The following is a 143115-nucleotide window of genomic DNA, read 5'->3' as shown; positions in this document are numbered from 1 at the left end:
TAATATGGACTGATAGAAAGTCCTGTATCCTTCCTAATATGTCCCCTGCCTCATGGCCTGTGCTTTCAGGGACAGGAATCAGCCAAAACATGACCCTGCTCTGGAAAAGTAGTCATGGATGATGGATGAACAGACTAAAAAGTATCTTTAAATAAAACAAAAAGCTGCAATTAATTCAGCAAATGCAACTGCTATCAAACTAATTCTCCATCCTGAGTTTGAGGGAGAAGCTCCGTCGAAGGGAAACGGACCCTGAAGCAGACTCACAATCGTCGAAGTACTTATCCCCGTAGCTCTCGCGCACCTCGGCGCTCAGCTGGCCCCACAGGCGGTGCAGTTCCCGTTCCAGAGGCTCCAGGCTGGTTATGGCCGTCTTGAAGAACCCCGGCTCAATGATACACACCTTGACACCAAAGTAGTGAATGTCCCGCCTGCGAAAAGGAAGATCTGGAGTTTCCAAACTGACCTATCTACCACTGGTATTTAATTTCATCTATATTAGTAGGTAATTCAAACTGAAGATCTCTTTCAAGCATAAACATCTTCAAGAAAACAGTCCGAAGCCTGCCTTGTGGCTATATCAATAATATAACATTACTGTTCAACAGATGAACACAAAAGGTCAACACAGTAAAAGTTGAAATTCATCTCCTTTTAATTTTAAGTATGAATATCAGACACACATGTGCAGCCAAGCTTGTTAACCTGTCACTCTTAAACCGGACTGGACCATAACAGACACTGAAATTCACTTTAACTGAGCCTAAGAGCATGCAAGTGAAAACATGTAAGAGGTGACTGCAAATTAAATCTTTGTGTTGTTTCAAAATAAGAAATTGCCCTTATGAGGATGTATCTGCAAGGTCAGGTTTTCTGGGGAAATTTAGCCTGGAAGCCACCCTCAGGAAAACAAACAAACACAGAAACAGGTAAGAAACAGACAAACAAACACAGACTTTATGATGAATAATGTCTTGAATGGGGATGTAAATAACCTGAGGCAATCGGAGAAGCACTCCACCCCGAACTTGGACATGCAGTATCCGCCGCCATTGGCCCCTACCCTGCCCAGAACGGAGGCCACGTTGACCAGGCGGCCGCGGGCACGCTTCACCAGCGGCAGAAAGGCCAGCGTCACCTCGATGACACCCATCATGTTGACTCGCAGTGTGCTTTGGAAGTCCTCCACCTGCATCCACTCTGTGGGGCCCATGGGAACGGAGCGGCCCGCGTTGTTAACCAGGCCCCACAGCCCTGCGAGACCAAGCCTGCGGTTGAGTCCCACTCACCAGAAGCTTGTGGGGTCAATCAGGGTATTTCTGCATTACAAACTATGGGATATCGTTTGTAGGCAATCACAGCGAGGAAGAAATCAAAGGGGGGCTGGGGCAGATTATCTTGTCTACTGGGTTGATCTGCCAGATTTAATAAGTTTAATCATTCATTTTTTTCCCCAAGATGGGGTACTGATTTTGCAGGGACCCTAGACCATAGCCTAGTATTGCCTATGCATTAACCAGCCCCTAGCTGAGGTGGATGGTTATAAAATACACTATAATACACAGTATATACAGAAAGCATTTCTTCACAAATTCTGGAGATGGGGTACGTTCCTAGTGGTGTAGTGGAAGTTTGGTCCTTAGATTTATTTAGTCATCAGTAGATAAAATCCTATGTTATATCATTTTAAATATCCACAGTAGCAATCAGGCATTTATAGTATTTCATGCTATCTTGTATTATTTTGTTCTTATCTCTTGTTGATATAAATGTACTGCCAGAGACAGAAGTGAAGGACATTGAGTAAAATGTTAGTGGTTCAAGTCCTAGTAGGACCCCTGCTGTAGGAGCCATGAGCAGGGAACTGGTCCGAGTCATTCTGCCCGGATTAATCGGCCCCATTAGTCATAACTGTGCTGCCCTCTCACCTTTGTCCCCGACCTCCTCCTTGGCCCACTCCGCCGCGCGCCGCACCGACTCGCTGTCCGTCACGTCCAGCAGGCAGGTCCTGAGGTTGGGCCCGGTGGCGTGGCGTAGCTCGCTGGCCCCCGCCTCCGTCAGGCAGCCGGCCAGCACGCGGAAACCACGGCGCTCCAGCCTCTTGCACAGCAGGTTCCCGAAGCCCGAGTCGCAGCCCGTGACGAAGACGTGCCTCTGCTCCACGTCCGAGATCAGCAGGCGGTCCCTCCACAGCCAGAGCAGCACCCAGGCGACCAGGACAGCTGCCAGCCCAAACGTCCAGGCGTCCTCCATGCTGTCTGTATGCTGTTTCCCGACTCATTATGTGTGAACATATATATACAGTGTGGCTAAGACAGAATAAACCCTGTATCTCTGTCTGCCTGGGATGGGTCCATAACACAGACAGACAGACAGATACGGATCAGAGCATGAGGTCAGCCATTTTTTCCCGCTGCCCCTGGAGTAGTTTTTGTTTTTTTTATGTAATATTGTACTTCAGACTTTAATTAAATGGGTCAGCTACATATTCGAAATGCGTTTCATGAGCTCTGCTAAGACAATTAGCCACAATTTTGTATATGTACTTTTGTTCTATATAGTGGTGTACCCAGGATGAGGCCACAATACCAGACATGACCACACGATGGAGCCCTCGGTTCAGTGAATATGCTGTGCGTCTTTGACACTGGGCAGCATAGTGAAAGCTCTGCGTGTATCACTGTCACTTCACATCACCATTTTTGGCAGTTTGAATGGCATCCATTATCTGTGTGCAAGGATGCATGTCCTCTCTGTGTTGGGTGAGTTTCCTTTGGACAGACAGTCTGAAAACATGTGATTACGTGAACTGCTTTCGTAAAGTGCTTATTGGGGGTGTTCAGCGTGCTGTACTGGGGTAAATCTAGGATGCGCTGCTGTCTAGGATAGACTCCAACTGTGACCAGGATAAGATAGATATATCAAGCTGACCTAGAATGAACGAGAGAAACACCCAAACTTCCACTGAATTTTTTAGTTAGCAGGTATTATAAGTAGGTTTTAAACATTGGAGACTGTTGCAAGATACGAATGATTATCTGTGAGGATTCTCAACAGACAGCAGTTTGTCTGCTGCAGGAACACTGCTATTACAAAACATCACTGCCTAGCATTACTTACTGGCAATATTACTGACATTTAATATTGTTTTCTTTAATGGTTTGAGGCACATTTTGCTCTCATTTTGGGGTCTTTGTGTTATTTTCCATGACCTTTTGTCATGCGGTAGCATGAGTTTCTCTGCTTGCCCTTGGACCATTTACTTTTGTCTTGTGTAAAAACCCCGCCCTACCCCCCCAGCCCCTTCCCTTCATCTCCTGGCTTCTACTCTGCCTTTTAATACTGTATAACATTCACAGCTCTTATTTTGGTTCATGATGCTTTTCTTAATCAGGTTTAATTCGAGCCATGATGCTGCTGGCAAATCTTCGTTATTCATCAACAACAATTCTGAGAATGCCACTGTCTGAAGATATTCCTGAGCAGAAGTTAATTGCAATATTGCTTTTGTCTTTTGATTCTCTTGGGAAAATCCACTCGTGTTCCCTAATCACTTAAAACATTCTTTCTAATATCCAATAAAATTAGACATCTAGATACAATGTCTTAATCAATGTCCTCATAATACGCAAGGTGACAGCAGCAGTGGTCCGATGGTGACAAATGTTAAAGAAAGCCCATGAGATATGCTAGAATTAGTCTCTTATGAAACACAACAGGACCCTGGGGCTAAGATGAAGGGATACAGAGGCTCATTATTTCCAGGAAAATTCAAAAGCCTTAGTTCTAAAGCCGTAAGCTTCTTGGGGCCCAAAACCTAATACTAGCATCTAAGATTATAAGCATGCAATCGAGTGCAGGGCTCTGCCCCTCACACACTCGCAATACATCCACCCAGCCATGTTCTATACCCGCAAGACATGAAAATAAAAAATAAACACAAGCAGCCTGAGAGGAAAAACACAAATGAAAATTAATGGCAAACAAGTTCTAAGGCTTCAGTACTTGTCAATACCTGCAAACAATACAGATACACAAAGACTGTCCTCTAATTACCTGAAAACATTCGTCAGCCCCCACTGACCTCAATTTTGCACAGCACAGCAGGAAAGGGGACTGTTCCCATCGCCTGAAGGTTGCAGGTTCAATTTCATGGCGGACAGAATAATCTTATCAACACTGGGCTATTGATTAACCAACTGCTGTAGTCATGGGGAGAGGGGGGTGTCTGCATGATGCTTTGGGTAAAAGTGTCTCCTAAATGTAACATAAGAGAGTTATCTCCATTTTCACAGGGACTGACCTCTGCTAATTTTTACGGATGTTTACAGTCAATCACAGGGTTAGACTTCTAAAAGAAATTGATTATGCAGTGCATGTTAACATACTTGCAAATGTAACGATACCATTATTTTATATTGTATGCTCTATTTGTACCCATTGGCAACTTCTAAAACGTGAATAAGAAGCATAAGATTGTTTTTTGGAAAGTGAAGTCAGTTGTGAAATGCCTGTCATCAATATAGCGAAACAGCCGTGAGTTCGAGTCGAGAAGAGAGGGGGCAGCATTGAGCAGCTCCTCGGTACTCAGGATTTTTATAGCGATCGCCCATAAGATGGAATAAATAAGGCGCGTTGCTGAAGACGTGAGTAACCTGCAGTAATCAAGGAAATGTCCAAAAAGTTAGTAAGGTAGTAAAGTAATCAGCATCTCTTCCGATGAGTGCTAGGGATTGATTATGGTTTCTCGGATGGACCTGAACGAATTTCAGTTTCCCCCAAAACCAACGGAAACTATTCTTCTGAAATTCTTCGCCATTCTTTGTGCTATTAAGCAGTTTCCGGTAACAAATCGCATAGATAAAGGGATATAAATTTTCTTTAACATGTTAGCAATTTAACCTATACACATATGCATATCATGAAAGCAAAAAACGAAAATATAAGTGAATGATTTGGAACTAGTAATTTTTGTTGGTCTTTGCAGACATATATGTGGAACCAGATAAACTGACGAATCGACTATGGGAAAATAAAAGCAGCGCAACATTACTGGTTAATTTCTCCCGTTTTTGAGGAATGAGACAAGATCGGCACTACATGTCGCTGTTTTTTTTTTGTTTGTTTTAGTAAGGGAGACGTACAGAGGTCGTGACAGTACACGATAGTTTCTCTGTGTGTGGATTACTCTCATCCGGACTGAGAATAACAGGGATTCCTGAAGATGCGCATCTCTTCTCTGTATATGTACTTTTGTCACGTACACACATACACCCGTTTTAAACAACTGTTTTGTACATGAAGCCTTCGAATACCACTATTTATCAAAAAATATGTTGTTGTCTAGGTTAAAAACATACCGCCTTGCTAACTGGTGTTTGCAGGGCTGCCAACTTCGGTCAGCTGGCTGGCGTGAAAATTTCAATTAGACTACTCGTCTGCACACGCATTTAAATGTAACTAACAGCTTTATTACCCTGTAAATAATCTGTAGGGTTTGCAAACTACCCAAAGGCTTTTGATGCAGATAATTTTAGGTTTATGATAGAATAATACAGTTTTGTCGTAATATTTCTCGTTTGAGCGTCAATCTGAAAGGTGATGCCACATGCGTGAATTGGCAACTCTGTATCTGAATGTTTGTCACACTGATATGTCCTACCTACCTTAGACCTGTCACCGCAAGACTGAAAACTAAAACTGAAGGTAAATAAAATCTAAACGAAAAAAACAAAACTAAAACTACATGCATCTAAACTGAAATTGAAAACACAAAAACTGAATAAAAAAAAATAAAAACTAGGAGAATTTGAAAACAATAGTCCTGCTCATGGCAACTAAACAGCACACTCTCATCTAAACCTTGACAATTAATTTAAAAACATACCTTTTTCTTTTTGTTCACTGTTTCAGATGAAATCCACCTTGATCTTCCCTTTCTTCAGGATCCCCCCGACTCTAGATTTGTTTCGGCAGCCTCACTGTCTGACCGCCTATAGCTATGTAAGACAAATCTGTTATTTATAATCCGCAATGTCTGCGCCTGCGTGCGTAAAAGGGTAGTTTGATAACCAAAACAAGGGGGTGAGGCGCGTACAGAGTCCAAAATGAAATGTATGTATTCGTTAATTTAGAATCATTTCAGTTTTCCAGATATTACGGCAATACCGTATACATATTATCGACGGGGGGGGATTTGCTGACCGGGGCTAGAGGGCGGTGGTAAAATTTGGGGCGAGGTTGCAGCAGTAAAAACTTCTTAGCACCGCTGAAAATGGGAAGGACAGATTTCCGGTACATTGCGCAACATTTGCGGGTGTCAGCCTAGGGAGCAGCTGTCAATTTGCGGGAGACTCCCGGAACTTCCGGGAGAGGTGGGATGGCTGCCTTCTGAACGTCGTATTTTTTGTGCGTTCATTAGTCTTGGGTAAATCCAGACGTACCATGCAGACATGCATAATCAAAGTGCACAGGCGAACAGCTACAGACAGAAAGCCATCCAGCCGTGACACGACTGCTCCTCATCCTTCAGTGTGCCTGCAGGCAACCTGGTCCTGAAATGGCCTTATAAAATACTCACAGGCACAGCCTTCTTTTAAAAGTTTCAATGCATAGTATAAAGTATATGGTTGGCAGCAATCTACGTTAGACTTTAATTAGCTGTGAGTAGGGAATTTTAACTTTAATGAAATTAAACATGCACAATAAACATTTATCGTGATATTTCTTTGTTTTTCGACAAAACCAAGTAAGATAGTTGGATTACGATTGTGGGCTTCAATGTTAAAATGGCAACGTGGATCAGAACCTAACACTGCTAGACATAAGACAGAAGGGGAATCAGGTCTCGTTACTACAGGCCTATGAAGGCAGTAAAGCACGATACAAAAAAGTACCCAGAATCTCCTCCGTATTTTCCAAAAGCTCTTTGTCTTACAGGTAAAAACATAAAAATAAACTAGAGCAAACCCAAAACTCGAAATCTCACGTCCTGTCTATTTTCCATGGTTACGTACAACCCGGATAGGGATTTTCCAGGAGAGCAACGATATCAGAACAGTTTTATAGCCCCAGCACGACGGCATGGCATTTGTAGCTGCTGGTCGAATGATCCTTTATGTAATTAAGTATTACATCATGTTTGCAAAACACACTTGTAAACCGTACGCAGCATTGAGCACCCATAGCAACTTACATCACGTGATAATAAATTCTGGTGCTTGAGCTAGCAGTTGACCTGTTATTAAATAAATCCAACTGTTATGGAATGGATATTTGAATTACTCCTTAAAATATATATCGTAACTTGATAGAAATTCATGGAACATGATAATGTCAAGAAGTGTTGGTTTTAATTGGGCTTTATAGTGCTAATGATTCTCGGTTTACCTCCGCGGAATCGCTGCAAGAAGTTAAGCAAGTAAATAATACATACATATGATTTCTGAAACATTAATAGACTGGGTGTCCACTGCTTTATGCTTCCTGAATAGGCTCCAATTGCCCGTTGTAATCCATCACCCAACCCCCGGTACAAACTGACGGTGCTGACGGTACAAAATGTACCTTGTTGAATGAAAATGTTTTCGGAAATTTCCAAAAATGGTGACTCATGATCTTCAAATTGTGTCTGACTAGATGAACATTGTTTAAAGTTGTTCCAAGTGAGTGATAGATTCAATAAATAACTTTCAGCAATTTGTTCTAAGAACGTTTTGTATAGTGTTTTATTTATTTATTATGTTTATTATTTATTTTTTAAAAGGTGGGGATTGTACCACTACGTCTATTGAGATGGGCCCTTCCATTACTTATTTTTGTAACATATACATTATTTTCATTTTAATATTTTTGGAGCTATGTCCAAGAAATGTGCTATAGCATAATTATTACCCCCCAGGGAGAATATGAAAGTTTAATGTACAAAATTTGAGAAATTTGAGAACTTTAAGAAAATAAAACTATATTCTGCTATTTTAAAAATCTGTATATTGCTATTTTTAGAAAAAATATAACTTTTTTTTTTTTTACAAAAACTTTAATGCTTTTTATTTTCAAAGACGTTACATAATCCATACATTCATTCTACTCCACCCCAGATCATCCAGTGGAAAAACCCCATTCTGACTTAAAGCCTGGTTTATCATAGCATGGGGGCAGCCAGTTTTTCCAACACAGGAATAAGCTTTTTGCCAGCCCTCCTACATCACAACCTACCACAGAACCAAAAAGCCATTCATGTCCCAGTGCACAGGCGTTCATAGTGGCACAACATCCTGGAGAGGGCCCTGGCCACTCCCCCTGCTGTGTGTCAGCCTATCAGCAGAGGTGGGCAGGGCTAAGAGGAGGCAGCCTGTAGGTGTCCCTTGTGCACGTACTCTAATGCTGTGGCGATGGTGCGCATGTCCATCTCGATGCTGCGTGCCCAATTCTCCACGTCTCCAATCTCCTGTACAACACAGATGTAGAGAAGCAAATTTCACATCCAGGCACCTCCAAAAAGTCTAATGGATTTTCCCTTCTCAGGGTAGGCACCCTCCATTACTCCATTACTCTAATCCAGGGGTAGGCAGCCCTGATCCTGGAGTGCCAGTATCCAGCAGGTTTTCTATCGTACCTGATGAGTTACTATCTGCCTGAGAACAGGTGTGGTTCATCAGAGACCCGGTAGGATGGAAAACCGGCACTTCAGGATCAGGGCTGCCTACCCCTGCTCCAATCCATTGCAGTGTGGCATACATTCAAATACAATTAAATTCGCTTACTGGTAGAACTGGGATAAAAAGTCTGGTGGGATTACAGGAAACTTCCCATCGCTAACTGGTTCATCCTACATTCCACAGATTGTTGTATAAGTTCCCACAGGATTAAACCAGGCAAGACAATCCTATCCACTGCGGCCTCCAGTGCCTCATTTTGCACACCACTACACAGAGATGCTAGTTGACATCTAAAGCAGGGTACTTGTGAACGTAACTGCTACTGAACTTCCTGTGTTTGTCAAAAAAAAGTCAAGGTTGCATTGTATCCATGCAGTCTAACAGCTATGAATGAGTGCCTGTGGATGCAACACTAGATGGCGATAAAGAGACGTTTCCACATTGTAGACCAGTAAGGTGCACAAGTGCTGTTCAAAGATGTCCTTTACAGTCTTAAATTTCCATGGGATAATTTTTGTACAAAAACAAGCCTGTAAATGCTGAGAATACATGATAGAAATATCCCCTGTGCAGAGACCCCGGTGATTCATTTGTCTATGTAGTAACTGATACAGCAATGCAAACTGAGCTCATGGTCAGTGACAGAGACAAGCAGGCCAGCGGGCAGCCTAACCATCCCTCAGCCTTTAGTGTGCCACCATGACTCAGAGTCACGCTCTGTCTCGACACCCCCTCCCCATCCAACAGCGAAGGCGGTTTTAAAAGCAGCTGTGACAGGTGCTGCCCGGTCTGGCTCACATCTGCCGGGAAACGGTGACAACAAAGGCGATGACGAGGATGGGGTTACGCCGAAGAATGTGCGGGTCTGTCACCTGGCGCCGGAGGGCAGACTCTATGCCGGTTTTTAATATCCCAACGAGTACAAAAAACAACCAGCAGAATTCAGCCTGTCAGCTTACATTCATGGCCATATATCTCACTGCAGCAACACAGGTTGAGGTTCTTGGTCTATACCAGGGCTCTTAAAATCTTGCCATCAATTCCAAATCCAGGCCTTGTTTTCAGTTCTCCCAGGCAGTTACTTTAATAATTACTGATTCTGATTGGCCAGAGGCTTCACACCTGGGTCACAGGTAAAGGAAGGCAGGAAAATGAGCACCTCAAACCATGAGGACCACAATTTAAACAGCAATGTGCTAGACAACAACTGCAGGCCTGTTGGGACTCAAATCGATAGCCGTAAGATTTGACCCTGACTGTGACCCTGAACAGAATTAATGTGCAGCTCATTAAGCAAACAACTTGCCTTCTTTACATTTTGAGTTAAATCAGCCTGCATTAAACCAGAAAATACACATTTAAAATACATCTAAAGAAGGAGAAGAGCTGGAATGTAACCTGACATATACATGTAACACACATAAATAACATAAACATATATCATTTGAGGGATTTTCCAGATTACTTGCTTGATATAAAAGGCCACATAAAGCTATTTTAAATTTGTTATAAAAATACCGCACGTTTATGGCATATAGAGTGTTCTATTCCTTCTGAAGGTGAATATTAGGTTTGTTTCCAGTTCTAGTGAAACAGAGTGAGGAAATTCCTCTGGAACCATCCAAACCCAGGCCGGGGTGGGGGGGGGGGGGCAGTGGTGGGTGGGTGGTCTCTGCCTCCCAAGGTGTAGAAGACCAAGCGGGGCTTGTGAGTCAGGGTCCGTGGGGGCCCAGTGGCACCTGATAGTCTGCTTCACCGACACTCTGCCCCCGTTTGATATAACGGGGCGTGGCCACATTTCTATGAGGTTCCTGGGAACTACTCACCACTATATGACCAGCAGCCTGCTCATCTCGAGCCGTTTCGTAACGGCATGAGCTACACGCCCAGCAAAGAAGCGCCTGTTACACATCGGCTCCGGTCAACTGATCGTTGCGGAAAAGAGAAAAAACAGGAACAGCCAGGGCAGCTAATCCCATGTTAACCGACTAAGCTGCTGCCACAGGTGCTTAAGCTTATCCAAGTAGTCTTGGTGTTAGTCATAGCTTATTACCTACGGTGAAAATACCGCAAGAAATCACATGCTTCTTAAATGCTTTATCTTGGCTATGGGGTTTTAAAAATTAATTGATCATTATTATTGTTCACAAATGATTAATAATAATAACAATAACTTCCACTGTCTTAAGATGGCTAGGCGAAGCTCCCGGCCATCCCTGTGACCCTCACCAGTTTGGAACTGCTTGGAAGACAGATGGTTGTATGTTAATTTATATAATTATTTACCATCCCCACCTCAACAAACTGACAACTGGTTACAGGGGGGAAAACATTAAAATGTTTAAGCACTTACTTAAAAACCAAAGACCTGGAAACCAAATCTTATGGAAAATCAGCCCCTTTGGAGAGACGTAGACTGGCGGTAGGGGGCGCTGCGTACCTTGAGGGCCTGGTTGAAGCCCTCGACCATGCTGATCCACTGCGCCGTCTGCTTAGCGAACTGGCTGGCCTGCACCTGCAGCGTCTTCACCTCATGGTCTAGCTTCCGCTGGTTGACGTAGGCCTGGGCCACCCTGAGGCGGGAAAGACGCGGACATGTGCCGAGTGACGACAGCTGCGGACACGTTTGCAAAGGCAGAGGAGCCGTAAAAGTGTTTCAGGGAGCCAAAAGGTGAACCACACTCACAAACACGCAAACGTAAAGTGTGACTGACAGAAGCTATGTCAGATGTGCCTGCCAGAATGTCAGCTTTCACAGACTGGGGAGTCCGAGGCCCATGTGATTCAGCTATTAATACATCTGGAACAGGAGCATCAAAATAACCCTGACATTAAAGCAGGAACAGCACTCCCAGCCAGACTGCTGACCAGGATCTTGGGCGAGCTCCTCGTTAAAATAATCAATACTAAGTATTAATCACATGACCTCATCATTAATCACGCTGCCGGGCCACATACAGCTAGCTGATCAATATAGCCAACAAAGTGCTTCCAGTAATGGGGCCGTAAGGTCATCTTGAAATAAGGGCGGCGGAGAAGCAAGGGCATTTACACAATCATGCTGAACTGTATTTTTAGAAAGACGTCACCAAAAGTGTCATTTATGAAAAAGCATCTTGCTGCCTTTAATAGGCTGACAAGGTATTTCCAGAATGTGCAGGTAAGAATGTTTGCATTTTGATGCAATTTGACCACTTGTGATCTAATTACACGAGGACCATAACTGGGTGGGCAGTTACTGAAGATGAGTGGATGGATGGATAATTGTCAGCAGCCCCTAACGTCTGGGTAGGGAGATCCAGTTCTTGTTTTTAGATACTGTGTAACTTTTCACTCTTATCAATAAGCAATAGCTGTTTCTGTTTTAAAAAGTATTACATAAACACGGCCCACAACACAGGAGCTGGTGGAATCACGTAAAGATCTTGCATTAAGATGATTTCTTATATAGCATACGGCATGACCATGTGACAACATGGTGAAGTCCTTGAGCACTGCCCCAATAACCTCCTAGATGAGAGGCTGGAAGACAGATGGACAGAAAAGTTCACGGTAGCTGGTGCTTGGCTTTAAAGGTGAGGACTGTGATTAGAAGGTCACTGGTTCAAATCCCATAACTGGCAGAGATGGTTGAACCCTTGTTCAAAGCCTCTAACCCCAATTTCTCCAACAACACCATCTGACCCTTATCTACAATTCTCACCTGTGTGTCAATTTAGACAGAAGCATCTGCTACATAAATGAATGTTACTGATCGTGCTTGTGTTGATTACCTGTTTTAATACACCCGAATGAATTATGTGTACGCACACTGTCCAAATGCCCAGAACGGTGATCTAGGGAGAAAAGCCTTATAATAAAAATGCTAACATAAGTATTCGTCAGTTAAATGTATGTGTTCTGATGACAAACACGTATTTAAAGGGACCCAACACACTGCTGAGACACAGGCACCAGCTGCCTGCGAACCACTTCAGAGATCCAGTTGTGGCCAAAAACTGCAGGTTTTCAGCAGTCCTACTGCTACAACGCTTGACCATCAGCTAGATCTGAAATATAGATGGAAAGCAGGTCCAAGCCTCAGAGTGAGGTCATCTGGGATGCTGCTTCCATCCTACAGCTGAGTGTGTTTATTCTAGCTCACGGGAATGGGACAGCACGTCACATTCTGTCACATATTCAAACTGAACACATACAGTACCTATGAGACAAGGACCCCGTTATAGCAAGTCATATTAAACCCACCCCCACCATGTCTATGTAGTATTACATCATTACACAATTTCAATGGGGCTTATGCATTCTCCTTGTGTAAACAGTGTGAGTAATTACATCTGCTATGCCACTCTTCCCAGAATTATGCAGATGATATTTTGTTGACATTTATCAAGTATGTGTTCAGTATTTTTATGTACAAAGCCTTTTGGAGATCACATAGTCCACCAGCCCCACGCTGTTTTTAAACTCCAGTAGTAGTTTAACTGCACTAAACAAGTTTTTGACAGACGACAGCTGTTTCAGGATTTGCTACTGCTATGTGTCTGATGTGGCACCAAGAGGCACAGATGAAGACGTTAAAAATGCAACAGTCCATAAAGCTTTTGTCAAAAAAAAAAAAACACACAGAAAGGACTCTGCAGCAAACCATGTGGGACTGGCTACCACAGCGTAGTGTCTACCTTACCCAACATTTAGGTGGTCCACCAACGCCTCGGTCAAACAGGTGGCAGCTGCTATTGCATCTCGTCTGCGCCGCTCTGTGTTGGGAACGAGGGGTAGTGGAGGGCAGCAGTAGTGAGCTTAAATTACGTTTTCAAAATTCACAACTTCATAATAGAGTGTCCTTTGGCACCCAACTGAACCAAGCTTTGATCATAAGCTGTGAAGAAGGTAGGTTGATCTCCAGATCTCCGGTTAACAACCAAAGAACTGATTCTCCTATTCATGAGTTGAACACGGGTTCACTAGCTTTGAAAAGTATATGAACTTTTGATCTTCATTTCTCAGTAGGTTCAGGAGACAGTATTATAGCACAGCTTTACAAGGCCAAATGGTCACAATGCAGATAACACGAACAACAAAACTTGTATTATTTATGAGCCCATAATAAGTAATCTGAACAGTGTTGACTTTTTAATTCCAAGTATCTTTACATTCACGCCAACGTAGGATAATTTTTTTTAAAAAGTTAAACTAATATTGTTTATAAATTTGTAAAACTGCAGCGACAATTTATTTTGACTGCATTGTTCAAATAAGTGCTCATATACCATGTGCTTCTTTTACACTGTTTTGTGTTTTAAAATTATTATATTGCTGGAAAATTAACAGCAACAGCACTTGGTATTTTTAGTTTTTTTTCACACCTCGCTAACGAGGCAGCTAACCAGCTACTGCATTGAAAACGGTTTTTCTGTGTTCGTACGTTTTCATGTATTACATGCTCTGATGAGTAATTACGTTTCTCAGTTATGAACGCAAGAAAAACAGAACGAAGTTGAAAGAAAATACATATATAGAGAGAGATAAATATACGTATGGAACTACGCTTGTAACTTCCTGCAACAAAACTGACTGAAGACTAGCAGCCCTACTAACCACTAAAAAATTGAGCTGACAACACATTAACCAATCAGCACACAAAACGGGAGTAAGAAGGCGGGCCGAAGGATGAGGAAACGACTCGGGGTTTTTTCGTTTATACAGCGGCTCTGCGAGTGGATTCGGTATCCGTATTCACGAAAACGGCGGGCTTTCAACAAATATTAGGCCTCATATAGAAAAACGATATATGTAAAAACAGTTTACCTTGCAATTCTTTCCGTTCGTTCTGCTTGGCTTGATGCTCTTTTAGTAAGCGAGAAAGCATTTTGCCTTTGTCATTTAATTCCACTTAAATCACAGCAGATGTTAAGTTAGACGGCTAACAATAGCAGCCGCGACAGAAGCTCTGCAGCGCCCTCTCATATGAACCCAGTCCCCCTCTCATGCGGCGCTCTAAACACTGTATCCCCGATGAATTACACTACTTAAGAGTCACTTTCCCACCATTTCTGTATTGGATTCACACAACTCAGATTAAGTTCCTATTTAGAGTTCTTATTTTTTTATATAGATATGAATATTATGATACCTACATTCATCATTTTATATTTTTATTATACTGTGATTTTGATTTTCATTTGCTGGAAAACATGACACCTGTTTAAACATTGACAATCACTGCTAATCAGTGATAACAGACATGACCTTATTTTTCCAGCAAACCTTTTACATGAAGTATTTGTAGGTTTGTAATGTACCATGTTTTAATGGTAAATTTTAAACTATTGACATGTGTTTATAGTTGTTTAAAACATGGATATCGTTCTAATTACGGTATTTATACATTTTGTTTTTTGTATGAACATGTAATTTGGAGTAACAAATCAACAAAACATTAGCCATTACAGATCCCAGTTCATTTTATGAATTGAAATGTGTGAGCTTATGAAAAAAAAACACTGATAGGCATCCTTTACATGAAACATTAATATTTCAAACTGCATGTCTGAAAAGTATTTTGAAAATATTTTTAAACAAACAAACAAGCAATCCTCTAGGTTTAGCAACCCACGCAAGTAATATGAACAGCGAGCTTTTTTTTTCTAAAGGTTCTTTAGATGATTCTTTAGGCTTGCAATCCCTCATACACAGCATTTAACGCCCACGGTTTTAACCTCTAACTCATGGTTTCCTATAGCCTGCAAACCAGAAAATATCAAGCTGCAAACACAAACAAACCCCGTTCAGTAACATGAGAAAGACCTTTCAAATTCTCAGTGGGAAGCTTTGCAAAATGTTATCAGTCCCCAAATGGTTTAACCCACTTCCCAGTGGGGTCAGAAGGAGTTTGACATTTGGGGCGGGGGGTGCAGTTTCACAACTAAACATAGCTAAAAAAACTGATCCATATGATTAACTGATTTCGCCTGATACAGGAATACAGTCTTCGTTAGGTATGTGTGTTTCGTTCTAGCGCTCCGCATGCGAATTGACCTCAGTAATGCGCGGGTTCATAAAAGACAAGGAACACACTTTTAATAATTTATGTCTTTTTTTGGAAAGGACTGTGTGTGTGTGTGTGTGTGTGTGTGTGTGTGTGTGTGTGTGTGCGTGTGTGTGTATGGGGGGGGGGATGTCCGATATTGAGATGGATGCCCCTCCCCCCCGTTCCCCCTATTTCCCACACCTTTGCCACTCCCTAGAAAACTTTTTTACTGCGATAAGGGCCACCATGATTCTTGTGTTATCCATGACCAAACCAGCCTCCTAATACGGCCAATTTACTTAACAAGCTTCCTGAATGAATTTTAGATATGAAAGAAACATAACTGCAGTCTGCATTATTGATGGATGCCCCTCCCCCCCATTCCCCCTATTTCCCACACCTTTGCCACTCCCTAGAAAACTTTTTTACTGCGATAAGGGCCACCATGATTCTTGTGTTATCCATGACCAAACCAGCCTCCTAATACGGCCAATTTACTTAACAAGCTTCCTGAATGAATTTTAGATATGAAAGAAACATAACTGCAGTCTGCATTATTATGAACTGAGCCACTTTTCTCTAATTATAAAGGTTATTTATATGTAGTCGCAGGTTAACATACCTTAAGTGCCTGTAATTTTATTTAGGGCCTATCAAAATTTAAAATTTCAGACATTAATAATGGTGTGTGAGTGTGCCCTGCGGTGGGCTGGCCCCCCATCTTGGGTTGTTCCCCGCCTCGTGCTTGTAGCTTCCGGATAGGCTCGGGACCCCCCACTACCCAGAAGGATAAGCGGTTGGAAAATGGAAGGATGGACATTAATTATGGAAGTAAGCTGTTTAGCGGCGATTAAAAATGAACACATTAAAATTACTCGTGGAAGTGCATACAAATGTGTTTTTTTTTTTTTTAAATCAAAGGACAAAGTTTCAGGGAAAAGTGTATGAAAATTATTTGGGGAAAAGAAAAATAGCAGCCAATTATTCAGACTGTTCATTAAAAATAATCAAGTGATCGAAATATGCACCAGAAAATATCTGATCAATATGATAAAATTATTCGACATGAAGTTGGATTCGGATTTCTGTGTGGCTCAGTGGGCCAAGCTTCTGCAGTTCTGCTTGGAAGATTACCGGTTCAAGTGCAGCCCCAACACATCTGTTGGTCGTTGTGCAGGGCACTTAACCACCTACTGCTTGTTGCAGCTGCCTCTCACCTATAGAGAGCAAGTTGGGGGAGGCCAAAGGAGAATTGCCCATGGGGATCAATAATAATGAATTTTATTATAATTAAATACAAATCAACAACCCTGAAATGAAGCTACTCTGAATAGCCCTCATCGTCATTGAAATTGTCCATCTTAAGCCATATGATTGCTGCTGTAGGCTCCAAAATCTCTGAAACTGTAATCAAAGAAATAGTTATTAGAATAAAATGGACTAATGGATATAGTGCATTGTGGTACTTATAAATTGTTTGGATAATGTAGCAGGCTGTACAGTAGCTCAGTAGGCAGTGCTGTCGCCAGGCCACCCCCCCCCCCCCCGGCCACCCCCTCTGACCCTGGCCTTGGGTAGAACATTGGGTAATGGATGAAAAAGGGACCCAGGAATCTGGAATACATCCCAGTTCTGGGCGAGGAAGCATTAAGGAATCAGATTTATGTGAGGAAGATGTATGTACGGTTAAAGATCCGGATAAATACACGGGAGATGGAGAAGGCCATGGGGGGAATGCAGACGAAGGCGGTGTTGGCAGAGGGAAAGGGCAGCTCAGATTTATGTAACCCACCCATTAATCAATCCATTGATAGCGCTGTGCTTCCTTCACAGGCAGTACTGCAGGGACTGAGCTTTGACAATAATGGAAGGTCCATCCCACCCCGACAACGGCCTCTTCTCACTGCTGCGGTCCGGTGGATGCTGCCGCAAACTGAAGCCCAGGAAGCTGAGACCGGAGAGACTGAGGGAAAGCTTCAGCCCCAGGCCGTCCGTATCCTGCAGGAAGCCCCCAGAACGGAGAGACTGAGGGAAAGCTTCAGCCCCAGGCCGTCCGTATCCTGCAGGAAGCCCCCAGAACGGAGAGACTGAGGGAAAGCTTCAGCCCCAGGCCGTCCGTATCCTGCAGGAAGCCCCCAGAACGGAGAGACTGAGGGAAAGCTTCAGCCCCAGGCCGTCCGTATCCTGCAGGAAGCCCCCAGAACGGAGAGACTGAGGGAAAGCTTCAGCCCCAGGCCGTCCGTATCCTGCAGGATTCCTAGTTTTATCCAAATTTTTGACATTTCGCTCTGTATGACATAATTCTTCAAGCAAAAGTCAAATAAAACTTGAAACGTGGAACTGTGGCAATAACAGTGGTGGAGAGTTGTGTCCGTGTGTGTGTGTGTGTGTGTCCCCGTGTGTGCATGTCCGTGTGTGTGTGAGTGTGTGTGTGTGTGTGTGTCTGTGGTTGATGATAGCAGGTTTTGGGAGGTGGAGCAAAAAAATTCCCCCCACGTTAAGCACTACAGCTAAAAATAAGCTCTCTCCTTGATATCTGCGTTGACTGCTAATGAGTTCTAGCTGGTGGTGTTGGGTCTGATTGGCATTGCTGGGAACACTGTGCTCCAGAGCTGGCGTCTCCATTGTCCCCCCTGTCCAGGCTCCAGGAGGCTCTCTTAAGAGGTCTGGGCTTCCTGCCCAAGCTGACATTAAGGTGCTTCCAATATTTCAAGGTTCTTTGTATTACTTGATTCCATCAGACATCTTGCATAGTAGGGAGGACACAAAGGTGTATGTATAATTTCTTATTTTCAAAGTTGCTTTATATTTAGTGGTGAAATTCAGCCATTCAGCAACCAGGCAATCTAAAGCTGCGACCAAGCTGTCAGTAAGACCACTGAAACTATCTGGTACCAGGCTCAGGACCAAGCTATTCTCCAGTGTTTTTGGCTTCTGTTTGACACACAGCTGTTTGTTCTGTAAAACATGTGGATTGTTTCAGCTTTGGACAAAAATGTTTCATGAATATGGAATATTATTCTTTATGCAAATGTTTCAATTACATACGGATGAAAATGGAGGACATCAAAGTTTGCTGATCCGAGCAGCTGATGTCCTCTTTCAATACATTCTTGCTTTAATACCAAAAAGTTCAGTGGAACGCATTTTAAAATCTCTTAAACCGTTACGTTATAAAACCATATAATTGCTTTGACATACCAGCATTTGCAGAATGATGGTTTGTCTGCCACTGATGCCCCATGACCTGCAGCATCATGCTAATTTACTAGCGATGATTAAGGGCTTCTAGTGAGCAGAAGCCGGTCATGTTTTCAGCGCCTCCTAATATTCCAGCGTGGGTCAATGAAATAGTCCGAAGTGTGGAAGGAAAGAAACACAAAAGGTGTGTTTGTGGAGAGTGAAAAATGACAGATAATGGACGAAACTGTATTACCGGCGGAGCAGACTTCATGTAGAAGGTGATGGAGCGATCTCTCTCTCACTGTCATCCTTCTTCCCTCTCACCAGTGGACACTGCTCTTCAGGCTGTACAGCCACTTCAGACTTCAGGCTTTTTTTACACCCAGCTATCAAACCGTTGGCACAGTGCACTATCACAACTACTGGGGCCTATGCAATGTTCACAATGCAAAGCGAATCTTCCTCCACTGACTCTGTTCTTATCTCCAGCATGAATTTCACATCGGCCACAGCTGCCAGAGAAGAAGCAATTTGTTATTTATAGAAGACAGGGAGTGCATTCTGGATCACATCTGGGACAACACCAATCTCTTAAAAGGTGTGTCCAAATGTGGAGGGAATAATCCAAGCTTGTCTGCCTTTGGCTGACGTCGGAATTTCCAGTAGATTTGTTTAATTTGGAACATCTTTCTCCTCTGATAAGAAACTGCTGGGCCGCCTTCATCCAGCCCACCTCTTTCCCACATGTTCGTAATTAACACATGTGCATGACAACTGATTCTGCGTCGCTCAGCTGGAAACAGTCATAGAGACGGGACAATTCCGTGAGGTCCTTTCTCATGCTCTCCTTAAGGGCCTAACAGAGTGTAAATCACTTGCATGCATCATAGACCAAATTAACTGCTTTAGAGATTAATTATAAACATTTTTCTGCCCTTTGTTTATGCGAAGCTGTTTATAACGGGTGTGCTTAATTAAGCCTATTTCAAATTGTTCCCTTCCTCAAAATTATATGTGTGCTTCTAGAAAGATTCTTTGGTAAATCAGGATTACATGAAATATAACCATGTCAAACCATGGAATTACATAACATCAACGAACATTCTGATTCTTCCCTGAAAAAAGTGAACATTTCGAAATACTATCATTCCTCGGAGTAGCAGTAAATATACGGAGACTCTTGCTAATTTATTACACAGTTGTAAAATACTTCAGTACTGTATGTCCACAAGAAGGAGAGGCATGGGGGGAGTTTGGTTTGTCTTGGCAGTTATGACAGGGGGCTACAGGACCTGTGATCTGGCTTCGGGGGACTGGTCCCAGTAACCCAGGGCGGTCGGTGGAGAATAGAGTGAAGAATCACTATGATGCATCACTGCGATGACGACAAGCAGGTGGAGAGTGCTGATGGGAAGCAATGGGGGGGGGGACTGAAGAACAGCTGTGTGTGGGGGGGGGGCTGGGGAAACAGGAGCATGAGACAGCAGCTGGGGCAGTTGGAGCAGCAGTACTTCAGCTTTCCTCAGGCCAATGCTCTGTGTGTGTGTGTGTGTGTGCGTGTGTGTGAGTGGGTATACCTTAATTTATGGGGATACAATGTCCCCACAACGTGATGAATAAAAACTCAATTTAATAAAAAATCTGTGACTACAATGAAACAACTAAAAACGCAAAAAACTCTTGTATTTTGTTTGGTTACTTATGGTTAAGGTTAGGGCTGGGTAGGGGTTAAAGTCGTCGATTAGAGTTTTCCCCATAAAAATGAATGGAGAGTCCCCAGAAAGATATAATCACAAACCTTTATATGTGTGTGTGTGAGTGTGTGTGTGCCCTCTTAAGCTTGGGGCTCTCCTTTGGCTGGAGCATGTAGCATTATGGGATATAATGGACAGCATTTTCTGCTTTAGCTAAACCACCGGTCACCCACAGTGGCATCTCTCCAGCAACAGGAAGGGTCATGGGGATTGGCTGAGAACAGGATTGATGGAAGACAAAAAGTTAACATCACAAGTAAAGGTGACAGCTGAGAAAGGATGGAAAAACACAGAAAACATGATACAGTATTTATTGCTGTAGCTCTACAAGACTTCTATCCAATTACTCAGGGCCAATAAACACACATTCATATCTATATCTAGAACATAGACAGGTGAGCTGATTTGCTGACTGATGATTGTCGTCAGCTGACTCTTCCTCCAGATTCAGATGGTTGGGCTCGTCCCCCTACTCTCTTCGTAGGACCTTTTCATTTCTGCACCTGACCCTCAGTGCGTTTTGCTGGTCACTCCCAGAGGCTTATGGGTCACCATGCATGACCCAGGTCTGACCAAGACGAAGCTTCGTTCCAGGTCACCAAATGAACCCCCCCGACGCCCCTGCTCTCTGCACTTATTTAGTCCCATTCTTCTCTGTCCGTGTTTCCGGACCGCTCCGCACCTGCACCCTGGCTTGTTAGGAGACGTCGACCCGTAACTTCTACGTCTTTCTCAAAAAGTTTCTCTCTTATTCTCTCCTTTGTGCATTTTTTCTTTTCAGATGCTTCCAAGTATCTGGACAACGGTACTTGGTATGTTGGCAGCGGCCCCCTGAGTGTTGATGTCAGCTGAGGGTGAAAGACAGAGAGAGAGAGAGAGAGAGAGAGAAAGGGGTGTGGGCCGTGGGGGAGGAGTGCAGGCTATTCACGGCACTGCTTCTCTCAGTCACATAGACAAGGAGACGAGGGAGCTGCACACACACACACAAACACGCGCACACGCACACGCACACACGGGCTAGCCCCGCGCAGCGTCCTATTCTCAGGCTGCCTAGACTGACAGCAGCATACAGCAGAGAGGAAAGGAGCGAGGGAATGAGACTCAGAGGGACAGAAGGGGCAGGTATAAGATAAACATCTTGAGGAGAGAAAAGAACCTTGGAAAGCACTCTGTAGTAACTATTTTCCAGTTTGCCCAGACACAAGATCCACGGGAGGACCGGCCCATAGTGACCGAGCCGCCGAAAGGGGACTGAAGAGGGGCGTGTTTCCCGCTCTGTCATGTCAGCTCGCAGGACACTGAGGCGGACAGCCTCCCCCTCACCTGGATCCCTCGCCGGCTGGCTTTTGCCGCTCGCTGCCCTGCTGCTGAGCCAGCCACCGGCGTCGGCTTTCAATCTGGACACGACCCACACGCTGACCAAGGAAGGAGAGGAGGGAAGCTTCTTCGGGTTCTCCTTAGCCCTTCACCGGCAGATCAGCCCCGAACCCCACAGCTGGTGAGCCAACACGTGTGTCTGAGTGTGCACGCGCACGCGCGCATGTGTGTGTGTGTGTGTGTGTGTGTGTGTGGCTGGGTGTGAGCTCAGGTGAGAATACCGTAAAGAGGAGTGGTGTCAGACATCCCATTGCCAGGCTGTCACCTTTTAATAGCCAGACGCCCACAAAAGTGTCCCGCTCGTTGGACAGTCTACGGGTTAATTTATTGTGCCAGCAGTTATTAGCGAGGGGTCAGTTTCAAGGGTCAGTTCATTAATGTGGCTTCATCCGTCTGATTCGACTGCATAGGAGTCAGGCCTGTAAACTCATTTAATCGTCACAATTGACAGCATGGCTGGGGGCAGGAGTGGGGGGGGGGTGGTTACTGCAATGCTGACGCAGCACGTTCATCAAGGAGAGTGCGTTAAGGGATTTTACGCAGTGACACTACAAAAAAAAAAAGGAAATGGAAATGAATATGAACAGCACATCATCGCAGACACGGCGAGGTGCCGGGTGTCAGTCTGTGCCACACATGTAGAGGCAAACGGGGCGTCGGATACTGCCGCTGCATTTCTTCGCTGAGCCTCGTGCTCTTGCTGTGTTGCTTATGTTAATCTGCCTTTATTGTCTTTCAAACACACTGAAGGGATGACTTAAATTTGAAGATTCCTTTTCTGAAATACTTCACATTCCAAATGAGCTGGTGATGTGGTGATGGGTTTTAAGCTGTCTGAATAATCCTACGCATATAATGGACATTGAAATTGTTTATTAAACTCCAGAAGAGCAATATCTGTTGCTGGTTTACATGTCAAGAGCCAGGGAATGCTTAAGATTTAAATAGTTGTAATAGACTGTGTCTGAAATTAAATGCACACCGACAGGGCCATAAATGGCCCTCAATATTAGCATTTTAAATAATTAAGTGTGATAATTTGTCACTATGCCTGTGTAAATATTTGGATTCAGGTCATCCTCCTACTAATCACAAAGAAATAAAAGACAAAACTGCAGAAAGGGAAGTTATGTGTGACTTTTATCTAGATGACTGATCCAGTCATGCCACTGACGGTCTGATTAGTGAGCGTTTTTGGTTTCTATGGCCTGTTTCTTTGACTGCCGCATGCAATTGTGTGCTGTGTGTTGAAAAATATGAGATGCTGGTTGAAGTTGAAGGTAAACACCGTGACCATCCAGATGAAAATAACCACCAGTGTGACTGTATCCCTCTTAGTGCCACTGGGCTTCTGATCTCAATAAATTATGCAAGACATTTCAGTCGCTATTGGAGATTTTATAGATTCAACGAAAACCCCCAGAAACCCCTCTGCTTATGTTAATGAGTGATGTGTCTTAATTCAAGTGGTATTTGACTTGAGTTTTTTTCAGAACATTTTTTAAGATTATTTTTTAGGTGTCTGGCTTTTAAAAAAAATAGAAATGGACAGGAAATCACTGTAGTAGACAGTGCCTGGCTTTCTCGTGCCATCAACACAGCGGCTGCTGTTTATTGTCAGGCGGCGTTTAACGGCCATGAGAGACGTGTCTTGTCAGCGGGGGCAGCCAATGTCAGATGCTGCTTACGAGACTTGAGCACCGTCGCCCCCTGCGGGATTGTGGGGACCTTCCCTAAGCTTCCCGCTCTGATTTCAGGGCGGTGATCACTGCCAGTAGCTCATTTACTGTACCTGGAAGCTCTTTAAAATTAGTGACAGTTGGGGTTGGGGGAGGTGTGGGGTGACGGGGACTGGGGGGTGGTGGGGTTGTGAGTTATGGTCCAGTCAGAAATAACTTCCCTTAAACCACAGTGAGGTAACCTAAACCCATTACATCACTTGAAATACTAATAGTATTAAACATTTGAAATGAGTGTCCCTTTTCACATTTGATAAGGATTTTATTTAAAAAAAAAACTGCTAAAAGTAGCTATGGCTGGTTGGGCCTCTAATGGGGGGGGGGGGGGGTGATATTGGATCTGTGGATCCTACAGAAAGGATTTTTGTTTCTTTGTAAAAGAGCAGTTTGGGTTTCTGGGGGGTGACAGACATGTAAGGGTCCCATAGCTGGCAGAGACCACGTCCTTCTCTGCCAAGTTTGCCAGCGTGAATGACAGATTAAGAAAGGCTTGGTCATTCCGGCACAGTCCTCTGGAGCAGGGAGCCTGATTCGATGTCACGCGAGTCACTAGTGCTGTGTATAATCTGCCCCCCATGTTTTGATTCCGTTTGGAGCCACACTCTTGGGTCTTCATCTTCTCACGTCCTCTATGTTTGCTGTGAAAACTAGCACAAACTCTTCAGACGGCCCTGCGCTGTGATAGGCTAACTGAGGGTTTCCATGGCAATGCCACAGGTCAAGCTGTGGCATCTCCCAGCTCCTCGACTTTAAGGGGCCTGGCTGACTGACAGACAGATGCTTGGTGGAACCACACTGAAGCTCCTCCCCCTCCTGCGCGAGACTGACCCGGCGAGCTGCTTAGGATACGTGCACGTTTCCAAACTTGTGTCGCCCTGGCTGTCTCTGTCCGAGGGTAAACAGCGCAATACCATAAACGGTGAAGCATTGCCAAGAATAGTCCCCAACGCAGAAAAGCATGTTCGCAGTTTACCTGTTATGCTACTGTTATGCTGTGCGATGGTTTGACCAGCCTTATCATGTATTGTTTCAAGTTTGGAGTCTTACAAGTCACATACACAAGCATACGCTGGACACATGTGTGATGAAAGGCTTTTCCCACCAGCTCCCTGACTGTGCTGAAAAAGGGGAAAAAGCCCAATACAGGATATAGATAGCATAATTAATAAATAAATAAACAATAGATAGATAGCATAATTAATAAATAAATAAACAATAGATAGATAGCATAATTAATAAATAAATAAACAATAGATAGATAGATAGATAGATAGATAGATAGATAGATAGATAGATAGATAGATAGATACCAATATAAATAACAATAGTACAGTATCAGTCAAAAGTTTGGATTAACCTACCCATAGAAAAGTTTATTTGCACTAGTCTCTTCATTTTAGAATAATTATAAAAACATCAAAACTATATCATAACATATATGGAACTATGCACTGACCAGAAAAGTATTGTACCCAAAAAATTCATTTGTTGGGAGGGGCATGTCTGTGGGTTGGAACTCAGAGGGTTTCTGGTTCAGATCCCGTGGTTGGCAGAGTACTGCCATCATTGGGCCCGTGGGCAAAACGCTTAACCCCAACTGCCGCTGGTACTGGCTCCTCTATGCTAGTTTGATGAAGGAGTCTCCTGGGATGCTTTTCCAGCTGTCCTGAAGAAGGTCCCACATATATTCTGTGCACTCACTGGCCACTTTTCCTTCATTCTCTGGTCAAACTCCATCAAAAGCATCTCTACCATGTTTAGATCAGCTGGCCAGGTCATGTGATGCGACACTATCACTCTCCTCTGTAGGCAGATTGGCGTGTCCAAACTTTGGCTGGTAAGTAATATGAATATTAGTCTTTCCAGAAGGGGCAGACGTACATTCCCTGCATGCGGGCTTTCTGCAGTGATCACACATCCCTGTAAATAAACACTGAGGGTTGCTACCCATACATCCTGCAGATCTGTCATTAATGGCAGACTGGGCTCCGTTTCAGAAGCGGGCCCCGCCTTTAGCTACAATGTGCTCACTGTGACTCTGAAATGGATAACGATAGATGGATATACATGAGAAGTGATCTGTGATACTGTGGTACTTGTTTACGGACGGATATTACTTTTTTATTATTTATTCATTTTTACATTGTTAGTAATTGTAATTGAAAAACAGTCTGTTGAGTACTTTAGGTCAGATGCAACATATGATTTGTTTTGAGATTCTACACCCCTCAAAAAAAACCTTTTTGTTGACATAAACATTCCCCTTCTTACTGTAGGTCAAAGGTTATTGGTCTCACTATTGATGCTACAGACCCCATTACACAGATAAACACTCTGATTGATTTTTTCACGGACGGATATGACTGCAGCTGAATGAGGGTTCAATGAGTCAATGCAGACATCATTACTGGCAGGATGTATGTTATTTTAACTGTCATGCTTCAGAACATCTGTGGAAGAACATAGCTGCGCTTTAGTAAACAGCGATCTCACACCCCCAGGATTGTGGGGTCAGTTCCCAGCTCGGTGTGCGTGGAGTTTGCATGTTCTTCCTGTGTTCATGAGGGTTTCCTCTCTGTACTCCGGTTTCCTCCTGCACTCCAGCACCTAGTTAGAAGAATTGGAATCTGTAAATCGCCCATAGTGTGCGAATGTGTGGCCTGCGAGAGAACAGCCTCTCCTGTGTCCTGTGCTTCCTAAGATAGGCTCCAGCCTCTCTTTGACCTTGTACTTGATATGAGGTTATGGAAAATGGATGGATATACTTGAATTATTTGGAAAATAAAAGGTTTCAGCAGCTAAATGTACTTTGCCCTGGATGCACTTTGCAATATTAAAGCTCCACAATTTGCATGTTCAATCTATTAAGGCTTTGCATGCAATTACACAATTAATAATGTGATTAATCGCACATAAAAGCATGTTAATGCTTGTACTGGTAGTTTTAAGCTCTGACAAATAAACAATGATTAGCAGGAAATGGAAGCTTGGTGACAGGAAATGCTTCTTTTTGTTACATTTCTGATTTTTGTGAGCTGGCATCTCTGTCTCACTCTAATCCTCAGATCATCCAAACTTTATCACGTTATGCTCTTGGTTTCGGTGGACCCTAAAACGGCTTTCGACTCCTCTCCCCGTTCCTGTCGGGAGCGGATCGGGTAGCTCAGACACCCGTGCTTAGAACCTATCTTGGTCCGGTTCGCCTCCTCAACTGGAATGTCGTCTATTTCAGACTGTCTCCAGGGCCGGAGCAGTCTTCCAGCGTGTCCGTAAAACCCTTCGGTGTCCCCGCTCTCCTCATTCTTACCTCAGCGCCAGTGAAAAAGGAGAAGCCCCGTGTCTGAAGATACTCCAAAGGGCTTTAAATTAGCATCACTGTGATAGTCTTGCTTGAGCGCAGTCAGGCCCGACTGCAGGACGTCAGCCCAAACCGGCTGGCTCTGCAGGGCCATTCCTACCTGTCATGCATTTGTTGAAATAAGACACTCATATGTCAAGGTTGAAAAGAAGTAATTATCTTTTTATTGTTTGCTGAATGTAAGCCAGTGGTTCTCAACCCTGCTCCTGGTGCTCCCCCTGCCAAAATGTTTTCATTCCATCTCTACTTTAATCAGGCTTATAAATGGCCCTTAATAGACTAATGATCAATGTGGCAGGTTGAAAGCAGAGTGGGCTGGAATGAAAACATTCTGGTGGGGGGTGCCACAAACAGGATTGAGAACCACCACCATAAGCACGAGCACATAAAAGACACCGTACAGAAATTTATTAATGCTACACATTAGGTAATACATCCGATTTACCATCCCGAGAGAGTGCTAGAGCATGTCTCTGCCAATCAGAAGCAGGGACAAAGATCAACCAATTAACTAATACCCAATAACACCAATTCATAATTTATATGATTAACTAATATACCCATTTGCATTCTTTAATAATTCTTCCTTTTACATCCACAATACTACCAACGTGTAACTTGTGCCTCTTATTTCCCTTCCACACCTCTGACATGCTGGAACAGGCCAAAAAAAAATCGGCTTATGGTGCGACTGGTGCAAAGTGGACAGTCAGGGTGAACAGAGCTCGGTTTGATAAAACGGCCATCCGTGAAAAGCCACAGAGAGGCCACTTATCATAACAACCCGCTCCATTAACGTGAAAGCCACATGATGTGCCGCACTGCTGGGCTCGACCTGACGTGATTTACGTCAGTGTCACGCGGGTGTCCGCTCTACGTGTCCTGCCTTTTAAACTCACTGCTTTAAGAGCATAATTTAGGAGCTGGTCTCTCCAAAGGGTTACTGGTTCAAGGGATTTGATTAAGGATGCCTCACCTGTTTTCATATACATAAGAGGATATGGATTTCAACAATATAATGATCTAAGCAACCAAGCTAAAACACATTAGAAATTGCTGGAGGAAAAAAAATACCTTTTTTTTTACTCCTTTAATAAGTAAAACTCAGTAATGGAATAGTGATAGAATGAAATGACACAGAACTCAATTATGGAAAGTGACTCTGTAGTTATGACATACAATACTCTAAAAGGCCCATGTGGTGCACTGTCACATCTCTGGATGTGGTGCACTGTCACATCTCTCGCGCTGCTTATGACACAGTTCTGTAAGTCTCCGGGGTCCCTGTCAGGCTTCAGTCCCCTGTGATTTGGCTGACAGGCCTAATCGCACAGAACTGAATCTGCTGGAGTCCCTTAGCAGGGCCCCTCTGCCAGAACAACATCCCCAATCAGTGTGAGAAAGGCACAGGATCCTCTACACACATCCCGAGGGCACTGAGAAATCCCCCAGAGCTCATTTGCATCAGAATGGCAGCTTGAGATTCCCTTTGTGGTCCTGTTTTATGTGACAACAATGAACCTGCCTGCTTTCAGCCCTAAAACGATTCATGATTCCCATTTCATCTCACGCGCATTTTTGTGAAACTCTTCCCATCATTTCCGTTCTTTCTCCCTCGTTTATGTTCCTCTTGTAGGAGCTCCGGCCCTTGGGCTCACGCTGATTGTTTGTGTGGGATCCCAGGAGCTGGCCTGCTTTCCTCCATCCTATGCATGCGCACACACACACACACACAGAAGGTTTTAGACTCGATCAGGCTTAAACACGCACAAGCCTTCAGTGTTGTGAGCTGAGAATGATACCATTCCTATAATTTCTTTTTGATTTTTTTTTGTCTTCTTTTTCATGGCTTCTCTTCTTCCAATCCAGACGTAAAATCCTCCCTCTTCTTCCACACTGGTTGTAGAGCTTCAGTAACCTGAAGGTTTATGTTCATAATTAAAATTTATTAACGATCATTGTTGCCACTTGGGCCCTTGCAGAGCACCAAATGTGCATGAAACACAAAGAAATAACTGTTTAGCTTTTTCTGGAAAATGACTTCATAGAGAAGTAGAAGAGATTTCTATGGGTCATTTCTCTTAGCTCAGTAGTATTATTGCAGATGAAAATTACAGCAGTACAGAAAATGTATACGTCAGTGGAATAATTAAAGATTGTGTGATCGAAAGACAGACCCCATAAAGGCATAAAGGCATTGTGATTCTACACAGAATTTGGAGATTAGGTTTATCTTCCCCTTGTTCGGCAAGGGACTGGAGATTGCTAGCCATCTTGGCAACGAGCTGGATTAATAAATCGTGGCAAATCATGCCTATGATAAAGACAATTTAATGCCTCCCTAGTATGAGCAGAGCGGGGCGGTGGTAACGAGCGGCCCTTGGATGGGTGGCATTCATCATCGGCAATATCGCCGACAAGGACTCGTGGTCCCTCCCAGGATCAGCATCCAATTCACCTTGTCCGCTTAACTGAAACTGGGCTCCACTCCACCCAGGAGAAACAGGTAGAGGTATTGTTTGTCCGTATTTCATTCTGTTCCTTGGATGAACTGCTGTGTTTCTCGTAGAGGCACACTGCTACAGGGTGACACTGGAGGGCGGAGGTCCAGTCGAGGCTGCAGCACTGCAGATTTACTGCACTTTCCGGTCATGCCCTTGGGTTGACGACTTTTGTTATTTATGTCGCTGTCATCAGGGAAATCGATAGGAATGGAAAGAGAGAATGGAATGAATGAGAATGTACAGAAAGAAAATAGGACCTGGAATCTTTTGAACCGAAAGGAGAAGGCATGGGGTAGGAGACAGGGCCAAGGTAATATGCTCCACAACCAGAAGGGTGGCAGCTCAAGTCCCCTTAAGAACTTAAACATAACTGTTGCAGTAAAAAAAAAAATAGATGTGTCAATGGATGGAAACTGTATGTCACTTTAGACAAGAGCATAAGGTATTAGGTAACGAATATTAGCCATTGGCCGGGGGGGGGGGTGTTCCATGAGCATTACAGAGGTGACTGACACAGGAAGGGGACCACAAATGGCCCCATGTGAAGCTAAACATGGCAGTGAGTGACCGGCCCTGCAGAGAGGATGGATGACTGTTGACGTGGAGCGGGAGGGTTAGGGTAGGTGTGTGACTGTAAGGCAGGAGGGACTGCAGGGCTGATCGCTTCAATTTCTGCACATCAGTTATGAGGTTCCTCAGTTATGAGGAACATATTTGTCACAGAGTGATCCGACTGTTTAAATCCCCTGCTAAAAAAATGTAAGGCTAGAGTATATAGAATACACATACAATATATACTGGAGAAATTCCAGGAGTAGAAATAATAATAATAATAATAATAATAATTGTGCAAATAGTAAAAACGAATGCTTTTGAATACCTGAAATTTGACTAAGACTTTTGCACAGTGCTATTTATTAAATCAATTCATGGATGTATATCCATCCATCCATCTTTCCTGCTCAGGGTCGCGGGATATGTATACATACATAAAAATTAAAATGAACAGTATATATAAATGTGAATGTACAACTTATATTGCCATCTATAAAATGTCCTGTGACCATAATGGCTGGGAGACAGATGATAGATGGACCTGGTATGTGAGACACGGCTGAGTGTAAGCGAGCGGCATGAATAATCTCGCTGGATGTACAGCAAGGTTCGATCGCATCTTGCCGCCATGAAACATCGGTCTTCATTAGGGGCACAAATGAAAACAGATCAGCTGTACGGGGCGTGTGCCCGCCCCTGCTTTGGGCCCCGGGGGACCCTGTGGCCACCGCTGAGTCCCATCTTCAGCAGGGGACCCCAGGAGAGGTGACACCATCTGTTTGGGGGGATGACCTTATAGTGTTGGAGGGGGGGGGGGGGAGTCTCAGGAGGTGGGAAAGATGCACAAATGAAGGTTTCAGTGTCACCTCCTCCTTTGGAAAAAAGATCATTAAAATGATGGAAATTTACCTTCCTCTATGAATTTAAATGAAAACCATAATCCCACCTAGCCTCTAATTTGGCTACAGATAAAGATGGTTAGAAGCATTGTGCCATGATACACTATGTTTGCACAGGTCAGAGGTCAAACCGCAGCTGTGCTCTCAGGTCCCAGCTCGTCATTGCTGTCGGCCCACTGTTTGTACAGGTATAGCGCAGTGATGAGCGCACAGAGATCACGGCCGCCGATGGCTCAGCGGCGCTGCTGCCAGTGCGGGAACGCTTAGGATCCTCTTCCCGACTGTCGTCCGCGTCGGGAATGCTGCACAGCTGTCTCTGTCGCTCCATGTCTGTCTATGGGATGTCTAAGCCTGGCCCAGTGGGGCATTCCAGTAGGAACATTGTATAAAGGTCTGAGTGACTCACAACACAGCTATTTCAGCTGTTCTTGCTCCTGAACCAATAAACCAGAAAAGGGTATTTTAAAAAGGCAGTAAAAATACTGGGTTTTGGGTCTTTTTTGACCATCGTCAACCCATGAAGAAGATGAGAGCTTTTTTTTTTTTTATCGATGTATGCATTTATGTGACCCTTTACTGTGCTGTTGGCTTCCCCACAGATATGCCTTTCCTTGTTTTAGTAGTACTGTTCCAATCAGAATGGGTCTATGGCATCCTGATCATCCACAGACCTGTTGGGATATGACAGTTTTTATGGAAGGGAGAGATGGGAAGGACGACGGGAACGTTATAGGGGCTCTGGAACCATAAAGCGTATCGAATGAGAGCGAGAGAGAAAGATGGGGGCAGATCGCTGGTGCAGAAGTGATTTATACCAGCTGTCTGGCTATAAACAAGGAGCAGGAGGGCAAAATTGCCCATATTCCTGCCAATAGTCACTTCTTGAATTTCAACAAAACATTTTTCCACTGTTGTATTTTAAACCCCCCTCTCATGCTGGAGAAATGGTTAGAAGATGAATGGATGGACATGAATCAAACCTCATTTATTACAGCTACATGTGTGAGAATATGGAGCATCTTTTTATCTTTTGAGCCCTTGGAATCCACAGCCATCCGGTTGTGTCAGCAGTCAAGCATTTGCAGGCGTGTTGGTTACCATGGCTACCAGGTTGCATTCATCCATCATCCATGGTTGCTTATCAGTTACGGGGTCATGGTGAGCCAGCATCCTACCATATGCCACATGGCAGGGAACACACACACTGTGGGTAATGTAGAAATGCCAGCTTGTCTACTGCATATATTTAGGAGGAACTTCAAGTACTTGAAGGAAAGCTATGCAGACATGGGAAAACATGCAAACTCTACGCACGCGGAGCAAACCTGGGGGTGGGACTTAAAACTCCAGCCCTGAGAGTGAGGTATTAAAGAAGCTGTGTGACTCTGTGGGTTAGAATGCTGGAAGGTCACTGGTTCAAATCCCATGGTAGGCAGAGTGATTTCACTGTTGTGCCCTGGAGTCAGGCTTCTAACCTGAACTGCTCCAGTGACTGGCTAACTCTGCTTTCTGAACTGTATGTTGCTTTGGATAGATGCTTCTAAGCAAATACAGAACGTCCTCAGAACACCTTCATAATGCTTTCATGGAACATTCATAAGCATTAAGTATCTATGCTTTAACATCCCAACATACTTTAATGCCTTTCGTTTGCAGTAATAACATATATCTCTGCCGAGCTTGCTCTCACCTACATGTGAGTCTATGTGTCATGGAAAGCAAGATGGGGTAGGCAAAAAGAGAATTTCCCAGTGGGGATTGATAAAGTATCATCATTTCATAAAATCTGGCTGCAGCCTGATTTTTGGCGGCTCGCCCTATCCCATTAGTGATTCACACGTGACTGAGAACGACAAGCAGATCCTGAAATTCCATCTGCACCACCAAACATTATCCACGGATACTGGAGGAAAACTGCAGCCAGATATCACATAGCAGGACAGGCTTTCCGCACCCCCCATGGCAGACCCTTCCTCCCCCACCCTCGTCATTACTGTCCCTGCAATCAATAGCGTTGAGAGATTTTAAATTTCCCTCGAAGCTGGCAGTTCAATACTTCTCTGATTTAAAATTCTGCAAGCATCCATGCTGTCGTCTTTGAAGATACGCTGGTTTTAATTCCATCAGTCTTCGAGGAAACAGGAAATCTGTCTGCAGGACAGACTATATCTGACTTTTGGCGGTTGTGCTCCAAATAGAGACAAACGATAAGCCCATTATCTCAGCATCCGAGCACTGTGGCGAGCCGTAGCCATGGTAATTTAAGACCACGGGAGATTCTCAGAGGCACCAGGAATGGAGCGGCAACCAAAAAGCGATGAGGCTGCAGTTTGATACGGTCCTAAGGCTCCAAGGAGACCAGGTCTTCTGGCTGGGAAGTGCGACTATCAGGGATTAATGGACAGCCTCCCCCCCAAAAATAAATAAATAAATAAATTAAGGCAGGGAAATCAGGTAGGAGAATCCTAGAAACCTCACATGCAACCAGGGTGAGATCAGCTGGCGTTTTTGGGGTTTGTTAATATGCTCTGGGAAGGGATTTGTTTTCTGTTCAAAATGCCTGGCTCATTTGTACAGAGAGGAAGCAATTAAATCGTAAAAGCACACATGCTATGGAAAGCTTCAGTCCCATGTCAGCTAATGTTCACATCACCCTAGTGGCCTGCTAAGGTCCCGAGTGAGAGGAAGGCTGGGGAGTGGCGGTCTGAAAGGGCGGGGGTGAACTCCTGCAGGAGCCGAGCTGGGCCCCCAGCAAATGTGAGGGGGCCTGAGGAGTGTTTCCCGCGCAGGTCCCTCACACTCCACCCTGGGAAACTCCTCGCACTTCCATCTGGCGCCGCAAGTTCCTCATGGAAGATCGGGAGCACCTTGTCATTGTTGCGCTCGGTGTGCAGATATGCAGGCGAGAAAACGTGAAGGAGGGGCTCGCTGGGGGCAGCTAACCGCATTGAATATGGGATCATAAACAGAGACAAAGAGGATGCAGAGGAGGATCAAAACACAGGCCCCAGGCACTTTTTCATTCATAAAAATATTCCTGCATTGGTGGTATAGAACCTGTGCTTCTGATCAGAAGGTTGTGGGTTCGAATTCTGCAACTTCGAGATAAATTATTGGTTTTGATGCATGGAACTAGATCATACAGGATCTGTGTGTGCCGTCCTTGACGATTATCTATGTGGAGACCTGTGTGTATGTTTCCTATTTCACAACACAGATTTTCATTGATGTACTATATGGGAACTATACTAGTACTATATTAGTTTATTTTCTTTTGAAGTTAGGGTTTGTTTGCAATGAATAACTATAAATATATTTGGTTTAAGTGATTCTGGCTAGGAGAAGAGCAGAGTACGGGGAAAAGAGTTTATTAAAGTCCAGGATCTGACATTCTGACACAATGTTATTATGGGATGTGATGTCTGGCAGCTCTGGGAACAGAACTGTGTGACAGATTATTTCCGTGGGGAGGGGGGGGGTGAAGCACTTTAGGTTTAAGAGTGAAAATTTTGCTGTTTTGGCAGGAAGAAAAGAATTCACAGTACAGTATAATGCAGCACATGGGAACGATTTGCTGGGCAGAAAACACATCAGGCTCGGGCCAGGCCTAGAGCCCAGAAACACACCGGAAGAGGGAGCAGGGGGCAGTCCGTGCAAATACGGAGGGTCAGGTGACTGTCGGTGGCCCCACCCCTCGGTTTTTCACAGCCATCATAACATCTTTGCATGTGATACAATCCTCAGCCATAAACAGGATCATTTTGGCAGAGAAAAAATGTACTTGGGCTGGGAAACCAGTACTATTCACCTTTTCTAAATGCAACAGACGCCCAGAAAGCCGTCCTAGTGCGACAGTGTCTGGCTGAGGGCTTTTTTTATGACCTTTTCAGCCACATCCCACCGACCTGCCCGCCGTTCCCAGACCAGACGTTTCTGGACAGAGTGCGGTTCCTTACTCAGCATGACTGTGGCTGGATACTGGGAGACAGGGCACCCCCCTGCTTATACTGTCGGGGGGAGGAACCATGTCCAGCATCTGCACCAGCATCAGCTGCACCAGTCTGATGGCTAAATGAGCCCAGCTCTCCTGGGAGCAATAATTACTATATGATTAAGGCACAAGCTCACAATGGGTCTGATCTTCATATTAGGTATTAATATGAAATGTGTATTAAATCATTTACTAAAGCAGATTTTAATAATACTGTTAGAAAATTACTTTTTAAATTCATTTTATGTGTATGCCTAAGATTAAACACCTGCTTAAAACCCAAAAATGTGCAGGGCTCTGCCCCCCCAGGACTGGAGTTTGACACCCCTGTTCTATACCATCTGTCAGGTTTAACTAAGGTGCCCATGGAATGATATGGAATGGGTATGGGGGGCGGGTATTTATGGGGGGTGGGTATGGGGGGCGGGTATGGGGGGCGGGGCGGGTATGGGGGTGGGTATGGGAGGCGGGTTTGGGGGGTGGGTATGGGGGGCGGGTATGGGGGGCGGGGCGGGTATGGGGATCGGGTATGGGGGGCGGGTATGGGGGGCGGCTCATAGAGCTGTCTCACCTCTCCCCCCAGTCCTCTCTCACCTGGACCTCAACTTGTTGGCCAACACATGGAAACACGGTCGAGTCGTGTGTAGCTCAGCTGGTTAGGACTCTGTACCCATGATCAGAAGGTCGCCGATTTAAATCCCTGTTGGATTCCTGAGCTCCTTAACTGCCAACTGCTCCAGGGACTGGCTGCTCCTGCCTTTTCAGGTGTACGTGGCTTTGGAACGAAGCATCAGCTAAATTTGCACATATATACCGGATACACTGTACATTTTGCTACATATTACGCCTTCCCCAGTATTTCATTTGCCCTGCCTGGGGGGCTGCTATCCCACTCTCGTTGTGCTGTTGTGTACGATGACAATAGAGAATTGATTTTGGAATCTCGAATAAGTAAATAAATGCAAATGCAAACCCACTTCCTTGCAATGATGCCAGCTCATGTCTTTCATGGGGCTTTCCCATACAAACACAATGACGCTAAAGTCACATATTTCAGGGCACGATGTCAATGGGCAGCAGAATTCTTGTAATCTCTCCTTTTCTGCTCCTCGTGGCCCGTTGTGTATCACATGCAGCATTTATAGCAGGTGCAGCGATAGCAGAAGCTTTGTCACGCCTGGGGCAGTGACAACTCGTGGCTGTCTCGCACTGGGTTCAAAGCTTTTCTTTTTCACCCCCCCCCCATTTCCACCCTTTCTCTCTTCCTGTGCGTCTCTGCTGCTCCCTCCCGCCCCCCACCCCCGCCGTTCCAGCGGCCACCAGCTGGAATGTGGCTCAACGGTGGGTTTTTAAATAGCCCATGTAATGGCCTGGCCCAAATAAGGCAGGGGCCAGTGCCCGGCCCCAAAATATCAACCGCCATGGCACTGAAAATAAAACTTTTTCCGCGTCTGCCAAAAATAATGAGGGGCAGGAAGAGGACGACGAGCATCAGGGCCGCCACCCTATCAGAGCAGAGGCCGCACCGTCAGGTGTGATATTTAACACGCTGTCAGCACGTAGAAGCAGAGATTGATCCTTTTCAAATACCTTTGGTGCCTAATGCTCAGACCCGGGGTTAAATTATAAATAATATTTTGCACCTTCAGGTGCAAGTCAATCAGAACACAACTGCAACATGATTGTGGTGTCGGACCCCCCCACTAATTTCAGATGCACCCTTAGTGATTTTGTTCTGGACCCGGCACTGCTAATCCTAAGGCTACCTGCAGATTTGCAACCGTCATATGTAGCGTGTTTTTGTCCCTTGCAGGATCCTAGTGGGGGCGCCGCGGGCGCGGGGTCTGCACTCCCTGAGGAACAGCCGGCCCGGCGCTCTATACCGCTGCCCGATCACGGCCGAAGAGTATGACTGCAAGCGCGTGGACATTGATGGGGACGGTGAGCGGTTTAGGGGTGGGGTAGAGCCAAGGGGCGCGGGCAAACATTGGAAACGAACATTCAGACTGCATGTTCCTGCAGTCTGACCTTCCCATTTTCACTAGCCCACTTTCTCTGCTTACCTGTTGTTTAACGTGCAACTGTGGTCATGGTTCCCGCAGTGAGGCCTGACCGCGAGAGCAAGGACAACCAGTGGCTGGGTGTGACTGTCAAGAGCCAGGGGATTGGAGGGAAAGTGGTGGTGAGTACGTCCAGCAACCGACCTCCCTGTATAAGGCACTGAAACATGTGGAGAGAAAGTTGCTCCCATAATTTTTATCCATTTGTGCAGCAGGATAATTTTACTGGAGCAATTCAGGTTAAATACGTTGCTGGAGGGCTGCACCTGGGTCGTGAACCAACAACCTTCTGGCCAAAAATCCATGGTCTGGTTTCATGGTGCCCTAGACATTTGTAGCATTATCTCAACATGTCAGCAAAGGGTTTGCTTCAGTGTTGGCCACTTTAAGATGGTGAATTTCATTTGGTGGGCTGATCCACCGTCCGCCCTTCCCCAGACGTGTGCCCACCTGTATGAACTCCGTCAGCGAGTCAACCAGCCCTCGGAGACTCGCGACCCCATTGGGCGCTGCTACATGCTGAGCGAGGACCTGACGGAACGGGACGACCTGGACGGGGGCGAGTGGAAGTTCTGCGAGGGCCGGCCGCAAAGCCATGAGCAATTTGGGTTCTGTCAACAAGGCCTGGCTGCCAGCTTCACCCCTGACAAGAACTTCATCCTCTTTGGGGCCCCGGGCACGTACAACTGGAAAGGTGAGATTAAATCCCTCAAACTCCAGCCTCGTCTTATTTATATGACTTCCTTTTTCTTTAATTAACACGGGCTCACCAGGATTCCCCCATATTCAGCCTATTTATAAAACATACTGTAAATTGAGCTGTTTTATGGATGCGGCTTTCTTGGTGTATTATTTTGCTGTGTTGTGACATCTCAATAAACCTTTTGCTTATTGGACACTGCAGAAATATTGCTAATGTGATTTAACTCTCAGTAATAGAAATAGACATAAAGGTTATTAAAAAGATTACATTAATTGCTGCACCATAAACTGATTTAAATTAAGTGTGATTAAAATGTAAAATCTTTTTATGCAAACAGCAAGGAAGCAGTGAGACCCTTCATTTCACAAATGGTGTTTTGTTTTTCAACGGATATTAAAAAAATAATATAATAAAAACTCAATTATTGGATCAATATGTAGATATGCTGTTTAGTTCAGGAATCTTTGGAATGTAAGTGCATTTTTCAGTGTGTTTGTCTGAGTGCCATGTGAACATATGTGGTGGCGATATGAGTTTAGCCAGCTCTCATAATGTCCCCATAAAGCGGACACTGTGAGAATGCCCATACAAATAAGACTGTTTTTGTCTGCTTGTTAAAAACGTAAAAAGCCAAAAACCTGTTATGATCTACCTCGATTTCATTATATAAAGGGCTTCACCGATTGCATTAAAACGAGAGTCATCTAGAACCTTCCACAAAGACAGAAATGTGAATGCATGCAGATGCGTGTGTATGTGTGGGCGTGTGTGTGCATGCGCCTTAACCTTCCACGTTCCAGGAGAGCTGCGAGTCCAGCTCGTCAATCAGACCTTGCTCGACCTGGGTTTCTACGACGACGGCCCCTATGAGGTAGCAGACGAGAAGCAGCAGGATGCTCGGCTGATCCCGGTTCCCTACCACAGTTACCTGGGTACGGCCCGGCCTGTTCCCTGCTGCCGGGGCATCAGAGACAGGCTCGGTGCAAGCATGAGAAGGCCTACTGCCTGGCCCAGCTCCGTCACCATTCCACACCTCTACTTTCATTCCCAAATATACGGATTACCCAGCATCACCAGGCTGACATTTCTATAGCCACGTCAAACATTTGGAACATGTAAATTTTTGATACCTGTTAGTAAAACGATCACAATAGAAAAACTATTAAAAAAAAGTCCTAAAAATCATAAAGTCCTCTTATCGGAGTTTATCCGTATCTGTGGCAGTCTGACAGTGACCTGGGCTCCGTCCGTTTGCCTTCTCTTCCTTCTACAGCTCACCTGTGGGTAGCGTCACCGACCACCACGATGCACTAAATGCAAAGCAGGCTTCTCACCTGCACCTCCCTCTCTCTCCCCCCCTCACCACCCTCCCCCACATCTTCCCTCTCTCCCCGTGGGGCCCCAGGACTCTTGTTTATGGCTAGTCCCGTGGAGGATGCCTTGGTGTACAAAACCCTGGAGCCTTTCTACCGACCCTCCGTCTATGAGGACGTAGCTCAGAATAGCTACTTAGGTTTGTAGGCATAAGAAGCCGTTGTCTGACTGGGATTTTGTCTGTAGCAGTAGACTATCCCCCCCCCCCCACACCTCAAACTCCCCCCCGCGCTAAATGTAGTTGTTGTCTAGAAAGTGTGTGGCAGTCTTATAGAGCTGTAGTAGGACTTCAGTACAACTTCTCCTCAACAGAGAGCAGCCGTTGCAAATTCACAGTAAGGCTTTTATGTCCTTAACTTGTCATTATATCCGGACATACTCTGGACATTATTTCAGCATTTCCTAGTTCTTTTAAAGGTTAATAGCCAAAATAAACGCTGATCCACTTCAAAGTCTGTAGACATATTTGCCTGTGAATGCTGACATGGTGTCCAGTCAGTGAACGAGGCGCTGGTAGGATGGGTTCTCTCTGCTTGGGGAGGAGTAGGGAGTCTGTGTAGATCACAGCAGAATAGAGCTGCAGCCTGTGTTGGTGTTGGGTCCTGTCACACCTCCGTCTGCATGCTTGTGTCTGGGTCCATGTGCAGTCATGCAGGGTCTGTCAGAGGTGAATAGTCACTACGGATGGCCAGCAGAATTGGCTGCAAAGTCAAGAGCACTGAAAGTGTTTTCATAACCAGGTTCCGTGGATAGTGGAATTAACTATTAGTTAGAGATAAAGATTTCGAACCTTAAGGTTTTATGTTTGAATCCAATTTGAGCCCCTGCTGTAGTACCCACAAAAAGGGCACTGAAAAGTGCCCAACAGTAAAACCCTAAGTCAGCCTGGACAATTTATTATTATAAAAGCACGTTTCCGACCATGATTGCCCAAAAGAGTTCAGCGACAGTGGCACTGGCAGGCATATCACAGTTTAGGGCAACGGTTGTAAGGAATTGGAAATAAAAGCTAGAAAACAAACTTCCAGTTTGATATAGGGTCAGCTGGCAGTCCAGCCCCTCTGGGCACGCTGAGGATAAAGAGGCCAGGAGGCAGTGTGAGTTTTTGTGTAGCCCTCTCTTCTGTCACGCCATCTGTGGGTCAGCTCTCCCTCCCGCCTTCTGCAGAACAGCCGGTATTTCCAGCTGGTAGCTCTCCCTCCCTCTGCTGGGCCACATCCCCGGCAGCCTCCACAGGCACTCAGTTAATGAAAGAAAACGTTGTGTTTAATATAATAAATAGTTGGAAGATGGATGGATGTAAGGAAGGATAGTTTATATCCAATATATGTAATACGGGAAAAGCTTGGTCTTCCAGTAAATGATGCTGATGTGGACATCTGAGAATAAGTTAAACGGGTGATTACGTAAATAGATCGTTAAGATACCACCCATTTTAAATATTGCTAAGACAGCGACGTTTAGTATTTATTGCGTTGAATGGGATTAAAAACCAAACCTCTCCGTGCCGTTTTATACTTTTCTTTCGTAATTTTATTAAGTCTTAATTTAGTAGGCTTTAGTAGTCTTAATTTAAACAAGTTATAAGGGTGGTATTAGGTTTTTCTTTTAAGGACTTCTGGGTCTATCCAGAGCATTCATCCCGTCACGCGAGTAAGTCGCGTTTTTACTAGGCTCACGATAATGTGCCCTACACCTGCAATCCTGGAACTGCTAAGTACTCGTTTGTCTGTCTGTCTGTCAGCCTAATGTCTTCTGCATGCCTGCCGCCCCTAAAATGTCATCAGCCCCGCCCCCCCTCCCTATTTACAAAACATTATCCAATACTATACCTGTTCGTCCTTCTGTTGACTGCTGTGGTTCTTTTTAAACATATTGATGACCTGTCGCCACGGCTCACCCACCGCATGCTTTCAGGCTCACACGGCCACACGCTCCATCTGCATCACGCACTAATCACGCAGGGGACGCGCGAGTTATAACATCGAGTCACACGATCTCTTACAGCAGCATTTACTGCCACCTAGCGTCCGATATATCATCTGCAAAGACAATGTAAATGGTCCGCACAAAAACTTCTCGATGTCGTTCTTAGCGATTTAGCCAATTTAACTACAAAAACAAACCTCACCGTGAACAAATGAAACGGCCGCACGGTCTTTCACAAATTATTTGAAACCATTGCAATTTTATTTTTCACATTCAGAGATAAACAGTTTTCTGCTCTATAAAGTATAATTGATTCCTTATTGCCAGGTGACACGAAAATTCGCATAAAAGTGCATCCAGCAGGAAGGTGAGACAAGTGATGTTTTATTGAAGTTATTGACTTTTATAGGCAATTACATTAGTATTTCATTAGACAAACAACATGGCTGTTACAGCCATGAATGCGTATCCCTACTACTGGGACTTTGGGAAGTAGAAGAATGACACAGGAAATAATTTGTCACATGATGCCATTGATTGTCCAATCAGAGTTTGAAGCACTCTGCATAATGCACATTACTCTGATGAAAAACAGATTAATGATCTGAGAAAATGCATCTTACACATTTTCTTCTTCAGATACACATTAAAATTCCATGAGAGTCAGAAACACACAACAGCAGCGACAGTAATAGCTTGCCATTGGCTGATGGCTCATAGTCAGTCTGTCAGTGGTAACCTGTTTTTTCCCGGGGTGTTGGTGCAGGGTTTTCTGTGGATTCTGCAAAGGGTCTAATGGCCCGGGAGGACCTGACCTTTGTGGCTGGAGCGCCTCGTGCCAACCACACGGGCGCTGTGGTCCTGCTCCGAAAGGACAACGTGTACCGGCTGGTGCCCCAGCACATCTTATGGGGAGAGGAGCTGGCCTCCTCCTTCGGATACTCCGTCGCCACAGCTGACCTCAACAGTGATGGGTGAGGGGGCATGACTGAACTAAATAACCGGCATAACTAAGCATGAGGGGACGACAACAGAGGTGGGATTGGTGGAACCAGACGGATACTCTGAGAGATTCAGGGGGCCCAGCACTTTACAGGGGACCTTGAATACATCAAATTATATAATGTAAGCGGAGCGGGGGCTCCAAGGTGACAATTTATCGGGGGGGAATAATGTCCCAGTTTCCTGGGTGGAGCAATGTTTTTCCTTGAACACCCTTGGTATCTTTTTCCCATACTTGCAAGTGAGGACTTTCTGTGCTCTTTTGAGCTTCCTCCGGATACTTCGGTCTCCTCCTACGAAACAAGGACATTCCATTCAGTAGTGTTGGTGACTCTAAAGTCCCTTATGCATGCTGGGTAGGGCCATGGTATTGTCTAGGAGGTACCTGGCCTTCTGCTTTCTAGGCTAAACTAGAGCCAACAAATGAGCAACAGAAGAGATCAATGAGAGTTACTACATGTTTTGACGCCACAGCAGTAGTCTTCTCGGATTTCCTATGGTCTGCTGTCAAGTGTGGTCCGTGGAGACATCGTTGGCAGTAATGCGGTGCCTTTGCCGATGTAACAGGTCATAAGATAAATGCCACTTGCATGTTGTATCCGCTTGGCACACCTTAGACTGGGATTATACCTTGGACTCTAGGTTCAAACTTTCCAAAATAGGATTAATCTTTGCAGATATTCTTGTTGTTTGTTTGAAAAGGAACCAGAAGGTTTGCTGTGCATTTATGTTTAAGTAATGTTCTGTCACCTGCCCTCTCCCTTTTTCTGACAGCTGGACAGATATCATAGTTGGGGCTCCCAACTATTTTGACCGCAAGGCGGAGATAGGCGGGGCTGTGTACGTGTACCTCAACCCGGCGGGCCATTGGCACGAAGCCCGTCCCATCCGGCTCAATGGCACCCATGACTCCATGTTCGGCCTGACTGTTAGTGGTGTGGGGGACCTGGATCAGGATGGCTATGGGGGTGAGTCTGGGGCTCCATCACCCTGGTGTCTTAGCAGCGGCCTTACTGAGTCTAAGATGCAGTTCAGTGGAGAATAGGGGTTCTGTCGTTTGATATTACACACTTACATGAGGTCACCATTCACTCAGTTCCACCTACAGTCCTCTAGACAATGAACCAACACTAGATGGTGCTACAGATGTTAGAGAGAAAGAAAACCAGCCGTGTAACCTATCCTACAGAATTTCCATTGTCCAGGTCTCAGACAGCTAATGTTATACAGTGAATATTAAGCCCAGGATCCTATTATAGGGGAGTTCTTCTTTTTGCTGAAGGCTCTAAATGAAGCCTGACAGAGAATACAATAGACAGAGAATGACAGAGAAAATGAAATAGAAATAATCAGGTTGTCCTGGATCATACCGATGTACAGATTTCTTGTCTTAATTATGTAAATAGTTATGGAAATCATTGTAGTAATCTCTCAAAGATAATGCAATCATATTGTATAATGCGTGGATGCATTGCACATTGGCTGTACTGGGTTTGGTCAAGTTCTAGTCAAAACCCGTGACTGCGAGTATTGGCTATTTATCATCCCTTTGTGGTTCTCCTCAGACTTTGCAGTTGGAGCTCCGTTCGATGGTGATGGTAAAGTCTATATTTACCGCGGTTCTTCCTCTGGCCTTGACACGAAGCCTTCCCAGGTAAGACGCCGATGCTCAAACTGTGCAGACTCGTGCAACTGAACTGTAGTTAGCATATACTTACGAATATATATTCACTTCCATGTACCCAGGTGCTGGATGGAGTTGACGTAGGGGTGAAACATTTTGGCTATTCTCTTTCTGGAGGCCTGGACATTGATGATAATTCTTACCCTGACCTTGCAGTGGGATCTCTCAATGATCAAGTCATTTTGTACAGGTCAGTGGCAAGAAGAACAGGGATTTCTTAGTGTGCATCGGAACATCCTGGCTGCATGGTTAAGGATTTGCCCATGCTCCCTACAGGTCCCGCTCCGTCATCCACGTCAGACGGGACGTCTCGATCAGCCCCCAAAATGTTGACCTGGAGAATCAGAACTGCAAAGGCCGTCATGGGGTGTGGTGAGTTAAAAACTGGGATGCAGTCTAAGGGTTGGTTTTTACTTCACACAGACATGGCAGCAAGCGTGGGGATTGCAATGTAATTTTCGTCATAGGGGCCGGCTTTGGACGCCACATATGAGTGATCCATGCGAGGATTATTATACAATTATTATAAGACAAAGGGTCCGCTGAGGCTCCGCTCAGTGACACAAGCTAACCTCGACTATTCATTGGCCTGGGGAAAATACCGGCATTTATATGATTCCTCGCTACAGGATTATAAAGATTCCCAGATGGCTACAAACTAACATGAAATGCATTTATACGGCAAAGCCCCGTGTATGTCTTGGCCTCACTGTTATTTTCATTTTGATTTTTTAATTCAGTTTTTATATTACTGTTTGTTTTCATTTTAAATTTGGTTTAGTTTTAGTTTTCGATGTGGTTTCATTAGTTTTTATTTTAAAGATGTAAATCTATTTAATTGTTATATATTTTGCTTTAGGTTTTAGTAATTTTATTTCTAGGGATAGACGGAATGTTGTAGGCCTTTGTTGGCTTTTACAAAGTTTTGTAATGTGGAGCCATTGGCTGTTTCCATGGGTCAATTGCATGGCAGGAGAGGAACAAAGATTTTTATTTTATTTTTGTACTGTATTTTATTTCAGTTTATAAAAATGTTTTTGAAAGCAATAAAAACCCTGTCTTATATACTGTAAGTATATAGTGCACAGGTAGAACATAAGAACATAAGAACAAACAAGAGGAGGCCCTTCGGCCCATCAAGTTTGCTTGGAGAGAATTCAGCTAATAGCTCAGAGTTGTTAAAATCTTATAAGGTTCTGATTTAAAGGAACCCAAGGTTATAGTTTGCACTACACCAACAGGAAGACTATTCCATACTCTAACTACACGCTGTGTAAAGAAATGCTTTCTCAAATCAAGTTTAAAATGTTCTATTGCTAATTTCCACCTATGGCCATGTGTTCTTGTATTTGAAGTAATATTGAAGTAATTATTTGGTTGAACAGCATCCAGACCTGTTAGAATCTTATATACCTGGATCATGTCACTCCATAGTCTTCTTTGCTCAAGGCTGAACAGATTCAGCTCAGCTAACCTCTCCTCATAAGACATTCCTCTAAGACCAGGAATCATTCTTGTAGCCCTACATTGAACCTTTTCTAACGCAGCAATGTTTTTTAAGGTAAGGTGACCCAACCTTCACACAATATTAGTTTTAATAAAGTTCTTATTTATTTTTATAACATCCATTCCGTACATCATAAACGTGATTTTAAAAAGCAGCTTTGCTCTACAGTGCCACCCCTGGCCTGGTGTCATAGTGTCTGGCACGTTGACGCTAAAAGTAAAGAACATTCAGGATGGCGGACAGTCTGGCACTGCGACAGATCCGCTTTCGCGTGAAGTAAAAACTGGCCTTAAGCCGAAAGATTTCTGTAGCTTAATGCCAAGATTTACGTACTGAAACTTCCATCCCTAGAGTCTTCCGTAGGAAGGATGCTAAATGCTTTAATCTTCTTTCCTTTTCCCTAGCGTTGAGGTGAAGGCCTGCTTCATCTACACTGCCCACCCATCATCGTATTCTCCGCACATCAGTGAGTGCCTGGGCTACATCATCTCCTCTTCGCCGTTCCTTCCCAAAACCCTTGCAATTCAGTCTACATGTGTCACTCGCCAAGCCAACTCTCTTGGTTCCCCATGAAATATATACCTTGGGAAGGAAGGGCTGATAAAGTTTCTGCAGAAGAGTTAAGCCTAACATTTCACTAATTAAATCCTTGTATCACCACATTCCCAAGCCTAACGGTATATCTGTTGATGTCAGTTGTGGAATAATTATACCTTAGTGTCTTGCATTATAGATTAAATCCACCTTGTTTTTACTTCACTTTGCATGCACTTCACCTGCTGCTATCCTCTCTGCCACGCCGACCTCCGCAACAGCCCTGAGAGTTCAGTTTGAGGCGGACATCGAACGCCGGAAGCTGAACCTGCCGCACCGCGTCAACTTCCTGGGCCACGCAAAATCTGAGCAGGAGTTCCTGCACTCTGAAGACGTGGAGCTTCGCGGTCAGGGTCGTCCGGCGTGCATCGCTGCCACCTTTCAGTTACAGGTAGGGAGCTGTTGGCTCAGCCCTATATAAGCCAGAATGTGCAAATGATTCCTGTTTGGCTATGGATGATTTGATGGTCTAATGCCACATACATTTTATAGACAGAGAATTTTGCATAGGTAGCTAAGGTGTAATTTAATAATTGAATTTGGCGCCTCCTTGTGGTAGAACAATACTGGTATCATTTCACAAATGCATAGCAGGACCCATCAGCCAGTGTTTAATTACTAACTATGAAAACCAGAAAACTTGCAGGAATAGAACAACAACTAACATAAGTCATTATCTAGCATAAAATCTGTCCTTCCTTATTGTTGTTTCTCTAGGAGAATATTAGAGACAAGCTGCGTCCCATCTCCCTGGCGATCACACACAGCATCAAGCCCCCCCGTCACCCCAGCCATTCCGCTTCCAAACACCTGGGATCTCTATTTCCTGTGCTGAGCCCGTCCATCTCCCCCACCCTGTACACTGAGGTCAGTGATGGTAACGGCTAATGGGTTTTTAGCCGTCTGGCAAGAATGAAACACCTTTCAGAGGTGCCCCTTGTGGTCTACAGGTCGACTTCTTGCGGGAGGGATGTGGAGATGACCGAATTTGTCAGAGCAACTTGCAGCTGAGCTATCGTTTTGGCACTCCACCTGTGAACTCTGGCCTTTTCACCCCTTTGCCCTTGTGAGTTGAAGATAGCACCTCTGTTGTGTTGCGTTTACACCCCGGGACATTCTAGAGACCACAACTCTGACACACCTCTCTACGTTTTCCGCTGTGTTATAAAACGCATGTTTTCTATTTAATTTCTGTGGTTACAGGGATGAGGATGCAATGCCGGTCTTCTCTCTGTCCGACCAGCGGTCCATCGCCTTGGAGATCTCCGTCACCAACATGCCCTCCGACCCCCGGCGACCTGAGGAGGATGGAGATGATGCTCATGCTGCCCAGCTGCTGGTGACCCTCCCCGACACGCTGTCCTACTTCGGCTTCAGAGGCCAGCAGGTACAGACGTGTAAACAAGGGGCGCAGGTGTAACCACACAACAATAAGCAGTGTGGACCGACACACACATCTTTCACAATTTACCATTTCCATGGCTACCTCCAGTGTTTCTGGCCTTCTCTATTGCATATAGAGTGTATAGCTTCTGAATACCAGATCAATTTGTACATTTTTATATGTTTTTCTGGGGCATCTGCTTTTTAACAGTGAAACATCTTAAATTAACACCAGTTCAGTTTTATTCCTTTGGCATCTGCCTGATTTTGTCATTTCAGTCACACGGTGCTCTGGCACTTAATATTGCACTGTTCTCATTACACGCAACACCAACTGCAGTGTTTAAGCTCACGTTTTGCTGATCGTGTTTCGGCCAGTCACAGGTGGTCTGCCAAACCAATCAGAATGGCTCTCAGGTGGAATGTGAGCTGGGAAATCCACTGAAGAGAGATGCCAAGGTAACGGAAGCACTTGTCATTTTGTGTAACGTCAAACTGGAGTTTGGGTGAATGTCAAAACAGTCAGAAAGGGAGCCCATGGTTCACTCAAACCCACCATTGACAAAGTATTTGTAATTTTAAAGAATATCTTTCTCTAAATAACACATAATATATGAAAAACAACTTCAATTACAGTCTCTGATTCTCCAATTTTTCATGATGTATCACTTTAAAATGCAGCTTTGATTTGCATTATTATCTCCTGAAATATGCTTTCCTCTCTTACATTTATATTTCTTTTCCCAAGCTAAAATTTTACATAATATTAAGCACATCTGGAATCACCATAGAAACCACAGACCTGTCTGTTGATCTCTTACTAGCAACGTAAGTCCTGCATTTTTATTAGTCTGTTATTAAATCGGAAAACTCATTATTTTGAATTCAGCTGCTGGCATCCTAACTATGTGGTTTGTTTATCTGAAGATGTGGTACAAATGGTCTGTATGTTTGTTTGTGTGTGTGTGTCTCTCTTACTGTGTCTGCATTTCCAGAATAAGTGAGCAGCCTGATCTGGCCTTAGTCACAGCTCGTGCAAAAGTAGTCATTGAGCTCCCCCTATCTGTCAGTGGGTAAGTGTCTGCAAAGTAGCTTGATATTGTAATCCATCAAACTGTGGATGAGGTAGCATGTCAGTGGGTGGAGTCAAGGTCAAGGTTGACCAGTGGGTGGAGTCAAGGTCAAGGTTGACCAGTGGGTGGAGTCAGGTCAAGGTAGACCAGTGGGTGGAGTCAAGGTCAAGGTTGACCAGTGGGTGGAGTCAAGGTCAAGATTGACCAGTGGGTGGAGTCAGGTCAAGGTAGACCAGTGGGTGGAGTCAGGTCAAGGTAGACCAGTGGGTGGAGTCAAGGTCAAGGATGACCAGTGGGTGGAGTCAGGTCAAGGTTGACCAGTGGGTGGAGTCATGGTGAAGGATGACCAGTGGGTGGAGTCAAGGGCAAGGATGACCAGTGGGTGGAGTCAGGTCAAGGTAGACCAGTGGGTGGAGTCAAGGTCAAGATTGACAAGTGGGTGGAGTCAAGGTCAAGGTTGACCAGTGGGTGGAGTCAAGGTCAAGGATGACCAGTGCCAGTTAAAAATGTTTAGTTGTACTATTCTCTACATTTTAGAATAATTTTAAAGACGTCAAAACTATAAAATAACATATATGGAACTATGCACTGACCAATTGAATAAACAAACAAAAAAGATAACAATTTGCTGGGGGCAGGCAAATCTCGTGGGTGGTAGAGGGATCCTGCCATTGGCCCTTAACCCCAACTGCCCCAAGGACTGATGGTCGCTGCTTCCTCCTCTACCCCAGTTCCATGTTTCGGGGTATTGTCCCAGCTGTCCTGAAGGAGGGCCCATATATGCGGGGACTTGTTTTTCCTTCACGCTCTCTTCAGACTCCTCCCAAACCACCTCTAATGGGTTTAGGGCAGCAGGCCAGGTCATGTTATGCAGCGTCATCACGCTCCTCCATAGGCCGCTTGGTGTGTCCAAACTTTTGACTGATTCTGTATGAATTTGTAACCTTAGCTAACATTGTTAGCTATAAGTCTCTTTTGTTTTACTTTTGATCTTGGTACTTAACTGGAATCCCTCCATTAAATTTTCAGTCTATTTGAAGATGCAAATGGTGTGAGTTTAAATTATATTGGAATATCCTTTAGATTCTGTATTCCGTGCTGAATGGTATTCTGTGCAGTGATTGTGCCTAACCTGGCTCCTTCACAGCACTATGCTCGTATTATATTTTCATCCTCACCTGTGTGCCTGCTAATGTAACGCTTCAAGTAAATGTGTTGGCTGACTACTGATGTTTTAACATGTTTCCAGGCTGGCCCGTCCACACCAGCTGTTCTTCAGCGGGACGGTGAGGGGCGAGAGCGCCATGAAAACACTGGATGACATTGGGAGTCCCGTGGAGTTTGAGTTCACGGTGAGATGGGAGACAGTGGGATGGCCCTAGGTGTGGGGGGGGCTAACTTTCCCCCCTTATAGTTTGGTAACACAATGGTGGTGATTATGTCTGCTGGTTGTTAAGTGTGGAAGGTCATGGGAAGGTCTCATTGTAACAGTGAAACACACGGACCTAGTGGACAAATAGATAAACACATCCATCCATCTTCCAGATGCAGGGTCATGGATACAAGGGCAGATGCAAAAATATCTTTATTATTATAATAATTATTAGTAGTAGTATTGTTGTTGTTGTTTTGCTGTTGTTGTTGTTATGGTCTCTCTAATCATCTCTATTCTGCTGTTTATATGAATTTTATTAGGTAACAAACCCAGGCCAGTCCCTGCAAACGCTTGGCTCTGCCTTCCTCAACATCATGTGGCCTCATGAGCTGGCCAATGGGAAGTGGCTGCTGTATCCCACTGGGGCTCACTTTGAAGGGCACCCCAACACCCGCTGCAGCCCCACCTCTTTTGACCCCCTGCATCTGAGTCCCAGTACGAAACACAACCAGCACCATCACCAGCACAGCCAGGACCCAGAGTCTGCGGTGAGGTCTCAGATCACCTATAGCTGAGAGTTATGCTACTCACTGAGTAGAATATACTCTTAACCTGGTAAATTATACAATGGTCCCCCTTTATCCATGGTTTCTAGCAATCAACCACAGAAAATATTAAATGGAAAATTCCAGAGACAAACAGTTCATAAGTTTTAAACTGAGCGTCGTTCTGAGCAGCGTGACGAAATCTCACACCATCCCACCCAGGACGTGAATCATCCCTTTGTGCAGCACATCCACGCTATATATGCTACTCACCCATTCGTCACTTAGTAGCCATCTCAGTTATCCGACTGACTGTTACGATAATTCTTGTGTTCAAGTAACTCTTTTTTTTTTTTAAAAAAAAAGAATCAACACTTATGAGGACCTGAGGTATATGTACATGTAGTGTTTGGTACTAATGGCATCTGCAGAGGGTCCTGAACCATATCCCCTGTGGATAAGGGGGAGGGGGATGCTATATTTATTTGCTTAGGTGACGCTATTAATAAAAGCAGCTGTGTAATTTACTGGAGCTATTCAGGTTGAGTACTCTTTCCAGGGTAGGGCAGCAGCCCGGCTTTCATATAGCGGATCCATATCCGCGGCCAGGGAGCTACTCTGCTGCGTGTATGAGGGCTTGCTATTGATTTTTATATCGAACAAACCAACACAGAAATATCAATAAACAGCCGAAGCTCTGGCCACAGTGGATGTCTTCTTTTGGGCCTGGCGTTGTGTTCTGCAGTCTGCATTTCTCACTAAGTGTCCTGAATGTCTGCGTTTCGCTGAATTTAAATATCCTAGCGTTATCGTTAGATCTGATTTTTACATTCATGTTGCATTCAATTAGTTTTGATGTGAAAGTAATTTCATTGCAGGGGTGGATTCTAGGATATCAGCCCCCAGTGGGGTTACTGCCTTGGATGAAGGGTCCCCAACAATAAAATATGTTGAGCTGTGGGGTTGGGCTATGAAATGTGTATGAAAATATTGGACAAATCATTAAATGATTTTATAAAAATAACTTTCTGGGGGGCTAAGACAAGGTGGCTGAATAGGGTCTACAACTGCATATGTCTAATAGTAATTGTAATAGATGGAAACACACAAGAATCGGTACGTAAATGTAGATAAATATGAGTGTATTAGTAGCAGAGCTGAATTATTAAGGTCAGCGTGTTATTATAGAGTATGACTGTAGCATAAATGGTGCTGAAAAGGAGCTGCTATTCCGCATTATCAGAACCAGGTGGGGAGGACGAGGCGCTCCCACCCAGAGGAGGAGAGGCAAACTGTGAGCAGAAGCAGCGTGGGGAGGACCACGCCGGCCGTGGCGGCCTCAGAGAGGAGGAGGTCCCTGCAGCTGGTGAGGGGGGGAGAAGGATGGAGGGAGGGAAAGGGAGGGGGTGGAAGGAGGGAAAAGGAGAGAAAGAATGGGACAGGAATAAGGAAATTGGGAGGAAGAGGTGGGGAGAACAAGAGAGGGAGGGAAAGGGAGAGGAAGGAAGAATGAGAAGGGGATAAGGATGGAGGGAGGAAGAGCTGGAGAGAGGAGGAGAAGGAGGGAAAGAGAGGGGGTGGAAGGAGGGAAAGTGGAGAGTAAGAATGGGATAGGAAGAGGGAAAGAGGGAGGAGGAGTTGGAGAGAGGAGGAGAGGGAGGAAGAATAAGAGGGGAAGAGAGGAAGAGGAAAAGGAGAGAGGAGAAAGGAGGGAAAGGGAGAGTAAGAATGGGACAGGAATAAAGATTGAAGGAGGAACAGAGGAGAAGAAGGAGGGAAAGGAAGAGAGAGAGGAGGGAAAGGAGGGAAAGGACGAGCGAGGATGAATAAGGGAGAAGAATGGAGGGAGGAAGAGCTGGACAATGAGGGAGGTGATAACTGCCATGCACTTTGCTCCCTTTCTCCAGGACTGCCTTCTGGGTTCAGCCCAGTGCCTGCTGATCCAGTGTCCGCTCCACAGCCTCTCCGGGAGTGCAGTGCTGAGGGTGCAGGCCAGGCTCTGGAACAGCACTTTCCTGGAGGTAAAGCTGACCCTGCTTTCACACACAGCACGCTTCATTTTGTTATTCACTGTGCATCTGGCCCCGGCCGTCTCCTGCCGAGCCGTTTAATGCAGTAATAATGTGGAAGGCATAAAGAAAAAAAAACATTTTCATGTGTAGAAAAAGCACAGCTGCAGGTTTCCTGCCATGAATCAATTCTTAGCAGCTTTGTCACATCATGCAGTAGCGGTGAGGGACCTGCTGTGCTCAAAAGGTCGAAATCCTGATATTACTGTGAGCAAAGATCTTATTTTCTATTGTATTTATCCATCTGTATAAATGGGTGAAAAATGAAATCTCAATGACCATTATTATGATCATTATCACAATTATATAATGTTACAATACTTCTCTCAAGAAGACATAAAATTCAGCATGATGACTAATTTTCCCCGTCTTTGTCTTGCCCTCTTTTTTCACATATTTCGCTCTCTGTCTCTCTCCCTCCCTCTCTCTCTCCCTCTTTGTCTCCACCGTACAGGAGTTCCCATCAGTCAGCGCTCTGGAGCTGCTAGTGAGAGCCAACATCACCGTCAAGTCCAGCATCAAGCATCTGGTGCTGAGGGATGCTGCCTCACAGGTGTGCTGACACTCACTCACACACACGCACACACACACACACACACACACACACCCACATGCACATGTAGGGTAATAATGAACCCTTTATAATAATAATACACATACACACACACACACACATGCATACACACATACACATTTGTATTTATATCTTTGTGGGAACTGTCCATTCATTTCTATGAGAAAATCCCTACTATGACAACCTTAACCCATACTGCTGAGCCATAAGTAACCATGAGTAATCAAATAAAATACAAGACTTTTGGTATTTTTAGTTTTTTGATTGCATTCACAGATCTTTGACCTGAAAAATGCCCCCCATAACATCAAAATAACAAGTTTTCATTACATTGTGGGGAACATTTGGTCCCCAAAATGTAATATCAACTTAATCCACACACACACACATGCAAACACATTATTGCAGTCACAGATTTTTACAAAATTGATTTTGCAGTCACATATTTTTATAAAATTGAGTTTGAAAAATGGTCCCCGCAATGTCAGAATAACAGGTTTCTATCACATTGTGGGTACATTTGGTCCTCACAATGTAATATATACATAACACACACACACACACACACAGAGGTGAAGGACGTGTTTTCCTGGAAGCCCAAATAAAGTCAACATCAGTGTCATTTCAGTTTGAACGGTTCCAAAAGCTCCAAAGAGATCATGCCTGGCACCATGTTGGTTGGCCTGGCTCACCCAATCAGGCCAAGCTTGGCTCACCCAATCAGACCAAGCTTGGCAGATGCCAACCAATCACAGACTCCCCTGAGAATCCTGTGTCCCACCCTACGTATTGCAACTGGAGCCATGCCCTGGCGCACATCTGTAGAAGCCCGACCCAAAAATTCAGACCCAAAAATGCAGACTATATGATTGCTGTGTTTTGCATCTCTATGCAAATGCAGGTGCTGGTCTTGGTTTATCCAGAACACGGGCACGCAGATCAGTACTGGATCCCATGGTGGATCATCCTCATCGCCGTGTTGGCTGGAATCTTAGTCTTGGCTCTGCTAGTTTGCATACTGTGGAAGGTAAGGTTCCTCACAACTTCCGCTTTTCCCTTTTTAATCATGTTGACTGTTTGCTGCCACCTTATTCATTCTTGTGCATCAACCCAGTATCAAGCTATGTTATCAAGAAATTAGGTTTCAACAGGGTAGGGCAGAGGTCACTCCACATTCAGTCAGTATTGAAACTACAGTATGGTTCATGGCCTTGAACTGATTACATCACATTTACATTTGTTTATATATGTAATGCAGATAATATATAACAAGGTTATAGCTGTAAAGCAGCCAAGAGGTACCAGTCCTGCTGGTTTCTAATGACTGACCAGAAACTAGTGCAAGATGTTATGTCTCCAGGCACCATGTCAAGAGAAATTCCTTCTAAGTGTGAACTTAGCCCTTACTTCATGTTCATGTCTGTGGGATTCCTTTTCATGGTTTACAAAAACAAAAACTGCATAATTACTTAAATATCTGTTTTTTTCCACCATACCTGCAACAATAAAATGTAACAAAAATGTGAATATAATTTAATGGCAAAATGGCCAGTAAACGTCATTCATTCATTCATTCATTCATTCATTGCTAGTGGTAGGAAAAAGAGCTACTGTATGTCACACTTCACCATCGTCTTCCTCCAGTGTCTGTATTTGTACTTGCTGTTGTCTTCCTTTTATTTGTCTCATGACCTTCATCCTTTCATTTTCCATCATTTATACATTCTTCCTTCTGTCTCCTTTCCCATTCCAATATACACGTCGCCCCCCCTCTTCTTCCCCGTCCACGTTTAACTGCTCCGTCCCCCTCCCCCGGCCCCTCAGTGTGGGTTCTTCCGGCGCACGGAGCGACGCCGGCATTTCGAGGCAGAGTACTACCGGGCCCAGCTGGGGGTCCAGCCCTCAGAGGCGGATAAGCAGGCCTCCGACCTCCAATAGCACCCCCCATTCAGCCCCGCCCTCCCATCTCTCCCACCCCCCCCCTCCCGAAGCGGTAAACCAGCCTCTGCCCAGCCTTTGCTGGCCCCATCAGGAGCAGGAGTGTCTTGCTGTATCGTGTGTTGATGCTGCGCTCTTGTGAGAGGAAGTTCATCCTGGTTAGAACTTCCAAAGGCTTTGTTAGTCTCAGACATCCTATCATCCCCAGCTGGTGATGATTTCCCCCATACCAAGCGAAGTAAACGTTCCCATTGGATACTAGAATGAACTTTCTGTTTTTTGTGATGTGTTTGTGTTACGCTTTTTGTGCAGCAATACTTAAAATCCGTCACCATGGCTCCAGAAATGCGCTTCGCAATACTAAGCACCGCTCTGCCCTGCACTGCTTGCGTTTTCTTGCACATTTTATTAAGGAGCCGATGAGTTTTCACTTTGGTTTTTAAATTGCACCGTATGTAACAGCGTATAACTCAACCTCAAACAAACACACACGTTTCTAATTTCTCCAAAATGCTTATGTAGAATTGGATTTCGCTGGGGAAAATAAAGAGTATAAACTCACACCCAACAACAATTTCTCCCCAAAATGAATTATGATGGCAGTGAATGCATGAGCTCAGTGAAGCTGCAGTATTAAAACACATCATACTGCCATCATAATACTTAATATTTCAGCGGGTGTGAGTTTATTTTCTCGTATTCCGCAGCATGTGGTTATACCCTCCAAAGATATAGCCTAGTGTTCCTGATTTGACCCCACACTGTTTAACAGGAACCATTTAGCATGTTGTGGAGGCAGGATGGTGGCTCGGTGGGTGGTGCTGTACCCTCACACCTCCCAGGTTGGGGTTTTGAGTCCTACGTCCAGCTCTCTATACGTGGAGAGTGCATGTTCTCCATGGGTCTCGGCAGATTTACTCTCGAAGTCCGAAACCGTGCAGTGATGTAGTCCCCTGCCTTGTGTTCCGTTCTTCCTGGACTAGGTGCCGTGTGGCAGATAAGATGTCACCGGTGTGTATGTGCTCACTTTCAGGCAGCCTGTCCATAAATATTGACTGAACTATTCTAATAAAACACAGACTTTTGTGGACCAAAAATCAATCCTTCCAAGCTGTTTTAAAGGCAAAGTGCATTTTACTAGGATGCAATGTTATTTCTGGGGTCCATACCCATCCACATTATGGGCGTCGCTTTTATCTAAACTGGCAGTGGGGACTCTGGTTCGAGAAATCAGCATGGTATGCCGGTTTCCAGTCTGCTGTAGCTGTATTTCATTTGGGTAGGATCTAAGGTCACCTAGTGCTGCAGGTTTCTGTCAGCTGGCCTAAAGAGATAAAGGAATACCTACAGATACCTATCTTTCCTGGAAGAGGTTCTCCATATCTGATCTGTAGAATATAAGACTATTGTTCTGATACGTTAGCAGGGAACCCTCCTGAGGAAATGTAAGCCAAGTTCATCCTGGGGCTTGAACCAGCAACCCTTACTTAATCGGAGGATTTAATCAGTTACCTACCTGCCATCCACATAACATTTGCTGCTTACTCATGTAGTATGACTTAACGACAGTGATCTTGTGTCTAGCTGGTGGAGTACGGAGTATATGAGTGTCATCGTCTGATTTCCGTCTCCTCCCTCCTCATCCCACATTTCCCTCTCCTTCCTCTGGATAGCTCGGATTCTTCCGGCGGGCCCAGTACAAAGACTCCGTGCCCCAGTACCATGCTGTGAAGATTCCGCGCGAGGATCGCTCGCAGTTCCAGAATGAGAAGATGGGGACGTTGCAGAAGAAGGAATGGGCCACGCACTGGAGCGACGGGGCGTCCTGAACGCGTTGGAACGTCGCTCCAGAGCCGCACCCACAGGACACTCGAATGGGTCTGCAAATGACCCCATTGCTGCAGCTGAAAACACCTGACACTTGCAGGACTTATCACACACATGCACGCCAACTGTAGCAATGCAGCTTAACGTACCCTCGGAACCTTCTGGACGACGTTCCAAGAGTTCTAGAACATTCTTCGATGACCACACTGTATTCATCATGGCAGATTGACTGACATAACCACACTCAAAACTGTAAGGGCAGGACACTTCTAATGAGCATACATAGAGAGCTACGGCCTGCAGAAGAAGCATCGCAGTAGCCTTCCGAACCTATCAAAGGAGCTAGCAGACTGGCCGCCTTTCCCACCCACCCAACTTGCACTGATGCTAACATGCACATTCAATCACTTAAAAAAAAGAAAACGAAGAAAAGTTGACTTCTGCTAGCCCTGCATTCCCAGAGGAACCCAAGGACACTTACATCTGCCTGAACGTTGAGCAGAGCAGCCGACTTCAATGAAAACCCGCAGACCAACAGAGTCCCACTCCGTTTGTCCAAGTCGCCATGATGAAGCTAGGCTGGGGCTGGTTCTTGCCTTAATTCAGACAAATCGGACAAAACACTGTAATTTTCTATTTGGCTTGGTTTTTATTTATTGTTATTTTTTGCATTGTTTTGTACTCCAATAGCTTACAGCCCAATACAGCAATTTGACTGGATTGCGATGAAGTCATACACGTCTCTTTGGTCTAAAACTCAGCTGGACCATGTTGCTGGGTCTGTGTTTTGAGGGATGGACAGATAAACCTGGACCACGCTGAGGGAGAGTCAGGTACAACATCTGAGTGTCGCAAGATCAGGTTCCTTGCTGCAGCGGAAGACCTCAGGACCTCAGAGGCAGAAGACAAATGTCACATCTAACCTGAACTGTGATTTGCATGAACATGCAGGAGAGACAAAGAGAGGATTTGTACATTTTAGCAGGACGGGAAGGAACTGAGAGAACATTCTAGCGTTCATTTACAATGCAGTTGGCTGGTGGGCGTTTCGTTTGTAAGGTGTTTGGGTTCAAGATTTCAAAACTAACACTGCTTTTAAGAAGATGCTTTTCGGAGTGATAGGGGATGAAAACATGTAACGTACTTTTGAAAATATAATTAGAATAAATATAACAATGGTAGTATTTTGCTGTTTTATTGCTATGTTGTTTTGTAAGTGCCTTTTGGTAGTGCAACCTAAATATGAAATATAAGGAAGTATATTTTTTAAAAAACAAACAAAAAACAGGCATCTGTTTTGACTGCTTTACTTATTACTTAGATTGAGGAGAGAAATGTAATTGGATGTGAACAACATTGGATTTAAGTGGCTATAATCCCTGGGAGTAAGTGAGTTAAGTGGTTACCTGTTGTCATGGAGACAAACTGCCATTCAGACTGAAGTCCATGCATGAATATTGCTGGACAATCTTGTTTTAATGCATGGACAACCCTGTACATGCTGATTGTTTGTCATGCTCACATGTTTATTTATTTCTGGCTGTATTTGTGCACTACTGTAAATAAAACATGAAACGAAAGCCACGGAGCCCTACGGAAAAAGGGAGGGAAGACGGACAAACGTGCCGTCTGTGCTCGAGGGATCTGGGCGGCTTCTGGCTGAAGGACAAAGTGAAAAAAAGTCACTAAGACAGAGGCCGTTTTTGTTTTTGCCCAGAAGATCATTATCATTACTGTTAGGCACCAGAATTAGGCCACATGTGTTATCTTACTCTCTTTCTCGTTTTCTAATTTGCGACGCATTTAACGATCCTTCGTATTGATCCGATATCACGTTACACAACTTTCACGCTGATATTTGTCCCGCTTTATCAATCTGAAACTCTTTTTCAGCGATCGATCTCATCTCTACGGAAAACCCTGTGGCTTCAGCAACCTTACCGCTCTGAAGCCCAAGAGGCAAATATTAATTTAGGCAAACTTAATTGAGTGTGCAATCTGTTTACATTAAGTCCATTTCCGTTGGCATCTTGATTTTCTTCGGGAGAAGGTTCCTGAGGCAGCCACCTGCCCACGTCACACATGTTTACTCAGGATGGTTTCCTCTAACCCTGCATCTCAAGGGCCACCTTCCCACAGATTTTCATGGAAAAGCTTTAATTAGCATCTTATTAACATCTTAAATGCCAGCTGAGGTGACTCTCTGAATAATAACTTTATTGAAGTGGACGCGGGCTAAGGCGCAACTAAATTAGCCTGTAAATCATTTAAAATAACATTTGAAGGAAAAAAACAACAACAGGCAAGCATTAATTTGTCAGATTTTCAGAAAATAGTCTCGCTCTAGGATGAAATACAATGCAATTGCTGCCTGAATCTAATCTATCAGATGAAATCAAAGGAAATAAGTATATATCTAGTATACATATCTAGTTTTTTGCTGTTTGTGTATATTGGTTCATTTGTCGATGTTATATATAAAGTTCATTTAGGTTTTTGTAAATAAAGTGTTTTAAGAATAAGACCTTTGGCTGCACTGGCTTCCTCAGTTATGGTCAGTTAATGTCAGGACCTCACAGAGGGAGTCTCTTCCTGCTGCCCTATGAGTGCCCGTCTGAAATATGCGTCTGCCTTTCTTACAAACTGCATCTCTGTACAGTTACACACAGCTCCTATGGGTAGATATCAGAGGCTGAAACACCCTTAAATACCTGCCAGGCCAGCTGGGAAAACAATGAAGACCACCAAACGCATGGCCTTTGAAAAGGAACCAGTTAGAGGCCCAATACACAAAGGAGCAGAAAAACAACAGAAATGCCAGCTAATGAATCCACATCCCACCCATGGTCTCTTGAGGCATTTTAAACTTTTACTCAACGTCTCTCCTGCTTCCGTTGCCATGGCAAGTAATGGTCCAAAAGTCAAAGGCTATTACTGATGCTAAAACACCAGTAAGTAGTTTGCCAGACATCTGGTAGAATATCTCTGCTCTCGGGACCTCGGGGTGTGTGGTGAAGCTCAGGATGACTGTGGTGAAGCTTCTGGACTCCCTCAGGCAAAAACCACCACACTAAAGGCCTGAACAAAGACCAGTTACAGGTGAATCTGAACCACACAAGTTGATATTTAATTAACAACACAAGCAAATGAGATCAAACATTGTGATTGTCTCTTAGAGGACTGCAATTAACATGCTAAAAAGCAAAAAAAAATAAAAAATTATGTTGCAGACAATACATTAGAAAATAATTGGACACAAAAGTAAAAATTTCAACGTCTTAACATCCATATAACATATAATGCCTGAAATTCACATTATGTACCAGGCTACAAGGTACAACAGCAGGGACTCTAAAAGATTCAATTCAAGGGACTCTTAAATTTTCAATTCAATTTTATTTGTATAATGCATTTTAACAACATTGCATTGACTCAAAGCGCCCAAAGCCCCCAGTGAGCAAGCCAGAGATAACAGTGGCAAGGAAAAAGTCCCAGAAGGAAGAGACCTTGGGAGGAACCAGACCCAAAGGGGGGGGGGGGGGGGTGGCATCCTCTAGGGGGCAGCAGAGGAAGCCCTAACCCTAACCAGACTCAAAGGGGGAGCCCATCCTCCAGGGGGCAGCAGAGGAAGCCCTAACCCTAACCAGACTCAAAGGGGGAGCCCATCCTCTAGGGGGCAGCAGAAGAAGCCCTAACCCTAACCAGACTCAAAGGGGGAGCCCATCCTCCAGGGGGCAGCAGAGGAAGCCCTAACCCTAACCAGACTCAAAGGGGGAGCCCATCCTCCAGGGGGCAGCAGAGGAAGCCCTAAACCTAACCAGACCCACAGGGGGAGCCCATCCTCCAGGGGGCAGCAGAGGAAGCCCTAACCCTAACCAGATTCAAAGGGGGGGGGGGGCATCCTCCAGGGGGCAGCAGAGGAAGCCACAGGTAATAGAAGCTTTGCAGGCAGCAAGGTAAACAGAATGTCTTGATATTTTGGGGTCTCTAGGGCAGCGCACTTCAGGTGGGGCAGGGGAAATAAAATGTGCAGTTAGCCAAAGTATGGGAGACTAGAGGCAGTGCGCACACTTAGGTGAGTGTGATATGTGAGCTCCGGCAGATATGGCTACGGCAGCATAAGTAGGAGGGAGAAGCAAGTGGGAACGCAGGCATGGGGAGTCCCTGAACGTCAGCACTGCAATTCCGCAAGGGGGTGTGAAGCTAGAGTGACAGACTGACAGGTCAGCTCATGCAAAGCCAATGGCACCGATCCCCACCCAGCTCTACACCTCACACTATAGGTCTAACTGGGAGTGAGCAGTTAGCTAGAGCTAGAACTGGAGTCTGAGATCTAGCCTGAACAAGTGTGATTTTAGTCTATACTTGAATATTGAGAGTGAGCCTGAATCTCACACATCAGCTGGAAAAATCTGTTCTACAGCTACGGAGCTCTTTAAGAGAAAGCTCTGCAGACTGCAGTAGTTCTTTCTATTCTAGGTACTAAAAAGGTATCCTGATATCTGAGACCGAAGCAGGCGAGGAGGACTGTAAGAGGCCAGTACTGTAGATCTCTAAGGTATCCTGGTGCAAGGCCATTCAGTGCCATTCAGCATCCTTCCACTTGCCGAGACATTAACCACTGATTTAACTACCGATCTGATACTAATCTCTACCCAGTATTTGGTGATGAAATAGCGAAACATAACTGGTGGTTACACACAGTAATCTGGCGCTAAACATGCTGAACACACTGAAGTATAGGACATTACTTAAATTTTTTTTGCCAAAGTCACCTGGAGATCCAACCAACACAAGAGAAGTTTCACTCTAGATATTTATCATGTGTGATTCCCTGATGATGGAATGAGCTATCAAGCCATTTCTGGTCATCAGACACTGTCTTCTCCTTCAGTAGCTCTTGCTCTGGTGCTACTTACACTTGTTGTTCAGTGGAAGCTCAGCCTAGTCTAATGTAACGTAATCTACCTTGCTTGTATGTCATTTTGGACAAACACGCCTGCTAAATAAATAAATGTAATGTTAATGTAAACTCTCAGTCTCACATCATCCATGTTTCTACTGGTGAATATTTGCGGAACAGGTCAGGTTCAGGAGTACTCTCAGTAGCTTGAAGGTACAACATGGGTTTCTACTGGGATTTGATCCTCTGACCTTTCCAACATGGGTCCAGCGGTTTGACAGCTGGGACGAGAACACATGTCCCAGAAACATATGTATATGTATATCTGTGAAGGAAAACTGGATGGGTGAGGGGTTAATGTTTTTATAAGCTTCTGTAATCGGAGGAACTGCAGCCCATTATTGAGGATTTACTGATTTCGTAATACTTGAAGTGACTGGCTATCCTTAGAGAGATGTAATGCTCAGGCCCCAGTGGCTTATTTCTCATTTTATTTTTTTTAAATCTTCATTTACTCCATTTTCTGCTTCCTCAGCCCTAATAGCACTAATAGACACACACAGACACACAGACACTGTCCAGTCATCCTTATGCTTTGTCTCCAAAGGCTGTAAGGATGTGAGTGTGGGGAGGGCGTATATAAGGAAGGCCACGGGGAACGGACCGTTGTGGAGTCGGAACCGGGCCCGGAAGGCTGAAGAGCCCAGAAACACAAGGCGAGCCAGCAGAAGCAGCCGCGATCAAACTCGCAGCCTGCTGTCATGGAGACGGCCGTGTGGTTCATCCTCCTGGGGCTCCTGGCCGTGGGCGGAGTGGGACACGAGCTCCAGGACAACGGGCACCTGGAGTCCAGCGACAGCCGGCACGGCGACCCGAGAGACGGCCTCACGGAGACGCCAGCGGGGGTCCTGGTGAGTGCGGCCCCGGTGCTGGGTTTACACCAGAGCCTCTCCGAAAATATTATCCAAACAGACTCTACATTTCAAGCTACAATTTTCACAGTAAGTTAGTTTACACTACGGTGAAGTAAATTGGATTACCACTTGAATTAGGTTATAAATCCATCTGCTTTTAAAGTTCAAATTCTTATAATTGCTTTGATTCCAATTATTTAAACAAATGTTAGAACATAAGAAATTTACAAACGAGAGGGGGCCATTCGGCCCATCAAGCTCGTTTGGGGAGAACTTAACTAATAGCTCAGAGTTGTTAAAATCTTATCTAGCTCTGATTTAAAGGAACCCAGGGTTTTAGCTTCCGCTACACTAGCAGGAAGACTATTCCATACTCTAACTACACGCTGTGTAAAGAAGTGCTTCCTCAAATTCATTTTAAAATGTTCTCCCAAATTGCAGCTAAATAAAATAAAGCAGTGATCATTTAATTAATAAGCAAAGTGGGTTCCCCGTCCTTTTAGTAGACTTTGACAGCACTATGGAGGTCACATTGTAGATTAAGTGACACATTAAAACGACCAGTCACAGATATATTTTGCAGACACTTTCATCTTACCTATTTGGGTGCTACAGTTCATTAGCAATTAGGGTAATTAGCCTAGTGTAATTAGTTTGTGCATGTGTGTGTCTGTGTGTGTGTGTGAGCGGGTTTACCTTACCTTATGGGGATACAATGTCCCCATCAACGTGATGAAAACTCAATTTAATAAAAATCTGTGACTGCAATGAAAAAACTAAAAATGCAAAAACTCATGTAATTTGCTTGGTTACTTATGGTTATGGTTAGGGCAGGGTAGGGGTTAAGGTTGTCATAGTTAGCGTTAGCAATTTTAACATACTGTAGAAATGAATAAGCGGTCCTCATAGCGATATGTTTAACTGGCATGTGTGTCTATGTGTGTGTGTATGTGTGCCCTGAGATGGATTAGCATCCTTCCCAGGATGTCCCCCTGGCTTGTGCCCTGTGCTGACTGGGCTACGTTTTATATCCCCCTCAGCCCTGCACTTATTTCAAGGTCATGGAAGATGGATTGGTTATGTAGGTCTTTCTGTTAATTTGTCCTGATTTTTTTTTTACCACGCTGACTTCTTAAACTGTGTCATGTTTATATTTTTTATGTTTGTGCTCGTGAAAAGGGTGCCGTATAAAAATAAACCAAGCTGGAAATACCTCATGGAGGATAGTGGGACCATCTGCAGACCCAGTTTGGCTCTGCCCCCGCTATAATGTGGACCGCCAGGGAACACTGGCAGAGCAGAGTTCATGAGAGCCCTTTGGTCTGACTGGGTGGTTTGGTCTGGGGTTGGCGCTGCTAAATATCAGCCCACCCCACCCCACCCCACCCCACCCCCCTAATGAAGACTTATGCCAGCTTATGACAGGCTGAGCACTAAATCTGGCTTCTCATGGGTAGAGGTCAAGGTCTTGTGAAAAATTAGTTGGGTCATTTTGGGTCTGTTTTGTTTTTAGACTTCAAATAGGTTTCATCTGAAAGAAAACTGGTCCGTTTGTTTGTGACTCCTTTCATTTTATGTGTTTGCTCAAATTGAACAAAATTGCGTGACGGTAATATCCTACCAGTAGAGGGACAGTATCTGCTAGGAAGAAGGTTCTAGAATCTGGAGAGGTGAGAGCGCCTGGTTTGAATTTCAGGACAGTCACAATAATGGGAGACACGGACTGGACGAGCGAGTTCTGACAGCTGTGCTGCGCTCGCTTTTCCAAGGGTTCGAAAGGAGTGACCGCAACCCATCGATCCTGTACCAGCCACAGAGGTGAGTCGCATGTCAGTGAGCAAGGATCACTAGCATCCAGATACCAATGAACAAATCAAACAGAACCATGAAAAGAAGCTGGACTTCCTTCTGTTCACAATTCCGTGTTGTGGAACTCCTCCATCTTCTCATTGATATTTTTCACTTGGTCTTATTATTGTTTCTCTTAGAAATGAATTTTGAAAAGAATGCTACATGCAATATCTATCTATGTCAGTTATAAAACTCAAAGTCAAGACAGTAGATTATATGAATTACATCCGGGTACTTTGAGTAATGTATGCTGAAAGCCCAGCAACATGTATGGCTAAATATTTCTATCCAGATTAAGAAAAGGTATTTTTAGCGTAATATAGTCGCTTCATTTTTTTAAACCACTTCCGTCTCCCTCAGGTTTGGGCGTGGTGCAAGGGGAGGTCTTGGTTCCGACAGGCGAATGCACTCTCAGGACTGGGAGATGGCACCGGGGGAGATCTGGAGCATGGCGGTGCCACAGAGGTTTGGCAAGAAGTAGGGAGGAGGCGAAAGAGAGCTGAGGGTCAGCTGCAGGGGAGCGGGAAGAATTCAAACACCGTGAATAAGACATCCACACATTCATTAGAAAATATCAGACCTCTGTCTCCAAACATTTCAGTGTCACACCTGAAGCCCCGCCCACCTTCATCCTGGCCAATGACAGCGCTCTACTGCATCCACACCCACTGACTCATAAGCTGGTCTGTGAGACCAGGAAAAAAAAATCAAGAATGGAATAATACTGCATTTGCTGTAAATAGGCTATTAACTGCATTCAATAACTGACAAACTCCTTCCTGTGTTTGTTCAATGGAAGCTTGTAATGTGTATTCCTGTCCTGTGTACCTCACTGGTATAACAGCAAGAAAGATACTTCTGTAAGACAGCTGGCTCTGAGTCTTCCTTTGTCTTTGCTGACACATCTGAAATCAAAAAGAGGTGTGTGTGTGTGTCATAATGCAACTTTTTTATTCTCTCATTGCTAATTCTTCATATGTTTGCACACCTGTTTGTTTTATTCATATCTGATCATTTGACTCTTTCACATTCACACCTGTCGACTTCATCTTTGATCAGTACTTTGTATATCACGCTGGTACATTTTACTTTACTTATTGCACTTTTAAATTCACATTTATTCTACCCCTTTTTCCGATGCCTGTCTCTGTTTTTGCTGTCAGAGTCTGAGCCTCTGTAACATCGCTATCATCTCCCATCTCTCAGATTAATAGTTGACTCATAATGATAGTTTTGTTGTACAAGGGGGCTGAATATTACAGGGCTCAGAGAGAGGCTACGGCTGGGTGACCCTATACTTTTCCCCTGTTTCCAGTATAGCGTCATTCCTCTGTGCCTCCAAATTACCTCTCTGCATCCAGCAGTCCATCCATCTGTGCTCAGAGTCCATTTTAATTTTCCATCTGAAGTTTGATTCCTCTGTTTGATCTAAGATACAAACAACTGGAAACTCGCTTGCAGTGTCTGTTTGACTCATTGATACATTTACATCACACTTATCTAACAGACACTTCTATCCAAAGCAACACACAACTGGTCCTGGGGCCATTCAGGGGGTTAAGGGCCTCGCTCAAGGGCCCAATTGGGAAATCGCTCTGCCAAGCTCTGGATTTCAACTGGCGACCTTCCGATCACAAGTACAGTCCCCACTTTCTCTTAACGCCTGACCCCTTGTGGCCAGCGAAGCCACCTCTTTGGGATTCTGGGAATCCAAACAAGCCAATGTAAGGTAACACGCATGTGCATAACATCAGGTGAGAGTCTGGAGGCTGTTTGTGGAGAACCAAACGAGATGTTCTCCCTTGCATGACCTGCCGCTGGTTGCTATGCCAACGCTGTAATTATTTTGAGGCCAGCCTCAGTCACACAATGCAACGCACATGCACTCATAGTAAAGAATGTCTAATGGATGTGGAGAGAGCAGCGTGCCAAAAGAAGTGCGGAGAAAGTCCTTGAAGGAGAACTTCAGCTCCACGTGAACTTGTCCTGCCCGCTGCAGCCATGAGCGTCAACGTTTAAGGGGGGATTAGGGAACACTCAAGTGGGGACTCAGCCGTTCGTGGAGGACAGATAGGCATCAAACAATGGCCAGACGCACCATCATGCTAATTATCCACACTCAGTCCATCCGAGCCCAATATCTGGGTTTCACTTAGTCGTCCTGCTGCAGTAAAGAGTCCTAAAAAGGAGAACAGAGTAATACCACATTCATACCGCAAGCCCAATTACTCACGCACTTGTTTTCTTTACATTAGTCTCTCCCTGGAAACAAACAGATCATTACAGCCCGCGTGAGAGGACTTTGAATCCTGGGGCCCCCGCCGAGGAGACTGTTGACGACCTCATCACTGGGAGGGCTGGGGGGCTGCTCCTGTCCTGTGATCCGGATGCTAATGGCGTACCACTAATTAATAGACAGCAGCATGCAATTACGACTCTTCAAGCGTTCTGTGTTCCGGCAGCCAATTACAGGGTGACAGTTAGGTCGTCGCATGGAGAAGGAAAAACCTGACTTGGACTTTATGCGTTGGGTAGACTGATGGACGTTGTCATGCATGGTGTCCGTCAGGAAGAGTTTGATAAGAACAGTGGTGTAGAAGAAGAGCGGAGGGGCTGCAGTGCTGCTAGAAACGTTTAGTTGGAGTTACTGCTGTACAACAGGGGACCACAGGAGTTACTCACAGGAAAGTTTCACATAACCTTTCACACGCAAATAACATATTTGTGTTCCATAACTGGGTTCTCCTTATCTAGTTTTGAGACTTCTGTGAAAATCTGATCATATTTTAGATCAGTGGTATTCAAGCTTTTTTTGACAGGGTCCCCTAGGCCTGATATATTAGTCCTAACCCCCCCGCCCCCCCCCCACACACACACACACACACTCACCACACACATACACCCACACTGACCCTATTTCTGTACATATTAAACAATTTAATTATTTTAATTTGTTACTGTCATATAATGTGTTCAAACTATATTTTACATTTGTAAAGGTTGAAGTTTCGTCTTCCGCCACGTCAAGTGACCCACACATACTTTCGTTATTTTTCCCCTCACATGCACCCCCCCTGCAATTCCTTCACACCCCTCCAAGAGGGCGCACCCCACAGTTCGAATACCTCTGTGCTAGATCATATTTATGCAGAAATAGAGAAAATGATAAAGGGTTCACTAACTTTCTGACACTGCTGTACATGTTCACCTCTGTCTGTCTCTTTACGGGGGATGCTCATGTTTTTAAAAGACTGGTCATTGTACAAGCAGCCCCCTGAAGGTTTGGCAAACTGAAACTGAGCAAAGTGGTACATTTAGGACTGAAAACTAAAGGCCAACATATCGAACACATTAATTCATAATTATGTGTGCTCTGCCAAGGAGTGGCATCCTGTTCAAGGTCATCTTACTTAGTCTAGAAGCTGTGGCCTTGTACAGGATAAGCAGTTAATGAAGCTGTATGCATGGATGCCATATTATGTGTCATGCAAATACTCCTCTACATTTGCTATATACTATAACAACCAGTTACAATGCGCTAATTAAACGTTCCTTGGTTAACCTGGAGCAACATCCTGACCTGGATGTACCACCTCATATCCTATGCCTTGTGGGTTTTAATGGGGTATATTATTTAGGTCCCGGCACAGTCCGGTTCATCACCTCAAACGGATCATGGGTTTTCTCATAAAATATCTTCAGCACCACCGCAAGGAATTATAGCAGGAGGTTGTTTGGTTATACTGTATATTCTCACTACTGAAAATCCACGATTCTGTAAAAGTGTACATATATATATACCAACTTTTCATCTAGCTTACAAGTGTCCGCGATACTTGGAAATCAATGGAAAGCCTTGATCACATTCTCCTCTCTGATAAGACGTACAGCCTGGTACACCAAATTCGGAATCCGTCCCACCTCCACCTCTCTTTTTGTTTTCAAACCGGTGACTGGCGTCAAATAAGCAAATATATAAAAGCAAACAAAAGACACGGTTCTGGGGGCTGATTAAGACCCCCGGGGTCCTGCTTCAAAGGGCAGATATAGCGCGCGGTGCTGCAGGCAGGAAGATGGGCGCCTGATTTTCTTCTGCTATTACGCACCATTGTTGTTTCAGCCTGTCTTGTGTGAGACGTCAGCAGCTACTTGAACACACAGTCACATGAATTTAAAAGGTTAGAAACGGTGAGGTCGAATAATGGTGCCGTTTTTGAAGGACGAAATATTCTGCATAAAATTCGAAGAAATTAGCATTCTAATCAATAAACCACAAATAGGTGACGACTATATAAAATCTGTCAAGTATGATGGCCGAAGTGATGGTTCAGTTTGATTTTACATGTAAAACTAGGCTTCGATTACAAGTATTGCTGTCCACGTTCTTAATGACAAAAGAAAATACTTATTGGGAACCAGTTTTCAAGACACTATACTGTATGTGACTGTTTAAGGTTTATCCTGACGTCTATTTCATACTTCGCTCCTAATGAATCTGTCCACTTAAGCTGTCGTCGAATAGCCACTTTCATTTAGCTTAATTTTGCTTGGTAAAAACGAGACGGTTGGTTTCCAAAAATTTTCAAGTATAGCTGGCCCCCATTTAACGTCTTTTCGCGTTATTGGCCGTGACCTGAAAAATGTAAAATATAAATATATATCTTTTAATGCCGGACGTAGCAGCAGTTGTTTTTTAAAACGCGCGGGCAGAATGTACAGTATACCGCTGAGGGAAATAACTGAATAAAAATGTGTTGTCTGTATGTTAGTGTTAAATAGCACAAGATCGATGTATCAAGGATGTTTTATATATATTTTAAACAAAAAGTCTGTTATACAAAAATGCATGTTCTATTTCATATATATATATAAAAAAAATCTTTCAATGCGAAACATTAAAATTGGCAAGCTACTACACACAATATGTGTTTGCTTTGCACAGTAAGGGTTTCATGTTTACTATATGTACGATGTTTTATAAAACGTAGAAGATAATTATGGCGTTTAATTAGTTTCAAAACTCGCGCACATAAAAACCAGGAGGACATTAAACGCCATAGATAATTATTGTGCTTCACTATACTAAATGTTTTCATATTGTGCTTTAATTAATCCATAAAAGTTTAAGATACAGCACTAACTGCAAAGTATATCTAAACTACTTAGTACATTAATTAAATCCATTTCGCAGTACGACAGTGGAGAATAGCCTAAACTTTCTAAGTGTCCATGGTAATATTCGAGCAATTTCCAAATCGCTTAACATCCTGTTTTACGGAACTTAATGCTGATGTTAAACGGGGGTCTTTAAATCAAACATAAAATAATTAATTGTATGAGTCTGTTTATTGTACACCTTTTATAGACCGAAAAACCTGGCATTATTGGTAGACTGTCTTCATTGAGGTGTGCTGTCTTGTACTTTGTCAGTTGTGGAAGGCAATAAATGGATTTCGATCACTGATTTCCCCAAGTCCAGTAGATGACTTTTTGTCCAACTGAACAGTCAAATGTCGCTGCTGTACCAGCTCTCCCCAGGTCAAAATGTAAAAAACCAAAGTAACTGACAAACCATATTCTATTTCTAACTCTATTTTTAAGGGCACAATATGGTAGTGATTCTGTAGGAAATTGAGTTATGATTGGAAGACATCCACATAATCTTCTTTGGTACAGTTTGGGTTCTGGTAGATGCTCATGTCCTTCAAGAAGACACCAGTCAAGAAGTAAAATAGCTGCTCCTAAGGATGGGACACAAAAAGTATTCCAACCTTATATGATATGAGGGCTGAAATAAAATAACTTAGCTGTAAGTTTTGGGATGAGACATTACTAGGAGCATCTTCCAGTGCTCTGCACCTTCTCTGTCCCCAGCCGGTTGGTGGGATGAAAGCCTTCAGCACTCTGGCCAAATGGACCAGAAATCCACCAGGCTTCTCTTGGAGGAGATACAGTATTATGAAAGTTCAACAAATCAGTTGAATCTAGTTAAAATTTCATTGTCATTTTGCATCTTGTAGATCCTGCTTTGCGGTGGCATCTGCTTTTGATCAGAATCCAGAATAGGACGAATTCCAAAGCAGTTCGAAAAATTTGCAAGTAAATTTAAAATCTACTGAAAATCAGCATAGCCGCAAATAAATTTGTAATAAGAAATTGAACCAGCAAATCATGGCCTGTCCTCTGATGGCTATGGAAAGTTTTGTGCTTGTAAGAGAGAAGAAAGTGAAATTAAGAACAGACCTTCTGTTTGTTTTCAGGTAAATTAAGAATTAAAAAATTTTAATTAAGAAATGTTTACATAATGTTTTGGTAGTGTTAGGAAATTCAATATGCAATATTTTATAAAGGTAAGGTTACATTTTGTGTTAACCACTGTTCACCATATTTCTGACACAGTTTGGCCATTTAGCTTACAGGCTACAGTGATTTTTCAGTCAGGACGAGCGAGGCAGGCTGTGTTGTGAGGGCCAAGTCATTTCGCTCATTGTGAAAAAATGACACCCCCTACAAAACACATGTATTTGGGTAAAAGACAAATAAGTTGATAAAAATGGTTACCGATGTCGAGGTAAACCACAGGAAAAAAATCTTGCCAGTTATATTGCTGTTTCAGTTTGTTTCCAGGTTGTGTATCAGTACTTAGCGAACATTTGCAGCACATTTTAACTATACCACGATAATACTGATAACCGTTACAATTCAATAACACGATTCTAGTGATCAACATTTTCATACCGTTTCACCTCTGCAAATAAGTGCCCACGTGAAAGTTCATCCTGCTCAGTTTTGCACAAATTTGCTTGCAAAACATTATTACCTTAATGTGCGGGACAGTTTACACAAGCACTAATATCCTGAGTTAGGTTAAGAGATGGATGCCTGTTGCTAAATGTATATGATACATTAATGAAAGAAATTCCTTGTGTTTGCTACACACACATTTGACCAATAAACCTGATTCTGACTACACAATGGTTTGCAAAGTTCATTAACTTATTCCGATAAAATAGGACAAGGAATCATGAAAACATGACACACTCCTACACATTACATTTTCTGCTTCCCTTCAAACTGAATTCAGTTCAAATTGATTACGAAAACGGTGGGTGTCCTTCAAATACTGTTATAATTTTTTTGCCGGGTTTTTTGTAACAATTTGCTTAATTTGAAAGCATTTTGAAGCCACAGCATTCATGGCCCATCCACAGACACAGCAGGTGGTGAACTGAAGTATGGGAAAATGGGAGAAAATGTCAGACTGTTTTTTTTTGTTGCTGCTGTGACCCGATTCTGGAGGCTGAAACTGCAATTAACTTTTAAATGCAATGGAGTGAAGATTTCAGCAAATGCCTTCCCTTGGATGACCGGTAATGTTCGGTTTTTTGGTTTTCATTGAGTTCTGGAGGGAGGGGGGTGATGAGGCTTTGCATTGTTGTTCCCCCCCCCCCCCCCCCCCCCCGCCATTGCAGCTATGGCCTCTAATCAGCACAGCTGGATATGTATGTGTGTGCAGCTCATCTGAATTTCATGAGTCCAGGGGAAAGAAGCAGAGGAGCTGGGTCTGTGTGTTTGTCAGTGTGGGTTTATACATAGGTAATGCTGTGTGTGGGAGCACAGGAGGGTGAATGGATGTGTGTGTGAAGGGACTGGATAGTGATCAGTGTGTGCATGGAGGGGGGCTGGTTAGTGATGAGTGAGTGTGGAGGGGGGCTGGTTAATGATGAGAGGAGGCATGGAGGGGGGCTGGTTAGTGATGAGTGAGTGCATGGAGGGGGGCTGGTTAGTGGGGAGTGTGTGAAGGGGGCTGGTTAGTGATGAGTGATTGTGTGTGAAGAGGGCTAGGTACTGATGACTGTGTGTGGAGGGGCTGGTTAGTGATGAGTGAGTGAAGGGGGGCTGGTTAGTGATGAGTGACTGTGTGTGAAGGGGGGCTGGTTTGTGATGAGTGAGTGTGTGAAGGGGGGCTGGTTAATGATGAGTGTGTGAAGGGGGGCTGATTAGTGATGAGTGACTGTGTGTGAAGGGGGGCTGGTTTGTGATGAGTGAGTGTAAGAATGGGGCCTGGTTAGTGATGAGTGAGTGTGTGAAGGGGGGCTGGTTAGTGATGAGTGACTGTGTGAAGGGGGGCTGGTTTGTGATGAGTGAGTGTGTGAAGGGGGCCTGGTTAGTGATGAGTGACTGTGTGTGAAGGGGGGCTGGTTTGTGATGAGTGACTGTGTGTGAAGGGGGCCTGGTTATTGATGAGTGACTGTGTGTGAAGGGGGGCTGGTTTGTGATGGTTGTGTATGGAGGGGGGCTGGTTAGTGAGTGAAGGGGGCTAGTTAGTAATGACTGTGTGTGGAGGGGCTGGTTAGTGATGAGTGAGTGTGGAGGGGGGCTGGTTAATGATGAGTGTGTGAAGGGGGGCTGGTTAATGATGAGTGTGTGAAGGGGGGCTGGTTAGTGATGAGTGACTGTGTGTGAAGGGGGGCTGGTTTGTGATGGTTGTGTATGGAGGGGGGCTGGTTAATGATGAGTGTGTGAAGGGGGGCTGGTTAATGATGAGTGTGTGAAGGGGGGCTGGTTAATGATGAGTGTGTGAAGGGGGGCTGGTTAGTGATGAGTGAGTGTGTGAAGGGGGGCTGGTTTGTGATGGTTGTGTATGGAGGGGGGCTGGTTAGTGAGTGAAGGGGGCTAGTAAGTGATGACTGTGTGTGGAAGGGCTGGTTAGTGATGAGTGACTGTGTGTAAAGGGGGGCTGGTTAGTGATGACTGTATGTGGAGCGGGGCTGGTTAGTGATGACTGTGTGTGGAGCGGGGCTGGTTAGTGATGACTGTGTGTGGAGCGGGGCTGGTTAGTGATGACTGTGTGTGGAGCGGGGCTGGTTAGTGATGACTGTGTATGGAGTAAATTTTCTCGGGCCTATGTTTCCCCTGTCGCGCTATGATTTGTACACGGTTTCACTGCTGTTTTCATGTCTTTTTACGAAGCTCTTGACGTAAACAAGCCATATATTAATTTTAAAACATCACATACCTTTTCTATGTTTTTTGTTTTTAGAGATAATAAATGAAATTACTTAATTCACTGGATAGAGGTATTTCTTGATGAAAACGGTATAGTATTGCTTATAAGACTATATTATGCGTGACGATCTACTGTATTCACATGTAATAATGTACCTGAGTGATTTTCAGACATTTCATATACCTCTTTGCTTTAATATTAGGGGAAACATTATTTCCTGATAGACAGGAGAAACATAGGGAAACTGAATTGCCCGGAACACCGTAATACCAAGCCGCTTGAAAATGGGGCACACGCGAAACACTGAACAATGCCGCTTGAAAATCAAAAAACATAATTAAATAATTTGTTTGTTTTCAAAAGACTGAATTAGCAGTAAGCTAATTCTTACTGCTTTGATCGGCTTAGCCAAAGTAAGTGTACCTACGTAAACGTAATTGATGGCAGCATGATTTGGATTTTACTGAATCTTATACTGTGATAGAAGCTGACATAACAATAAACCGCATTTTCCAGCCTCAACTGTTTTAAGTTTGGGCTGTCAGTCAGGGGCGGTCACTGATGATGTCATTTGGCGCCGGTACCATTTTTTACGGCAGTGGAAAACCGACATGAAAGAAGAACCAAACTTTCGGCACTTTATGGAACTACCGAAAGTACGGTACCTGGTGCGGTGGGAAAACGCCCGAATAATTGGATGGCTAGGTGAACACCGCTTTGGTTCCAGAACCTCTCCTTAGGGGCACCTCAGCCATTTCATGTATTTGTTAAATTTCATCACCAGCTCACTTAACAAATCAACTTAATTAATTAAATGAGTTAAAAAAACGCCCCCTCATCTACCTCATGTGGAATCTCGGTGTTTACCAGTTGTTTCTTCTTGTTGTTGATTAGTCCAATGTATTTAAGTCTGCATTAGGTATGTTTTCTCCAGTCCAGTCATTAACGTCCATCCTGTTATGGTGTACTGTGTTCCTTTGTGTTTTCTAATTAAATCCTTCATTCATCCGATTTCCCCAGCTCCTGTGCAGCTTCCCTGCTCCGTGCCCGAGCTTGTGCACGACAGGTGGTTCCTGAAAATATTGGTGTGACTAAGGAGAGTCTTTGAAATAGCTAAGTTGATGCACTTTAGTAGATACAAAATCATAGTTCTGCACCAGCATCATTTAATCCTCATTTTCTTTGACTGCCTAAGACTTATACACAGTACTGTATGTGTGTCGTGTCATGTCATTATGTGCAAATGCACACGTGTGTTGCTGAGGAATGTGCTCCTGTGTTTGTGCATCAGCATCACATGCTAACCGAAAGCGGCGTCCTCCCACTGCTGCCCTTATTCCCTCTGCCAGCAGTACTTTCCTTTGCCGCCTTCCCCTCATTCGAGGCGCCTCCACGCCTCGTTCAGTCACGACGGCGGCACGTCGTTCGCTGCCCTCTCGCTCCAAAAAGAGGCTCCATCAGAGCTACAAACACGCGTCCCTAAAATAGAGATACAAGCTCCGTAAATATGAAGGTAATGAAAGACCAAATAAGCCATTACTACCAAATCTTGGCTGGAGTCTTAAAAAATCGATTTTTCTACCTGGTATTCCCTTTCATTCTTCAAAAAATGCAAATACATCCCTATAATTTTCTCGTGTTATTTTGTGTACAGCTTACACGATTATCTGCCTCCTCGTGGTTTGCCGTGTACCTCCGTCACTCAGAGGGGTGGACCATGGATTCCCTGGATTCATGATACATTTTGTTCCAGTTAATACATTTTAATAGCTCCTGACGATGTGGACGGACAAGGGTGCCGGTGGATGAGCCATAAACACGACACTCGGAATGGAGTAGCACTTACACTGCATGGGCAGCGAGGCTGTAGGAAAACACCGAAGCAAAGAGGGTTGAACCTTACATTGATTCAGCCGACGCTTTTCTCCAAAGTGATGTACAAGAGAGGATCAAGGACAGTCAGCTTCCTGAGAGCAATTAGGGTCAAGGGCCTTGCTCGAGGATGCAACAGGGACAACACTCTCTTCACTATGAGTTTGTACCTGGTGACCTTCTGATTATGGGCACAGAGCCGCACACGTGGTGGCGCCTGGTTACTTTCAGCTCTGAGAGTGAGTTGAGCGGCGGGTACTTGAGCAGTTGTGCGACGCACTGCTGTCGTCATGGCTCGCATCGTACCGCAAAGAGGATGCTCGCTTTCCTACATGCCTTGTGATCATAAATGCATCCCCGCTTTCAGTTTACTGGCATCCCCTTCCATCTGCTCAGTTTTTGCGAAGACGTGAACGGTTTCGCTTAATAACCGAATCAGCGTACTGCTGATGTCTCCCCCCCTCCCTCTTTTAACAGTGTAATCTGCTCTCATTATTTTGTATATTGTATAATTTCATGGCTATTCCTCTATTCCTGTGTAGTTCTGAATAATGGTCCTTTATTGGATATGCATATTGTATATGCCTTTTCTATGTGCGCAATGCTGCTAAATGACATTTCACTGCACTACATGCAGTGACAATAATGATTCTTATCTTATCTCTGTAGCGGGCGCGGTTGACCGTTTTACTGGTGCTGAGGCATCCGGCTGAAGGTGCTGCACCAAGGGGGGGCAGTGATCCTGCAGGCTACCTATGGCTCTGTATTCTTTGCCACCCACTTCCGGGATGGATTGGGTGCTCAACCTGTCATTCAAACAGCTCTGATCAGCAGCTGCATCCGACAGCCCCGGTCTACCTGTCCCAATCGATGCACCACCCATCATTCTAACAGCTTATCCTTGGGGAGGGGTGGGGGGGGGGGTAAAATCTCTCCCAGGAGGCCTAGATGGGATGCCAGCCCATCACAGGGCATACCCACATTTAATGGGCAATTTTGAGGCACCAGTTAGTCTAACAGCATGTCCTTATATCACAGAAGAAAATCCAGGCAACATGCGAACATACACACTCGCATGCACATACACATGTTTGTATTCATATCTTTGAGGGATTCATATTCATTTCTAGGGAAAAAAAAGAGAGACTCACAAGGTCAAACTCTGCAGACTGCAGCCGTTCCCCTTACATATCCCTCCTCTTGCGGTCAGTGTACCACACTCTCCCATCACCTGCACATTTAGTAAGGTGAGGCCTGAAGAAGGACCCACTTTGCAAACTGTGTGGGAAGAAAGGCAGACTTGCTCATGTCCTGGCCGGGTGCCGCATGGCTCTCGCACAGAGGAGGTACAGGTGGCAGCACAATAAGGTGCCCGTGGTTCTGGCAGACATCTTGGAGCAGGCAAGGAAAAGACCACAACAATCACACAGGCTGCAAGTAACACCTTTGCAGTTTATTCAGGCAGGAGAACGGCCATCTACTGCAAGGAGGACCTAAGCCAACATCCTCCAGAAGGCACAAAGGTGGGAGATGAGAGCAGACCTGGGAAGGAAATTGAATTTCCCCCCTATCGTCCAAATGTCACTGAGGCCGGATATCGTCATCTGGTCAGAGAAGGCGAGGAAGGTCATCCTTGTGGAATTGACTGTCCCATGGGAGGAAGGCAGTGATGAGGCCCGTGAGAGGAAGAGCTTGAAGTACCTGGGTCTTGTCCAGGAGTGCAGAGAAGAAGGGTGGCAGACGTGGCTGTTTCCTATTAAAGGGTGCAGAGGGTCCCTGGCACAGCCTGTGTGGACAGTGTCTGCTGCACTGGGTATATCAGGGAATGAGCAGCTGTGCGCAGGGTTGGGGAGGCAGCAGATAGAGCCCCTTATTGGCTTTGTCATAAAAGGGAGAAGGAGGGCTGGAGGCCCGGAGCTGATGGGCAGTGATCTGGCCACCACTGCCGACCCGCCAACTGGAGGGTGTTGCGGTTACGGGTCAAAACACCCGGTGAAGGTTAGGCACCGTCTGATGACATCAGCTCCGGACTGAAGGCCACAGTTCTTCAATAAAGATGAGTGGCATCCTCAGATATATTAAATAAGGAAGAACCCTAATCCCAACAATGACAACTTTAAGCCCTACCCAGCCCCAACCTTACCCATAAGTAACCAAACAAGAGTTGCAGTTTTTTGATTGCAGTCACAGAGTTTTTTTTATTATTTATTTTACTTGAGGTTATCCAAATGGAGACCCGAGAAATGTCCCCAAGAGTAATGAAGTTTCAGGTTTTATCACTCTTTGGGGACATTCTGGTCCCCAAATGTGATTTATGCACCCCCCCCCCCCCCACAGACACACACACACACACAGCATATAGGTCAGATTGGAACCCCTACTCTGCTGAGTGATATACTGTATGCAGTACAGCACAGTCGTACAGAGCAGCTGTCATAAAAATTTGTACAGCTCATCTCCGAAAACCAAAAGAGCTTCCATGACCAATTGTGAGAAGGTACTGCGCCTACAGGTACATGAATCTCAGCAGAGTGCCAAGATACCTAGAAGTGGTCAGGAACTGCCAACATATGGGAATTTACACCTCATCTGGCATGTAATAACTGCTGATGATTCACACAGAGACACACACACAGAAACACACAGACACAGACACACACATGCACACAGACATACTCACACAGACACACACACACATAGACAAACACATACAGACACACACACACATTTCTCACTGACCTTCCTTACTGGTCTCTAACACACCCCCTTCACCCGAAGTGAGTCATTTTAACTTTCTCTCTCTCTTGCTCACCCAGCTAATGCCCCCCCCCCCCACCTACCCTCCTCCCTCCCAGTAGCTTTCTCCTGGCAGGCAATGAAACTGGGCCCCATAGATAAGGTAACACCCCCCGACAGGCGGCCAGTGTGACCCCTGCCTACGGCCTCAGGTTCCCCGTCCGGGTTTTTAGTAGCTGTTCCCACACCCTGATGAGTCACCTGTGCCCCCCAATTCCACAAAGACAACCAGATTTATTCACAGGGCGTGGAGGCGTGAAAAAGAGGCATTCGATTTCGACCCCCACCCCCCACTGCCCTGCAAAGAGCCCGAATCAGATTTCCTAGATCTGATTTGGGGGGGCCTACTGGGATTTCCCAATGCAACAATGATCGATGTGGTCCATAGTGGGGTGGGGGGGGGGGAGTTTGCCAGTTCATTCGACTCACACATCCCACTCAAATGGAAATGCACTATATCCATCATTCTGATGATGTTAGAAGCAAAAAAGAAAAAGTTTCCTGTTCGATCGCTCACTCAGATCATGTTTTTTGAATATCGGCTCCCTCATAGTATTTTTGCAGTCTACTAAACTGCCTATCGTTATGGAAGAAAAAAATTCTGTGTACAGAATGAAAGTTAGTTGTTATAAATCACCATGTTAAGGGAGGGAATATTGTCCAAGGCTTGACTCCCCCATTTGTTATGTTGCCTCAATCAAATCCCTGCTCTGGAAGGAGTTTTTACTGTATATTATCTGTATACTGTACGTCACAGAGAGGCCTTAAATATCTCCGTGGGTTTGCCTCACCTTAGTTTTTAAAACACCTCATGTCAAATATGGCCGACTACCATAATTCATGCAGCGACCTCTTCGCCAATGAGTTTTGCTCAGCTAAAAATTTCAGACAGCCTTCTAAAAGACAGGCTTTAAATGTTTTTTTTAATATATTCCACTTGAGACGGGATGTAGAGTTTTTTCCCACTCGACATGATACATTTTTCAAAGGTGATCTTAATTATATATAAATAAATCGGTCTCCTGGAAACACAGACCGGCTGCTTCTACGGGAACATGTTATATACCTCCTCCAGCTGGCAGGCTGTCTAATAGAACGAGTGCGGTGACTGTTGGGGTCGCTCAGTCTCACATAAGCTGCGTGTTTCTGCAGGTGGATTAATTTTCAGAGCTGTTCAGGGCTGCCGGTCTGAAGAGTTAAACCCGTTTTTTTCCCTCTAGAACACTGGCAGCCAATAGGGAGGGAGGGAGAGCGAGAGAGAGAGAGAGAGAGACAAAGTGAGAGAGAGATACAGAGGGAGCGATTGGGGGGGTACTGAGGGAAAATGTCCTTGCCGCTGCATTAGACTCGGAACGGCAGTGCAGGAAAGGACCAGCAGGGCTAAAACAGAGGAATACAAAGGACAGGAAGACAAGAGGAGAAGGAGAGAAGAGACGCATCTTCAGGACAACAGCTGTGGACCTCTCCATCCATTCCACTCCTTTCTCCTTCACCACTTTCTGAAAATCCCCTTCCTGCCCCCTCTCTCACCCCTCACTCCAGCCCCTCCACTCCCTCTCCTGCTTATTCTTTTACCACCGCCCCCCCACCCCCCCCCCCCCCAGTGTTGTTGTCAACATGGAGACCGGCAGTCCGCGTAAGATCCAGTTCACGGTGCCTTTGCTGGACACCCACCTGGATCCAGAAGCAGCTGAGCAGGTGAGCGGAGAGCAGCGAGGAAGTTGGAGGGGGGGGGGGTACTGCATGGCTCAGGAGTAGAATAGAGTATGAGGTACTTTAGCTAATGAAGGGAAAGAATGCTCAGCCGCCTCGTGCATCTCTGCACTGTGCGCTCATTGTTCCAGGGGCACCGCGGCTGCAGTGCTGCCCTTTACGCGGCGGTACGCGACACGCAGGTTGTTACCGCGGCTGATGCACCTGCGTTTGTGGACTCATACCTCTAGAGGATAAAAATGACACACAGCAGACGCAAGCAAATGTCCCAGTCACACGAGCCGAAGCTCCGCTTCTCAGCTCCCGCCCGCTGTGAATCGGAGGCGTCATCGCTGGTGGGAGACCGCGTGCGGAGGGCCGGGCAGACGTAAGGGCTGCGCACATGCTCACGCGGACACAATGCCGGGGAGACAGCCCCCAGGGGATGGGGCACGGGGGGGAGGGGGTGGCGGTCCGTGACATGGGGGCCAGATGCTGTGACAGGCAGAATACGAGGGGCATGTCTGCGGGGAGGGCGGGGGGGTCAGCGTGTGGTGTGAATCTTTTAAAGTCTTACATGGGCAAAAAAATATGGACAGGCAAACTGGGACTGATAAATATAGATGTTGCAGGGTTCAGCACTCTGTGTGCATATGGCCTGGTAAAGTTATTTTAGGCATGCGTTGCATCAATTTTAATCACATAAAATACATCTGCGGTAATTTAAAAATGAGATCTTACAGAGAGGACGTGTGTTTGAAATACGGTTTTAGAGTATTTGTTGCTGATTTTTCAGGAAAAAGGGAGGTATTCTAAGCTGTTAGCCACTGGGTCACCTTTGTTTCTCACTGTGGAATGATTTAGGGAATATTCTGCTGGATTTTGGTTTTTTTTTCCCCAGAGAGAGTTTATGAGGAATTTAAAGACCATGAAATTAACACTGGAGATTAATTAGTGAATTATTTTCAGTTGCACTAAACAAATGTTTTTTCCTGCTTCTGCTCCCCCTCCTCCATTAAACGACTGGGGGCGTCATGTCTTTGTCAAGCAGTTTGCATAATTTGACTACCGTGAGTGTCAAAAAAATGTAATTCCATGAGAGAGAAGGATGAGGAGAGACAGGGAGACAGAAAGGGTGAGGCTGAAAACAGACTATTCTCAAGATGACAGTAAGTAATGGGAAAGCCAAATGTCTTAGCCGGAAAGATCACCTTCTCGGGGATGGACACGGCAACCTGTTACGTGAGATCCCCCGGCGGAAAAAGGGGTGTTTTTCTGCTCGAGCCTTCGCAACGGCTGGCTATTCTTACTTCAGTCGCCCCACATCCCTCACCTTAGCTACAGCCATCAAGAGGACGAGTCTTTGGTGCTGGTGAGCAAAGTAGGACGTGGAGCAGGTCAGTTGCCTGGGGCAGTCACTGCACCGGTTAGCTGTCACATTTAGACTGAGGACCAACTTTACAGAGGCACATGTGGTGGAAGAGGTTTGATGTTGGACGGGAGGCGCAGCCATGTAGGCAGTAAATGAAGGAGCATGTTTGAACCGGTAGGAAGAGGTAGCAGTTTGGCGAGGTACGTTCTTCCTACAGTACGTGTGGTTGGGTGCCTGTGCGTGACTTTCTGAGTGAGGAATCAGAGCCTGGATTGGTCTTTGATGGAAAAATAAAACCCTCACTGAGCCCTCTGACACCTCTCAGGTATGCAGAGCAGACTGCTAATCATCAAATAATAATGGTACCGGGAGGAAACAGCAGGGGGAGAGACGGTTAAGGGACTGCAGGAACGGATCTGCTGGAGAACTATAGAAATCCGACTTGGTCCCTGAACCAGCAAACATTTATCTTGTTCAGGGTTGTGGCAGGTGGGGGGGGGGGGTGACTCAGGTCTACCCCAATCAGCGCAGGATAAAAAGGGACAGGAAGACAGTCCCTCGCAGGGCACATACACACATTCACGGTGATTTAGAGGCACCAGTTATGCTAACTGCCTGTCGTTAGACTGCAACCGGAAACCCATATGATGAGGAGGACATGCAAACTCACAGGCACAGAGCGGAAGGAGAATTCAAACTCCATTCTCAAAGGCAACAGTGCTACCCACTGAGCCACTGTGCCAACCTTGAATCACTCCAGCTAACCAAATTATATTACTATTTATCTCCAGTATCCATTTTTATACTGTAACAGTAAGTACATAACCGTCACCTCATCAGCTGAGTATAATATGCACTGCGCAGAGGGCCGCTGACACCTGAAAGGGAGGAAGGGTATATCAGTACTCCCACCCCGCCCCCACACGGAGTATCGCTATGGAGACGTCCGCTTCCCAACCGCACACGGCTCCCGGGTAATGAAAAGGATCTGCGATGCTCTCTGTCACAGCCTCCTGAGTGTGCCTCGTCTTCCTCTGAAATGCCACTGATGTCCCCATCAGAAAACGTGGTGGGGTGGGCGGTGACGGGGGGAGATAACAGTCAGCGTCCCCCCACTCTTCTGACGCACCCCCTTTGTTACCCGCCGGATGTTTCTCACCAGAAATACCACGCAAAGAAGCGCTTAGCACAGAAATAAATAAACATACTCTCCTGTTTAGTGACTTAAAAATATATTTTTTGCATGCATATTTTATATGTTTCCATGGAAAATTGTTCCGATGCCTGAAGGCCTAGGAACGGGCACACTAGAGGGGAAAAAAAAATAATTTCTGTGCACAAAGCAGCGTAAAATAACACATTAAATGGCATCAGTTCACATAGCGAGATGAAATATGTGTATAAAGACCTGCCCTTGTATGAATATTCATGAGCATATAACAGATGAACAGCAGTCTGGACAGAGTTCAGCACCAGCCAGTGACAATCACTGGTTTGGCCGGTGGTGGTGGTGGCCTCCCACTCTGGGGGGGCTCAGCTTCCAGCAGATCATCCCATCTCCACGCCGCAGGGCTTTGAAAATGGAAAGCTGTCTGTAACTGTACCTCCATTAGGCTGACACATGCTGTGTGGTGGAAAGCAGAGAGAATGACGACATGCACCTCTCAGATTGAACATACATTATAAGGCTCAGGTTTTCTTTGTCACCTGCATGCGGGGAGTCAAATGCTTTATACATACATTCCCATACGGTAGTTGAACCTGGGTTACCATGGTGAGAAACCATGAATCCTAACCATTAAAGCATAAAGCGTAAAATTTTTGATCGTTTTTTTTTTTGGATTCGTATAAACCATTGAAGTCATACCCAAATACTACTGAAGTTCAATGGCTTTTTATCCCCGCGTTCTTTTTGACAAGAATCTTTCAGGTCAGAAACTTCAACCAGAAAAAGAAATCACCGTGCACACATGAGAATAGTGCTTAAAATAGTCGCTGAAAAAGTACTGCAACGTTCATGCAATCGGTAAAGTGGGCGTCCGGCTTACTCATGATGCTGGAGGTGCCATGGATTTTGGAGGCGAAACAGAGAACCACCATAAATGGAGAAGGTTGAAGCAACAAAGTTTCATTTAAAAAAAATGATTTCATGCACAAAAGAACAGCTGTCAGGGTCAGCCCCTGCTGTGGTCCTGCCGTGTCCCTTCCCCGTTTGGCCAGCAGGTGTTGCTGGTCATCCTGTTCTTTATGTTAGTCTTTGTTCTCCTCTGTTACCTGTCTGGTCATGTGGCTCAATGTGTTGAGCATGTGGTTGTCTGTATACCCCTCTGTCTTGTATTCAAATCCTGCCTCTTCTGTTTTTGTATTTTGCTCCCTAGTGTTTCATTTGAGTTTCTTTAGTTCTTGTGTCTGATTTTGTAGTTGGTTTTGGTTTTGTTCCTTGTGCCCCTGCTTGTGTCTTTACCTGTTAGTTATGCACCCTAGTGTTGGTTTCTGTTTCCCTGTGTCCTTGATTAGTTCTTAGTTTCCCTGTTTTTAGTTCCTTGTTTCCCTGGTCTTTGTTAATTAGCCTCACCTGTCCTGTGTTAGTCTCGTTACCCCTTAGTATTTTAGTTTCTGCTTCTGTTCAGTTCCCCAGTGGTTCATTGTTGTTGTTTGCGATGTTCAATGGTTTTGCTATTTTCAGTGTTTGATGTGTATTCGGTTTTTGTGATTTAGTCTTAGTTTATTCCCTTTATTTTTTGACCCTCGTGGTCCTTTTTGGTTTTGTTGTGTTTGTAGTGTTTTCTGTTTTGTTTAAATAGACCCCATGTGTCTCGGAGCCGCCAGTGGGTCGTCCACCCTTTTTGTGCCCGATGCCACGTTCTCGCACCCGAGCCGCCCGTATCCATGACAAACAGCATCCCAAATACTGCACGGTGTCCTCTGACACTGAATATCTGGTTAGAAGCTCAGCAATATCAGATTGAGCATGTTGTGGTTCATGCAAACAGCTGCCAATACGCCAAATGGAGCAGCTGGAATGTGCCGTAAAAAATCTGCTGTCACCCTGACTGACAGGATGGCACTTTCAAAGCTTTTACATTTAATTATTTGGCAGATGCTTTCGTCCATATCAGTTGGATGGTACTGCACTTCTACATTTATCAAAAACACATCCACATCGTACGCATATACAACAACAGAATTGTACGTGACCATTGTTTTGTCTTGCATTAAGTGTTTATGTATCTGCTGTAAGTATGAGATCCACTGAAAACTGGAGACAAATTCCCCTTATGCGTGAACAAATAAACCAGATTCTGATTCTAATTAAATGGATGTAGGATGCATGCATGATTGGCGCGTCTGTGGCTGATATCGTCACGGGGATTCTGTTCGTGATTCAAATCATGCATTCAGTTACGATGCCGTTGGTAGTTGTGGAAGTAATGGAAGGTGGTGATGCATCCCCAGGGATTCGCACGGGTCTCAGAAACAACAGCGTGAGCTTTTGAATGTTATCAGGGGACAAATCTTGCACAAAGCGTCCTGCTGGCTCTCCAGATGTGCACAGACTCAAAGTTCCTCACAGTTCCACAAACTGCCCGGGAATTTACTTAAATATTAGCTTGTAGGCCACCTGATTTTTCCTTTTCATAGTACAGAAATCAGAATTCGGATTGGTGCGTTTGTCTGCTGCGTAAGTGGTAAATGATCCTCTCTGTTGCTCAAACGGCATGGTGAATATTAAAATGTGGAACACCGAAGAAGAGTTTCAGTTGTGGGATCTTTGGGAAAGGGGGTGGGGGCTCACACTTGCTCATAACAAGCCAAGCCCTTCGAGCCTGAGAAACCCTGGATGTTCACTAAGGCTTCCAAAACGCATCCATGCCCATGAATGCTAATGCTAAAAGGTATGATTGGAAGCCAGGCTGAAGCTGTCGTCTGGACAGGCTAGAGAAGCCCTGGTTTGGCTCTTCACCATGTCCTTGCTCTGCATTTTAACTTCTACATTCTGTAGTTTGGACACATACAGACACAAACACATTTGTACTCATGTCCCCGCTGGAGCTTCTCGTTGATTCACATGCTAATCCCATTGACCGCTCTAAAGCCCAAGCTGACATGGTGAAAATGAGCAATGAAGTTTTGGTGCATTAAGATAAACAATCTGGGGGGAATAAATAAGTAAATAATAATAAAAGCATCTTTCGGGTTTTTGAGATTTTGGTTTTCTTGGTTTAGTGACTGATCACATGATCATTCAAATAACCGATTAAGTGACAGAGAGACACTTATTGATTCCAACCTGTAAATTTTGGAAGACATTTTACCCAGAAAAATGTGACTTGCTTCTATAAATTTTCTTGAGTCTCTGTCAATGGTAAACAGTGAATATGAGAAACACATACACACCTGAATAACGCCAATATCGGCTGAACAAATGAGAAAGCATTCACCATCTCCATCTATCTACTGCTCTGTTGTTGAGGGAAAAAAACATTGTTCGCTCCCAGTGTTAGCTAAATCAAGCTAAATATTAAAAATCCCCTCTACAGAACTATGCAATTAGCACCTTCTGTATTGCATTTTGAAATTACTGGCTGGAGCTCCTCATTTTTGGAGGTATGACTGTGGATTCAATGGTATTTTGCTGTTTCACTCTATACTAGCGAATCCAGCTGAGGATTAAAATCCATTTTCCATTACTGGGAAACACTGCAGTGTTAGCTAAAGGCATTGCAGGCAGCAGGTAAGACAGGGGTGCTGGGGTGTCATAAAGGGGGTAAAGCAGGATGATTTCATGGGCCCCGAGCAACAGGGGCCCTAAAAAATTTAGAACTTAACTGAATTGGTCTGGGTTGGGGGCCAAAATTGCACATCGCTTTCATGGGGCCCAAAATGTCTAGCTGCACCCCTGCACAGTGACCTAGACTTTCCAGTAAAGAATATATAAATTTGAATAAGGTGGAAAAACCATACAAAGTGCAATTTTCTTTAGATAAGATAAGCTGCTCAGGCAACTAAACAGAGTAATTAGGCTACTGTTTTCATTAGCCTGGGGGAGGAGGGGGAGGGACCATTCCACAGCTCAGGGGATTTTGCTCATGTTGATCTGTCTTACACCTAAAACTTTCACTGTTCCTTTTTATTCTTTTTTTTTTACTTCGAAGCCCAAACCAATTCTTCCATTTTCATACTGTCAAACCCTCAAAAGGTACAGACGATGTACCTATGCACCTAGATCTAATCAATTCATTTCAATTCAATTCAATAAATTTTTTGTATAACACCTTCCACAACAGAGTGGCCCCAAGGTGCTTTACATGAATGTGTTGCGATGCATTATAACACCATTAAGAAAGAATACAAACACAGGGAAGACAAAGAAATGTCAGAAGGAAGGTCAGATGACAATGGAGGACAGGAACCAAAAACTCCCAAGCAGGGAGAAAAAAAACATCTGGGGGTCCAAGGTCACCTGGCTGCACAACATCATTGAACATTACTGAAAAAGAAAGTCTGGGCTTGCTTGCCAAACGAAAGGTGTAAACTGCGGTCGAGGTCCATCAATGAGTCAGTTCTCCATGCTGGTGTATGTAAAGAGGCAGCTCGAAGTCTGCACCCACAACGTTTATGTTTTAGTATTAAAATGGTTCTGATGATTAAATTATTGTCTGCTTCCAGCTTTCACAGTCTTGTGTAATTGTTTCATTCATTCAACATGCAAATAGAAAAAATGTGTTGAATCTGTATATAATGCAAATATGCATGACTGAAGCACTCTACTGTACATGGTAAGAAAATAGCATTAACAAAGCATGAATGAATTCCCAGCCATTGTTATTCCCTCTTTCATACCATAAAATATATTGATTGTGCTGTTAATGCTGTTAATATATAATAGCTAAAATAACTGAAGGCTGCTATTTAATTCCATACTTTCTGCCTCCTGTGGTGCATGCTGAATGTGGGGAAAGGTGACAGGATCCATCAAAACAATAGTACACATATGTACATACATACAACTAAATTTCCCACGTTTTAATAATGAAATTCTTACTTACTGCTCTGTATTAATGCGCGCTCTGTTGCCTCGAGGCAGGAAAGCAATCAGGGATCGTGTCGCTCATTCTAACTGGGGAATTAGCACAAGGCTGTGAGCAGAGACTCGCATGGCGCGCTCACGATGCTCCTCACACCCCACCTGGCCTTTGTTACTGTCCTCACCTTAACAAAACAAAACGGACCTGCTAAAACTCGCACGGATCTCTGCCTCCAAACAATAACCCCTCCATCCCTGCTCCTCTCTACCTGCCACTTCCAGTTTGCCATCAGCTCATCTAGGTAAAGTGCTCATAAATTGTCATTCATTTCACGTTATTGATTAATATACACTGAAATTGTAAAATTAACATTATAGTATCCAGAGAGGAACTATAACCTCATCTTCTCAAATCATAGGGGCTAAGTCGGGTCCAAGTCTCGAGTATTTACCCTCAAGTCCAAGTCTTGCTGAGTCTAGTCACAAGTCATCAAATTTGTAACTTGAATCCAAATCGAGCCACATGTCAGTGACTTGAGTTCCCACCTCTGCCTCCAACCCTCCTCATACAGCTGCTCACCAAACTACAACAACAACTATTCTTCCTCTACTTTTTCGTCTGTGAAAGTACATGATGCCACCTACTGAAAATACCTCTATAATCATATACTGTTTGTGCTAATTCTTTAACATGTTGCTGACTTGATGGTGCCAGTTTGGTTTACTGTGTGCTGATGTGCTGCATAAGTCAGGGGTCTCAAACTCCAGTCCTGGGGAGCCCTGCACAGATTTTGGTTTACTCTCATTTAACACACCTGATTCAACTCCTTGTGCCACTGTAATTATCCCACAGCTCTTGAGCTGAATCATTTATGGTGGAACACTGGGCTCTGGCCCCCCAGGACTGGAGTCTGAGACCCCTAGCATAAGCATTTGGGAGATGACTGGATGGATGATGATAAGCTGTATTGCATGAAAAGCTGATCCCTCCCCCTTTCCTCATGCAGATCAGGAGACGAAGGCCTACACCTGCCACCCTGGTAGCATCCAGTGACCAATCCTCCCCAGGTATTACCTCTTTGCCACAGTTCTGTTGAGGTCCAGTGAATTTAGTATTAAATTAGTTTCTTACAGTGCAGAGCACTGACACCAATATGCAAAGGTACTCTTTTGCTCCCCTACATTTGTCTGCTCTGGCCATCTAGGGCCACTTAGTCCAACCTCTTGGCCCCATAGGAGTTTTACTTGCACAAAAAAGTTCTGAGGGCAGAAATAAAAATGATTGGCTGAGAGAGATAACCAATAAGATTGTAGATGAGGTGGGTCGAAGCAACTAGAGGAGGCGGAACCAACCAATCAGATGTCTTGGTCCTGCCTCCTCTAGTTGCTTGGGCCCACCTCCTCTAAAATCTGATTGGTTGTCTCTCTGAACCAATCTTTTTTATTTCTGTTCTGAGAACATTTTAGTAAAACTTCCCTGAACGACATCTCGACAAACGACTGTTTACGTACATTAGACCAACTTCTCTATTGAAGCTAAACACAGACCTTGTAATGCAGTGAAAAAAATATACATGTCCTTAGTGAGTTCATAATCAGAAAGAGGTCCAGGAGTGGAAATCTGCATTATATGGAGATTTAGCACTTTTGCTATTTTTACATTTGCGTGTTAAAAGAATCAAACAGTGAAGCGAGAAATGAATGTGGTAAAATGGGAAGCAGACAATGGAGTCACAGACCACTTTCTTCTGTATTCATCTGGGCAGCACCTCAAATTAACCATCAGAAGCATTTTAATACTGAAACACAAACAGTCTTTCATCAGGAGCACCCATAACAGTTTAAGGGTCGTAAAGATTTGAATAGTTCCTGCTTGAAAACTGATGGATTAGGAGATGAGGTTGGAATAATCAAAAAAGATAGAATTATAGAAAAATGGAACTACTCTTGAGGCATGAACTTGCTCCCTTCAAGTTCAGCCAACACAGTAGTTTAATTTGCCAGTTATCTGTTAATTTAGATGCCTTAGGTGGTTCTCCTATCCAGCAAGAGCTGCACATCTTACAGCTTCCTCCTTTGTCTTTTATAAAACTTCTAATCACATTAGCAAAGAAATTGACTTTTCAAAAACCAGCACACCATGCATTTCTAAAGGACTGGTTTGGCCATTTCTTTGTACTTGTGTAAACCACTTGCAGAATGACAAATAAAAATCCTTGTTCCTTGACCAGCAAACAAATCAAGGTTGGTGGCAAGGTGATCCCAGCTTAAGCATGGAGTTAAAATAGTAAAACAAATTCGGGCAGTAGCATGTAAACAATTCAATGTTTCACCAGACCTCAGCACACAAGTTTGTTTTCTCTTCTCCGCAATGGGTCTCCTTTGGTCCTCCTGAGCATTTTTATCAAGGAGGGTTGTTCAGCATCCTTTAACACCAGAGGACCCTGGATCCACAGATGTCACCACTAATGTCACGTTTCTACTCTTCCAGTTCATTCTTTCAGTTTCCCCGCAGTCTCCCGTCTTCCAAATAATGGAGTCTTTTAAGACTTGATGATTAGAATGATGAGTCATTGTGGAACGGAGCTGCCGCCCCCCCCTCTGCTTTTCTGTTTTTGGCTGTGCTCTGTTTTTTTTTTTTTTGTAAATAAGCTAAAGTATCAGCCACAAGTACCCAACGAGGACAGCTGGATATTTATAGCGACTTACCTTCCGGAGTGTGCTTTAGATATAGATTTTATTTAAATCATGAGGAATTGGTGTGAGGAAACAGAGAGTGTGGAGAAAAACAGAAAGGATTACAAATGTTATATAATGTTTTAATTATAGTGGATGTTAGATAGTAATGGGAGGAATTAAATTTAGAATATGAATCATTAATTACTGTCCCGACAAAGATGGTAAAAAGAAGTAAAAGTGTGTTTGTGAGAATGTGAGAATCTGATCCTTCATCAGCGATGTTCATGCAGTATCTGTGTGAAACTGGGGCATAAATCCCCAGTTACCATCAGACTGGAATTACTCTTGATCTTTGAGGATCAACCCCCCCCCCCCCGTTTTAACTGCCCTGTCTTATAAAAGATCAGAAAAAGATTCCCTTCCGCCGCTGATGATGGAGGCGCGGCCTTTGAGCTGTCAGCGCCGTCGTTCACCGCCCTGGAGGGAGGTGATCTATTGTGGCCATTATCCCCAAATCCAGTGGCTGTATGAAGAAACACACAGTCCACAGCAAACCACATTCATCCTGTTATTTGCAGAAAAGGTGCCAGACTGAATGCAACCAATTATAGTTTGTGTCAAACATAAGTGTCGATATTAATGAGCTCAATATATACTCTATATGGGCTGTTCAGTTGAATTTATAGGAATAATTACAGAAATATTTCAATCTGAGCAAAATGTCAGCATCATATTTTTTAGACATTAATGTTCTTGTAGCAATTTCTTGCTGTTTTCGAAATCATCACATTAATATACCATCCAAACCCGAAGACATCTAAAGCAGCGTTACGTAAATACAAAATTGCATCAGGATGGTGGATGCTTAAGTGCAAACATAAACAGCTATTATTACTGCAATAATCCCAATTTTTGTTTCCATTTTTTTTTTCCTGAATGGATTAACGTTCTATTGCGTGATATGTGATGTCGACACTGTCAAAGGATGACAGGAGTACATGCCAGGAAATGGATCGTAAAGAAATGAATCACAAAAAAATTAGGTAGGAGGAACGTGGGTGGACATCATTAGCAGATGTACAGCGATCAGATTTACTGCACGACAGCCGTACTCGAGTTTGGCAGCAGCTCCATATTGACTGGGATGAACTCTTGGGTTGTACATCTGGGGTTCATTAAAGCAGCTTAGCGCTGAGAACATCAGTGTGCCAGAGGACAATATGGAAGGCAGAAAACACATCTAAGAATTACTCCCCAGTTGCCCTTGATTAAGATCTCCAGACTGCACAGATTAAAGTTTTAGAAACATAAATAAACAAATCTTGGATGTGCTCCATGTGGAGTGAGAGGGTCCAGTGAAATTCTGTTCGCTTGCTTTATAGTGACGGGGGAGCACGTTTTGTCAGATCAGTTAAAAGCAGATTCAATTCCTCCTCCTACCTTCCAGCGGCTACAGTAGAGGGTCACAGTGAGCCTGGGGCTTTTCCCAGGAAACGTATGGCTCACAGCAGGGAACACCGGCTTCGGGTGCCAGTCCAGCACAGGGCTCACACACAAACAACTAGACACATAATTACACACTATCTGCAGTTTTAAAGAAGCCAGTTCACCTAAACAAATGATTTGTACTGTTAGGAAGCCTGCAAAAGCTAAAACCATGGTTTTCTACAAGACCTTTCAAACTAAATGAAAGAAATGAAATAATATCCTCTACTAGGGTCAGACACAAAGAGAGCTGATTCATCTTAGTAGAGCCAGATATCTCCTCTTTTCATCTGTGGCTTTTGTTGTAGATTAAAGATGGAAAATAACAGCCTGGCATGTAATACATATTTAGTTGTTTTTTATATACGCCGTCTTCCTGGTGTCTAGGGATGAGTAGTTGCCAGGCAACTAGGCGGTGTCCTAGAAAAAAGTTGAAAGGCCCAGAGATAGACATGTGTTAAGCTATCTCAAAACTTGGTTGATTCTGCTTGTTGTGATGGATGATTTCTCTACTTTGCCTTTGGAATGTTGTCGTATTTTATTTAATTTGTGCTGGTATGTGATATTTTATCTACGCCTGCTGCTTCAGCTGCTGACAGTAGGTTCCGGAGTACCACCAAACCGTGCTGGTCAGCACTTCACCTTGCTTTGCTGTGCAGTACATTTGCTTGCCTACTCCTAGATTTGGAGCTGTGCATGTCCTTATGAATAAATTACACAGGCCCCGCAGCCAATTTTAATCGTCATGATCATTTTTATTGCTGTTGCAGAAATGGCCCGGAAAACTGCGCAAAGACTACAGAATAAGCTGTGAACCTCTTTATCACCAATGCTTGCTTTCTATATTTACTATAATTTGATGCTGTTTTGCAGAAATTGATGAAGACCGACTTTCCAATCAGCTGTACAAGGTGATATCCCGCACTCATCTTCTAACTGTTTAGCTATTAGCCATTAGCTGATCTATGCAGGTAGTAGCCATGCAGAAGAAGGTGACCCTTTATCTACAGAGGATTTTCAAACATTAAATTGCTCAAATTGCAGTGAAAAACACTCCCGTTTTCCCCACATTGATTAATCACAATAGGAATCGAATGTCCTTTCTGCTACACTGTGGTACATAATGCATGTGTTGACGTGTCCAGAACTGAATGTCCACCTCATTTTTGAGGCTTTCTGTGGAACTCCCTAATATCTGGCCTGTTTCCCTAGGCAGCGCTGCTAAACTCCCCGCGGCAGCGACGGAAGGGGGCTCGCGGCACACCAACTATGAAAGGTAGCCTCCCGCCTGCCCCAGTGACAGGAACTCACGGTTGAATGGGAGGTGCCAGGTCAGCTACTCCTTGACTGTGACAGTCACTTGGCTCACTCTCCATGTACTGATGGGCGAAAGCCCCAGGCATCTGAATAGACTAGCAAAATAGCAAATGTGTCTATTTTCCGATGTAGCTCCTAGCTACCCTGCTAGCTACTGAGAACTGCTGACATCAAGCGTGTTTATACATAATATAGACTGAGCGTCATGTGACCAGTGTTAAACTGGAATTAATAAGGAGATTATGTCGCCTTTTCGCGCGTGAGAAAGTACAGGGAAAGGCATTTGAGAAAGCTAGCCGTTCAGATGTCATTATTATGCTTCCAATTGTGTATCTCCTTACCATTGCGCTCCACTGTGCAGAGCTGCAGTTCCTGGTGGAGCACCACCTATACTGTCAGCAGCACGGAGGCGCCGCTGGGGACGAGTGCTCCTCCGAGAGCTGCCTGTCAGACCGGCCGAGCCCAGACAGCGCGACGGCCGGGGACGAGCTCCCCGAGGACGAGGGAGGGTGGAACGCGGAGGACAAGGCCACGGCAGAGGCCTTCGAGAAGCTGCGCTGCCAAATGGAAGGTTAGGGTGTGTTGGGGGAGGGGGACGCACTTCCCAAGCGATATGTCAGTGTGGAGGGGAATGGATGACGTTACTTTATGCATTTTTTGGCGGCGTTTCAGCTCATGCCCGGGGCGAGCAGTTCACATATGGGGTAGGGGAAATCGATCTCGTACCAGGGTCATAGTGATGGAGGATCTGAAGGGTGACTTACCGTAATGACATAACGCAAACTCAAGCTCCTCTAATGCCTTGTGCAACGTTGTGGGATGGGTGAGCAAATACGATGGCAAGGAGCAGGAGAGTGGATTCGATTGCTGACCGCAATCCTGACCAGCCAAACACTTAAGAGCATGACTTTTCATTATTAACGAAGTGAAGTGTTTAGACACAGATCAGAGGGATCACTAGTTATGACCAGCATGGTGCCAGGTGCCAGATGCTGGGTTGTACTGATAATGAGAGTAAGCCAACCTTTCCCAGGATGAACTACACTCCAGGGAAAAGACATTGCGTATCTGTTTTCCATACGCTGATATTTTTACACTAGCTCAGAAATAGCTCCTGCTTCCCTACCTTCCCTTTACTTTGTATAACTAATTAAAATTATACAGATAACATCAATCTGTATTCAAGCGTGTGTTCATTTGGTTGAGTCATGACAAGTCTTGCTTCTTGCATGAGGGTTAGAAATTCTTTATGAATTAATCTTCTGATTATTCAAAGTTAAATAGCAATTTTGGCACATCCTTACCAAGCTCTGAAATGGATTCCAAGAAATATGACGTACGATTCCCAAAAATGAACGCATTGTAGCTTTTGATGTGCTCTGAAAATATTACACGCAATTATTGTTCAGCTCAGCCTTTGCTCTGCATTGTAACTGCGTTTACCCTATTTATAGGGAAATGCATTCTAAGAAAAGGGCATTTTTCTCCACAATCGGTGTTGCTAGAGAACCTTATACTATAGATCCGCAGATACAAGAAATAATGACGTACGATCATTTGAGGACTCATGTCTTATGTATTGATTGGCGTAATTGCAGTGGCTTTGGTGGTACTTTAAGACAGTGTTTCCCAACCCAGTCCTCAGAGACCCCAGACAGTCCACGTTTTTGCTCCCTCCCAGCTCCCGACTCACCTGAACCAGGAATTCTGTGTTATCGATTATCTGGGAGAGACCAAATGCATGGACTGTCTGAGGATCCCTGAGGACCGGGTTGAGAAAAATTGCTTTAAGGTTTAATAGTGGGTCATATACTGAGTGCCATTTTTGTCCATGTCCATTGAAGAATTTTCTAGAGAAAGCCTGTTAGAAGCATCTGGTGGCACTGAAGACCTCTTGAAGGAGGACATTCTCACTCCCGTGGCCAAGGAAACTCCAGCACATCTTAAGCCAGCAGGTGAAATTTACCCACCAGCTGGGAAAAGCTTATGTTTTAAAATGCCAGCAAAGAAACATGCTATTATCAATTAAATCATATACATAGAAACAAATCATACCGAAAAAAAATATTACTGTTTCTATAGAACTCAAACTGTAATGTGAGATCACAAATTTTATAGCAAAACCAGCATAACACTGGAGTGCAGCGTTTCCTAAGCATGTCCTTGGGGACCACAGACAGTCCACATTTTTACTCCCTCCCTGCTCCACTCCCCACTGGACAATGCACATTTTTTGCTGTTGGGAAACACTGCTCTAGACCAAAAATAGTATCCATGAAGAATTCGTATTTCCCCATCTATATTAAAAACCTGTGTGACTTGGATTTTGTACAATTTGCATAATGATTAGAGCCAATTTCATACACCCTATATCACTGGGTTACAATGTTCCCCATAATGCCATCAATATACACATTCCTGCCAGTCTTGTTAAATTAATCAACAAAACTATTGGCAAATATTTAATTGGGTTTCTGGGTGTAAAACAGTTGGAGGAACTCAAGTAGAGTTTTGGGAATCACCTCCTTGTCTGATTTTATATAACATCTTTCAGAAGTTCCATTGAGAAGTAAGAGCCTCCCGCTGTTCAGGCCCGTCAGAGGAGAGCACCCTAAAGTGAAGGGCGGAAGAAGCACTTCTTCCCGTCATCTTAAAAAAACACTTCGCTCTTTTTGCACAGGCGAGATGAAAGTGAGTCCACTGGCAAAGGAGGACAAGAAGGACGCCCAGGAGGAAGAGAAATAAAGTGGCCTTCGGCCATGCCAGATGGAGAATGGTGGAAACGACGTCTTACCCACCACATCAAATGAAAAGACACTAAAGCTCCTGACTTCTGTGACTTTAAGGGCGAGAGGGACAGCAGCTTAACGATTTGGCCTTCACTCATTCATCTCATCTGTTGTTCCTCTGTTTTAAATAGCCTTTGTACTTTCCTTTTAATAATCACATTTTTACATCCCTTTATCTTACGCACAAGCATCGCACGAAACGTTATTGTGGAAAAACTTTGACGGTCTTGGCCGGTCTTCGCGCACACAGGGCGAGTTCCGTTTTGACAGTGTGGCAGAGTAAGGACACATTTTCCTGTGTTTCGCGCTCCTCTGTGAAACTATGGAGAACTGAAATTTGATCGATTTATCCGTTTTGCTGTCGGCGCTTTATTGTTTTTTTTAACCTTCAACGACATTCCATTTCAAAGCAATATTACAGTATCTTGTGTTTTTGGTAATACTCTATAACCGGGGGTGGGTGGAACATAGGAATTTTTGCTACTAGCCAACTGACCGTCTTCAGTAAAAAATGTAGTCCAACATGCCGTGTTTTACTAGCTAACAGGCTTGTGTTCAGTTATTATGCTCCTCCTTCATCTTAATGACTTGCCTCAGGTGAGTTGGTAAGTTTAATTTCCAACCCTGTCTTTAACATGCTGAATATTATGGTTATAGTTAACTTAATAAAACTTTCTTCTTAATGCTTAGAGTCTTAGTGACATAGTCCAGGATAAGGCAAGGTAGTTAGGTTTACTTTTACTTTTACTTGCTCTTTGGGTGAGTTTTTTAGGTTCGTTTTTGTTGTCCCGTGTGCAGTGAGGGTTACCCACAACCTTGAGCGTGTCGGAAAAAACACATGCCCCAGTTTCTTAGAACACAGTTTCTCAGAGGTGCTGTGTGACCACATTTCATATTGTAGGTCACACTCAGATGCAGACCACTTGATGTAGATTAGACCTGAATAGACAAAAGAGTGAAACCCTCTGATTGCTTTTAGATAGCCGAGTCACGTCATATATGTTAGTAGTGTTGCAAAGCAGCCTGAAAACGTGTGTGTAAGAGTGGATCGCCACTCATCATAGAACTCGTTCGTCATTCTGTGAAACCAGAACCTGAATCCTGAGAACGACCACTGGATCTGCCCTCTCTATTCCAATCGCTCCTCCTCACCTATCTCCTCATCCTTCATTTCCTTACCAGTGTCTTTTGAATGGCCCCCCCATGCATGAGCATGTCAAGAAGGACTGTGTTTACCCGGCTGTTACCCGGCGATACCACACTGGTGGGAATTGGCCTAACCCGCTACAGCCATTGTGAAATAATTCCGTAACTGTACAGTTGTTCTGTGAATGCACAGGTGAAAGTCAATACAGTAATGTTTGTAATAATACACTCTCTCAAATTTTACAATCTATGTCTTCTATCCACTATGTATATATACTGTATGACATCTACAGTGTATATATACAGACAGATGGGTTTTGCTTGTGTCTTTTCATTCTTGGTGTTTTAATTTTAAAAAATCTGCTTCTGGTTTGGTTAGACTATGGTTGTATATACATCTTTTAATAATTAGCACAGATTGCCCACGTTAATCTCATTGGCCTTATATGCATATAGCTGTCATATAGTTATATTCCACCATATAAGGTAAATATGACTATAGGTTAACAGCATTGGCTAAATAATAAACATGGCACAGTTTAAAAAATGTACTGGAAACGGCAATTATAGGTAGCAATAGAGATTTTTATATTTTACTATTAATTGTAATACTTATCCATGTCAGTGGTAGCCCTCAGGAATAGAGGCCCTGATGGTGCCTTTCTGGTCGAGTATAATGTAAGTTACTGAGCAGTGACCATAAGGCATGTTATCCGACAGCATTTCAGATCACTAGCTTTTGCAACTATATATTGTTTCGGTACATGGCATGTGTTAGAAATCTCTTCATTCGGCAGTGCAACTGTGCAACTCTTGCACCTGAGTGGAAGAACACTATTTACTGTATGAGGGACAAAAATCGTATAAAATACGAAGAGGTTTTTGCAGCATTTCTGCCATGGAACGTTTATATGTTAACGCAGTAGATGATCTCTTATTTGATGGCACAATCACTTAATTTAGGTAACTGCATCATCCACATCAACAAATAAAATCATTTTTAAAAACCATGGAAAATACCACGTAATTGTAGTAAAGAATAGTGTTTTTTCACCTAAGCAACGTGCATTTGTTTTCATTCTACATAACGATGAAGTCTCTCGTGGCTCCTGTGAGGGTCAATTTTCATTTTAGAAGGCACGCAGTTGGTATCTGTTGTCAATAAACCAGTCATTCAGTGAACCACAGCAATATTTAACCATAGTTTCCCTGCCAGTAGTACAGCTGCAAAGTGACATCTGGGAAAAAATATTTATTGTGTTTTTCAATTACAGCAAAGGGAAAAAACAGCATAACTTTTTATTATTTTGAAATGCAAAATGAAGCCAGGTTATGAATCTCCAAAGAAGAATATGCAGTTAAACAATATCAACTTGTGATTTCATCTTCTGATTGTAAGACTTGGCAATTACTTACTGCTGGATGGAAAGTAATCTATAACTCATTTCAACGTGAGTAATTTCAGTACCATTGCATGTCAGGATTACAGTGTGATAGATTGCATCTAGACAAGCTGCATCTTAACAAACACAGGTTACAGAAAAACCCCAAACATTTTTTGGCTAAATTTTTATACAAGTAGAAAAATCTAAAGTGAGTTGTAAATGCAGGTATATAAAAGGATTTATAGAATACTCTTTCTATTAGAAATATGCTGTAATACAGAAACAACATGATACAATTTTCTTTCTTTTTTTTCAAATTTTATATTCAGTAGAAAACATATGAAGTGAAAAATAAATAAAAATTTACATTCACATGTACGATTACCAGTCAGGGGAAGTTTTTGGCTGCTAAAACTGCAGCGGAGTCCCTGAGGGATTTGTATGATGACTTTTTAAATAAAATTAGATAAAAAAAAGAAAAGAAAAACCCTCATAATATCATATATTCACTCAATGGCCACCTCCTCGCTAATGCACACAGCCTGCTCCTCCAAACAGCCAATCATGTCACCACAACCGAATGCATACAGCATTCAGACAGAGTCAGGGGGTGCAGTTGCTGTGCAGCTACGGTGCCTGATCTACAGTAAGTAATTCTGAATGTGCTGTAATGGTTGCTGCCAGATGTGGTAGTTCCAGCATCTCAGTAACAGCCACCTTCTTGGGATTCACACACACCACAGTGTCTGGAGTTTACAGGAAGCGCCGCGATATAAAAAACATCCAGTCCGTGGTATTTCTGTGTCTGAAAACACCTTGTTAATGAGGGTGGTCAGATGGGAATGGCCAGCCTTGTTAAAGCTAACAGGAAGGACACAAGAGCAAAAACAACAGCTCAGAACAACTGATTGGCTTCTCTGCGCACATAACCCATCTACCCTTCATGTGGTTCTTAAGGTAATAATTGGTCCTACCAAGACCTAGCAAGGTGTATGTCAGGGGTCACCAACCTTTTTGAAACTGAGAGCTACTTCATGGGTACTGAGCCATACGAAGGGCTACCAGTTTGAAACGCCCTCCTAAACTTATCTAAACTTCTTGTATAATAAACATGTTTTAAATGCTTTTTTTTTAGATATTGTCATTTTCAAATCTATATAAATGCAAATGCGATTAAAGAAGAATAGCAACAGGATATAATTAAATTTTAGGCGCTGCTCACTGGTGAGTTGGGCTATTTTTAGAACAGGTCTGCGGGCGACTCATGTGGTCCTTGGGGGCACCATGTTGGTGACCCCTGGTGTATGTAATAAAAGGGCCATTGAGAGTATATGTTAGCGTAATAATGGAATAATGGATTTGACTAAATAGCAACATTGGTTTAAAAACACTTTCTTAGGTGTCAGCTAACATGACCAGCATGTATTTTCCCATTTGGTAAGGAGCTGCAGTGTTATAAAAGAGATCTCCTGTAACTGACATCATAATGGCAACTGTTTGTGATTTCATTCAAGAGGCAGCTTGTGTTAAAAATAAAACATTAAGGAAATGCTCCTATCAGAACTCACAGATCCCAAGTGTTCACTCCCATTGGACAGTTCCTGAGGACGGAAAGGCAGTTTGGTCAGTATTTCTTTGACGAAGTACATGGCGTTTGGCCAGATTTCCGCGTGTGGATGCTGCCTGTCGTTTAGTGTTATTGCTCGTGGAGGTCTTTGGTGGGCTCCTCTGTGGAGTCCTCTGTGCTTGAGGACAGCTCCTCGATGGAACTCTGATCTGTCAGCCCTGAGAGAAGATACCAAGGGAGGTATCAGCCAAAAATGATGGAAGGTGAAAGGGGAAAAAATCAACAAGAAACGTGTCATTAAGTCAAGGCCGACCACAATTAATTTTCCTTAATAATTATCGAACATGATATTAAAACTGCTAAAGGCAGAGCCAAAAATATTCTTGGTCGCCAACCCATCACAGAGCTGACTCTCATGCAATTTGGTAACTCCAATTCACTTTAGCGTATTTTTGTACCATGGGCGGGAGGAAACACTATGACAACACGGGGAGAACATGCAAACTCCACACATATGGAGACATGGCAGAGACTCGAACACTGGTCCCAGAGGTGCGAGGCAACAGCACTAACCACTGCACCACTGTACCATGCCTAGTAAGTACATTTCAGACGTCAAAATACTATTTGCCTTTTCTACCATTTCAGCTCATTCTCTATTAATCATCCATTTTTTAACGATCAACTGTGTGGTACTGGGATTGAGTTTGGATCACTGCAGTAACAGACTGCATAGACTGGAAAAAAAAGAACAGCTACCATTGCATGCCCTTTCCTTCCACTTCATCTTGTTTTCTTCAGAGTGGCGACTCCAAGTGGAGCGGAAGCTGACGAGCTCTGCCGTGACGTGAGCGAGATTCCACTCAAGGCCTCTTGAGCTCTCCCTCCACAGGGAACTGCAAAAACCATAAAATGAAGCATTTAAAATGATTTAAGCTTAATTTATGCAGCAGTTGTAGTATGAAAACTGTCAATCAATATTTCGAGTGCCCTGCTTCATGCCCCGTGATTGGCTCCAAGCTAACATTGCATGTGTGCTTGATGCGCAGTTAAAGAACAAGGATGGATTTCATGATTCGGCTTATGAGGAAGAGGATGAGTTTGTTGCTGGTGTTAGTGGATGGGTGAGCTCAGAAATCTCCTACAGAAAAGTGCAAAAAACAACAAAAACAGAAAGTTTGCAACACAGTAGACTGAGACGAACTTCTTTGTCTGTCGTATGTGTAGAACCTACAGTATGAATATCATCAATAGCCAAAGCAAGTTTTAAAGAAATCAAAATGAAGTTCTGACAACTGATTCATGAGTAACACTTACTTGACGGGACACAAATACTTACTAGTAACTCAGTTACTACTGACGTACAAATCATGAACAAATATAGTTGCTACTTCAGATAAAAGATGTGTCATGATTCATTAATGATGAACAAACATGAGATCAGTAGTCCATTAGTGTTATTCATGCCTTGTTCCTTCAGTAGTCCCTTAGTACTTCCTTCAGTAGTCCCTTAGTACTTCCTTCAGTAGTTCTTAAAGGTTTACAGAATGAACAGATATAATAAATACAGTAACAGATGTGTTATGATGTGTCATGATGGTGCATAAAATGAGCTCAAAATGTAACTAAGACTTAGTTAGTGGTTAATTAATGGTTAATTAATACACCCTCCCTCCCAGCTCAAGCACCTGTGCCGTTTGGAAGGGTCTGGTGGGTCTGGATGCTCTTGAACCAAGGGGATGACTATCTTTTCTGCCATGTCCGTCAACAGGGAGAAGGTGGGGTCAACTATGAAGTCGATGAAGCCTGGAACATGCATAAATAGCATAGCACGTATACTGTACCATAAATGGCTATTAAAAACAGCTCCGGGCATGTGAACAACATTTCACATTCGTGTAAAATCCGAGGAATAGATGCATTGTTCACCTCAATTTACTGTAGCTCTAGAGAGAAATGTCCCTACATAATTGATGGTATCGATTGGTATTAAAGAGAGAATAAACACATTTGATCAGTGTTATTTAATAATGAATTTACAGGTGCCTTACCTATCTGGGATTGAGCTACTAAGGTGTTCTTGCGATCGCATAAAGGGGAGAGGGGGAGGCCTAGTTCTTCCTCTTTGTCACCCTAGAAGAAGATTATAAGTTTGGTTTTTGGAATTTTATAGAAAGTCGTTGTCAGTGAATAGACGTGGCAATGCAGTTAACATAACAATGTATCAAAGCATGAAACATTAAATATTAGCTGATCAAAGCAAAACACAAGTAGTCAGTGTACTGCATGCAGTACTGCATTTTGGTGAACAAGATGTACAACATGCTTATAGCAATTACATATTACAGTGTATTTATAAATCAAAATGCTTTTAGGTGGTTTTTGGCATTCTGGTGATGTTCTACAAATCGGAAATGTTATTATTGGAATTCATTTCATTGTTTGCATCTGCCACTGTTTGCCATACTGCTGTACATCTCATAAACTTTCAATTAGTTTGATTTATCGTCTATGCCATTTAAAATGATTGGAAAACGTCCACTTATTGTTTTGCGAAGCTGATTCATACTTTAAAATGAGCTTCTCTCTGTAAGTTCACTGTTGGCTGCATAAGCCAGCTAACTGGTGAGCCAGCTTGCACTTTGCTTAGCTTTTCCCTTTGTTGTGTGGTTGTTTTGAGGAGAATCATGGTGCATAAACTCATCCATAGCAAGACAGCAATCAGTAAATGTTCTATAAGACTATAAATATTAATTTATACATTTAAAATATTATTTTAAGGACACATCTAGCAGGACTAAATGTGAGTATAGGCTCTGTAACACAGTGAATGCAAATAATTTAATGAGGTTATTCAGTTAAACAGTTTTGATGGTATTCTTGGTGACACTTGCTGTCCATTAAAAAGGCCAATGTACTGGAAATACAGAAAATACACAGAATCCAACCCAGATACTTTACTTCCAGGCAGAAACAGAGCAAAGCCGGTCAACCTGAATCACAAAAATACGTGACAACCAAGCGTCCTTTTGGATGCCACCACCTCCAGAGGACGCTGCATCGTGACAGAGATCCTCGGCTGCTGGCGGCCAAAGATATTTGTCACATGAATTCATTCTTCCGTATTTGGACTGTAGCGATAATCTGTTATGCTTGGCTATAAAATACAATATGGTGGATTCCCATAAAGACATGTATGGATGCATGCCATATTATACATATAGCTATATAAGTGCATATGGTTTCTTTATGGTTTCAGAGAATAACAGAAAATGTGATAACAATCAAACTGCACATTTGGCACTCAATTCCGTGAAAACTTCTGAAATGGAACATTTCTGAGACATTTAAGGGACTGGTGCATACAGTATGGCTCGTTAATATTGTTTAGCTTAAAATTGATTCTTTTCATTAATAAAACTAATAATAGAAAAACTACTTGCAACACTCAGAGAAAGAAGCTGGAAAATGACGCAATGTCATTTTTCCATCCGTGCAACAGTGGTTTGATTTTAGAATGAAGTTCTGAGCCGCCAGCGAGTTAAAACACTAGTTAGAACTGGCATGGTTCTCATTAGATACAACTGGAATGCTGGCTCAGCGGTTGTCAAGCCTTGCCCTGGCAGACTGCAGTGCGTGGAGGTTTTCCAGTTCTGTTTAACCACTGACAGCCTCAGTGCTCAGAGGAAAGGCTAAATTAGTTCAATTAGCATGATAATTAGTTCAATCAAGTGTTGTAGCACTTGGGTAGAGTGACGTAGGCTGTCAAGATTTTCTTGGTCTGAATGCAGAGTCCCTTACCATTCGATAGAATAAATCATTATTTCCTGCTAGGTAAATGGTGTATAATTTTGCCCCTTCAAAATAATCAGTATAAATTACATATTGCATTGATATCGTTGAACTAACCAATTATCCACAGAAATTTTTAAGCTATGACTTAAGTAATATATGATAACGAGTTGTAGACTGTATTGTTGTAGGATTAACAATTAATGAATTAATGCATTCAGTACATCAGTAGTCTTGAACCTGTGGCTGTGTTTGATGTCCATTTCCTGTGGTTTAATCACCCCCAGGCACTCTGCGGGACTGAAAGTGGATATTTTTTCAGAGAAATCTGTTAGCTTTTATATTGGAAAAAATCACCCCTGCTGCCAAAAGTGTAAGATCACTTCAGTGGGAAAGATTTAACGTGGATTGGGTCTGCTTAAGAAGGTAGTTCATACCTGTCTGAAGAACTCCTCCATCAGCGCCTTGGTCCAGCGTGAGTGCAGAGCCCAGGGTTTCGTTGGGTGGCTGATGTCAGCAGTGTGAAGCAGCAGGGACAGTGCTTTTGGCTTCTCGATCCTGCAAGGGAACACGTGCAATACCAAGCTGTCTACTTCCCGTCTTCTGTCTACTGAAACCTGTGATGAAGTCCCTCACAAAAGCAATGTGGAGTGTGGACTTACCCTTCTGGCTGCTGCAGGCAGGCTTTCAAGGCTTTGACCTGCTGGAGATGGTAGGACATGTCTGTGGCCAAGACCATCTCTATCACTAAGGCTCGCAGTTCCCTGATACAAGATGCAATCGTAAAATACATACGCTAGTAATATTGCACTGGAAAACCTCACCAAATAAATTATCAGTCATAATAACCAATGGGATTGTGGGTGATGGGTTATCATTAATGGTCAGTCATTAATTGGTTTAAGTGTCTTCCGATTGGTTGTCTTACTAATTGCCATTGGGTTTAATTTCTTAGGCAAGGTAGCCAACTGCCTGGGCCCCCCGAAAACTAGGGGCCCGATGAAGACAGAATTTCCAGAAGATTCATTTAAGGACGTAACATAAATAAGATAATTAAAATTATAACAACATGTCTGTTATTTGTATTTTTAGTGACAGTTTTCAGGACAGACAAAGTTGCCCCTCGTTCTGGCTGTAATGGACTAGCGAACAAGTGAACTGGCACAAAGCAGCCTAAGAGAAGGAGAAAATGGTTCAAACATCTCCCGCGTCTTTGATGCTATCCTGCTAGAGTGGTAGACAAATTGTGAACAGATGTGGAGAGAACATAATTAAATTAACCAATGCAAAAATTCAAGACTAGCCTTAGCCTCGGGGCGGAGTAAGTCATAGGCTATGATAGGCTACAGAATAGAGCCACAGCAAAATAGGAAACACTTAAACTTTTTAAATTTGGCCGATCAATCCTCTGGTGTGACACCCCCAGCCCCGAGGAGAGGGGGGTGCAGCCAGTCTATCGCTCCAGGGCCTATGAAGCTCAAGGGGGCCCATGAAGCCCAACGCGTCCCATAATTTTTATTATATAGTGATCCCCAGCTATACTGTGTGGGAGGGGTATTTTAAGGCTTAAACAGTTTCCAGCTGCGCCACTTTCCGAACGTTGTTTAGGCTATTTAAACCGGTATCGCGGTATAAGAAAAATTCATATCATAACAATAATAAAAAACGGTTTTCAGTATGAACCGGTATATACCGCCCAACACTACTCGGCAGCCATTTAAACTATTCTTAAAATTTAATCACCAGCTCCCTTAATTAATTAATTAATTAAACAGTCAGTGAGATATTGAGTAAATCAAGTAAGTTGCTGCAATGACTGGGGTGACTTTAGGAGAGGTTTAGAAATGGCTATGCTAACACACATTGACAGACATAATGTCATAGTATTACACCCACATGGATATCAGTTAAACAGCATTTCCTTTGATTGGTTAATGCTTTTGCACATTACTGTAGTTGTTGTGGTATTAGTGCTTGTGTCTAGTAATTCTTCCCAACAAACAGTTAATTGAAATTAGTGAGAAAATTCAGGCTATGCAGCCATGGGGATTAACTCTAAGGCTGTTGCCCTTTGTCATACTTACATCCATTCCTCACGAGATAGATTGGTGAAAATGTTCATGCTCTCGTCCTGCAGCAGACGAAAGGCAGCACTGACGTGGTGGCTCTCCTGTACTGAGCGGTCATTGTAGATCAGCGCAAAGTCAGACCTTCACAATTAAAGAGAGAGACATGTGTCAAACAGCTCAGCTTTGGTGAGCTTCTCCACCTTAGGCATAGGTAGTGTCTCTCAGGAGTTTTACTTACACAAAAATGTTCTGAGGGCAGAATGAATAATTATTGGTTCAGAGAGATAACAAATCAGATTAGAGAGGAGGTGGGTCCAAGCGACTAAAGGAGGCTGAACTAAGACATCCGATTGGCTGGACCCACCTCCTCTCTAATCTGATTGGTTCAGGGAGATAACCAATCATTGTTCCTTCTGCCCACAGAACATTTTTGTGTGAGTAAAACTCCCATGAACTACAGTAATTTGGGACGGAGAGGTAACACTGCATTTCCATTCTTCACACCAATTATCACTTTATCGAGTGAGTGATTTTATTAGATATTAGTTTCTTACAGTAATCTTCATACAATTACAAAATATTATCATTAAAATTATGTATGGTTTTCTCTACTTAACTATCTCTCCCAATCAAGTCAGTATCTGGCTGTTGAATTTTATCTTAAACAGTGTCATTTACAATGTACAATATATGTTAAAAAACAGTGCAATGTATTTTTAATAATCAGCCATTTCCAATCTCCTTATGCAATATAAGGTTTTAATAAGTATATAGAATAAAAATCCATAATTTCAGGTTTAATTTTCTGACCCTCATTGTTTTGGTAAATTCTGCTCAGGGACAAATGCCTGCAGGCTCCACTTGCTACTCTGCTGTTCGCTGATTGATTTATTCATTTGACATTTTTTCATTTATTGGAAAGTGTTAATACGGAAAACAAAGTCTAATCATGCTTGCTGATGCTTTTTCCACATGATGTTTGTGTTTAGATTTGAATCGCTCTCATTTGGGCCGCTCTCTACATAATAGTCTTTGGGATTAATTTAATCCCGGGTGTTTTTGCAAGACAGCTAAATGTTTTAAAAGTAAACTAATCTAATTAACAATGAAATAATCATCTGCCTTGAAAGCCTGGTGTCCATGGCCCCATTTTTATTAATGTGGAACATACATGTGTGCAATCATTAATGTAGGTTTGGAACATTTCAATATTTTTTTAACACTAATGTAGGTACTGTAGGCCCCCTCTCACCTTATAGGATATTGAGGTCCATGGAGATTGCCTGTTTTCATTCCCACAATAAAATTGAGAAAACATTCCAAGTGACAGCACTCTGGTTCCTAAGGGGGCAAATAGGCTAAAAATAGGCATACTAGGGAATTTTTTGTTTAGTCTGTTATTTGACCAGTATTACCAAGCAGCTGCTGTGTCTGACATGTTATTTTAACTTGATGTGCAGGACAGGCCATTTCTTAATATCCTGGGTGATGTAGGAAGAAGCGCATCAAAACAGGACAGTAAAAGATTCTAATGCATGTGGCATAGCTGTCAAGTCTCCCGTTTTGGCCGGGAAACTACCGTGTTTTACCCCTCTTTCCTGCCCTCCTCCCGTATTAGTAATTTCCCGTAAATCTCCCGTATTATAATATCATTTAAAAAAAAAATCCTCTGCCTCTCCAAACTGAACTGTCAGTAGCCTGGCGAGAACTGCCACCTGCAGTAGCCTGCAGGTCATTTACAACATTAACCAGGTCATACATGCGGAGGTTAAAATGGCAATGCTGTGTGCGGACAAACAACGTCACTTTCACCTTCTGTGACGACTTCAACAAGGATACAAAGTCTGCAACAAATCTGTATAATAAGTCATTAGTGAATGTCAGAGAGCCACATGAGTGAACATGAGAAATTAAAAGAAATTGTGTAATGAAAATAAAATGCAAATGACAAGTGGTTATTTTAGATTTCTTGTGCACCTGTCTTAAAATGTAAGGGATACTGGAGCTTGGGTGGGGTGGTGGGGTGGCTCATGGTGGGTGCCGGAAAATGTCCCTTATTATCAAATCCAAAACATGACAGGTGTGGCATGTGGTCTTAAGCCTAAACAAAATGTCCTACTGTAACGCTCATTCAAAGACATTCGTTCAACTGTTAATTGTATAAGTTGCTGTTAAGAATTTTAATTAAGCCTCTCAACTTGAGGTAATTTGTTTTAGTGATGTGTGGTGATCCATCCTCATGAAGCTTGCTGACAATGAAGGTTTGTCTGTTTGCCTCACAGTCATCTGTCCTGCCGCTGCCGAAGACCAGCCCTGCCCAGATCTTCATAACAGTTAGAAAGCTGATCTTTTTTAGCAGACAGCCCTTACTGACAGGATTAAGCCACTTTAATGTGTGGGCTTTCCTTACCGTGTGTGTATGTGAAAGCTGTTTGTGGTCCCTGTGTGCTCATAGTCATGGATGGCGGCAGCAAACAGGGATGCAAGGACCTCCAGCTCAGACAGCCAGTGCTGAAGTGGGAGAAGAAGAGAGATGCTGCAATGAGACATGCGTCATTAATGCTCCATCAATCCATTCATCCATCCATCCAACCATCCAACCATCTGTTTATCCTGGTCAGGGTCACAAGGACCATTACATAGCTAAATACAAAGAATTACAACATTTCTGCAATGGGAGACTTTTAGCTAATGCAATGTAACATTTATTCTAACACGTGATACACCGTGGTCTATGTCCTACCTCACTGTTTGTTAGGTTTAAATGGAACATAAATAATGTAACAGTGTAAGTTGTAATGCAAACAGCTCAGAACTGTAACTACCATATCATCCAAAATAGTGTCATTGAAACACCTTATTTTAAATTCAATCAGTCCCCAGGTTAAGAATGGGGGACTGATTGACTTACAGACAAGTCGTACTTAAAAATGAACTGCCCTAAAATATTGCATGGCTTCAGTGGTTTTTCGGCTTGAGGTACAGTACAGTATCGTACATTATTACTGTATAATAATAGTAATTATTATTATTATGCTGTATTATTTTTCTCACTTACAAATTCGACAGACTTAGGGAAATGGATCTCATTCGTAACCTGGGGACTGTCTGTACAACACTGGCTATTTTTGACAAAGGTATTTCATCACATTAAAAATGGAGATACTTAGCATAATCAGCAGAATCCTGTACGTTATTACATTGTTAGTCTATTTATAGCGGATGATGTACTCAGTAGTGCTACAGCAAGGACAGTTCCCTCCGTCATGCCTAAGGTCACACGGTTTATGATGGTACCACGAGTCCCGTGCGGAGCAGCAGGCAGTGAAGCGTCTGGGTGACATCAGCGGCATGGGTGTGGCTGTGGTATGGGTTGCCATGTTTGCTGTATCCTTTCTCCAGTGCGGACAAGAAAGACAGCATGTATGAAATGGGAATCTGCAGATGGAAAACACTGGTTAGCCACCAAGTGACATATCCATCCATCCATCCATCCATGCATCTTCCACAGGGTCGCAGTGTCCCCTTGTTTTTGATTAGCTACTGTATGGACATTCTCCTTTGAAATGACGAGACAGGATGCATATCCACGGACATACACTCACACACAGTACGGACAGTTTAGAAATCCCGATATACTTAACTCTCACGCCAACCCTGGGGTCAAACTGACTCCCAAAGGCACAGGTCAAGTGACTTCTCATAGTAACATAATTATTGCAGGAGCATGTAAGAGTTGTGTACGTCACGTTTATTTAGTTAAATGTGCTACTGATATGACTGCAACCGGCCCGTGGTTGTGTGGCTTGAAACAGGAGCAGTAATGATATGATGGTGAGGCGTTTATCAAGTACAACCTCATACGTCCTGTGAGCATGCGAGGGCAGAGAACGTGTGATTTAGGCTCTGTGTGTGTGTGTGTGTGTGTGTGTGTGTGTGTGCGCGTGTGTGTGTGTGTCCAAACCTTAAACCGGCTGCCGAGCTCATATCTTGTGATCAGCTCCATGAACAAGGTTTGCAGCGAATGTCCTTCACTCGCCAAATTCAGCGCGAATACATTGAAACTCCACCTGTTGATGTCCTGGAAACAGGAACACAGGGATGATTAGCATAAGCTGTTTTTCTTAGGCTGTCCCAGAAAACATCTGTGTACATTCCTCAAAATCTCAATGGCCTTCTCACCCGGAGACGATGAATAACTCCTGATGGCTGGTTTGGCAGAGCTGTGGTGTAGGCCTTCTGAAACATCCTTAGAAAGAAAAATCATTCATATCTAGCATTTGTTAATAGTAACCTCACTATAGCTACTGAAATAAAGGTCGCAGTAAAAAATAAAAAAAGACAAAAAAAACCTATCTCCTTTTCACGCCGTCAATCATACTCACCTCTCAACAAATATCCCAGCCTGCACTGCGTGGACGATACTGCGAAACCGCGGCTTCTCACTGGAGCGCCGCGCAGGGCGCTGTGGTCTCTGCGTGAAGGTGGAGGCCAGCCAGTCCCGGACCTCCGAGGGCACGGCGTCAGAGCGAAGCTGCTGCAGCTCATCCTTAAGGTCAAGAGCCTGCCTGCTGGGGCAGGGTGACGCAGATTCATGGAAAGTCAAACACTATGGGGGAATTCCACCTTGCTTGGGCCGCAAGTACGTGGGGCAGCACCAAAGCTGACTTATTCCAAAACCACTTTTATACATACATACACATATACATACATACATACATACATACATACATATATATATATACACATATATATATATACACACACACATACACACACACACACACACACACACACACACACATACATACACCGGAATGAATACTACACAAAAATAGAAATTAATTTTCTTCTGGGAGAGCTGGAACAGCTCAAACTGGATTGTTTGTGGTCAAGAATTACATTATCTGATTGTGCTGTGGATTAGTTTTGTCTTTTTCCATCTACACAAAACCAATATTAATATATATATATATATATATATATATATATATATATATATATATATATATATATATATATATATATATATATATTTAGTTGGACATATTGAAGATTGCAGCAGTCAGAAGGCTTACCTTGTCTCGTCGATGTAGACCGCTTCAAGCAGGGATGCGGTGTATTCTAAGTTTTTTTTCAGGTCTTCGAAGTCCACATCGCTCTCATTGAGCTGTTTCAGCATGCACCTTAACCTACAGACAAGAAGCCGCCACACTGCGTCATACATCAAGAACGCCTCCACTTTAGCCTGACATGGGACGATCTGCTCTGACAGTTACAGTCACGGTGTCATAGTGGTGACTTGTTTCCACGGGACAAACCGGACAGACCCACTGTTGCAGTCTTCAGCTGCTAATGCACTCAGATGTCAGAGCTTCACGGGAAGTGCAGTGCAACAGTGCGACACTGTTTAAGAACACCAGATGACCAAAAGCAGGCTGGCTATCAGCCAGTTACGGAGATGAAAGCCCTTTCCACTGTGGACCTGAGAACGTTTTGGTAACACAAGGGAACAATTTGCTGCACGGTGAACATAATGAAAGAGACCCAATGACTTTTCTTATAGAGCCATTGGGAGAGAGGTGACTTGTGGGTGATTTACTTCTAAACACCATGTCTCCTGATGGGTGAAGACAATAAATAACATGTTAAAAGAAAACATACAGGCAAATAGAAGCCTGCAAAAATGTATGTGTTCCTACATATGCTCCTAAATCTGCTAAGGAGAAATGCACTAAGCATGATGCTGAAGTGTTTGTTTAAAATAACCAGTTTAAAAAAAAAAAAACAATAGGCAACACTTTATTTGAATAGTCCACCTACAGAGTAACATTTCAACAACTTAGTTGAGATTCAACAATTCAGCTGTTTAATTAACAGGATGCACCGTATACAGAGTATATGTAACGATTCATGAACATACCTACATAATCTTAGAATAATTTCAAAGAATTTGCTACTGATTCAGCCTTTGTTACATTAATTGTTGCATCTCAGCTAATTTGTTGAAATGTTACAATTAGGCTACTCAGTATACCCTCTGTAGGCGGACTACCCAAATCAAGTGCTACCAACAAATATTCAAAAATCATTGCTTCATTAACCATGCAGGTCCAAACTGATTCCTTTAGTTTTAGCTGATGATTAATAAAAAATGTTCACTGTAACATTAAATTATATTAAAATTTGACATAAATATGGACCAGAGCTTGCAATGTATACAGTTCTTACATTACAGTTGAGTATAAAAGCAAGAAACTCCATCTCGTTGTTCCATTAGGCTACAACAGATGCACCACAAGGGACCTGAAAGCTATTGGAACTGCAGATTTGTTTCTGCTCTGCGTCTGAGCACAGGAAAACCGCACACTGACAGCCAGTCACATCTGCAAACCTGGCCGATATACGGTCGGCATGTGAAGACCCAGATCAGCGCTATAGCGATACGCGCAAATGGAATGCAGGCCAGTTTGACATACACATATGTGCCCTCATTAGCGGGTCGTGTGCGCAGTGTTTATACTTCACCTTTCAGAGAAACATAAACTTTAACCGCCATCAGTCTGGTTTGTAATTTTGACGCCCCCCTGCTTTCAAATGGTAGCTGTCACGTTGCCCATGAGCCGTCCTGTCAAGAGCCGGACCGCATCCAAGCGAGACGGACGCCTAGCCGTATTTAAATGTCTCAAAACGCATTGCACGTGTGTCACAGCAAAGGCATGCACGGGAACCAGGCAGCTGTTGTTAATAACCATCTTTCTTACGTTTCCTCGCATGCATTTCGGCCGGGGAGATGCATAACACGGGAAAGAAACTTTTGATTTAAGTACCACGTTAAGACAGTTTACTGCTGGAATTTTCTCATTTATCTTGGATGGTAAGCGGAGTCTGAATAATCATTTATGTAATCTAATGCTACAGCAGACAGTTCTCTGTCGCCTGAAATACGTATTCACTTAAAACGAAACCCGCATCATCTGCAACCCGATTTGAACTAGACTAAACCTGATCGAAACAGATTTCACGAGAAAGCCACTTCAAGCAGTTATTTTACAAATACACTTTACGTTTGATCTTCACTTAAATCTCTACTCGATCAGCGATGCAGCACAATGTTTGTAAGAAGTACGGTTTGTTTTATAATGGGAAATGAACTATCCGATGTAAAAAAAATAGTCACCGAATTAGAATTATTTAAAAACATATCAGTAATTATTTTAATTACTGATTAAATGTAATTAGCTACATTTTTGTTGCTTTTAATATTTTCCTATATATTACATTATAACGATTTAAATAACTGCAATATCTTGTGGTTTAAGCAAAAGTTAAAAAAAAAAGTGCTTTACCACTTTTTTCCTACATATGTTTAATGATCTGGGTTTCCTATATTTCCTATAACTTTCATAACGTGAAAGTTTCACATCACAGATGTTGACAGTTCCAATCACAAACAGAATTACAATTTTAAATTATGTTGACATAACTGCATAAGAGGACTGCTTGCAAAAGCACAAAAAACGGAGCAGACGTCCCTTACTTGCATCTCCTGCATGACCTCCGACGTGACTTACCTGCTGACCGGAGTTTGGAGATGCTTCTTTCGGACCCGCAGAAGCTCGGCCATCTGGTTCCCCCACCCCACCCCCCTGTGTCTCACAGCTCAAGAATGCGATCGGGTGATGGAAAGAAATGGAGAGACGAAGAGGAAGGCGCTCTCTCACAATATGACAAGGCTCGTCAAACCCCGATACGCACTAGCAGCCCCAAGCAGCCTCCCACTCCCCCTCCAGGGGACCGGCTCGCCTCTTATTGGCCCGGGCGCCTTGCGGGTCTCAGACCTGGGCTGTGAGAGTCTAAAGTGGGCGGCGGGCCCGTCACGTTGACGATATGTTTGTCTCTATTAGAAGCGATGTGCACTCAAAACATGGGTGTAGTAGTTTTTTCCACACATAAGCAAGCAGGGGGCAACAGCCCTATAAACATCTGGGAGTAGAAAACAAAGCAAACAAGATCCCATTTTGGTTTGCTAGAATTGCCTACTGTCAATGGGTTACCATAAACTTAAATATAATACTTATAAATGTACACTTTTATATGCATATTAATAATTAGTTTCGGGTTTTAGCGTCATCTGTTTTAATGTTACCTGTCCATTTAATACATACGGAAGTTCGTTTGGTGGTTAATTTTAATGCTGTTTGAGACCGTATTTGACAAAAAGTTCCAAGTAATATCCTGACATTATGGGGTTTTGCTGTTTCTCTAATTAAGCTCGATCCAAAAAGCATTTTGCTACTTTGATGGCGTTTTCTGCATCCCCATTGAGTTCAGTCCATCTTGCTCTCCTGAACGCACCAGTTCCCATGCTCCTTTGCTCTTTGACACTTCCCCCGCTTGTCGGGCAAATGACATCGCTTCAATCATGGGCTGTTATTTTAAAATGCTCTCTAGCATCCTTTCCATCACGCTTGAAGTAAAGAAAATTGATGTTCCAACTGCATCTGTCAGTGTGTGACTAGGCAAAAAATAATATTCTCACCATGTTATTACTTTTGGCTTTTGCCATGGCATTGATATCATATCATTTTGAAATGCAATATTCAAGTGATCAATGTACCTCTTTACTGTAATTGTTTACCCTCTTAGAGGTTGTTGATCGGAAACTTTATCTGGGAAAGCATATGATTTAGGAGTGTATCTAGTGCCGTCCAGCAAAGACAGGGTTGTCAACTGTCACGCATCTGGTACGTGACACTCATGCTTTCAAACTCTGTTGCTCACGTGAGAAAACTTACAGCAAATCTATATTATTTCAATCTAACCCTAAAATTAGCTACATCAAAAGCGTGGGTGTAGTTTGCAAACCCTACAGACTATTTACAAGGTAATAAAATCCTTATGTGTGTGTAAATGCACTTGCAGACTTGTCACACCAGGCAGCTGACCAAAGTTGGAAACCCTGATCAAAGGGCACTTATATTAAGATCGCCATTAACTTGAACTGTATTATCTTGGGCAGATAAAGTAGTGGCTACATTTATACAGAAGTATCTAATTATTTTGTACCCAGGTGAAAAATTTACATATAGCAAGGTTTTAACCCATGAAGTTTACAATTTGAACCATTTATACATCTGGATGTGTTAAGTGCATTTGTTTAGGGTTCAACAGCTGGAACCCACCTGGACATCAAGTCAACACGCTTTAGTTCATGTTTTGAACTGCTGTGCCACCTGCTGCCCAGTGAGGAAGCAGAAATTGTTAAATCATACCTACAGTAGCAAGCGAATCAGCTAGAAATTCCCCTGTGTCTGGCTGTGAGATCCCTTTTTAAAGACTGTAGGGTACACAGAATCTGAAACAGGAACATATTTGTCTATGGGAACATAATTTCTGGGCTGAGACTCTGAAGAGGGGAAAATTGTAAATGTCACTGGGAGGCCATCAGATGTGGCAAGTATGAAACTTTGGAAAAAGTTAAAATTAAGAACATATGTGTGATATTTTCCATATAGTTCTTAGAGAAGTTGTTTTCGATGTAGCGAAGGTGGCAGTTTGGCTCTCAGACCTGTCATGGGTGTGATTGCCTTGGACTATTAATCAGTACACACTTGAAACCACTTGCAACCAATGAAACAACTGGTGAAAAAATGGTTCAGCCAATCAGTGACTGAGCGCTTCCAGCATGTGTAAGCATGAAACAAAAACCACAGCTCCAATTCAGCCTAAGCAGCACAGGAACGGTAACACGCCTGTGATCTTGCAGTGGCTTTCAGGTGCCACAGCCGTGGGGTGACCTGGTTCTACTTTGACCCATCAGACTGGATGCAGTCGACATGATTGCGTGATGTGATGGCCTCTTATAACCGCGGCTCTAGTGTATGTGCTGAGCGTGCGTTTTCCGAGTCCGCCTCTGTCCCTGCCGTCTCCCTCTCAGTTAGATGGACGCAGGGTTTCTACTCTTTCCATGACCAGTTGAGTTCAGCAGGGTCACACTTTGTACATATTTATTTGACAGATTTGACCTAAGCCATAGTAAATCCAAAAGCAGGATGGCCCTTATTTTATGTTTTTTTTTTTTTTTTTTAATATTTTGTTTTCCATAAGCCAACGTAATTCACTTAGGCCACGGTATGTTCATTTATAAAAGAAATTCTGCAATGTACTAAACAACGTGTCAATTTGAGCATTATTTCTTAAGGATTTTCAACACAGGACGCCCTTTATGAAGCGTTTGCAGCCTGATGTTTGGCTCCACTGTATTTGAAGCATGTTTTTTTTGTTACTGGTAGGTAATGTTTTGCTGCTGTGGCTTTAGCTCATGCGATGTTCAAGGAAAGAGTCACAGCTCACAGTAGGCAGTACAGTTTAACCCACATTTTCAGTGGTCATCAAGGTGTCTGGAGAGAAAGACTCATTTAAAACTGCAGAAAGGTCATTGCCTGCAGCCCCCTCTGGTGAATTTGTGCAGATCACCCGATTCATTTAAAATAAAAACAGATCCCTCGAAGATTTGTTCTTAACTTTATTTTTTTTACACTTCTTATTAGGTTGTGAGAAAAAATGTTGATCACATCCAGCCTACTTGTCTTAAATCAAGACAATTTGTTTTTAGATTTACTGTGTCATATTGATGCAATAAAGCTGAACTTCCAGCGTGCAAATATATCAATACTTCCATGATGGATTTTTCATTTTCAGACTGGAAAATGTTTGAATAGTTAAAATTCATGTAATGTTCATTGTGTGTTGATTTTTTTTTACTATCTATCTATCTATCTATCTATCTATCTATCTATCTATCTATCTATCTATCTATCTATCTATCATCTATCTATCTATCTATCTATCTATCTATCTATCTATCTATGTAATCCTCCCTTGAAACCTCACACTAGGCTCTTTCCAAGCTGACCACCCTATAGGGAACCATTTGTCTCGTCAGTCAATCTCAGCTAGTCTTCCTTCTAACCCACTTCATATCATTTTATGGCATTCTCGAAAAATAAATAAGTATATGTATATTGTGTATGTCAGTAAAAACAAGGTAAAGGGTCTCTTCTCTGTCTGTTACCCACTTCATATATCTATGACCTCCTACAAATGAAGGCTCTACACAGCCACAATGTACATTTTCGCTGCACATTTTTATTGGCACTCAGACGGAAACATGCAGGCCACAAGATGCAAACATCAAAGGAATACTGTTGTGGACAAAAAGGCAGCTGCGGACGCGTTTCTCTGGTTTGCTGATGCCCCGCTGGCCTGGGCTTATCATGCATCACGGCACTTAGTTACCGCCCCCTGGGGGGGGGGGCAGTTGCTATTTCAGGCCTGCTAACACCCAGCAAGGCACATAGTTTCCTCTGGTGTAATGCACCAGTGTAATGGGGACGTCACACGCTTGGCCCACTGAGAGTCTGGCCGACATAAGCCTCCCCAGCGTGCCAACACTGCTAAACGGCTGGGGGGGGTCAAGAGAGGATGGCCCTACTGGGCTGAAGGATAGTACCTTCACAGAAGACCTGGGAGGTAAGTGTTGTTTTAACAGATAATTTTTTACCTTCACCCCTCCATAACCGTAATCCACTGTTTACTGATGTTTGGACACCCCCGCCCGCCCCCCCTTTTGAAAAATAACATAGACATACATACAGTGTTGATCTGGGGAAAGTTTTGGATTTTCAAATGTCAGAAGTTCATCATCATTATAAAAATGTTATACAAATATCATACTTACTGAAAGGCATTTGCAGAGATAATAGGACATTTTTACAGACACAAACTGGTCAGAACCATTTCCACGGACTTTTTCTTGCAGAGATTATATTGATCAGAAGCTGTTTCAAATGTCAAGCAACTTAAGGCACAACTCTTGCAGTGGCCGGGTTAGGGTGGGGCACACCTTGGCTCAGCCCAGTGTGACGACAGAAGCTTTGTAGACCTCCCTGTAGGCGTTACGCATCAAAACATACGGGAAGCAGCTCTCCAGCATGTCCTGGCTCAGGAAGGGCGACTCCTCCACGATCTAGAGACACATATTTAATAACAGATTAATAAAGTTCAAGAAACACCTCATGACCCATCTGTTCCAGGAATTCCTCTACTAGCCTAATGCCCTATTTTAATGTTGCTCCTTGAATAGTCTTCTTAGCTTCTTGCTGTTAGACGTTGTTGTGTAGATCTTCCTCCTCTGCTGCTCACACTCATACTGTACCTGGGCATTCATTGGAAGCTCAGCCTAGCTGCACTTATGCAGCGAGTCGACTCTGACAACTTTTTAAATGTGATATTTGCCTCACTTGTATGGCACTTTGTGAAAACGCTATATAAGAATACATGTAAATAAAGTTTATGCGTATTGAAAGACCAGATGCTACTGTATGGTGCAAAAATGATTCTACATTGTATTTCTCATCCAGATTCAGAAATTCCAACCATCCCATAACCTGGAGCCGATCCCAGCAATCACAAGACAGGGGGCCGCAGTCCATCGCAAGATATACACCAAAGGCAACAGATACCATCACACCTAACTATCTATTTCAAGGTTTCTCAACCCAGTCCTCGGGGACCACGAGACGGTCCACGTTTTTGCTCTCTCCCAATTGGCAGGGAATTGGGAGAGAGCAAAAACATGGACCGTCTGGTGGTCCCCGAGGACCGGGTTGAGAAACCCTGATCTATTTGAAGTGTGAGAGGAGTCTCAAACAAACACAGGATGAACATCAGAACTCCACACACTCAGAGCCCAGGGTGGACCTCAAACCCACAATCCATGAGGTGTGAGGCTATATTCCTACTGAGCCACTGAGCCATCCTATATTTAAGCTGCATTATGCATGCATTTACAACAGCAAGATGCAATAGAGAAAAGTTTGAGTGTCATTCACCATGTGGAGAAGTAGATATATGGCGTCTCTGTTTTTGCTCTCAACTTTCTCCACGTTCTGGCCCAGCTGCAACAATGTGGACGACGCCACCTACGGAGACATGCGGCAGGCGAAGCGACGTTAAATATGTCAGCGGGCAGAATGAGCGGAGGAAGGAGGAAAAACTGAGTCAGCCTTGGCCACATCGTCACTTTTAAAGAACAAGAGATTCATTAATCATGCTAGACTTCTGCACCCACACGTCTCTGGCCGTCCTCAAGAGAAAGTTACGCACCAGGAGGAATTCTTTCAGGTGCTGCTCAATGTTCTTGTTCAGGACGGTAAACATAGCCGCTGACAACTGGTTTATGGCAGTGGCAAGACAGTGGATATTGTTATGGTGCCCTGTGGAAAAAAGAAAGGAAGGACAGGAGCTGAAATGGACACGGGAACAGGCTAAAGAGCAAAAGGCAGGGCGGCAATCATTCGGCTCACTGCCGACTGTATCGTATCGCTTATCTTCTGGAAATTTCCGACTTGAGTGCATGGAAAAAGCAACACGAGGGGAAATGCCATCCTTTGGCTCTTTGACGTCCCAAAGTTTTTGTTTAGGCACTGAGCCAAATAGCTAACGTCAGAAGGACAGAAGCCAACACTAACTTCTTGAATGCACGTCAGAACTTAAATATCTGTAAACAAATATATTTTGTAAACATTTTCTTCAGTTTAACGTCTGCCTTTTCTAGCGATTGAATAGAGTGATTACATTCTATTTTATTCTCATATGCAGCGCTGTGAGTACTGCATATGGCGTGTTCATTTTTGCCAAACTCTTCAGTTTTTCCATCATTTACTGTGATGGAAAAGCATGCAGGAACATTTTTACTACACAAGTCTGTCTTTCGATTTATTGGGGAAAAAAAAACTATTAACCACAATTATTTTACTATTAAAAGAGATATAGTATTTTAGATATGAGTAATTCTGTGATAAAGATTTGACTCTAGGATCTAAGATCAACGGCCGTCTAGTGGCAGTTGAAATCATATGGAAGTGGTCACATGATGTCCCTGAGAGTCCAAATCGAACAAAACAACTCCGGGAGCCAGCAGAGATTTATTTTTGATGACAAGCCTTTGCTGTGATTTGATCATTTCTCATGAGAAAAGTCTGAGAGATGCGAGTTGTGTTTCAGTTTAAGAGAATTTGGGCACAAAAGCCAGTGATGTCACTGCTATTTTTCCACACTGCGAATGAGCGTCAGGCTTTACCCCCATAATCACGGCTGTAGTAAGAGTTGGCATCCAGCGCCAGTATGGGCAGAGAGACGGCAATGTACACGAAAAGCAGACAGCTGAGCTTGTATTCCTCATCCACAGACGAGCCATCTGTTGGGAAGACGGGGATTGAGGTGGTGAGATCAGGATGGAAACTAATCACTGGAAGGCTTACGAATTTGATGAGCCGGAATCTTTTACCTGCACGCATGCTGGCGATGGCCGAGACGAGGGCAGGGTCGATGTCACATGCTAGTCCCGCCGATGAGGCCAGCTCGAACACGCCAAGGGTCACCTTTGGGGGAGGGGGAGGGGTGTGGAGGGCACATAACGTGCACGGTTAAGCGCACCCGCAACTACGTGCCACAGTCGCCGTGTGAAACCATTCGCAGGCAGGTTCCTGTTCAGAGTCTTTCCGTTGTTTTTGTGGTTGTGTGCTGCTGATAAGATCTGCATGTGTCACCAGGCAATTAATTCTACCCTCTGCCCTGGAGGTTAAGGTGTGCGAACTCCAAGAGATAAGATCTCAAATTTGGTCATTTCTTGCAAGAGAAAATGAGAATTTATTCTCGGTTGTTCTAATGACAGTAATTTGGGCAAATGCATCTGGAATCCTCATTTACTTTCTGCTGACTTTCTTAAAGGAACCAGTGCTCCCATATGTTTTATTGTCTCACTTGTTAAAGGCTGTGTTGCCCCAGTGGGCCAAGCAATCAGAACCTCTGCAGATTCGTCAGTATGGTCAACAGTAAGGTGAGTCATCCGGCAGTGTGATCAGCAGGGAAGTAACACCTTTACACAGATGATTACTTCTGAAGGTGATGAAGTGGTGCATCTACCAAGACAATGCTCTACCTTAATGTCAGTGTCCGGGGAGATTAGGTCCCGAAGGCATTCAATTGGTCCCATGAGGTAGGGACAATGTTTATGCAAGACCTGAAAAGACAAATGATCATAAATTCACCGTTTTATCCTAACTCGTTAACTGACATGTCACATTCTATTGAGGAGCTCAGACAAAACAAGTTAAATATCTTTTCTGCTCATTGGATTATTTCTGTCTGAAATTTGAAATATTTTCTGAATAATTAGCTTTATTCCTTTTTTGTAGTTTAGTTACTTTCTCTTGGAATGCAGCTTTCGGTAACATTTTTAAAATGGCTTTTTTGTGCTAAGAATATACAGTATAAATAGCATCCTGTCCAGGGTATACCCCAGTCTCATGCCTGGTGTGTCCTAGGGTAGGCACAAATGCCCCCATAACCCTCTCAGGGATAGTCAGTTGGATTATATCAAGCTAATTTAATTGTATCATTTTTGTCACACAAAATTTTTTTTCCATTGGGTACGATTATAAATATTCAGGACCATTTCTGCTGTTGACCTGTCAGTGGTGTGATGAATTGTAACCTATTAGCAGTGGGAAATAGATGCACTGACATGAAATGGGTCCCGTCATGCGTGAATTTTCCTGCTGGACAAGGCAGTGACATGCAGATGGGCCACGCCTGGAAAAGTGAACAGCGGGGCCTCGGGAAAGGATGCTAATGGGACAGAGGTACCTACATCTCCCAGGGTTGCCTGCGTCATAGTCCTGAAGGACAGGATTACGCCAATGATGGTCATTCGCTTCAGAACGTTCTCAGACGCTAGAGGGCGAAACGGAGCTGTGAGTCACCACTGAAGGCGTCCGGAGATTACACTCTCCCGCTTCTCGTATGCAAAGCTATTTTCTTACAGTCAATTCTCTGGAGTTACTGTACCTTGTAGTTTGTTCTGAAGGTTGGCCATTACCTCAGGCTTGTCAAAGTTTGCTCTCATCTGCACTAGAATGTCCATGTTCTCAGTTGTCAGCTTCTGAATGACCACAACCGAAGGAGATGAGAAAAGAGTTAAACATATTTTGCAGTATAATGAAGATCATACTGCAATATAGAACAATCCTCAAGTAGAAGCTCACCTTCAGCTCGGTGACTTGTGAGGTAATATGCCACATTAGGTTCTCGGTCATGAATTTCAACCCATACGGACCTATCAGTCCTGCTAGGGCCTGCAGCTCTGCGAGTTAAGACAGGAAGAGAGTCAGGACCTCACCAGAACTTTGCGACCTACAGAACCACACTGACAGCTGACTGCCCTGCCAGATGGAAGAGAATCACTGTCCGTTCGGGCTCAGAATTCCCCACAGGTGGGGGAGTGGAGATTCTTTCCTGGCCTCTGATCGGCACCCGAATGGAGAGATGCGCTCAAAAACTGGGAGGAAAAGCAGTAGCTGAGAGGTAATAGGTGGGCGCCAGGTGGATGTGGGAGGAAGGAAGTCAAACCAAGAGTGGAGGCGGAGCTAAACGTGCATGTGTGGGACAGTGTGGGCTTGAAGATCATCTCGCCAGCATGCAGAACTTTCCCTGTTCATAATGTTTATGTTTCTCAAAAGGCCCTTATTGGCAAATAACATGCCTTCTGGTTACATTCAACCTTCCCTGTGGGTGGTGCTTTACAAGATGCAGTGCAAGTGTGGAAAGGTGTGGGGGCTGCGATTAGTAACTGCTAATGTGAAAATAAATATTAAAAACAGCTGATGGGTCATATGTTCATAACAAGGTGTCATTGACGAGGTGCGTGCAACAAATTCCCGGAATGTTTCACCTGAGACGTCGGAGTACTCCTCCGCTTTGAAGCTGGCCTCGTTCTCGTTGGGCTGGCTGACGAAGCAGTGCATGATGGGACAGTGCACAATCACTGCACTGCTGGCTTGCCGGAGAAGACCTTCGAGATACCTGTTGAGTTATGCCACTGGGAGTCAATCGAGCCATATAGTCTGAATACCTTTATGAGATAAGCAATGACACACAGTAGAAGCTACATAAGTCCAGATTTGTTCACAGTAAGTATTGGGCTTGGAGAATTTGATGTCATGCACATGTATGTGGTATGGAGCAGTTACTTGTAGCAAGTATCTAAGAGTAATATATAGGGTAGATAACCATGAAAGCAGCTACCAGCTAGTGTAGAGGGTGGTGATGGTCTGCTCTCCATGGCTGTCCAGAGGCTGGGTCTGCTGCAGCAGCACGTTCTTGACCAGCCGGGTGATGTCGATGTTCATGTACTTAGACATGACGTACAGGCTGCTGGTGTAAGCTTTGATGCCCGCCAGCAGATCGGAAGGCCGGGCGATCTCCTGGGTGGCCTTGTTGTAATTGGCCATTCGCACGATGATCCTGGGGGCAGCGTAGCGCTCGTTCATTACATGCAAGCAGTCCGTGAAGAAGTCAATGAAGCATGCATCTATGCCAAGTGCAGCCACCAGGGGGAGCCACCTAAACGGCGTGTAGCACCGCCGTGTTTGCACACGAGCGCCGCTCAGCCTTTCCGCGGCACGCGTTTAAGGTTCGGGGCTGCGATAATAAGCAGCTATCCTTGTTGGTTGCGGTGCTCCACAAATGAGAGAGCTGGGTCAGACTGTGAATGTCTTTTAGGCAGGATTTGGAAAATCGCCATCCCATAATATGCGAGTAGAGGCCATTCCCATTTTGGGAATGCTGCCCGGGTGGCTAAGGACACAGATTCATAAACCAGGAGCACCAATAAAATATACAGCTGTATAAAATTCATTATACTTGTGAGAGTTTGGTAAGCACTGTCATCCAAGATCAAGTCATTTTTAAAATACTGCTGGATATACTTTTACGGATCCCATTTCCCAGGAGGTGTCCTTGATCGTCTATTAATTTTTTCCAGGAGTAGATCACTGTAAAGTACTTGTAATGTGCTTGTAAAAATTCACTACACTATATTTAATATAAGGTGGACTTATTGATGCCGGCTGCGGTGCAGTGATTGTGTAAACGTCTTCACGGTGGCATTGGGAGGTGAGTGGTGACTGGGTGGCTTACTTGGAGAGGCGTGTCTCGAGCTGGGAGATGAGGAACTCGGCGGGGATGATGATGTGGCCCCATACGGTGAAGTGGTTCCAGTAGCTGAAGGTGGAGCACAGCTCGCTGAGAGCCACGTGGAGCTTGTCCATGCTGAGGCAAGAGGGAGAGCAAACTCAGGCCTGCGCCTTTCTCAACGTGCCATGTGCTCTTCTATCGTGTCTCCGATGGCTTGGACACCGTAGGCCGGAACTACATAAGAAATCTGTGCCTTAGGGTCCTGGAGGAACAGGTCCTCCTAAAAACTTTGGTTTTATATTTTACTGAAGAATAATAAGGATGTGCAGATATATAAATTCTACTCATTCTTTCAGTCTGAATGTTTCATTTTGAGTATCAATTCTAAGGTGAAAATATAGATTTTTTTAACCTGGTAATTTAAATATTTACATTATTATAGGAAGCAGGACATGAATTAGTACAGGGCAGGATCGCCCATGTGGGGGGAGAAAGGGGCACCCCCACCACTTGGCAGATGTTATTGTCAGCTCCCATTGCATTGTGGGATAGGCCCTGCGTGGTGATTGACGGCGCCTACTTGGTGGCGATGGCGCGGTCCTTCCGCAGGCTCTCTGTGCCTGGCTTCTCCCTCTGCACCTCCCCCTTCTTGGGCGCCTGCTTCTTCTGCTTCTTGTTGCGGGCCGTGCTGATGGTGTGCGCGCAGTGCTTCGGTAACAGCTGAGGGGTTGGAAATGGGTTGGAAATGGCTTAAACCAGCCAGTGACTGACAGCAAGCTCACAAACCCCGTGTGTTTAAATCTATGGAGGTTTTACAGTAACTTTGATTTAAAGTCTTTTTTGCATTTATGCATTCTAAGTATTTTTTTCTATAATGAACAAGATGTTGATTAATTACCTACTATAAGGCACACCTTGTCCTAAGCACGTTGTTTCACTGTGTAAAAGGGTGCTGCATTTTTTTATAATGTGGCATGAGGGCTGGGAAATGGGAATTTTAAACTTAAAAAAGAGAATCGCAAAGTTGTTTTAGGCCACCAGACCTGAATTGCAGCTTCAGCAAACTGGACAGTTGCCAAGGGCCCAGTCAGCACAAGGGGGCCCAGACAATATCATGAAATATATATATATATATATATATATATATATAATTTACAAATAAGAATAATTACAAAAAATAAAAAATATATAAAATAATCAGCATCCCTAAACTACCTGCATTTGAAATCAGCATCAGTTTTCTTGGCATGAGAGCATCCCATGTAAAGCTTTGCCTAGGGCCCCTGAAAAGCAGCAGTTGTTTAAAATAAAAATGAAACACAGGCCATGCAGTACCTGGTCATCCAGGTTGCACTGCTCTGCACAGATCTCCAGGATGACGCTGCCCGCCAGGTTGGAGATTTCCTCCAGAAATCCTGCACACAAACTCAGGCTCTTCCTCTCTATGACGACCACCTGGATGCCACAACAAAGGTGTTTTTCGCCGTGGGTGTTCCCCATATCCATGGGCATGTAATCATGCCATCATCAATAATACAGAACCACCACTGCTGTGTATTAAGATTGAATTCATATTTTTATTCCCCTAAAAATGAATGTGGGTAATTTAATATTATGGCTAATATAATATTATGGTAGTTGCTCAATACTGACCTCTTCTGGACACATCTGGTGAGTACACTGGCTGAAGTGGGAGCAGACTACAGGAAACGCGATGAGGTAACGCTGCATCGTCACATCTTCACAACCCTGAGCGAACATCTTCTCATAAACCCTTGAGTAGAAACTGTTAAAGGAAAAAAAATCAATGTGTCTCTCAGTAAACGACTTTGTGCCTCAGTAAAGTTTCAAGTTTACATAGATTTTAATCTCATCAACGACCACAATTGTTTGCTTGCCCAATGCAGGAATTAGGTTTGGGTATGAACAGTCCAATGCTGTGTAAGTACCATATGTGGATTGAAGATTGACATCTTTAGTGAACTGAAAAGGTTGAAATTCTGAACCATGAGGACATGCTTAGCTAAAGATGATTGCCGTTGCACCCTAGAGTGTATACTTAACCATAACTGCTCTAGTGAAATATCCATCTGTATAAATGCAGAGTACAGTAGAGGTTCTCTTGTCCCAGGTGTGACCTACACATCCCTAATACCACTCAACTTCTTTGCAGACTGAAACGAGGACTGACCAGAGCGTGGAGAGGTCTGAGGTCTCCCTGAGGAGAGCCTCAACGCCGTCCATCATCTTTGTGTGGAACTCAATCATATTCATGATCTTGGCCAAGTCTGGGAAGTCTTTGAGCTGCAATGGCGCCTTGGCCACACTGGTATATGCCTGCGACACAGAGCGATGGGAGAACAATGTGGGTGCTAAGGAGCTAAATAAAAATGAGTCTGAGTGATTTTAACAAGCTTTGTATGGTGTATGAGGGCAGTATCTGCAGGAGAACCGTACCTGGAGCCTTAACCAATCCAGCCTGAGGGCTCTCAAGTCAAACTCTTCACCATTTTCCACTGCGAAGGCATGCAAAGAATCTGTTAGGCTTCCTGGATTATAGTTATCATATAAACAAATGAAAAACAGCAGTATAGAGACAGTCCATGACCCAAAAGTTGAGGATACAAATCCAAGGAAATTTGCTGCTCTTGGACCATTGAGCAACGCAGTTAGTGTTGATTTGCAAGCAAAATAACAAGATAGACAAGTAGAATCACACGCACCATCAGAACTGCTGAATAGTAGTAGTGAGAATCTGCTTACCTTGTTTGATTGATAGTGTGGACAGAGACGAGACAAATGACGTCATCAGGATGGACTCCTCTTCCGGACAGACGTTCATATTCTAGAGATGGGAAGACAAATATGCTCATTAGAAGGTCATGCATGGAGACACGGCCAGTGTCACCCTCTGCCATGCATGGAGATAGGAGAAGCTAGGCTTTAACGCGAGGACATGGTGGATTAGGTTGTGCTGTCAGAAACTAATATAACTCACTTCTCATTAGCTTTATTGGTTCCATCTATCTTCCAACCATTGAATGGGGGCTCAAAACCTATTCCAGGCAGCACAGAGCACAAGGCAGGGGACATACTGAATGGCATCCCAACTCATCACAGGGTATTAACACTCACGCTCTACAGCAAGCTAAAAATACCTGACTGCATAAAAATGTCTTTGGACCGTGGGAGGAAACACAGGGGAGAATATGCAAACTCCACACACAAAGAGCAGCAGAGGGATTTGAGCCCCACAGTCCTGGGAGTATGAGATAGCAATGTTGCCAGTTGGATCAAACAGTAATCCAACTAACTAGGGGATTCCAAGTCTCATATCTCTCATCACCAGAGGTGTATAAAGGGGGGAAAGTTGGGGCGACTCCAAGGGCCCCTGAGTAACAGGAACGTAATTGGGTTTTTCTGGGTTGAGGGCCCAATATGACATGCTTTCATAGGGCCCAAATTCTCTAGCAGCCCATTACTGCTCATCACTCTCAGCACATTTTGAGTCAAAAGAGGTCCAAACCAAACTTAGTAGTCATACGCGTAACTTCTGGCCATGAAACACGTCTGCAGACGGTTCACCGTGTTTAGAGAACAGCTGCTGGTGAACGGCGCCCCCGTGTGATACCTGTATCGTGTCATTCAGTACCAGCGCATCGAACTGTGCCAGGTACAGGAGGTGGTAACGCTGCAGAACGGAGTTGTACTGAATCAGGAGAGTCTTCAGTCTTTCCATGTAGAACAGCAGTTCTGCTAACTGACTGCAACACAAGATGGCCGAAATCACATGCTTTACACGGTGTTCAGCTCAGAATCACAACAGCAAAGCACAGACTTTGCCAACTGCCTTCCAGGCTGAGGAGAATAATTCATATTTATCACAAAACCAATTTGCTGCTTCTTTGTCCAGAAGGATCATAAACTTCAAGCGCTCATGTCCATCAGAAGAGCGCGCAGTTGGAATCAGCTAGACTGAAGGACAGAACCTTGGACGGGTCTTGCCCTGACTTACGGGTCCACGTAGTCCTCTGGAGTTTTGGTCTTGGGGACATTCTCCGAGTGCCGCATAAGCCAGAGCACTTCGTCACGCGAGAACGCCAGTGCCATGAAGACATACAGGGCCTTTGTATTGAAAAAAAATGTGTGATTTATTGATGACGACGCCAGAAGGGGCTATTAAAACTGCAGCACAGTGGAATTACCCACTGCATTCTTTTAATTGCCTCCCCTCTCTTTCCGTATGGTGGCTGGGTTGCCAGGCAGCGATGGACATGGGAACTCACCTTGGGGCCCAGCAGACCAGGCTCATCCTCCAGGACTTTGGTCAGCTCCTTTATTGCATTTCGCAAGAAGTGCCTCTTTTCTTTGTGAAAAGCTCCACTGGCATGCAAATACACCAACAGCACATCATCAGTCAGCTTTCATTTGATTTATCAGACACTTTTAAGCAAAGTGATGCACATTTGCAAAAGCGGGATGAGACAGACCATAGAGCAATTGGGTAAAGATCCCAATGGAGAGATCATTTTGCTGATGTGGGATTCAAACTGACAACCTTCTGATCACAAAAAACGGCATACTGACACACAAAGCGACACACCACTTCTCTATTTTCTGCTAGGCAAGCAGAAAGGCTCACTAAATAATTTCTACGTGCATATTGACTGTTTAATGTACTCACCAGTTGGCTATAGCATACTCCCGGCATTCTTTGATGTCAGCAATACGTTTGTTGTATCTGTTACCAAGAGATGAGGGTCAGCTCAGTAAATCGTCATGCCGACATAAGAAGAGCAATTACATTTTAACCTGCCAGACAGCATCTCGCATTCATCCCGTCTTCCTATGAGCCAAGATAAATATGAGACGTTTCTACCGTTGTCCCGTAATTACTATCACAGTCTGCTTTCATGCTTTTACTCTTAAAACAGATGAACAATAAAAATGGCTCCCAATGTAGAAGATGATAATACCCTACTGGAAGCAGAACTGTGCAAAATCTAGGGCAGTCATGGAAAATGAGATTTAAATGATCCTCATATTGATGTAAAACTATGATGTCTGTTTAATCATTTCAATGCCTCCCCTAAAGTCACCCCAGTATTTGCAGGAACCATCCAATACACCCAAGTATCTGTTGACTCGGCCACTAGCTTAGCATATTTGGCTAATCGATACCTCATCATGTTTTTACTAATTAAGTTAATTGATTAAGTGAGCTCCTGGTGAAATTTAATAATACATGGAATGGCTGGGTGCCCCTGAGGAGTTTAGAGGAGAGATTTGGGCAAGGCGAGCAAAAATTTAATTAACCTAGTTGTCGTTTGCCCTCTCAATTCTGATTCTGACAGGCTGATCAGATGGGGGGCCCCCTGGTGGCCACTGGGCTCACTGCTCAGATTGTTATTCCAGCCAGTGTTTCCCAATCCACATTTTCTGGACTGTCTGACAGGGAGCTAGGAGGGAGCCAAAATGTGGACCTTCTGTGGGTCCCTGAGGACCAGGTTGGGAAACACTGGTTCTATCCATCCAAAATACCAGTAAGACCGAAGAAAGGTAGAAATCCTTGTTATTTTAATTTTACTATTTTTACTTTTTCATTTGCATGTAGTCTAATGATACACTGTGTTTTTTTCTGAGCAAACATACACTTACAGTACCACCCAGATAAATAACTTCAAAATAACATTATCTTTGGTAGCCTAGGAGGTTTTCACAGTGCTGTATATAAAGCATTAAAGGACCATGGGCAAATTAAAGAAGAAGAAGCCTCTGTTATTTCTAGCCATTGTGCCCATTGTTGATAAACTGAACGTGTTTGATTGTGCAGAATTCTGCAGCGCACCCTTTGATGCCGTCGAAAATGTCCTCCGTGACCTTGTGGATGTTGAGCATCTCGTCCCTGATGAGCGTGATGTACAGGCCGCTCCGCAGCGCCATCTTCCACAGTTCCTGGGAGTTGGGGTTGGTGCTCAAGCTGCTGTGACAGAGCAGGAATCCCACTAGAGATCGGAAAGGCTAGGTGAGAGGCATATCGAGGGTTCGCGGTGCCCCCGCAGCCCCGCCTGCTGTCTGTGCACTGCTGTCGCCAAGGTTACGGACGTACGAACTGTTCCACGGACACCTTTGTGTCCTTGGGGCGCGACGCTAACCTGAGCACCTGACGTTTCCAGTTACGTAAGGGAAACAGAGCGGGGGGAGTGACAAATGGGGTGGAGAGGAGCACTGACACGTAGCCTGACGCTCGCAGGGCCGCTCCAAAATACTCACTAATGATCCAGCGCTCCATCGTCTCCATGGACAAGTATTCACAAGGTATCTAACCGGGGGAAAGAGACTTAAATGATGCAAAATATCACACGCAGCATGCGGGAGGTTTTCAAATGAAACCAGCAAGTGAATGTGTAACATTTATACAGCTGAAAATTTATGTGGCTGTTTTGAGTAAAGATATGTAATCGTGGATTAGTAAAATGTGGTACTGTATGTGATACGTTTTTTGCTGCTATATCCATGCAATATCTATGCTGTGTTATTTCCAATTTTTACATTCTTATACTTTTATAACTTTAATCTTTTATTCTTTAATGTTGCATTTTAATAGTATTTATTTATTAATTTATTTATTTGTTAATTATTATTATATTTTCGGGGGAATGTATGTATGAGAATGGCTTCATATCTCCAAGGGGGTTTGGATCTTGCCCCCAGTTTTGTCTGTTTGGGGCTATCTGAGGGTTTCCTCCAGTGGCCTGTACTACGAAGCGGGGTTACTGGTTTATCGGGGTGACTTGTCGGATTTAAGGTACCACAGTTTAAATGGACTTCATATTCGTTCACTTACATTTTGCCCAGACTACCTTAAATCCGACAACTTACCCTGATAAATCAATAACTCCGCTGCGTAGTACAGGCCACCGGTCTTCCGGTTTACAGCTACAGTAGGTGCTTTGGTGTCTCTAAATTGCTCTGAGTGTGTGCGTGTGTACTGTGTTTACTCTACAATGGCCTAGCGTCCCATCCAGGGTGTTCCCCGCCATATGCCCTGTGTGGGGCTGGACTGAGATTAAAAATCGGCCCAATACTTCGGGGTTCACCACGGCCTGTGGCTGAGCAATAGATTTTGCTGGCAGGGGGAGGGGAGGAGCATCTCCCATGATATATTTTGCCAGTCCGGCGGGAAAACGCCCAGTATGGCAGATGGCCAGTCCATCCCACAGTAACTAAGGATGGATTCGGAATGGATGCATTGCAGTGTTTCTGCTAGCAAATGTCGCCGTCGTCAGCCCAAAAAAGCGCAGCTGCAGTGGGGCGCAGTACGCACTGTGTCACAGCTCACTGGGGTGAGCATGTTGGCCGTCACACTCAGGAGGCTGAGCAGCTGAGCCATGCGCCACTGCTCAGCCGCTAGGTTCCTGCGGGGATACACCAACTGCAGCGAGAGCACAGCCTCCGTCACCGCCTGTGCCGACAGAAACGGGAGAGGCTGCTGTCACCGCCGGTCACTGGCTGTCTGCGGGCCATCAGAGCCCTTCACACTGGAATTGCGGGTTTCAGAAGATGCGGGAGTCGCCCCCATTTCCCTCACCTTGGTGTGCGGCCCAAACTCTTCCATCAGCTTCTTCCAGGGATGGTCGTACTCCAGGATCATCTGGCCCAGTCTCGGATACGAGGGGTCACTGCAGGAACATTACAGCTTTGCTTGTCACAGCAGGGCCAGACAAAGCCCACCCCTCCCCCCCACAACCTGTTTGCTAGCCTGTTTCCAGCACTGCACCTTCCCTAATGTCACTCTTCAAATCGCTGTGTAGGCATATCTAAAACAGTCGTGCCACTCCGTAAAGCTGCAGAAAAATATCCGTTCTTCTGAGCTTACAGCAGCTAAACATCACTGAATTCCACCTCTGGAACAGGACAGAGTTGGAGAGACTCTTCCAATTATTCTTGCCTGTGTGTTTGCTGGTCACACGTGTCTGCAGAGAGAGACAACACTACACGGCTGTAAAATGTTACTTTCAGTGCCTCCACGCCTTTCTGGAAGGCGCTGCTTTTAGACTGAAGCCAATCAACAGGCTCCTCTTCAGTTATGTGCAATTCCCACTGGGAAACGTTGGAATTTTTATGGCTGTTGTTTTTGTAATAGAGTACACACTGTTCTCACTATAAACTGATCCCTGCAGGTTATTCCTGAAAACCGCTGTTGTTAACATTACTTCTAAATTGCATCTGTTAATACAGACTTGCAGTGCCAGAGCATAGCTAGAAATTCAAGGTCCCCTGACACAATGTCACCTTGGGTCCCCTGCCTAATTTTACATATAATTTTACATATCCAAGGGCCAACGGAAAGCACTGAGCCCTCTGAACCTGCAGGGTTATCCATGCCCCTATTGTGCTCCCCTGCAGTGGGCATGTACCGAGACCTGAGAATCTATACCCAGCGACAGCATGGCATGGGTTTAGATGCACTTTGCGTCATCGTGCCAAGTTACCACCAGTGGCCTCAATTAATTACAATTACAATGAATTTACTTATCAGATGCAACTGGAAGCAAAGTTGGACAGTCTCTGGAGAAACTGTGGGTTAAGAGCCTGCCTCATTTTCTTTAACTGCACAATATTTCTATTTACCCACAAACATATATACATACATACATACGTAAATACATATGTGTATATATATGAGGGCAGTATTTGTACATGTAAATAGTAAATTTTCACTGCTGGATTTGTGTGAATCCCGTCTTACTAAAAATAATATAGTATTATGCTATTACTTAAGCATTAATAACCACAATCTAAGTCTTAGTTACATACTGACCTCATGTTAATTCATCATTAATGAATCGTGACATTTTATCTCAAGCAGTTACTATATCTAATTCTGTAAAGCTTTGTGAACTACTGAAGGAACTACTAAGGAACTACTGAAGGAACAAGTCATGAATAACTAGTGAAATACTGATTTAATGTTTGTTCATCATTAATGAATCGTGACAAATCACAAATGTTTGTTCATGATTTGTTCATGATTTGTACTTCAGTAGCAACTGAGTTATTACTAGTATTTGTGCCCCATCAAGTGTGTTGTCTTATTATTAGTATTTGTGCCCCGTCAAGTGAAGTGTTACCGTTGACTTCTGCTCTGCTGTTTCTCCACCCAGGCACAAAGCATTTGGAGTAACAAAAAGATGAGATGTTCCTCAATGTAAGAGCCACGGTTTCTAGTTTACCTGGTGCCATTCGACATCTCGTGTGCACAGTTATACATGCCGATGAGCACCTTCTTCTCATCGATGCGAGAGAGCATGAGAATGACAGAGGTGTACGTCACAATCAGGTCCAGATAGTTCTTGGTGAAGCCAAAATTCACTGTCTGTTGAATGAAACAAAGAGAAGTGAAAATATCTGTCTTAAAGACCTCCTTCCTGATTAATGACTAAAAAAATCTGGGGTTTCTGACTAGCTAAGTGTATTTTTCAGTTACTACTGCAGTATTTCAGTAGCTAATGGTTGTAGTGTTTGCATTGTTTTCTATTCAGCAACAAGCTGTGTGTAATTATATTATATTAATTATATTAATTATATTAATTACTCACAATGTTGAAAAAGCACTGACAAGCATCTATGGTGTTCAGGAGTTCATATACATGATCCTGAAAGAAAGCAGATGGTCATTATCATCAAGAAATAACACAGAATCAGAGGAAGACTTCCTCTTCAATGCAAGTTAAATGTAATGAGCTACAAAGCAGCCAATCGCTTCTTATCAAGGCAGCTTTCTTACCCGGAACTCCATCACGTCAATGAAGGACTGGTAGTAACCAGTCAGGCTCATGAGGATTTCTGTTTTTTGCTTTTGGATGATGGACAGATTTTGCTGAAAAAGATCATTATAATTTAGTGATCAGTGGCCATTGTTGACACACCACAGCACACAGTGCACAACAACAAAACGTGTCCTCTGCATTTAACCCATATGTGAAATAGCAGGGGGCAGCTAATTCAGCGCCCAGGGAGCAGTACCTAGCTAGTCAGCGATTTTAACCAGCAGTCTTACAATTACACTTCCCTAACCATTAAGCCACCACTGCCTCAATTTACGTCTTATACTGCATTGACAATGGGACTTCTTGGGATTCAAACACAGGACCTCTTGTACCAGAAGCAGGATCATACCCCAGCACCAATGAGGGGCTCATAGAACGCTACTGATAAGTCATTGAGTGAAGAGGTGCTTCTGTATAGAAAAACAACAGTAGAGGTTGCCAGAATGCTCTCCTAAAGCAGTTCATACAGTAGTCTAGCATGAACAAGAGAGGCAGAAACCATGTGAAAGAAAGTCTGGAGTACTCACAACGTTCCCCCTAGGGTCAAGGTTGGGGAATTTCTTGTTAATGTATTTGACGGCCGACTCCATGGGCTTTTCTGACAGGAAGCTAGGTCTGAGCTGGGGGTCTGTGCAAATCTGTAAGAGCAGAGAACGCAAGCGTGAGGATCCACAGCCTGTGGCGTGGTGTCTTGGCTATTTGCCAGGAGCGCCCTGTTCCTGTATTGCAAGCCCCCGCTAATTCGGCATCACCAAGCATTTTCGGAGTCGCATGCGGTGCACCTCACCTCTCACACCTCAAATTACTGCAGCCTAAATATTAATCTCCATCTGAGAATGGAGGCATCATCTTCAAAGGGCTGCCTTGGCAGTCTGGGGAATCATCTGATGATATTAGAGCCTGACTTTGATCAAACAACACATAATGAGAACTGCTACCCCCTGGAGAGCATGAAAAGCAGCTCGATATCAACATGATTTAAGGCCTCTGTTCTCCAAGCAATGCCATATTTTATTTATATCTCATGCTCAGCTTTGATATAAATTTGACCTCTAATGATGGTTGCAGAGAGAGAGCATCATGTACGGGAACGGCACCAAGCTTCACCATAGCTTCTCTCAGCAGCTTCACTTCCTGTGCAAACTTCCGCTTTGGAGCCACAGGCCGAGCTGAAGAGCGGAGCGAGCTGCAGACCTTCTGTCTATTTATGAGAGCAGCCTCAGCTACAGATAAATGCCTGTCCACCCAACTCTGTCTCCTTCGTCTCATTTCATTGTGCCTCGAGCATAAAGACAATAAAGTTGACTTTGACTACATGTGTTGAGACTACACTATCAACTCTTTCCTTTTTAAGGAAACAATGTGGCAATACCTACTCTCCTTTCACACCTGTTGCTTACTCTTCTATCAATTGGAAAAACCACTCTAAACACTTTGATATAGTTTGTAGCATGTTACAAATATCCGAAATGTGAGTAGAGTTTGCTACTTCCTCTTCCAAGAAGAATGTAGCACCATTGGGCTCGAAGGTTGATCTCACCGTCTTGATGTGTTTCATCCGGATGAGGACCCCCCTGCCCCGCTCATTGAGGATGGTCAGCTTCTCCGCCAGCTTGTGCTGGTAGGCCATGATGCCTGTTTATCTCCACTCCTCGCTTCGTTTTCCACTTATGGCCGCACTCCTGCTCCCCGATCAGGCCTGGACAAACACAGCCTGGTCCCACCCAATTTTTTTTTTTCGTGAGGGGCGGTCCTAGCCACAGGGGCGGAGTCTATGTGAAATCATGGTGCGGCTGGGTCTTTTAGAGGAAGAGGAGCGGCAGCCAGGTCTGGTGACTCTTGTGTCTGGTTTGCCACGGGTTACGTGTTGCTGGAGCTGTGTCGTGTGTTGAGTCTGCTTCACCCTCATAGTGGCAATGTGAAACAGCACGGGGAGATCAGGAAACCACAGCATAACGACTTGAGGTATCGCCTGTGACATCACTTCCTGTGTGGCTTTTCCTGTGCATCTTCCTCTTTTTAGTATTCTACTATTGCACAAACTTTTTCATCTGTGAAGGAGGAAAATCATGAAATTGTTTGTTCAATAAAGCTAATTGTGCCTTAACTCAACTGTAAGAATCCTTCTAGGCATTGAACTGTAACTTCATATTCCCTCATACCACAGTCACGCACCGCACTGTATACGAACTCAAGCTATTCTGTCTCGCTACAGTCGTTAAACGAGGATTCTGTAAGCTATAAATTCTGATTCTGAAAAATATTTAGTATTCATGACCAAAAAATGCTCTTTGTCATTTGGGCAATACTGAAGCTTTCACTATTGTCATTCCACTGGTAGGAGTGTGAAAACACACACATATTACAGTACCTCGCCTTTCCACTAGGTGTCAGGGTCAGCATGCTTCCTCTCTCTGTGAGACAACTCTTCAATTGCTTCAGCGTTTGTGGCGAGTTTCCACGCTCACATGTGACCCTAGTCCACTCAATCCCCAGCATATTAAATCACAGAAAATCTAGACCATATCTCTCTAATATTCTAATAAACAGAGATTACAGTGCTGTATAGTGAAATTATGTTTCACAATTTTATAAATGTAACAATGTAACTGGGTCCTTTACAGGAATGAAGAACTTATTTAGGTGAAAACCAGGGAAATGAGCCTTAAACTGACCAGTTACTAAGTTTCCATCTAGGGTGTTTCTGGGACCTTGGACACATCTTCAGTGCAGGGTTAATAAAACAGTGAGACCTACAGGAAATGCTCTGGGAGAACAGACAGGCACAGGCCGACCCGAGCTTATGCAGAATACCCAGAATCCTCCCTCTCATGAAATTATGTGCCTGTGCTCTCCTTTGAAGCACAGGCACACACACAATTGAGAGGGAAGCTTGGGGTCTGAACGCAGGATCAGCTGATTTATGAAGCATCCATGGAGTATTTTGGGAGGCTTAGGGTTCCACTGAGGAGCCCAGCAGAGACGTGGCTATTGTACTGACATCAGGCCTTGAACCGGCAACCTTCTGGCTACAAACATAGAGGTCTAACCCACTGAGACAGACACTGCATGGGGTCATGGTGCAGTTTTGCAAACGTAGCTCTGAAGAGGCCATTTTTATAAGCATATGTCAAGAGAGGATACTGCATTTTCCCGGTCTGGCTGTGTCAGTAATGCGGCACTCACTGCATGTTGCTGAAAACAGAGCCGTGATGCAGTGATTTCTCTCTCAGAAACTGCTCGACAGCAGCTCCACCAGCTACACAGGAGTCGGCTTGCAGTGTCAGCTTGAAGCTACCGTCACGTGACCCCTTCTTTTAAAATTCCCATCAGTCAGTGTGTGCCGGGCCGACAGAGCTGCCCCTGCTCCACCCCACACGCACTAGTCAGCTGCGCCGGAACTTCTCCGTTACTCTGGCATGACACATTAAGCATGGAACACTGGGAATGGACTGAAGCCTGCTCCCAGTTTTCCTGCGGTTATGCTCCCCAGTTACATTGCAGTGCTTCATTCCCAGTGGGCTCGTGCTGATGCAAGCCACACCCTGGCATCAAACAGTAGGGAAAAAAAGAGCTTCCATCAGAACCAATATTCAAACCACAGAGATTCTAAGCAGTCTCACATGCAAAATTATTCCCAGGAGAAACACAGAGTATGCAGTTTTTAAATAAATAAAATATCTTTTCTGTCTGAATTATTTCTCGTAAAACATTTGGGACATAAGCTGCAAAAAATTGTCTCGACATTTAGCTATCAGTAAGTCGTATGTGAAAGAAATGGGATTTTAGACCTAGACAGTGGCAGTCAGGAGAATATGCAGCTGAGATTTTACAGTAATCTCACTTCAAGTCGTGGAATTCAGAAGGTTCTCCTTGAGAACATGTATTATTCAGGTCAGGCCCAGACTTCCACAATACCCTCACTGGTGATTTCTTGTGAGAAAAATTGAGAGTAGGCAGTAAGCTATAAGCATCGCCTTCATATAGTGGTGACTTGCCTTTTATGTAGGAGAGAAATCTCACTAGTTTCTTTCCTCTGGGACTAAACCAGCTTTTATAAGAAGATCTATCACTGCATGAGACTTGAAAAGTCATGTGTGTCACAGAGTAACTGAAAACTGCAACTCTTGAATGTCGGCGAGGATGTTGCTGTACTTTACTATTATAAGCCGACTGTGATTAAAGACTGTAATTGCTAAGATCGAGTCTTTAATCCATCCAGGGGTGTATGAAGCCTTAAACAGCTTCCTATGTTATTTCTGACTCACTTTTTAACGAGCAGATGAAAGCGGGACGCCGCCCGTCTTCACATAAGCTGGCTTTGACATGTACGTGTCTCCTTGTTAGGGAGACGTGTTCAGATGAGTCTTTCATGAGTCCAACAGGAGCATCGAGGGCTTAGGTGGAATAATTGACCAAGGTATGTTGCTTTTTTTTTTAGAATCTGGGCTTGCCCTAGTCAGGCAGAAAGCATGGAATACAAAGAGGTTAAGGGATGGTTGCTTTCGGAGGTGGATTCATGCGCCCGGAGCCAGCCGTTGCCCGAGGGGCCGAGGTGGTGCCAGCCTCCTAAACCCCCAGCCCTGGTGCACCATCACAGGGCTGAACCTGGGGTTGGGGGAGCTAGCCGGACCACCTCAAAGAGAGAGTAATCCATTTACCCTGTAAAGGTCCCCCGGCCAAGTGTAGAAGCAGGGCTCCTAAACTAGCAAATACTGTATTATTTTCAGTAATAAGCGCTGCATGTGCAAACTTTGGCTGCTTGGATTTATCGTAAATTCGATAACATAAACTGAATAATGATTTTAGTTATATTAATTAGACACAAGTTGCTCTGATCATGGCTGCCCATATCTTGACTGACATTTCTACTGAAAGGTTGCTTCCCTATATCTTGTTCACTGCCTAGTTGCCCCTTGGGAGGTTTCTGTGTGCTGTCCCAAGCTGGCTCGGTTTAAAGTTGGTTTTTCATGCTGTGTAGCAGACAGGCCTGAGCATGTATTGTTAGCGCACAGGGGCAGCAGAATGCAGAGCAGCAGTGTTGTACCCTCAAAGGTCTCTCTGCCCCAGTCTCTGCCTTTGAAGGACCAAAATAGACAGTGTCTGCCAGCCACCGACGTAACTGAGAAAGAAGAATAAAATGATGCAGAGACTGAATGTTCCAGTTTGCACAAATCAGTCGATGTCAAGGGACTCTGACATAAACTCTATTCAAAGCCCCACAATCCACTGACACTGTCATTTTGAAGAGGCTTGTGCCCAATGAGCTTTATTGATGCCAGGGGAAATTCCTGTGCATGCAAGGTATGGAAAATGCAGGCAAACAGACATATAGTGCAAAACATGACAAAGTGTAAAGACAGCACACATAATGCAGATGAGTGAACATAATGCAAATCAATTTAAAAAGTACAAAATACACAAACATAATACCTTGAAAAAGATTAAGGAAATAAACAAAAATTGATAATAAATTAACAGATGTATCATGTATGGTGGGATTATGAGAGCGGAAGTTAGGGGTTTTATTAAACTCAGGAGGAGAAGACTGAAAACGACCAGGGAAACTAAACAGGGGTAATAAAGGAAGGGAGGCACTTATATACATGAGTAACGAGGGAGCAAACAAGAGGCAGCTGGGAATAGTTAACATGAAGGCAGGAACAAGAGGTGAGACAAATGTGCACCAAATGTGCACCAATCAGGCGTGGCTCATTATAGCCATGCAAGGGAGGAAAACAGGAAGGTCAGGCAGACATGTTGGACAGGACAAGACAGGATGTGCAATTAAAAATAGACCAAACTTTTTCTACTTGTTGGGTTAGCAATTAAATGTGAGTGGTCATAAACACAAAGTAATTACAGTGTAAGGGTCATTATTACATATAATAAACCCAAAGACAGTCCGCTTTTTTTTTTTTTTTTTCTTGCTCCCAGGAGTAAAAATGTGGACTTTCTGTGGGTCCCCGAGGACCGAATTGGGAAACACTGTCTTGGGCAGTAGATAGATCATCAACATGATCCTCACAGTGCTGTCAACCTTGTCAAAATGGGAATAGACTCTGTCCAGCAGATAGATGATTGCTTCAGTTACTGCAATGCTGGAGATTCTGGTAGGCAAACTACAGGGTCTCAGAGCTGATGGGACCAGGAGTCTGAGGCAGGGGCCCCCTGACAAAATATCACCTTTGGCCCCCATCCAGGTTTCCAGTAGCAGAGGGTGGGCCCCCACATGAGACTGTTCCTCATGCATATTCAGTGGTCCAAAAATAATTTTATATTATATTAAATATATAATATATATATATAATTTATATTATATTTAGGAGCCCCTATAAAGATCACTTTTTTGTTGGTTAAGTACAACGTTAAAATGTTTTACAAAATGCTGAGTATTAATAATAGAAAAGTGAAGTTTTCCACTTGTATGCAATGCTAATAATACCATAATATAACAATATTAGCATGTTCATAGAATATTCTAATAAGTAAAATGTTTTCTAAGAAAAGTATTATTCGTATATTATTTAATAGAACAAAAGTCCAGTGATTTGGGTCATTAATTTAGCAAATCCATTTCTTGCCAGCACATTCATTGTTGTATGAAGCCTTGGCATCTTCAAAGGATGTCTTTTTAAATATATTAACAAAGTACTTAATCGGGGCCGGGGGAACAATGAAAGGAATGAAAATTGCTCGCAGGCTGGCAGCATGAGAAACAGATTCCATTGCTGCCAAGTTCACAGCTGGACAGGAGGATTAGCAGACAGGTGGTCCAATTTGCACTTTTTCTGTCCGGTCCCTCCTTGTTTTATCCTTGCAGTGATGACTTTGCCTTTTTCCGTTGCCATGGAAACACAGCATGATGATGTACGCAGGAGATGTGACTCGTCTGTGAGCGGTCCTCATAATACTAACCTTGTCACGTCCTGCCGGTGATGTCGGCCTGACCCTCCTGTTTCTTCCCTGACCCTGATGAGCCACACCTGTTGCTTGTTACCCCTGGTAACACTGCAAGGATGTACTTCATATAGTGTCTATACCTGCCAGCTAGCATTAAACGTCGCCTGATTAATTCCTTTCAGTAACTATTTTCTTTAATTTAATATATTTATTTTATTTTATAATTTATTTTATATGTAATATTGCAAATTAAAAAAAATCAACCAAATATTGTGATAAAAATGTATTTGGAAATACATTCTTCCAGTAATTTATAAGTTGCAAAGAATGATTATGTAAAATAATTTGCATGCTAACATGAACAAATAATCTTAACCTACAGAGTTATATGTTCTTGATGTCATATTAAAGCATAAAAATATAATAATATATTATAGTACAATATTTTGCACCCTATACTTCCTGAGATCCAGGTCACTGTTGGATGGATGGATGGATGGATTGATTGATTGGATGCTAATTTTATTGCCATTAACTGTAATACCTGTTGTGGACACTGGATGTCAGTGTAGAGTAATTTGTGATCAAATGTCATCATCTGGTGAACGTATGACAGGGGCTTTTAAAAGTACCGTGTGCTTCTTTTTGGATGATATGGGAAAAAATGACCATATGTGCTTAAGCACTCAATACTGATGTATTACATCTGTAATGAAGTAACTGTGCGTGTGATCATTAATTGTAGACTCAGCTCCGTCGATACATACGTTCGGTGTTTGTGTGCATGTGTGAGAAACATCCTGCTTTTTTGCGTTTCCCCTGAGGAGACAACAGTACAAAGACGCTACAGTTCAACAGATTTAATACACTGTGCTGGAGTGCGATGCCGTTGGAACGGAAAGACGGAGCTCATCCATTCCTCGTCTCTGTCTCCCGTCATCAGTGCAGGTGTGACCCGCGTGTACACTGAGCCTGGAGAGATAGCTGCACTCAGCCATCAGGTCAGCCCCCATCCTCCTTCCCAATTGGGGGTGTAGCCCTGCTAAAAGATGGCGGTGACACTCAAATAAGCAACAAAAAGTACAGCCAGTTCTTAGTTACAGTAACGTTCAGTGTCACATGGTTCCAGGTCAGTGACATCTAGAAAAAAACTTAGGTTCTGCAAATGTACCTGCATCAAGCCTGATTCCAACAGTGGTGCTAATTGGCCTATCAAGTAATGCACCACAAGGTGGCGCACTTTCCCTGTGACTGGCCTGTGGGTCAAACATGCAAAGCCCCATTTATGAGGTCATGTATATGGATGGATTTGGGGTAGGGGGGGCGGGGGTCCAGGAAGAAAGGCTGGGCTACTGTCACATAATAAGGACATTCTTTTGTAATAAGGACATAATAAGGACATCACTGGTCATTCACCCAGGATGGAATCTATAACCAAAGACCCCTAAATGATCTGTCTTTTCTAATTTTAGCAATCAAATAATAAAAAAAGATACTTTTATTGAAATTGATGTATAGGGTTTACTGCAACAAATTTTACCTTTCCCTAGGAGAGCTCTGTATGAAAGTTGAACCAAGAATATTCAAGTCAGAAGTTGCAGAATTCATCCAAAAAAATAGATAAAAATGTATCGATAATACAGTTAATTTGACGTGCGACATCGACAGGAATGCTGCCACAAACAGCTCTCCAGCTTCCCCGCATCTGTGCCCAGTTAAAGTCAACAAAGCCGATAGCCTGGGCCCAATTAGTGCTTTGGTGCCACTCACTTTAATCTTAAGGCTGGTTGTAGCAGATACACGACAAGAAATGTCACGATGGGCTTCAAAGGTCCCCAAAAGGACAGCCAGCACCACGGGCCAAAGATACCCTTCAGGAAACAGGAAACAGCGCCCTGGCCTGGTGACGAGGAGCATGAATGAAGCACTTAAGTGAAATAAGTAAATATTCAGAAAATGAAAAGCCATTAAATATAGCAGTCGGAAATACAGAGGCAAGCAAAGACTTTTTTCTCTTTTTTGCCCTGTTTTGATAAGATCTCCTTCAGGCCATGTTTTTCAAAGTTTTTCAAAGGGTTGTATTGTTTCCAAACAAAACATTTCATTGCCATGGTTCCTGCCATTAGGAGAGCGGCTGTTGGTGCGGCAGATGTTACATACCGAATTCATGTGTGTCACTGCGTTATGTGGACACTTGACAAGCAATCATACTGATCCTAATTAAGTTTTCCACATGCATGTCAGCAATGACTGAAATCGAGTCTAAGGTTGCTGGCTGTGTTTTTGTCAAAATCCAGAGTCTGATTATCTGTACAGGACTGACAGATAATGGCAGCTCATGTTTTTTTCCACGTTAACTGCCTCATATGCTTGGTCTGGTTGTCTTCAGTGTGACATTAGGCCATTTTAAGTAAGAATTAACGCACAAAAAGCTGTGCATTGTGTGTTTTTAACCACACAGCTGTGGAGGCATTTAAAAATGCGTAATGCACGACTTGGAGTGTATTAACCCGCTAGTGTCACGGCAATCAGGGACTTGACTTACATGTTTGTACCTAAAGATTATTTTCACATTGACAAGCCGAAAATGCATTTATTAGTAGTCCAACTTTCTTCCGAAATTGTGTTCTACATCTGGAATTTTAAGTAACGTCAGTTAGAATTAAACATTATAATAAGGCTTTAATATACTATTGTCATGGCTGCACTACATGTGCAGTTATAGGAAATGCATCAACACCCTTCTGACCAATCAGATTTGAGAAACCAGCAGTACCGTGACATAAATGACATTATGATTTACTGCCAGCAGTACCATCTTGCTCCATTTTGACCAATATGGACAACCAAACAGTGGAATATCGAGTGTGGGTTCCAGCAGGCTTGGAGGTCAGCAGATCTGTTATCCATTATGGAATACATGAAGGACCCAATGGCACTTTGGTGCTAAAGCTGCAGTGTTTGCCCGCACAGATATCCGATC

At 43.8% G+C, this 143115-nt stretch overlaps 7 protein-coding genes and 1 long non-coding RNA gene across 16 annotated transcripts in view; 4 read left to right on the top strand and 4 right to left on the bottom strand.

Annotated features, from left to right (window-relative positions):
• The window catches only part of rdh5 (retinol dehydrogenase 5 (11-cis/9-cis)), a 10388-nt gene extending 2520 nt beyond the window's left edge, over positions 1 to 7868 (bottom strand). The window contains exons 1-5 of one of the 6 annotated variants that reach the window (XM_023795359.2): positions 6205 to 7868; positions 5888 to 5999; positions 1929 to 2276; positions 996 to 1254; positions 268 to 431 (exon numbers count right to left, since the gene is read on the bottom strand). In XM_023795359.2, coding sequence (XP_023651127.1) covers positions 268 to 431; positions 996 to 1254; positions 1929 to 2253 — 748 coding nt within the window. In that variant the 5' untranslated portion in view covers positions 2254 to 2276; positions 5888 to 5999; positions 6205 to 7868. The other 5 variants (XM_023795362.2, XM_023795360.1, XM_023795358.1 and 2 more) reach the window with 5 other exon arrangements.
• Positions 7869 to 8065: 197 nt separating this feature from the next.
• On the bottom strand, positions 8066 to 14664 carry bloc1s1 (biogenesis of lysosomal organelles complex-1, subunit 1). The gene is made up of 4 exons (XM_023795364.2): positions 14469 to 14664; positions 13345 to 13417; positions 11101 to 11233; positions 8066 to 8449 (listed from the first exon to the last, which is right to left on the bottom strand). Exons 1-4 carry the CDS (start codon positions 14527 to 14529, stop codon positions 8339 to 8341), a joined length of 378 nt encoding a protein of 125 aa, XP_023651132.1. The 5' UTR covers positions 14530 to 14664; the 3' UTR covers positions 8066 to 8338.
• Positions 14665 to 21556: 6892 nt separating this feature from the next.
• itga7 (integrin, alpha 7) lies at positions 21557 to 59211 on the top strand. Of its 3 annotated transcripts, none has more exons than XM_023795391.2 (25): positions 21557 to 22125; positions 36864 to 36991; positions 37153 to 37232; positions 37549 to 37804; positions 39219 to 39326; positions 41883 to 42090; positions 42893 to 43086; positions 43684 to 43772; positions 43865 to 43992; positions 44079 to 44174; positions 45714 to 45775; positions 46125 to 46294; positions 46621 to 46770; positions 46854 to 46969; positions 47107 to 47290; positions 47665 to 47745; positions 48035 to 48114; positions 48282 to 48359; positions 49609 to 49711; positions 50055 to 50282; positions 51523 to 51645; positions 52187 to 52300; positions 52803 to 52901; positions 53824 to 53949; positions 56534 to 59211. In XM_023795391.2, the coding sequence occupies exons 1-25, from the start codon at positions 21908 to 21910 to the stop codon at positions 56687 to 56689; spliced, it is 3375 nt and encodes a 1124-aa protein (XP_023651159.1). In that variant the 5' UTR covers positions 21557 to 21907; the 3' UTR covers positions 56690 to 59211. The 3 variants fall into 3 exon arrangements, with proteins under 3 accessions (XP_023651159.1, XP_023651158.1, XP_023651160.1); XM_023795390.2 differs by lacking the exon at positions 39219 to 39326 and adding an exon at positions 38614 to 38745; XM_023795392.2 differs by lacking the exons at positions 39219 to 39326; positions 56534 to 59211 and adding exons at positions 38614 to 38745; positions 54747 to 54894.
• Positions 59212 to 62086: 2875 nt separating this feature from the next.
• On the top strand, positions 62087 to 65212 carry npffl (neuropeptide FF-amide peptide precursor like). The gene is made up of 3 exons (XM_023795493.2): positions 62087 to 62501; positions 64201 to 64322; positions 64716 to 65212. The coding sequence occupies exons 1-3, from the start codon at positions 62352 to 62354 to the stop codon at positions 64834 to 64836; spliced, it is 393 nt and encodes a 130-aa protein (XP_023651261.1). The 5' UTR covers positions 62087 to 62351; the 3' UTR covers positions 64837 to 65212.
• A 14383-nt stretch (positions 65213 to 79595) lies between these two features.
• Positions 79596 to 97599, top strand: LOC111835229 (protein phosphatase 1 regulatory subunit 1A-like). The gene is made up of 7 exons (XM_023795292.2): positions 79596 to 79731; positions 88133 to 88193; positions 92163 to 92200; positions 92502 to 92565; positions 92968 to 93177; positions 94451 to 94561; positions 95287 to 97599. Exons 1-7 carry the CDS (start codon positions 79651 to 79653, stop codon positions 95349 to 95351), a joined length of 630 nt encoding a protein of 209 aa, XP_023651060.1. The 5' UTR covers positions 79596 to 79650; the 3' UTR covers positions 95352 to 97599.
• Positions 97600 to 97778: 179 nt separating this feature from the next.
• LOC111835231 (dual specificity calcium/calmodulin-dependent 3',5'-cyclic nucleotide phosphodiesterase 1B) lies at positions 97779 to 113117 on the bottom strand. Of its 2 annotated transcripts, none has more exons than XM_023795294.2 (14): positions 112929 to 113117; positions 110433 to 110546; positions 109740 to 109925; positions 109537 to 109603; positions 109319 to 109435; positions 108652 to 108792; positions 107765 to 107865; positions 105370 to 105495; positions 103948 to 104049; positions 103723 to 103843; positions 101545 to 101626; positions 101182 to 101299; positions 100253 to 100389; positions 97779 to 99711 (listed from the first exon to the last, which is right to left on the bottom strand). In XM_023795294.2, exons 1-14 carry the CDS (start codon positions 112979 to 112981, stop codon positions 99623 to 99625), a joined length of 1554 nt encoding a protein of 517 aa, XP_023651062.2. In that variant the 5' UTR covers positions 112982 to 113117; the 3' UTR covers positions 97779 to 99622. The 2 variants fall into 2 exon arrangements, with proteins under 2 accessions (XP_023651062.2, XP_023651063.2); XM_023795295.2 differs by having other exon boundaries at positions 109740 to 109922.
• Positions 113118 to 116485: 3368 nt separating this feature from the next.
• Positions 116486 to 135030, bottom strand: nckap1l (NCK associated protein 1 like). Its single transcript, XM_023795293.2, has 31 exons — positions 134770 to 135030; positions 133757 to 133867; positions 133187 to 133279; positions 132999 to 133055; positions 132633 to 132775; positions 130988 to 131078; positions 130724 to 130861; positions 129670 to 129718; positions 129245 to 129401; positions 128081 to 128137; positions 127683 to 127779; positions 127412 to 127521; positions 127028 to 127160; positions 126160 to 126241; positions 125854 to 125912; positions 125588 to 125733; positions 125050 to 125182; positions 124732 to 124851; positions 123977 to 124116; positions 123400 to 123531; positions 122506 to 122724; positions 122153 to 122283; positions 121467 to 121564; positions 121270 to 121363; positions 121073 to 121155; positions 120362 to 120442; positions 119708 to 119801; positions 119501 to 119617; positions 118525 to 118634; positions 118251 to 118340; positions 116486 to 117385 (listed from the first exon to the last, which is right to left on the bottom strand). The coding sequence occupies exons 1-31, from the start codon at positions 134857 to 134859 to the stop codon at positions 117269 to 117271; spliced, it is 3372 nt and encodes a 1123-aa protein (XP_023651061.1). The 5' UTR covers positions 134860 to 135030; the 3' UTR covers positions 116486 to 117268.
• LOC140592292 (uncharacterized) lies at positions 117778 to 119135 on the top strand. Its single transcript, XR_011992640.1, has 2 exons — positions 117778 to 117907; positions 118051 to 119135. It is a non-coding gene; the product is annotated as an uncharacterized lncRNA (long non-coding RNA).
• Positions 135031 to 143115: the final 8085 nt, after the last annotated feature.

Source organism: Paramormyrops kingsleyae, chromosome 8 (genome assembly GCF_048594095.1).
Source record: "Paramormyrops kingsleyae isolate MSU_618 chromosome 8, PKINGS_0.4, whole genome shotgun sequence".
NCBI lineage: Eukaryota > Metazoa > Chordata > Actinopteri > Osteoglossiformes > Mormyridae > Paramormyrops > Paramormyrops kingsleyae.
The sequence above is the reverse complement of the archived record's forward strand: the minus strand, read 5'-3'. Positions and strand labels throughout refer to the sequence as shown.

Coding starts and splice junctions, on each gene's coding strand:
- bloc1s1 (XM_023795364.2), bottom strand. CDS start 14,529: ATGCTTTCTCGCTTACTAAAAGAGCATCAAGCCAAGCAGAACGAACGG. Junction 13,418..14,468: donor CGAACGGAAAGAATTGCAAG/GTAAACTGTTTT, acceptor TTCCCAACACAG/AGCGGCGCAGACGAGATGCA. Junction 8,450..11,100: donor GCTTCAACCAGGCCCTCAAG/GTACGCAGCGCC, acceptor TGTGTTGTACAG/GAGATTGGAGACGTGGAGAA.
- npffl (XM_023795493.2), top strand. CDS start 62,352: ATGGAGACGGCCGTGTGGTTCATCCTCCTGGGGCTCCTGGCCGTGGGC. Junction 62,502..64,200: donor AGACGCCAGCGGGGGTCCTG/GTGAGTGCGGCC, acceptor TTTGAATTTCAG/GACAGTCACAATAATGGGAG. Junction 64,323..64,715: donor ATCCTGTACCAGCCACAGAG/GTGAGTCGCATG, acceptor CGTCTCCCTCAG/GTTTGGGCGTGGTGCAAGGG.
- LOC111835229 (XM_023795292.2), top strand. CDS start 79,651: ATGGAGACCGGCAGTCCGCGTAAGATCCAGTTCACGGTGCCTTTGCTG. Junction 92,566..92,967: donor CGGCACACCAACTATGAAAG/GTAGCCTCCCGC, acceptor TCCACTGTGCAG/AGCTGCAGTTCCTGGTGGAG. Junction 94,562..95,286: donor AGCACATCTTAAGCCAGCAG/GTGAAATTTACC, acceptor CTTTTTGCACAG/GCGAGATGAAAGTGAGTCCA.
- nckap1l (XM_023795293.2), bottom strand. CDS start 134,859: ATGGCCTACCAGCACAAGCTGGCGGAGAAGCTGACCATCCTCAATGAG. Junction 129,719..130,723: donor CCCCAGTGAGCTGTGACACA/GTGCGTACTGCG, acceptor TCCCCCGGTTAG/ATACCTTGTGAATACTTGTC. Junction 124,117..124,731: donor AGTGCAACCTGGATGACCAG/GTACTGCATGGC, acceptor CCAACCCCTCAG/CTGTTACCGAAGCACTGCGC.
- itga7 (XM_023795390.2), top strand. CDS start 21,908: ATGTCAGCTCGCAGGACACTGAGGCGGACAGCCTCCCCCTCACCTGGA. Junction 42,091..42,892: donor GCTGACCTCAACAGTGATGG/GTGAGGGGGCAT, acceptor TTTTTCTGACAG/CTGGACAGATATCATAGTTG. Junction 53,950..56,533: donor TAGTTTGCATACTGTGGAAG/GTAAGGTTCCTC, acceptor TCCTCTGGATAG/CTCGGATTCTTCCGGCGGGC.
- LOC111835231 (XM_023795294.2), bottom strand. CDS start 112,981: ATGGCCGAGCTTCTGCGGGTCCGAAAGAAGCATCTCCAAACTCCGGTC. Junction 109,604..109,739: donor GCTGGGATATTTGTTGAGAG/GTGAGTATGATT, acceptor TTTCTTTCTAAG/GATGTTTCAGAAGGCCTACA. Junction 108,793..109,318: donor AGCTCGGCAGCCGGTTTAAG/GTTTGGACACAC, acceptor TTCCATCTGCAG/ATTCCCATTTCATACATGCT.